Here is a 144,179-nt window from a genome sequence, read left to right as displayed (position 1 = left end):
ATCTCAGTACCCTGTATTTATCAAATATCGAGTCTGTAGACTGAAAATTGAGAGAGTTTTTGTGTAGGGAAATATACACAGACAGACACACACATACAGATAGACAAACACTTTCACTTTTATAGATATAGTAGTATGGGTGCCCGGCGTTGCCCGGGTGTTTCAAGGTGTGTGTTGAGCAAAAAACAATGGTAGTAGGAAGGAAGGCTTGAATCAGTACCGTGAAAGAGGAAAAGAACGGGGAAAAACGTGACGGCTTAGCTGTTACGACTACCGTTAAACCGGAAGTGACGTAGGTTTAAATCAAGGCTAGACAATCGAAAAGAGGCGATGACTTTCGAAAATATCGGCGAAAAAAGCGACCCCTCTCTGTAGAAAAGTGCCCAGTTGAGGATGAAGAAATGAATTTTTTTAGCCAATTTTTCGGTATTTGTCGTCTGAAGGGTCGAGCTTCCAAACGATACTGATCTTGTGAAAATCCGCCGCCTCTATCGAAAGTTTTAGGCAGACATGCAAACATGCATACATTTAAATATTGGTAGCTGATATTTTCCACCCAAACCGATTAAAAAGCTTGCCCTATCTCTGAATACCCTTTATGTAATATTTCAAATGTTTAGACCAGAAATTGTCTGAGTAATTTAATAGAGACCGCAGAGGCCAAATTTTTTTTTAATTTTAACCCCTATTATGACCCCTAAACATTTATTGTTTGAGGCTCGATTCAAGTTATAAAGTAAGATCCACGTTCAAGGAAGCTATATCTAAAATTGTTGTATATTGGTTTATATTGGAGAAGATGATATATTAAAACGTGTCATGTGTTATCTAGTGAATGTAAGATATTGTTCTTTTAACAGACAGATAATAAATGTATAAATCGTATATATGTTGTTTAGTCAGAAGGACATGATATTGACGTGTAAACTGAATCATATTGCATCAGACTTATTGCCCCAGATAGTTTTACAGTTCATATCTAAGAAGAATAATATATGCTTCATACCTTTTTCTTGATGAGTCTTCTGTATCTTTCCGCTGCTCCAGGAAGAACCATGAAACGATCAGCACCATCCAATTGAGACAGCTGTTCTTATTTGTGAAACCATTAAAACAACTCTTTATATTTTTATAATATAAATTTATTACAGTTGTCTCAAATAGTTTTCACAGGATCTGCAGTTTGTCTACATTTTCTATTATTTCAGCACGCTCCCTAGCTGTCTGTCTACCCCTGCCTGGACGTCTTTCCGCTCTGGTGGTCAATCCTCAACTCTCTGAATCTCTCCAAAACTAACTACATCACGTGTTCTCTTACGTCACCTAATTACATGTCTCAGACCAACTTAATGTCCACAGCTAGTTATTTGTTTATTCAAAACCTCAAAATAATGTTTGCATATATTTTCTATTTTCACATTCCTTTTGCAATTAACACGTCAATCATTTCTTCCCCAATTTAATTGTTTATTCTTCTAATCATAATAACTGATCCAGCGACCATCCATCGCTCAAATCAATTAACAAGAATACAATAATAATAATAATAATAATAATGTTTTGACCATTGACCCCGCTTGTCACAGTTAACAGATACTACGCTATGATCACAGCCTAAAGGGTCATAACATTACAAAATTTCAATTGTTTATACCAAAATTTGGCGGAGGAGTTTGGTCGAATTCTCGAAGGTAAAATCGTTCAACTTTGAACCCTTAATAGCCAAATTTCTGCCGAAAACCGATTACAAAGATTCTCCCAGATCTCAGTACCCTGTATTTATCAAATATCGAGTCTGTAGACTGAAAATTGAGAGAGTTTTTGTGTAGGGAAATATACACAGACAGACACACACATACAGATAGACAAACACTTTCACTTTTATAGATATAGTAGTATGGGTGCCCGGCGTTGCCCGGGTGTTTCAAGGTGTGTGTTGAGCAAAAAACAATGGTAGTAGGAAGGAAGGCTTGAATCAGTACCGTGAAAGAGGAAAAGAACGGGGAAAAACGTGACGGCTTAGCTGTTACGACTACCGTTAAACCGGAAGTGACGTAGGTTTAAATCAAGGCTAGACAATCGAAAAGAGGCGATGACTTTCGAAAATATCGGCGAAAAAAGCGACCCCTCTCTGTAGAAAAGTGCCCAGTTGAGGGTGAAGAAATGAATGTTTTTAGCCAATTTTTCGGTATTTGTCGTCTGAAGGGTCGAGCTTCAAAACGATACTGATCTTGTGAAAATCCGCCGCCTCTATCGAAAGTTTTAGGCAGATATGCAAACATACATACATTCATTTAAATATTGGAAGCTCAAATTTTCCACCCAAACCGATTAAAAAGCTTGCCCTATCTCTGAATATACTTTATGTAAAATGTCAAATGTTTAGACCAGAAATTGTCTGAGTAATTTAATAGAGACCGCAGAGGTCAAATTTTTTTAAACTTTGCCCCCTATTATGACCCCTTAACATTTATTGTTTTATGTCAAATCAAGTTATTAAGTTAGATCCATGTCCAAGGAACCGATATCTAAAATTTCAATTGTTTATGCCCAAAATTGGCGGAGGAGTTAGGTCGAGTTCTCAAAGGTCAAATCGTTGAACTTTGACCCCCTTAACAGCCAAATTTCTGGCCGAAAACCGATTACAAAGATTTTCCCAAATCTCAGTATCCTGTATTTATCAAATTTCGAGTCTGTTGACTGAAAATTGACAGAGTTATTTCCTAGGGAAATGTACACAGACACACAGACACGTTCACGTATATATATATATATATATATATATATATATATATATATATATATATATATATAGGGTGTTTGCTTTTAGAGGTGGCGGACTTATTTCTTTAGAAGAGAAGCAGCTCATCATGGTGTTATATCGCATCTCTCCATATTTACATGAATAAACCAGAAACCAGCATGAGTAGCGAAAGTGATAATAATGGCGACGCTAAGACAAAGCCTATTCGTCGATACAACGCAAATGAACACGCTAAACACATACAACTTCAAATCCCATTTTTTATGTACACACACACATCAATAGAATAACTCGCACCTCACTTCAACAAAGAAAACCGCCAGAGGAAGCCGCACATCAAAAGAAAAATCAAAATACAAAACACAAACATCACAGCAGACGCATTTCTGGCACCATATAAACACGAATAATTATTTCACGAAACACTGAAACAGTACAACACCTACTAAAATACATTCATAACTTTCTTAGCTTTAAATTGATATAACACATGTATACAAACATCAAGCAGACAACTCCCTACAATACATTAAAGCAAAAAAAAAAAAAAGCATAAATAACCAGCGATAAAAGCCGCCTTTTGCCTACTACTACGTCCACATCGCGGGTATAAAAATGTCAGCTTTTTCGACAAGCAAACAGATCGGCACAGATCAACTCCTAAATGACAAGCTGTGAATCTCGCTCCATCAGCAGCAGTTAAACTCTCGTCAGCGACACCAGCTACTGAAATTACGCACCACCGCTATCTCACTCGTGATACTGGACAACAAGCCTTGAAGTTTATCCCTCTTCTGTCGTCACCGTCGCCGCCAGATCATCACAGCTCACCAGACAACAGCCATCAACACCTCGCCAGCGACACCAGCTATTAAACGCTAAGCCACTGCCATCGCCTCAGCCTGACAATAAATTAGATCGTCGCCGAGTTCATATCAACGCACAAACAGCAGTCTTACCACCGCCCCGCCACCGCCGTCAAATTATCCTGACACACCAAACCGTTCATTTCACGATCGTTTAATCTTTAAATAAAACGTTTAACTCAACCTTTTCGTTTGTCATTTCATTGCTTTTCATACACTCAGTTTTGTAATATAACAAAGGCCTGTAGGCCACTTGAGGATAAGGGTAAATGAGTATATGGTGGTCACTGAGACAACAACGTAGTGATCGTTATTGATGGAAATTGGGTGTCTTTGATTATTTAAGGGGGACAGCTCAACAAGAATGTGTTTACATTGTACTTGAAGACAACGATATTGTAGTCAGCTGGAAAGAAGGCCTACAAAACAGAGATTCACAAGCCGGCAGTTTTAGGAAACAAGCCTTTTGCGTTTAGATTTAGGCATAAATAGAGAGTGAGGAAATATCAACAACGCCTCTAACCATATATATTCTTTAACTAGATTAAGTATGAAATTACAATATTTTTTATTATAATAGCTCAAGTCGAAGTTAAATCCGATGATGCGGTTATGGTGTCGTAAACCTTTTTCACACTCATACGAAGAAAGAGGAAGAGAGAAAGAGAGGAAAAGAGAATGTTACATAAAAAAGATTTTTAAATTCTACTGTCACTTATCATGTGAGGGTATGGTTGCTTTCTAGCCCAAGTGGAATAAACATCTATCATTGATTCAGAGCCGAACTGGCGAGTAAGACATCTGAGTATTTGCATGTATTAGTTTGCATTCATTTAGACCATTCACCATGCTAGTGTTGGATGTTATTCTCACAAATCCATTTTTCATGTGCATATTGTCGAACTCGGGAAGCTTTTTGATTAACTTGAGAATCTGTACGCAATTTTGCATGAACCCGTTTGAAATTCTGTATAAATAACCGAGTTAAACAACGCACACATAAAGAAAATCGGGTGTTACATCGGCCAAAACTTTGAAAGAACACCATCCAAAATGCGAACAGTAGCTCGAATAATCCAATTAATATAAATTTTCAATCGTCATCTAAAATATTCCTTGTTGATTTCAACCTTGTCGGTCAATCGAGTGCAGATACGAAAAAAAAGTTTTATTAAGCAATGACACCAAAGTTTAATAAAATTCTCAATTTTTCAATGTATGCATGCTCCATTCGCTCCATTCGCTCCATGATGAAAATCATCAGATTGAAGTTGGTAAGAACCTTGAATGCACATCAATTATCGACATTTTGAAAGATGGCGGAAACATTGTCATAAATAAACAACTTCGAAGATCGGCTGAACGTAGGTGATATATCAAAGTGGATAAGAACGATAGTTTGAAGAAAAATGATGGAAGAATGTTATCATATAATTAACGCAGATCTTAATGGGTGGTTAACCAATTGTTTAATGGTTAAGACAATTGTTTAATGGTTAAGACAAGAAACAGTGATTCTATATGAAAACAATAACTCAGATCTTATTTTCTAAGAAACTGATCAATAAAACAGATTTCCATCCACGTGTTCTCTTTTCACAATAGAGATCATGTTCCAATAAGTTGACCATCACGTTGTATGATTTGCATTAATTCACCTGCTGTTTTGTTGTATTTTTGTTAATATTGCAACGTCATTTATCTGTAAGACGTTTGGATCCAATAAGCGAAGCCAAATGAAATGGATGAGAAAGTACGTAGCGTAACAGGTGTCTCAATTGATTAACCCGAGAAGAGGAGTTCGATTACCTGATCGAAGATCTTGATAACAAAACTTTTGGGAGCATCGGCAATTTTTAAGTAGCAAATTACTGATAAGGACGCAAGTTAGGGGCCCAATGTATAAAATTATCTGTTAGTCACACAGATATTACTATTGTAGTTACAGCAGTTGCAAATAATGAAACAGTAACATGGGATTTCACAAGAGAATTCTATCGTTCGAAAACTAGCATCGCAGATATATATAAAGCACAATGTCTTTGTGTATATGTGTCATATAGAAAAGAAGCTTAGAGTATTTATATAAAATCTATAAGTATATTCTGATGTAAAATTAACCGGGGAAGATAATGGAAGTATTTTCGAATCTTTAAGTACATCCTTCTAGTGCAGAATTCGTCAGGAGTCGAGTTTGTCAATCATACTTGGAAAGAAAACATAGATTTTAATGTATTCATTCCGCTTGGAATTTTCTTGCAAAATTAATGTTTCTAAGTTTCTTTTCAGACTAGGGAGTTGTGGTTGACAAGCAACTCGGAAAAGGTGCTTTTAGTAGTTGTCTGTGGACATCCTTAATTTTATTTGATTGATCACACATTATACTCCTGTTTAATGTGAAATCAATCAAATAAAATTAAGGATTTACAATATATGTAAAATTGCAATTTTATATTTGGTAAGTGGTATATAGTAATCCAAAATAGCTCTACATCTATAATATAAAAAGCAAAATGTGTGTGTGTTTGTTTGTGTGTCTGCCAAAACCTTTCAACATACGCGACAAACACTGACAAAATTGATATTGGTAGAAAAATCAGACTCTCAGACAACAAATATTCAAAACTTGGCAAAAAACATAAATTTTGTGCTGGTCAACTGAGACATTCTTTGCAAGGAAGGGGTCAGTTTTTGCGTCAACATTTTTGTTTTTTGCAAAGTCATCATACGCCTTGCAATGACTAAGCTTATTTTGAACGGCTGCGACGTCGTAAATCATGGTGGGCGTGGCGACTAAACCATTGTTTTATTTCTAGCGTTACAGGTTCAAGCTTGGTTATTGCGATTTTTTTTTTTTTGCGTTCGCACGGGTACTTGCTGCTGTTTTCATTTTTTTAGGGGTTGGTTAACTTTTGTTTTGTTTCTCTCCATTACTCAATACTCTTACCATAAAAGCTCTCCACACCCGGGCAACGCCGGAGACTCCCGTTAGTCTATCATATAAAGGCAATATGTCTGTGTGTTAGTGTATATGTGTGTTTGTATGTCTGCTAAAAACTTTTGTCAGCCACATCCGACCAGTTCGAGACCAGTACAATCTTAAAGAGCCATCTCTTGGATGAATATATGAAAATTAGAAAAAAGATTAATTGTGTGGCAATCAACTGGACTACTTTTTAGAAGCGGGGTGGGGTCAGTTTTCATTTGCTGTTTTCTCAGGTCATGCATGCATAATTAACTAAAACTATGTTTAAAAACTTTATTTTCAACGTCATGATATTATAGCACTCGTGGCTGTGTTGGCTAACACGTTTGCCAGTAACATTTTTCACTTCTTTTCCTCTTTCACTTTTCAGGTTTGAGCCCGGCAGCTCATGTTTTCTTTTTGCAGTCGCATGGGTACTTGCTGCTATTTTGATTGAAAGAAAAGTTGTTTTGATTTATTTTAGCACACGAGCAACAAGAAGTACTCAATATCTTGTGAATAGCCTCTTTTCTTCGTATCCCCTCTGCCGAAATATCTTGTGAATAGCCTCTTTTCTTCGTATCCCCTCTACCGAAATATCTTGTGAATAGCCTCTTTTCTTCGTATCCCCTCTACCGAAATATCTTGTGAATAGCCTCTTTTCTTCGTATCCCCTCTACCGAAATATCTTGTGAATAGCCTCTTTTCTTCGTATCCCCTCTACCGAAATATCTTGTGAATAGCCTCTTTTCTTCGTATCCCCTCTGCCGAAATATCTTGTGAATAGCCTCTTTTCTTCGTATCCCCTCTGCCGAAATATCTTGTGAATAGCCTCTTTTCTTCGTATCCCCTCTACCGAAATATCTTGTGAATAGCCTCTTTTCTTCGTATCCCCTCTGCCGAAATATCTGGTTGGAAGGTTGTCACAAACTTCTTTTTTTGGGGCGATTCCATTCTTTTATTTTGGAAATTGTTGTGGAGGTATCGTTGAAAGTGCTCAATACTCTTTGTATAGCAGCTGTTTCAAAACCGACCTTTATGTCAACCCTGGCAACGCTGGGTATCCATGCTAGTCTATTATATACAGGAAAGATGTGTATGTGTTAGAGTATATGTGTGTTTGTATGTCTGCTAAAAACTTTTGCCAACTGCATCCGACCGGGTTAAAACCGGTAAGATTTGAAAGAGCAATGCCCTAGATGCATAATATGTGAAAATTATAAAACAATTCTGCAGGGGTCAAATGATCCAGTTCTTGGAAGGAGGGGGTCCTTTTTCTCATCGCTGTTTTTACAAGTCACGCACGCATATTAAACTAAAACGCTTATTTTGCAATGTCATAAGCACTCGTGATCATGTTTTTTGCCTTCTTCCTCTCTTTTGTATTTCGAACATGCACACTGCGACTCGTTTTTTGTTTTTCTTGGGATTTTTTTTCAGTCGCATGGGCATTTCCTGTTATTTTGAATGAAAGAAAAGTTGTTTTGATTTATTTATTTTATGTTATGTGTAGGGGAGTTTTTTCCAGCACATAGGCAACAAAAAGTGTTCAATATTCGGAGAATTGTTTCTTTTCTTCATATCTCTTCTGCCGAAATATCTGGTGGAGATGTTGTAACGTACTTCTTATTTTGTTCTTTCATTTTTTAAATTCTTGTGGGGGGGCGTATCGATGAAAGTGCTCAATATCCTTAGTATAGCAACTGTGTCCAAACTGAACTTCATGTCGACCTTAGCAACGTGGGGTATCCATGCTAGTTAATTACATAAAGGAAGGTCGTCTGTGTGTTTGTGTGTGTGTGTGTGTGTGTGTGTGTGTGTGTGTGTGTGTGTGTGTGTGTGTGTGTGTGTGTGTGTGTGTGTGTGTGTGTGTGTGTGCATCTGCTAAAAACGTTTGTTATCTGCGAATGCAGGGCGAAACTGGTACAATCTGATCTGAAAAAGAAATGCCCCGGATGTATAATATGTGAAAATTAGGAAAAAAAAGATTCATTCTGTGGCAGGGAACTAGACCACATTTGGAAGGGGGTTCATTTTCGCAAATTACGCACGCATATCAAACTTAAACTAGGTGTAAAATGCTTATTTTAAAACGTTATGACGTCATAAGCACTCCTGGCCGTGTGAGCAAAAGCGTTTCCCTGTAAGTTTTTACCTTCTTCCCCTCTTTCACATTTCATGTTCGGGCTCGGACACCACGGCTTATTTATTTTAGGTCTCACAAGTACTCCTTACTATTTTGATTGAAAGAAAAGTTTGGATTTATTGGCAGGGGAGGGATTTCAGCGTATGAACAACAAAAAGTGCTCAATATCAAGAGAATAGCTTCTTCTGTTCATACCCGTTGTGCCGATAATAGATGAAGCAGATATTTTCAAATGAAACCTAACTTGGTGGACATAATTTCTCTATCTTTTGTTGATTGGATGTTGATTGGATGTTAATTGGATGTTGATTGGATGTTGATTGGATGTTAATTGGAGTTTAATTGGATGTTGATTGGATGTTAATTAGATGTTGATTGGATGTTTATTGGATGTTGATTGGATGTTGATTGGATGTTAATCGGATGTTGATTGGATGTTAATTGGATGTTGATTGGATGTTGATTGCATGTTGATTGGATGTTAATTGGATGTTAATTGGATGTTGATTGGATATTGATTGGATGTTAATTGGATGTTGATTGGATGTTGATTACATGTTGATTGGATGTTAATTGCATGTTGATTGGATGTTGATTGGATGTTGATTGGGTGTTGATTGGATGTTGATTGGATGTTGATTGGATGTTGATTGGATGTTGATTGGATGTTGATTGGATGTTGATTGGATGTTAATTGGATGTTGATTGGATATGTATTGGATGTTGATTGGATGTTAATTGGATGTTGATTGGATGTTGATTGGATGTTAATCAGATGTTGATTGGATGTTAATTGGATGTTGATTGGATGTTGCCTTGCAGACATAATAGTAATAACACAGCATTACATTTGGTAAATTATAAGTTAATCCAAAATGCTCAATAGATAGAACATGTTTGTTTACTCGGCGTTGCTTGGGAGCTGTCGATATCCTACATGGAGCAATCCTACAGAGAGAACAAATGTTTTAAACGCCGTTGCCCGGTGGAAAGATTTTATCTGCATAATTATACTTATGTATATAAGAAAAAATACTCTGTGTTGCTTGGGAATCGATTTTCAGTATACTAGATACAGAAGGTGTATGGAGGTGTATGTTGTGGTATATTTTCAATGGGGTATATGCTTTCTAGAGAAGGGGAGACAAGACACTCTGCTCAAGAATGCACTAACATAAATATAGATTTCAATATTAATAATACTTATAATTTATTCTATTTTGTTTTTACAGCCTTTGACAATGTGGGATAGACCTGCTGCTAATAGATAATTATCAGGCTTGTGATAAAGTGTTGATTTGCCGAGATTAAAGAGATGTATAAAATAAAAGCATTGGATATTCCATTTTTCTTTTCTTTTTTGGTCTGCCAACAAAAGGAGTGTGGACCTGTAAATTAACCCTTGTCCGTCCGTCCGTCTGTCTGTCCGCACTTTTCTCAATAACTACACGTTGGAATTTTTTGAAATTTTGCACAAACATTAAACATGATATGAGTAAAAAAGTAACAGAACCGGGAAAACTCTGGTTGCCTCCCTACAGGTGCCTTTCGGTTTCAAATGGCTAAAACTGACACTTTTGTGCTTTTGTTTTGTGCAATTGATGCATTGGAGTTTTATAAAACTTTCTGAAAAGTTGTCACTAACTGATTTCTATATAATTTTGTTTGTCTATATTTCGCCATAACTCTTGAGTGTACCCCAGAGGCCATACTCTATCAAATGCTTTTAATATGTCAGAGCAATTGCCCTAGAAATGAAGCCTCCATCGAGAGATTCGCTAATTCTATGAGATATAACTGTAAGCACATCTGTTGTAGAGCCAGCACAATGGAAACCATATTGCATGTCACTAAGGTTATTTTTGCTAAGATGGTTGATTGGATGTTAATTGCATGTTAATTGGATGTTGATTGGATGTTGATTGGATTCCAGCAACTTACTCATGACGCACAGGTGACTTATTGGCATGTACTGAGTTAAAGTGATCGGTTATGTTAAGGCCTAAAGCTGCACTGTTTGTTCATTCTCACCAGGATTTGACGTCCTCTGGGGACTTTTGGGGCTAAATGGAAAGGAGCTAAATGCTGAATTTAGTCATTTTTTTTATGCCTCGTTCACTGTGCACTCACGGGGGGGGGGCATGCATGTTTCACTTTCTTTTGTAAGGGGGTCCTTCGACGTGCTGAAAATATGCGTTTTCTTACTTACGGACATGAATTTAAATTAACAAACAATGAAGTAGAAAAATAACAGCTATATGTTATATATAGCTGTTATTTTCTTCATTTACTCACATAAAATTAATATACAAAAGTATAAATTTATGCGTAAACTTTAGGCATTTACTTCAAAAGTGCTCAATACGTAGGTAGAGCTAGTTAGTAATTTATAAAATATATATGACGATTAAGCTACACTGAATATTCCGCGTTTCATCCACTCTAGGATAAGCCTGAAGAATCCTAGAGTAGATGAAACGGAATATTCAGTGTAGCTTAATCGCCATATATATTTTATAAATTACTATATATATATATATATATATATATATATATATATATATATATATATATATATATATATATGTATATATATATTGAGTAAAAAGATTCATAATTGTAAATTATGAATCAGCTTCGAAAGGAAAAACAAACAAAATCAACTTGATTGTACGATCGTTTCAGAAATGATATTCATATTATTACATTGACAATAATTGACAAATGTTTTGTCTTCAAATATAATCTCCTCATCAGTAAAAAATCGTTTAAACTCTTCATTAGCCCAGCGTTTTTACGTTAAAAGAAACTCTAAATAATTATTTAAACCATTCGGAGACAAGATACAGCAGCATGCCCAAAGATATACTGACTGAATTTAAAACAAGTTTTCTAATGAAAATCAATAAGGAATATCCGCTTTACTTACTACAAAAATACTAGTTTTATTTTGGGGTCTTAAACTTCTCAACCACCCCCCGCCACATTTTTGCTGATGAGGAGATTATATTCGAAGACAAAACCTTTGCCAATTATTGTCAATAATTATTGTCAATAATTATTGTCAATAATTTTTGTCAATAATTATTGTCAATAATTTTTGTCAATAATTTTTGTCAATAATTATTGTCAATAATTATTGACAATAATTATTGACAATTTAATAAAATGAATATTGTTTCTGAAACGATCGTACACTCCAGTTGATTTTGTTTGTCTTTCCTTTCGAAACTGATTTATAATTTACAATTATGAATCTTTTTACTCAATATTGTTATAGCTCTAGCATACATATACCTATTGAACTTATTATATATCTACAGTACTATGGGCACTGTTCTTTAAAATTATTAATACATAAATATAAAAGATATATATATATATATATATATATATATATATATATACATCTACAATATATATATATATATATATCTACAAATATATTTTATATAAAAGATATATATATATATATATATATATATATCTTTTATATTTTATTCACACTGAGGAAGATCGAAGGATCGATCGAAAATTATGTGCTTTTGAAGGAAACATTCTTGTTTTTTTCAAAAGACTTTTTGTATTCCTACACGTCAACACACAGGATACAGAAAAGATATAAACATTTATATATTTTTCGTATTGATTTTTTATTCATACATATTTAAATATATATATATATATATATATATATATGTGTGTGTGTGTGTGTGTGTGTGTGTGTGTGTGTGTGTGTGTGTGTGTGTGTGTGTGTGTGTGTGTGTGTGGGTGGGTGTAACAGTCACTTTTCTTTTCCAATCTTGAGTAACAGGTAGACAAGAATACTATTCAAACTTATGCGTTACAGAAAAACAAAATGCTATCTGAAACATAAGCCTTGTAGACCAAGCATCTTATGAGAATTTATATCGTTATCATTCAGATAATATCTAAAATGAAACAAGTCTTTTGTAGCAGAATATTTAGAGTAATGTCCCTATAACAATATATACATATATGTCCGAATCTAGACAATAGCTGAGTCTTAAAAGAATTAAATGAAACAAGTGATTTCTTACCCCAATCTATAATTACACCCAGATCAACTTCTAGATCAACTGCCCATTTCAACTGATCCAGGGATGATGGGACAGAAGTAATACTAAAATAGAGGTGGTGTCATCAGCATAAATGTTAAGTTTCTGAATAATATTCTCTGGAAAGTCATAAAGAGAAGAAACAGTGTTAGATCTAGAATAGAGCTCTGAGAAACATCAACATTAAAATGAAAATGAAAATATACCATCTAGAGTGTTTCGATGAGAAAGAAAAAACCTAACAACGTTAAGATCTTTACCACTAATACATAACTGCAAAGTTTATGTAGAAAACGATGATCCCATACTTTGTCGAACGTCTTGGAAATGTCAAGTGCGATGGCTTTACTCGCTTCTGACTTAAACCGACAGATTCGTTCAGTTAATAGATCAGCTGTTGAACAAAACCACGAAAGCAAGAATGAACATCAGTCAAGAGGCCCACACTTTTCAGAAAATTATCATGCTTGGCATCTCCCCAACTTTGCTGATAATAGAAGGAAGGTGGGATGATATTTAGTTGGACCAGACCAATCACCAGGATTTTTTAAAATAAGGACAACAGAGGATTCCTTCCAACAAGAAAAGAAACAGGACTGAGACAAATGGAGATTGAATAATTTCGAGAGGATAGAAGAAAGTTCAGGAGCCCAACATTTAAAAACAACAAATCAAGACCGGAATCTTTAGACTGATCAATACCAGCAAGAATTGTAGCAACAATCATTGGAGTACTAATTACAAAATCAAGAGACCAGTTTTCAAAGGAAAATCTGTAAGAACAGCATCAGAATCATCAAGAGAACAATTGTCAGCAAAAAGACAAGCAGAGAAATCAGCTTAAAGGTGAAATGACCTAGAGATCATCGAAAAGAAAAGGAATAGCACATTTGCCACTATTAATAATATACTATTAATATTACACTATTAATGATAAACTATTAATAATACACTATTAATATTACACTATTAATAGTACACTGTTAATATCACACTATTAATATTACACTATTAATATTACACTATTGATAATACACTATTAATATTACACTATTAATAATACACTGTTAATATCACACTATTAATATTACACTATTAATATTACACTATTAATAATACACTATTAATATTACACTATTAATATTACACTATTAATAATAAACTATTAATAATATACTATTAATAATACACTATTAATATTACACTATTAATAATAAACTATTAATAATATACTATTAATAATACACTAATGATATTACACTATTAATAATAAACTATTAATAATATACTATTAATAATAGACTATTAATATTACACTATTAATAATACACTATTAATAATACACTATTAATATTAGACTACTAATAATACACTATTAATACTAAACTATAACAGTACACTATTAAGAATTAACCACTAATATTACACTATTAATAATACACTATTAATATTACACTATTAATATTACACTATTAATAATACACTATTAATGATACACTATTAATATTAGACTACTAATAATACACTATTAATACTAACCTATTAATATTACACTATTAATAATACACTATTAATAATACACTATTAATATTACACTATTAATAATACACTATTAATAATACACTATTAATATTACACTATTAATAATACACTATTAATAATGCACTATTAATATTACACTATTGATAATACACTATTAATATTACACTATTAATATTACACTATTAATAATAAACTATTAATAATATACTATTAATATTACACTATTAATAATACATTATTAATAATACACTATTAATATTACACTATTAATATTACACTATTAATAATACACTATTAATATCACACTATTAATATTACACTATTAATATTACACTATTAATAATACACTATTAATAATACACTATTAATATTACACTATTAATATTACACTATTAATAATACACTATTAATAATGCCCTATTAATATCACACTATTAATATTACACTATTAATATTACACTATTAATAATACACTATTAATAATACACTATTAATATTACACTATTAATATTACACTATTAATAATACACTATTAATAATGCCCTATTAATATCACACTATTAATATTACACTATTAATATTACACTATTAATATTACACTATTAATATTACACTATTAATAATACACTATTAATAATGCCCTATTAATATTACACTATTAATAATACACTATTAATATCACACTATTAATATTACACTATTAATATTACACTATTAATAATACACTATTAATAATACACTATTAATATCACACTATTAATATTACACTATTAATATTACACTATTAATAATACACTATTAATATCACACTATTAATATTACACTATTAATATTACACTATTAATAATACACTATTTATAATGCCCTATTAATATTACACTATTGGTAATACACTATTAATATTACACTATTAATATTACACTATTAATAATAAACTATTAATAATATACTATTAATAATACACTATTAATATTACACTATTAATAATACACTATTAATATTACACTATTAATAATGCACTATTAATAATACACTATTAATAATACTATTATAGATTCTCTAAAAATCACGAGACCCAACATTGGGAGATAAGATAGTCACGATTCATTTGGGAATAGCTAGACTTAACATGAGAAATAGCTCTCTTGCAAGCATTGCTAGCTCTTCTGTAGGATTATCTAGAAGTCTCAGAACCATGCAGACAATACTAATTGAAATCATGATTGGCTGAAGTAAACAGATTAAAAGTCAGGAAGCGAATGAGGTTTGGTTTGAAACTGGCGATGAGTCCAACTAGACGCCTGTCAGTAACCTTCTTAACAGCAGTATTCAAAGACATACCAAAAATAGGGCCCCATGGAACATTACATAGGAACCTGTGAAGCCCATCCCAATTAGTCTTTCTGTAGTTTAATGATTTCTGATGGAAGGGGCAATCAATTGAAGACTTAACAGAAAAATAAATCTCCAAAGCAACAACAATATGATCAGAAGAACCCGATGTAGGAGAAGAGAAAATAGAACATGATTTAAGAACAGAAGTGAGAAAAAAGGTCAAGTAAAGATGGTTAATGAAGGTCATTATCAAGAAAGCGTGTAGAAAGATGGCAATTTGGGACAAATCATGAGACAGAGAAAAGTCAAGACAGATTTCACCAGCAAGATCTGTGCGATTACAGTATGGGAGCTATTCAAAATGGTGAGCATTAAAATCACCGAAGATAACGACAGAGCTAGGCGATGAAGTTTTAATGCAGTCAGAAGAGAGACGGTATAAAAAGAACAAATAGGAAGTGGAGTACAGCAACCTCAAACATATAAAAGGATATCCATGAGATTCAAGACTGATGACACATATAATGAGATCTTTGTGAAGAAAAATAGCAAGACCATGCAAATGTGTTGAAGAGTCTGAACAAGAGGCAAATAACCCTCTACATGACGATCACCTGAGAACTCTGATGCTACTATAAGAAATAGTAAGGTGCTTGCTGTGTGGATCTGTAAAAGGCATGATAAAATAAATGAATAAATAAAAAGGAGATAAAGGTAAAATCACATTAAGATAAATAAAGCTTGAAAGAGACCCTACTGTCATCATTCAATCTCCTGAACTCCAAACAGGCTAAACAATACTCCCTTTCAACGTGTTGTGTCTACAGTTCTCTTGATGAAGTGGACTGTGTCTAGAACCTCGCTTACTGTACAGAATATGTATTTCTAGAGGAAAGGTTAGTCCTAAATGTGGTGCCTGGAAAATTAGGTTAGAAATCAGATAGAATGGTTAAGTGTGGCTACCAGGCTGAGTGCTTAAGAACAAAGAGTGCTTACCCACAAAAATTATCTCCCAAACTTTACAGCCTCATTACATAATCATTGAAGTGCACATAGTTAGCGTGTTTGAAACAAAAAGTGACAATCAATTTTCATAACAAACTTTCATTATGATAAAATGGATCAAGAAACAACCACCCTAAATATAACTCATTATTAGGGCTGTGACAATATTCTCTTTCAAATATGCTCTATATTCTTTTTATATGGCGGGAATATTCTTTAAGAATATGCTCGAGAATATGCTTTTTTACACGGGAATATTCTTTTTTAAAAAGAATATGCTTTTTTGCATAGGAATATTCTTTTTAAAAAGAATATGCTGCTTTGAGACGGAATATTCTCTTTGGCTACCGTATATTTATTTTTATAAATCGTATATTTTCACTGTACTTCAAGCGAATATATTTATGCTAGGTACCTTAGATTTACGTTTGCAACAATATTAACCCTTTCGATTCCAATGGACCGATATATCAGCCATGGGGATTTAAGGTAAAAGAAGACCTACAGATATTTCGGCCTTACTATAGTATTTTAATAGAACGGGTATAGTTCTGTAGTTGGTAATTTTGCAATGTTAGGGTCGAAAGGGTTAATTATGTGTTTTTTTATAAATTCTATTGATGATTTTGTAAAAGCTTCAGTTAATGCCGAAAACGCAAGAAAATATATAGAAAAAACGTTTATTTTTATGCTATAAATACTTCTAACAATTAAACACTATCAAGCTTAAACAAATATTTTATTCATTGCATTTTACACTTAAATGCGTTTTTAAGTTCTCAAAATTGAAACTTCTGCGGTCGTCTGCTAAAACGGTCTTATACTGGGAAAAAACTTGTTCCACGTCGCATGAGACTACTGGGGCATATTTCAAGCTGGCCATTTCTTCGGCACTTAAAACTTTTAAATGATCTATGTCATCCAAATTTCCTTCATTTTCAAAAGCCTTCCCACTAATAAGTGCATCGAGACGTTTTAAAGTAGCAAAACCTTTGTTCTTTGAAATGACATTCTTCAGCTTTTTACGAAATTGGGAGTCATCCATCTCCTCAAGTGTCATTTCGACCTCTCTAATTAATTCAATAGATTTTGAAAGACTCAGCCCTTTAGTCTCCAACTTTGCAATATTTTTTGTTAAAATGGAAAAACTGTTGGCGATAAAGCCGAGATCAAATGGCAGTGATTCCTCATCCAACAGTTTTTTGGACTCCAATATACTTTGGGCCTCTGTTGAATCTAGAGACATTATGACAGGAGTAATTTCGGGCAAATGTTTGGCGTAATAATGCGCTGCATCTAACCACGTACCCCATCTTGTTACAATGGGACTCCGTAGAAGGGGCACCCCTGGGGCTAGTTCCCTGAACTTTTCATTCCGATTGGGTGCTTTTAAAAATATACTTTTTACAGTTGAAATCAGTTTATTTACTTTTGGGTGCGCCTGCCTTACTAATTCCGCAACCCTGTGCAAGCCATGGGCCAAACAAGTAACGTGCACCATTTTTGGGTATAAAGCCTGAAGAGCATTCATAGCTTTGGACATATATGCAGCTGCATCAGTGGTTACAAGGAGCACATTATTATAAAGGACTTGCTGCGGCCACAAAAACTGCAACGAATTGTTAAAAAAAGCAGCAATTGTAGAATGATTAACTTTTGGCAGACATGCAATATTTCCCAAATAGCATTTGCTGCGTTCCTCTTCTACCCCAAGAATGCCAAACACAAAGCAAGCAATAAAACGCTGCTCTACATCAGTGGTTTCATCAATCGAGACCCACAGTTTCATTCCAGCAGCTTTTTCTCTGAGTGACTTCACTTTTGCTTCGTACACTTCACTAACGTAATATTTTCTTAGTGTAGTCTGATTTGGAATATTTCTATGTGTGTACCTATGAAGAAAGTCTTTGAACACATTATTGCTCAGTTTATGAAACGGAATATCCGCTGCAATCAACGCTTTGCATAAGTCAGCGTTGAACAAATTATTCGTACTGGCTCCTAAATCAGTTGCTGCAGTAGGAACTTCGCCTAACGTTGCCGTGTAGGTCTTTTTCGCCAGATGTGCGTTGGTTTTTAAATGCTGCTTTATTAGAGATTTTTTACAACTTTTGATCTGTAAAAATAAAAATCAATTATTTAATGGTAATATATACATTTAAAGGAAGGGTGGAAAAAGTTATTTGAAGCCGATTAACATTTATTAATTAACGTAAAAAGTAGATAAAATAAATTGTAAATTTCAACGTTCAATCAAAGTTTAATACAGCTAGATTTACCGTTATAGAATTTCAAAAACAAAACTACTATAACAACGCCAATCTACTAGTCAACTATATTGCAAATTTTATGTATTAAAGTTTGTTCCTACCTGGATATTGCAGTATTTGCAGGTTAAGCAATTGCCAGTTAACTGGTAATCTTCAAATTCATCGGCATATCTTGCCATCCGTTCAGCAGGAGTGCTAATTATTTTCGGCATTTTTTGTTTAGTTTTTTTAGATCTTGTAAATTCGTCCTGGGTACTAACACGCTTTGAGTATCTACAAGGACGAGATGTCTGTACATATTTATATATATGCCTATAATATCACTCTTTTTCAACAGACCAAATTTTAGTTCCTTTTTTATGTAAATTCACATCTGTTAGGGTTATACCACGTTTAATTCATCTAAAAAAATGAATAAATTAAAAACTCTTATCCAAATATTTTCTTTCAGCATGTTTTTGGCAAAACAAAACTTATTCCATAAATATTTTGCATATTCTTTTTTAAAAAGCATATTCTTTTTTTAAGGAATATGCTTTTTATCAAAAGAATATTCTCTAACCTAATACATGTAAAGAATTGCTTTTTATTAAAGAATATTCTTGACATTGCCCTAGTCATTAATGTATATACTGTTTATATACTGTGAACAATTGAACACTCTATGGAACTTAAATATTTTATTTATTGCATTTTATAATTAAATTAGTCTTTAAATTATCAAAATTAAAGCTTCTTTGGTTGTCCGCTAAAATAGCCTTATAATGAAAAAAAAAACTCGTTCTGATCGTAGGAGATTACTGGACCATATTTAAACCTGGCTATTTTTTCGATACAAATTGTAGTTACAATCCTTTGGACTCTACGGGGCCGATACAGCCCTACTCATTATATTAAAAGTCTATAACATAATAGTTTTGCTTTACTGCCTGAAAATGTACTCTGCTCGATGATAAAACCAGATGAACTGGTAATGAGAAAAGAAGAAATAAAATACATGGGAACACTAGACAAGTATTCATTTAATTAAGACTGATTAAAATGACGATTTAGCAAACCATTTTGTCCTAATTTAATCATAAAAATTAAAGCAAGTAAGATTTACAGTTTTAATAATATAATATTCAATAATATTCTTTCAGGTGGTAAGCTATGCCCCCTCCCCACCCAAAAAGAAAGAGTGAACCGAAAATCAATTTTCAAGCCAACCATGGATTTGGTCTAATTAATCTTTCACCAAAAAAAGATTTTGCATGTTTTGTATGTTCAAATGGTTTCAGAAAACAAATACAAACCAATTCAATAACAGTTGTCCCCCCTAGTTTTGATGTGGAAATTTTTGATTACTTTAAAAAATAATCGTCATTTAAACATGTCTCTTTTTCATTTTATCAAAATAAACAGAGAATAGAAATGATTTTGTAACATGACATAATCATATCGACACCCTAGATCTCATCAAATCACCAAAGTTAAGTAACATTGAGTCTGGTTAATACTAGATGACTGACTATGTGGAAACAGTGGTTGGCAGTAAAAATGGCACAGGTAAAAATCACACCAGAAAAAATGGTATGGTAAAAAAGTGAATATCTGAAGTGTTGAAATAAAGATTTTAACTGCTGAATACCGTTTTGTGCACAAGAAAAAAAAATCTGTTGTTCTTTTCTCCTTCTTGCACACAAGTTAACTGTGTGTAAAAAAATCCATCATTCTTGTTCCCACTGACATGCAAAGTACGTACAAAATGACTCTGAGTGAGCAAAAAGATCTTCTTTCCAATCAAAGAAACACGGGCTGTTTATATGCTCTATTCGACATATGCAAATTTAAATGCGGTCAAATTTAAGAAAAAGTCGTCTTTTCATGTCCTATTGGTCGGATTTCGAGTTTTCATCATCATTTTCACACCACTGTTTGTTGCTTGTTTCCATGATTGTTCTCACACTCCTCCCTGATCTCATGATCACACAGACTGCATCCCGACGGTGGGCGTCTTTGTTGCGTGCTTCTTTGCAATTGTGGGGACTCTTCAGAAAAGTGGACTTCATCAGGGTTACATACGTTTTCTATTCCTGCCTCTTCATCATCTTCTGAGTCTGTTTTGTCATCGGATATCAGACTTTCCGACCTGCTCTCTAAAGATGTTGTGCTGTCTGGATCTTCTAATGAGAGTACACAATATCGGGGGCACAGGTTCTTCATGTGTCGGGACATCCCATCTATCATAACTGAGTGTGGACAGATTATCTTGGTTGCCCAACCCTGGCCAAATCTCGTGGTACAATCACTCTCTGATTCCTTTACCCACACATATTCTTCGATTTGGTATGGACTATGCTCGGGTCCTGCTACTGATAGCATAACATTGATTTCTTTTCATCCGGATCTCATACCAGTATATGGCATTGTCTAATAAGGTCTGCTATGCCGTTCCTGGCCGGGGCATATGCACAGCAAAATCTCCAATTCACACCCCATTCGTATTGCCAATCTGACTGCTGCTTTTGTTGTTGCAGGCAAACCTCTCAGGGTGAAATAAGTGGTGCACTCCTAGATGTCAACTGTTTCTGTGAATGGACATGATCTGGGCTGCATCCAGATCAATGACATGTACTGCACCAATCAGTGGCTCAGATTCTGCATCTTTCTTTATGGCATTGAACCATCATTGTGATAAGTGCGTCAATTGATCAGCCATCTTCTGAATTGATGCAACCAATGTCACGCCTACTGAGAGCTCATATCCCTTCACCAATTCTTTGAGGGTATTCAGTTGTCTTCTAATGAGTCTCTCACTGGCAGCTTTTGTGTAAAGTTATGCTTTTTCACTGAGAGTTTCTGACACCCAGTTGTGAACACATGCAGAGTCGGTCTTTATCTTTAATATCTTGGTATACCACTGGATCGACAACTTAATTTCTCTCAACACAGCATCCAATTCAGCCAGATTAATATGCTGCACATCATTATCAGGTTGCAGCCAACAAGCATCCTCCACCACAGTTCCATTTCTTTCTAAGGCCACTTTAGTTGCTAGCACACCGACATCGACCAATACGTTCACTGTCCATGCCCCAGTTCCCACAAGCTGCGTTAATAGTTTTGTACATCATATGCTGAAGTATAAAGTCTGTCACCTTGTCATTCAAGGCGTTTCTGATTGAACAGGCTCTTCTCTTCATTACTCCGCATGCCACACACAGCCATGCACATACTGAGAAGTGCCCTATGAGCTTTCCATACAAGGAAAATACAATCCGCCACATTATGATATTGGGAATTTCTGGGATTGCATTCCCTCATTTCCAGTATAAGACACAGTGCTCTCTTAAAACTGTTAGTTCCAGCACACGTGTGCCGTCTCTAAGTTATTCCAGATGTGAGACAGGCAAAACGCCTCATCAATAAAGATATTGCTGATGTAAATCGGCATCGCATGGTCTACAGCTTCCTTCTGTGATAGCACCTTGCTAACGATAACCTTCATTATGAGGGGAACCACATTCAAGCAAAACCCTAAACGTGTCAGACAGTATCTATTTTTATTGACCTCTACCGTCTGGTATGGCCATAGTGTCTCATGGACTCATATGTGGAGATATGCATCTTGGCAGTGCAAACATCTGCATTTGCCATGAATGCATCTATATGATTGTTGTTTGCAGTAGTTCATCACATGTCACCCTTTTGCCTTATAACGCTGCATCATAGCCATCAATGGAATTAATCCTTTGGAAGGTCCAAGTCTGTTTTCTGGATATAGCATAAGCCAACCCTTGACTATCCATGCCCGGAGTTCTTGATCATACTCTGGTTGAAGCTCCATAGCCACTCGATATTCTGGCTGTTATTACGCGGTTATCTGCCCATTTCCATGACACTATCTGTTATGGGATTAAATGGTAATAAGAACGAAGGAACACAGGACTTTTAGGAACGACATGTATTCACATATATTACAGGCAAAAAAGGTTGAGCAATACCATTCCTCAATGGTAAGGCGTTTTGTACACAACCTCCTGGGCCGCATGCCAATCTCTGACTGCTAGGCACCGATACTCGATCCGGAAGTGACGTTATCAGAGGAAGTGACGTCATGAGATAGTCCATTAATCCCATGGAGGGGCGTCTCCAACACTCCCCTCCCAAGCTTTTTGTTTGTAAAAGCTGTCAGTACCTCTTCCTTTTAGGGTTTACCCTCAATGGCTCGGTAAACTTTCTCTTACGGAACGACTGCCGTAGTTCAGGTGTTGGTTGAGGAGGTTCAAGATCAAAAGTTTCGAAGACAGTGTCTATCAGCTCGTCTTCCAATGGTGGACTGTCGCTGGTTTCAAATGATTGACATCTTTTTAGTTGGTTCTGGTGACGTTTGTGGGTATATGTTGGTCCTTGGATGATATATACCATGTCACCGACTCTCTTAGTAATTGTACCAACCTTGCAGAATGATGAGTTGTTTTTATAACTTTTAAAAAACACTCTTTTACCTGACCTGAAACGTTTACTGGGTACATAAGTGATCACTAGTGGCCTTGACTGTTTGGGTAAGCACTTGTCAAAAAATGGATCTCACTTTCTGCACAAACATCGTTTCTGCAGGTGAAACTGCTGTTGGTGTGTTTGGGTTGGGTATAATCCTATACCCATGTAGAAATTGTTAAAGTGCTTCCTGTTTAATCTCCAGTAGAGACACCGGCAGTTCTCTTATTATGTTGCCCATCATCGTTTTTATTTCCCCGTCTGTCCAAAGAGTGGCAATGATGGAATCTTCAAACGGATTCCTTTTCAATGGTATCAGCCTAGAAAGGCTATCCATATGGCTAATTTGTTTCTCATCACTTTGTCAGCCTCCTTAGGTTGCTTTGGCTTGGGGAATTCTTTTGTCGCAGGTTTTTTAGCTTCCAGCTTTCCGGTTTCAGTTATTTTTGCCTCTGGCAGATTCCATTGAAGCTTCCTTTTTCGATTTTTCTGTTGCTGTCAATGGGACGTTACGTTTCTTCTTGAAAACAGTTCGAATCTTGCACATTTTTACATTTTCCTAGTCCTGGCGAGAATGCTTCTGGATATTCCTTTTTTAACTCATCCTTCAGTTGTTGTGCTTCCGTAAACGAGTCTTTTACCCGATGATAGAATTTATTCATTTTTTGTTCCCACAATTCGAATCACTCCCTCCAGTCAGTACTGAAGCGGTTTTCGGATGTCCTATGTACATACACTTTCACAGTTTTTAGTAACACCATTTAAGGTCACCGGGAGTGTGAGCTCTCCCTCAAATTTCACTTTATTGCTTGTCACAGCTCGAGCTGATTTGTTAGTCTTCTGCATGGTTTCTTTAACCTTTTCCATGTCCTAAGGTTAACGATGGACTGGTCTGATCTAGAATCCAATTGTAGATGCACAGTTTTATTTGCGATGTTAACTGTGACATATTTGCACCAGTTCTTCTACGAATCCAAGTCGGATCTAGTCTGTTGGAGACTGTTCTTGACCTTGTTTTTCTTGCACTGGTTCGCTTTGTGGCCCTTCCTGCCACATTCATTGCAGTACTTATCTTTGTAAAAACATTGACTCGACTAATGTTTCCCACCACAGCGATAGCACGGGCTTGTGGGGGATCTGGATCTTGTGACTAGCTTTGCTTTTTTGGGGTGAGTATTTTTCTGGTCTGAAGGTCGTCCTTCTAATGAATGTTGCGCCTGACTCCTTGATGCGTCTCGAGTTGTTCCTTACACAGACTACCCGTTGACAATCGCCAACTTCTGGAGGGTGAGGCCCTGTTCACTCTCAAGTCTAGAGAGAACACGTCTAATCTCAGCGTTTTTGGATGAGACTAGACCCTGTGCAAAAATTAAACACTTGAAGTCATCTGCCGATAAGTCAGATAGACGAAAATCATCGCTGTGTTTATTTACCACGGATATGAAGGTTAGGTAATCATCATCGCCACTTTTTTGTAGGTTCAAGTACTTCCATCTTCTATGAAAGAGCATAGAATTCGGGCTAAACAGTTTGGATAAAAGGTCGACCGCTTCAGAAAATTCCAATTCACTCGTCTTTCTGATGAGAATATAATCCACAAATTTGCTATGTTCTGTGGTCTCTAGTTTCCTCAAAAGTAGGTGAACTTTCTTAGTGTTGCTCCGCTTTTGACAATCCACGGTGAATAGGTCCATATATCTCCAATAGAAAGTGTCAAACGTCCCACCCAACTCCGTTTGGTAGTTGAACGTTTCTATAGAGTTCCATATTGTACTTTGGGAAAAAGCAAAACTGTCGTCCCTGTGTTCCGTTCTATCGAATATTTTTAACAATAACTCTTCTTGTCTCTATTGTTGAAATAGCATTCTCTCCTCCAACGCTTGTTGCCTCTCTTGAAACTTTAACTGTAGCTGTTTATCACGTTCTTTAAAATTTTCCTCAGTCTTCTGCTGCTGGTCCATCTGGGCCTTGATTAGCTGTATTAATACTGTTTTAATCTTCTCCATCTTGTAATGGTTTTTTTACAAGTGCACGAAAAAAAATTTATTTCCGTTTTTAACTGGAGAAGAGAGATAAAATAATAAAAAAAATGAAAATGTCCTTTCCTTGAGTGTGTGTGTATGAGGAGGGAGCAATGTACCCCTTGCTTCTTAGTAAAAACCTTAGAGATAACCCCATATGAGGGAGGACAAAAAGATTACTTGCAAAACAAAAACACACAAAAAAATGTACTGTGATACAATACAGTTGCAAAAGAATAAAAATAATTGTAGAATTGTTTGGAAGTTAACCAAAATGGCTGTTTTTTTTTGTTTTTTTTATGTGTGTGTGGGGGAGTTATCCCCACGCAGGAAAAAAAATTTCACTTTAGAACTGACAGTTAAAAATAGAATATTTCAGAAAATTCCACTCAATGAAAAAAGTATTTCCTTTAGTCCAAGTAAAACGAAAAGGGGGAAAAAGACATTTCTCTTCCGTTAAAATATTGCATAAAGTTAGTAGCCATAAAGAAAGGCAAAAATTTTTTTCACTTCATTTGAAAAATTTCAAATTTGCATACGAATAAACAGTCGACAAGTTACAATAGAATTGTTCTCGCAGTGAAATTGGGTCAACATTTTTCTCTTTTTTTTCCTTCTTTCAATAAGCAACCAAATTAACTTTTACGGCCTTAAAAAATGCGTTTAGCACAGTTTTTTTTTCAATTTAAATATAGAGACAAGGTTAACTTACAATTGAGTCGATAACTTTGCCATGTGTTCGTTTTCTTTTTTTTTTTTTTTTTTTGAAAAAATTGCCAGCTGAATTCTTAGCTTGTAAATCCGAAGTTCTGTTGAAGTCAAATTCATTTCTTTTCTTTTTTGTGGAGTTAACCAGTGTCAAAGTCGAATCCGACTTTCACATTGGATTTACAAGCTAAGAATTCGGCTGGCAATTACATTCTAAAAACAAAATTCTAAAAAAAAGTAGAAAGTTATCGACTCAGTTGTAAGTTAACCTTTTTTTACTTTTACATTTTAGACAAACGCCCCTGCGACATACTAACGCGGCCAAAGATTCTGTGTTGCGTATGTCCAGTGAACAAGAATGCTTGACTTTAAATTTTCAATTAATTTAATGTTTAAACTGTCAATTTCTGACATATCAAAGTTTAATCACAAACGTCAAATATTATACTTCATTTGTATCACTCGACATGCAAATAAACACTTACTGGGTGGGTTCCTTAGTTTTTTTACAATTAACTAAAATAAAGAAAAACAAATTTCTTAATGATAGTTTTTAGTCTCATGCCAAAAGACACATTCGAAAATTGGGTATTATTTTACTTTAAGCTCGTCCCACGTTCATATAGAAAATATTTTTTTTTGGACAGATCCTGAAAACTTTGGAGAGACTTTCTCTCTTAGGGTGCATATTTACACCAAATGAAGTACTGAAAGCAAGTACTTCTAATGAGCCGAAGATACTGAGCATATCCAGTACCTTTCTTTGGAAAGAGTTGTAACATGCTAAACTCCTGTCTTTCTTCCATTGACCCTTTTCAGAGTTATTTGCTTAGTGCAATGGACTCATATTAGGCCCAAAACTACTTACACCTTGATAAGGGTGCATTAAATTGTCAGTGGTAATATACCCATTAGAATTAACATGCGCATCAACGCATGCAGAAAACAGGGCTTGGCCATCTTGGTAACTGCCCAAATTTAAACAGTCTCTCTGACTATCAGCGAACTGCTTAAAAAACTCTAGCTGCTTCCCTTTAATAATGCCCCCATCCAATTCCCACTTTAATCCCTCCATAAATTGCATAAAATTCCAGGGATCCATACTCAACAAATTATGGACAAAACTGGAGTACTTAAAAATTCCTAACAAATTTAAATTCTTTCTAGCAATATTTATGGCAAGCTGCAATCTAGACAGACTAAATTTAATTGCCGCACAATTTTCTACCTGTGGTCTGACCCTCACTAAGCTGAATTCGTCAGTACTTAGAGAGCTGCTCTCAGCAACTGGGCATTTTGGTTCAAGATCACAAACTTTGACTGGCATTATCATTGGTGTATCAAAGTGCACCGGGATACTAATAGAATCACCAAGTTAACCACTAGCTAAACTATGCATGGCTTCTCTAAAACCATTCTGGAATGCATCTACCCGAGAAGCATCCATGTCTAGAAATTCTAAATCCATAGTCTCGGGACAAAAACAAGCATAGATTCAGTCAAGTCAAGAAACGCGTCTAAGCCTTTTCTAATCTCAGTCATATTTAGCCGAAATTTTGCTTCAGGACAATTTTTGTCTGAACACATAAAGCTCAGGTTGAGAATAATAGCATCCAAAGCAAATAACCTTTCCTCTACCAATGTACAGTAAGAAGAATTTGAAGACATGCTGAGGCTTTTAAAAATATTAAATAAATATAAACTAAAGCTGAATAAATGTCACACAGAATTCTAACTAAATTTCAAAGTAAATTTTCTCCTATAAAACAAATATGCATTAAACTGGGGTTTGCGTTAGTAATAATTCTAAACAATAAAATTGTACAAATAAACTTATCAATTATTCCCCTAAAGTGTAAGTGGACACGAAGTCGGGCTTAACAAAGGAGAAAATCCAGTTCCAAGGATGCACTTTGGATTGGGACCAATTGAATAACTTCCGAAGGAATTTTATCCTTCAAGACTGAGAGCAGAAATAAATTTCTTATATTAACTGCAAAAGTACAGCAGAATTTAAAAAAATTTTTCTCCTAACAGAGGATTTTAGCATATAATAAAAATATCTATTTAAAATTAGTAAATAGCAAATTTGTAGGGGAGAAATTCTAAAGCAAAAATGTTTAAATTTCAATTCCCTAAAAAATATAAAATGCCGACATGGTCAAGGGAGAAAGCACATAATTTAAATAAAAGGTGGGAAATAGCGCACAGTGCCAAGCAAAAATGTTGGGAAACAGTTTACAAAATTACATACAAAACATACAAAAATGGAAATAAAGCAACCAATAACCGGATCAAATTAAAATGGGCCTTGCTCAAAATGTTAAATTTTTAGAGAGTCTAAAACAGTAAGAAAAAAACCCCGGACTAATCTAAAGCTTAATGGAAAGGGAAAATCCCAACTCATGTGCTGACATCATGCAGATAAGTCGAAATAGCGGGAGAATTTAAAAGTTCCCACGTGGTAGGAAACATATCAGACTTGAAATAAGAAAGCAAAATTCAGACAATTTTAGAGAAATATCTTATGTATCTCGTAAATACATAAGACTTTGAAAACATAAAGGAACAGTTGTAGAGATTTAAAAGAAAAATATCTTATACTGTTTGTAAACGCATCAGACGTAGAGTAATAAAGGCAAAGTAACAGAATTTTGGGTTCGTTACCAAAATTTGTTTGAATGGTAACAAATTGAAAGGGGGAAAAAAAGGAAAAAGAAAGATATAAAGAAAATTTCCGGAAATAGAAATGAGCAAAAGAAATACAGACCCTAAATGTGTTTAAAATGATCCAAATTTATTAAAATAAAAGTTATCAATTGCCTTTATTTCCCAAAGCTAGGGTTTTTAAAGAAAACCCTTAAAGAAACATTTAAAATAAAAAGCAAATACAAAAAAGCGACAATTCTTACTTGTAAGAAAGGCTGAAAAGAAAAGAACATATAAAAAACAGAAAATAATTCTTTTCAGTCCTTGTTTTAAGTTCAGTCCTTCTTTTAAAATGTGTTTTTCTTCTCTGAAAGGGAATCACAAACAAAGTCTCTTTGACTTTAAATGGAAGAAAAGAGGTAAAATATTCTTCCTTTGTGAAGGCTCATGGTACCTTTAAATTCAATGGAAAGAAAAGAAAACCATAAAGCCGCTTTGGTAGGCTTTCTGTGTACAAATAAAATAATTCTTACACAGGATAAATTCTAGTATTAATGTTTTTTGTTTTTTTTCTTCTGTGAAGGAAACTTCGGTTGAATAGTCTTCCAAGCTGGCCTTTTCCAAGTTCTTTGAACAAAGAGGGAATTTCCTTTCCTGGCAGTCACATGTGCCGATAATCTGCTTGTCAAGCCGGCGAAATTAATTTCTGTCTTTTACAGAAAAGAAATCCCCCCAAAAAAACAGTTTCTTCCGTTAATCCTTTAGAGACTAATTTTCCAGTTGATAAAACCTTGTTGGTTTAATGACGATGAAAGTTTGTAACCATCAATGGAGTTCCAAACAAAGGTCTTTTTCTAAAGGAAAAAAAAAATCTGTAACAAATTTAACACAAAATCTTTTTGATGGAGAACGCAGTAAGGCCGCCACCTTCAAGGCCGTGGAAACTCGAACTGACAAAAACGGAGAAAGGTCTTTTCTTCCTCTTTTCCTCACCCCCCCCCTCCAGAGGGTGGAAATGGGGATGATGATGATGATGATGATGAAGTGACCTGCGAAATGCAGGTCAAAGAGTACATTCCTTTCACTAAATGTCAAGATGTTGAATATGTGTATATAAAAAAATAAATAAAAATTATTTCTTTATTAAAATTTCAACACCTGCAGCCTTCTAGCCAGTGGTGCCTTTCTGTTCCTGCAGCCTTCCAGCCAGTGGTGCCTCCTGCTCCTGCAGCCTTCCAGCCCGTAGTGCCTCTTGCTCCTGCAGCCTTTCGGCACCGGCCGACGTCAGACTATCCATGTCACAAGCCTGTAAAAATCCAGTTCGCCTGTCAGATACCACTAACATCCATCTCAGCAGTAGGTGTATCAGGATTTTTTTTTAATTTTTGACACCCCTAACACAAAACTGTGAATAAAATATGAAAAACATGTAAGTTCTCTTTTTAAAGTGGGTTTTTTATCTTCTTTATGGAATATACTTCCAAAATAATTTATTAAAGTTGTTTAAAAAATAATAAAAATATTATTTTTTATTTTTTAAAAAACAGGAAAAATGGAAGAAAAGCCCTAGGAATATTACGTGAACACTACACAGGAAAAGGAAAACCAGGAGTTATTTCTTTATATACCCAACTAACATCCCTTAAAAAGCAAACTGACGAAAGATATATTATAAGAACAGAAACCGTTTTAACAGCCCTCAGAAATGCTGGACAAACAGTAAATGACGCCTTAATCATCACAATGATATTAAAGGGATTACCGAGCCAGTTCAACCCTTTTTCTATCTATGTAACCCACAGCAACAAAGAACTGACATTCTCTATGTTTAAAACCGAGCTTCACATCTTCAAAGAAATGCTAAGGCACAGAGATCAGTCTAGCAGTGATGACGTCATGAAACTGACATCTTCTTTTTCAAGACCCACTATGAGAAACGATAGCTGTGACGAGCAAACCAATGAGCGAGACGCTTCGTTTTACATGCGGTGGGAAGGGACATATGTACAAAGAGTGCCCAAACAACAGGCGAAAACTCATAAAAGAGAGTCCTGCCGCTATAAACGCGCAGGGATACTATGAAAAAGGTAGCGGACACCGAAGAAAACACATTTGCATTCAAAATGGAATACTACTACAGACGAGAGGTGATATCACCCATGGGCTTACAAGTCGCCGTAGGAGCCACTTCCTACATCATTAGAGATGAAAAGAAATTCAAAAATTTTGACGCTACATTCCAACCAGAGAATCATTACATGAAATTAGCAGATGGAATGAAAACCAGCGGTATAGCATTAAAAAGATGAGACGCTGAAATATGTTTACTAGGCGAAAATGGAGACAGCATCACAGTAACCATGAAAATGGTGTTACTGATACCCACCTATCCGCAAGATATTTTCTCTGTGAAAACCGCCACTAAAAGTGGAGCAACGGTCATCTTCAAAGAAAATGAAGACGAACTAATGCACAAAAATGGAACCAAATTTAAAATATATGTACACAAAAGATTATATTATCTAATGACTATAGAGGATGAAAGTGGTGAAGACAGCTGCCATCAATGCTACGACGTCTACACACGGCACAGAATACTCGGCCACTGTAACTACGACGACATAGTAAAACTACCCGCTGTAGTCAACAGAATGAAAATAAAAATTAAAAACTCCAGCAACAGAACCTGTGACATCTGCCTTCAAGGGAAATTCTCCCAAAGCAGAAATAAACAACCTGATGAACGGGCAACCGGTATACGACACTTAGTACATTCAGACTTAGCCGGCCCAATAACCTGGCAGATTTAAGCGGAAACCACTATGCTGTCTCGTTCACCGATGATTTTTCCGGCGCCGTATTCATATATTTCATTAAGAATAAAGGCGACACTACACTCGCTGCCGAGAGATTCATCACAGACATGTAGTGGACTGGTTGATATATTAAACATATCCCCCAGTCGTACAAAATAGGAGAAATGATTTGAATTGAGAAAGGAAAAATGAATTGCTTTGAGGAAGGAATGAACAATGCGTTTATTTGAAGTAAACAAACTAGAATTTATTTTGTGAAGAAACAAATGAAAGAAAATGGTACAACGTGTGTTCATGTCCGCGTTCATCTCTCGCTGTTCACTGGTGAGAAGGAAAGTCTATTGTCATAGAGAGAGAAAGAGAGAAAGTCAATCCAGGCAATGGAGATAGAAAACGTATAAAGTGTACATACCGTCTGTTAGCTCGTGCCTCATACATAGAAAGGGAGACGGCTGGTTCGCTGAACCTCTCAGCTCGAGAGCTAGTCCGAAAAAGAAAGATGCTACTTATTGCTCTTGCTTTTATAATTGTTTCCGGTGGTCTTTTGCGCATGTGTGGATTTCCTTTGAAAGGGGAAGTGACGTTGTCCTTCTGTGCGTACGTGTGTGCGTATGTGAGTACGTTATCATGTGTGTGTATACACGTGAATGTGAGTGTATGTATGCGAACGTTAATATATCTACTTGTGTGTACATGTGTGCGTATGTTTGTGTGTGCGTATGCATATGACAAGAAATATGGCTTGAGATGTGAACGCGTGTTTTTGTGTGAGACCAGAAAAGGCTGCCACAATACTCTCATTCCTAGGAAAAAAAATATGCAGTGTATATTATTTATTTTTTTTTTTTTAAGTAATGTTTTCGGCAATTGAATTTTCGTTCTGTTTTTTGCTGTTGGTGTGGTTGTTTAAAAAAAAACGTCAAAAACGGAGTGTGTTCGTAAAAAAAAGTATTTACTTACGCATGGAAAAAGCGCTTACTCTTTTTTTTAGGGTGACATTTGTTTGGTTGTTTTTTTGTTGTGTGCTGACATGTGCAACGAGTTGCTTGGACAGTGAAGTGAATTGTTCGTTTGGAAGGAAAATTTTTTTTTCAGTTGACGTCGTGTGTCAAGTTGACAGTGTCTTCGGAAATGAGTCTGCGGTAGTGTGTGTGTACATTGTCTGTACGAGCGTTTGTTGTGCATTCGTTCGTGTTGAACGGGTTTCCAGTTGCCATTGTCTTCACATGTGGGTCTGCGGTATTGTGTGTACATTGTCTGTATGGGCGTTTGTTGTGCATTCCTTCGTGTTGAATGAGTTTCCAGTTGCCGGTGTCAACGAAACTTCAAGTTGTGAGTTTATCTGTGTGCGTGATGCATCTCAACTCATTGTTAATTCAGCTTCTTCCTATGTCTTGATAGGGATGTCCTGTAATTGTTTCTTTGTTGTTGCGTCTGCTGTGTGGGAGAGAATTGCATAGGCCTTTGTGATTTTGATCCTCGCGTTTGTTGCAGGGTAATGTCAGGAAACCTTGAAAAATGTTTGTCGAGCTCACATTTTTTTAAAAATTCGGTATGAAGTTGACAGCTCCATCTTTATTTTTCTGCCGAGTCTGACGAGGGGTTTCGTCATTGTTGTTTGTAGTAGTTATCCCTGTCGGTAGTGGTTCATTTGTTTTTCTTTGTTGAAATGTTCGTTTTTTTCTTTATCAAATAAAATGCGCATTTCGCTCAAAACAATTAATTTAAAAAAGGTAGCGTCACCATGCGTGTTCGTTTCACGTCAGTCAAGTGCCAGTTTATTGCGGATTTGTGGTTATGGAAATGCATGTTCATCTCACGTTCGGGTGTAACCATTTTGTAGTGGACTAGGGTATAGAAGGAAATGCGTGCTCCTTTTGCATTCGTGTGTCACCAATTTGTTGAGGTGGTGCCAATTAGGAATAATGAATTGAATTGAGAAAGAGACGAACTACGTGTTAAATTGAATTAAACGAACTAGGATTTATTTCATGAAGAAACACATGAAAGAAAAAGGTAAAACACGTGTTCATGTCCGCGTTCATCTCTCGCTGTTCACTGGTGAGAAGGAAAGTCTATTGTCGTAGAGAGAGAAAGAGAGAAAGTCAATCCAGGCAATGGAGATAGAAAACGTATAAAGTGTACATACTGTCTGTTAGCTCGTGCCTCATACATAGAAAGGGAGGCGGCTGGTTCGCTGAACCTCTCAGCTCGAGAGCTAGTCCGAAAAAGAAAGATGCTACTTATTGCTCTTGCTTTTATAATTGTTTCCGGTGGTCTTTTGCGCATGTGTGGATTTCCTTTGAAAGGGGAAGTGACGTTGTCCTTCTGTGCATACGTGTGTGCATTATTTAGTACATGTGTGTACGTTAGCGTGTGTGTGTATACACGTGAATGTGAGTGTATGTACACGAACGTTAATATATCTACTTGTGTGTACATGTGCGCATATGTTTGTGTGTGCGTATGTATATGACAAGAAATATGGCTTGAGATGTGAACGCATGTTTTTGTGTGAGACTAGAAAAGGATCCCACAGACATTTTCCCCTACGGTAAAATAAAAATATGAAGATCGGACAATGGCTTGGAGTTAAAATCAAATGACTTCCAGAAGCTACTTCACAAAAATAAAATAAAACATGAAACTTCGGCGCCATACTTACTTCATCAGAACGGAATGGCTGAAAGAAATTGGCAAATATTGTTTGAAATGGCAAGATGCATAGTCGTAGAAAGCAGCTTGCCCCAAACTTTATGGACTTACGCTGTTATGACATCTGCAGTTATATGAAACAGATGCTTCAACAACCGCTTAAAACAGACTCCTTATTATGAGATAACCGGCAGAAAACCCGACTTCTCAAAAATGCACGTTTTTGGCTTGGTGTGCTATGCTTACTCTAACACAAAAGGAGGAAAACAACCCAAAATGCCAGAAGAATATTTATCGGATATGACAGAAACAGCCCAGCATACCTAATTTACTACCCAGAAAACGGAAAAGTGTATAAACACAGACAAGAAAAATTTATCAACAGTACTAATGAACAACACACTCAAACCTCCCCACCAAATAATGACGATGGGGACATCCCGAAAGATGTTTGACAGAAAATCCAAAACAATCTGGTGTTGATGAACCACCCAATGATATGGAAGAGGATATCCATACACCCTGAGTGGAAACACAAGATACCCAGCTACTTAGAGGACTATATAACAACAGTTCAAGATAAGAGCGGTCACACACTAATCAACGTCGATTACTGTGACAAAGCTGCACATGGTGTACCACGCACCTATAAAGAAGCTACAACCTCCTCAGCAGCACACCACTGGATCAAAGTAATGCAGGAGGAAATCAATTCCCTAAAAGAAAATGACGTGTATGAACTAATATCTTTACCTAAAGGTAAAACAACAATCAGTCGCAGACGGGTATACAAAATTAAAGAAAACCCTGACGGAACTCCAAAATACAAAGCAAGATTCGTCGTAAGGGACTATAATTAAACCAAAGGAGTAGATTATACAGAGATTTTCTCATCAACAGCTCACATCACATCAATCCGCATATTAATGCAAATGGACGTACAAACAGCATATCTTCAGGCCCCATATTGACCATGAAATTCACATGGAGCAACCAGAAGGATTTGAAGTAAAATGGAAAACCAGCGAGAAACCAGTCTGTATATTAAACAAATCCCTATATTAATTAGGCAGAAACTAGAACCAAACCCTTCATAATTGGCTCACCAAAAATGGCTTCACTCAGAATAAAGTGTAGCATTGCATCTACATATGACACAGCAGTAAAGAACGAGTCATTGTCATCTCATGGTTTGATGATTTAATTATTGCAGCTGATAATAATGATTCACTAAACACTACCAAGCAGATGCTGATGTCCGAATTTGAGATGAAAGCCCTTGGAAAACTCTGGCATTTCCTAGGAATAGATTTCAACATAACCGAAAAATATACATTAATGAGCCAGGAATGGTATGTGACAAAAATACTGGAAAGGTTCGACATGCCCGACTGTAAGGCCAGAAGATATAAGTTATATTGTCGGAAAATTATCCCAGTATTTATCCAAGCCGTGTGAACAACACTGGACTGCAGCCAAGCATGTACTGAGATACATAAAGGGCACTGTGTGAAATCAATTATGCTATACAAAAACAAACGACCAACTCCAGCTAATTGCGTACAGCGATGCTGACTGGGCATCAGATCAATGCGACAGACGCAGTATATCTGGGTACTACTTCCGTTTGACAAAAAACGGCCCACCCAATTCATGGAAATCAAAAAGACAACCTACGGTAGCATTATCCACATGCGAAGCCGAGTATGTGGCATTAGTGAAGACCACTCAAAAAGGTATGTCCCTCCTACAACTACTCACAGAAATGGATCTATGCAAAAATTACGGACCAATTAAGATATTCGAATATACCCAGAATGCAACAGCACTTTCCAGGGAGCCTGTGCACCGACAGAGGTGCAAGCATGTAGACATAAAATACCACTTCATCAGGGACACCCTAAACAACAACGACATAAAAATTATCTATTGTTCTACAAATGACATGCTAGCGAACATTTTGACGAAACCCCCAACCCGAGCAAAGTTAGATAGATTCAAAGAACTTCTTTTTGGACTTTAAATACGATGCTCTTATATAATATACGCAATAACATTCTAAGAGCAAGCAGGGGTGTTGGAACTCTTCTTGTGATTGTCTCCCCTTTATTGTAAAAATCCCACAATCCCTTTTTTTGTCCTATAATAAAATTTTCTTCTCTCTATTCTTCCGCACGTATTTATAGTTCCTCCTTTGAATCTTAACCCATTTCCTATTTCAATTCCACCTAAAATTCAACATGGTTGTTAAACCCTCTACAACATATGTTCTTTCACTTTCTGTATTTACTTTTTTTTATAGTTCTCTCCGGAAGTAATTTATATCTAGTTTAATTTTTTTTTTGTTATTTATTTCCTACTTAGGCCATAGTTTAAAATACTGATTTCTCCCTCTGATTCTAATCGATAGGTGCTCGAAATAAAATGGTGTTTTCATTTTCAGCGATAAACTGTAGAAGTGCCTAATTTTTTTTCTTTCCGTTAATTAACAAGTTTATTTAATCGTTGTTGCCGTTTCACAGGTTGTTTACTTTTGTTTTGTGTACCTTAATTAATAAGCGTCCAAATTATAGTTTGCAAAATGTTTTACTTTTACTGTTTATGTTAGTTATCTCCCCTAGATCGAAGTCTTTGTTGCCATAAGCGCTCTTTTTTCTTTTCTTTTTTTTTTGTGTTGTATCTCTGTGGATTGTAAAACAAACCCGAAAATACATAACGATACCACGGAAGAATATGAAATTCCAATTTCGCTTTTATAACGAAGAAGAACCAAACGGTTTTTCGATCATTTAAACTGGTCGATGTAAGGGAGGCAATTCTGCGAATACTGTTTTTTTAAAGTCAACGCCGTTGCTTTTCACTTCCGGGTAAGAAGCAGGTGAATATGGCGGGCGAATTGGAACTTTCTGTCAACACATTGGAAATGATGGTGAATATTTTATGTATTTCACTCACATTGTTCAATAAATAGAGTTTCTGTTTAGTATCTACCTTACAAGATTTTATTTGTAATCGATTCACTCCAAATAAGGTTGTTTTCACGTTGGTTTTTCAAAACAAAACGAAGAAAACTTCGTCGTTTATTTGATTTTTAAAATAACAACCAAGAAAATGTGTTAAAACCACAAGTGTTAGGTGAAAGTACAGAATAATAAAATTATTCATTTTCATACATATGTCAAATTTACGTTGTTTGATTTTATATTTTTAAATAATAATAAAAAACTACTATCATTTTTATCTTTTATTGTGTATATAAGTGAAAGATACTTTCTTTCATGAGAGTAGGCTACTGTCACAGTAACGTATTTAAAACGTGCCAAGAACCCTAACACCAACAATTGTCTATAAATCTTATTGTTTTAGCGAAAGCAGAAAATGTGGATGCATATTAAAATGAAAATAAAACTGTGCTTGCTTGTTAAGGTATGGTCGACAAATCGATTTGTTTTAATATTATCGTTTTAAGCAAAAACAATATTACGTACTTAATTGTCATGTCGAAACTAGTAATAGCTCCAAAATTTAGGAAAATTCATACAGTAGAACAGCTGCTATTGTGGTTTTAGTAGAAAAAAAAAAAGTCTCGTGCAAACAACAAATATTGCAACCATGAACAAGTAATATAAAATATTCGTTTCGGAGTTATGCCCCCTGTGTGTAGATTTTTATTTGGTACCCTAGTAGAATTGACCCGGATCCTCTGGATTTTCTGCCCATTATTGTATGGGCTCGACCAAGCCGAACAAAGAGTACAGTTGCACAGTTTAATCAAGACATTTAAAAATGAAAATATCGAAAAAAAAAAAAAAAGTTATATTGTACGTGTCTGATATGGAATGAAGTTTCTCGAAAAAAAAATTCACTTAATTTGATCAAGTAGTTTTATTTTTACAGCGAAAAAACAATTTGTAATGATACCGATCAAAAGATTGTGTCTTTCGATATTGAGGAAGAAAAGCTATGATTTAACCTGGAAAGGAGGGTGTCGCCGCTTTAAACCGAGTTGTCTCCCCATGGCGGGTTCCAAAAATCCAAACATGGCTACCCTGGGCGCTGTCATAAAAACATGTTTTTACGCGTAAAAAAAAAAACCAAAACAAAATAACTACTCGATCAAATTAAGTAAAAAAATTTTTCGGAGAACTTCAGAAGTTCAGTCAGATACGTACAACCTAACTTTTTTTCGATATTGTAGCAGAAACAAGTGGAACTTTTTTCTTCCTCGAATTAATGCCTCTCCCCTGTGCTATTTGGTCACATACGAACCAATCAGGGGTACGGCGCATTGATCCTTCCTATCCCCTAAGGAAATCGGCCAGCATCCGGTTTGAAGAAGAACAACTCATCCTTACTGAGAGAGACACGAAACAGAACGGACCTCCCTTTTCTTCTCTCTCTCCACCTTGGTGTTATCTCTACTGGTATCGATGATTCCACTGGGAATAACTACTGCGACACCACCACGTAGCCGGAGTCCAGCTTTTGACCAGGAACATATCACATTCTCCTTAATAAACCTTTTCTGTGTTACATTTTATGAAGTTGTTGTGTTCATCATCCCAGAAGCTTATATTGAATTATTTATTTTATTAGGTTGTGCGCTAAAAGCATTCAAAAACCTAAAATATTTTAATATTTTATGTCTTGATTAAACTGTACAAGTACGGAACAAAGTAACAGACAAATGTCTAAACAAACCGGAAAAAAATAGAAATACAAGCAATAAAAAATTAGGTACTCTTGCATAATTTGACCTGAATTCTCGTGATTTCCAGTCAAGCCCGGATCGGGTAAGACCGGCAATCATCGGTGTCAGCCGAATGTTGTTCAAATGTTGAAACGCTAATTTGACATTAAAAAGTTGGGTTTTTTTTTAATGTTTTTAGTAATTTTTAAATTTATGATTAGTTATTTTTAATGATTTATTTATTTTTAATTTTTTTTTTTGTACTTAAATTTCTGGGAGTTTGATTAGCCAATGAAAAAGCAATATGTAAATGAAAGCAGACGACATTCAAATTAGAAGAAATCGACTGAACCCCCAAAAAGCTGACAAACAATTATATTTTCAGACTCGTCAAAAAGAAAAAAATGACAGGCAAGGAAATAAATCTGTGCATGCTAGAAAAACAAATGGAAACGCCAATGCAGACAATCTCATATTGTCAGGAAAAGAAATTGTTTTCCTAAAGAATGAGGTGCACCATTCACCAATTGTAAACTTTCTGAGAGAAATTTGTCTTGATTATTTCCTGAGGAAATTCCTGGCAGATAGGAGGCCCAGGGCACACTGTAGAAATTGATGAATCTCTATTCAACCGAAGAAAACATATAACGTAGGGAGAATCCTTAAACTGCTCTGGATCAAAACAGCATAACAAGCAAAAATATGGGACCAGCCGGGAGCTTCTGGGTACATATTTACTTGAATTTATGTGGAGACAAAAATTTGGAAACAATCCTTTTGTCTCTATCATAAATCATATTTCCGAAAGCTACCCAGTTTGGGGGGGGGGGCTTCCTTCCATTTCCTCTCACCGCGCTCTTTGCTGTCAATGGCCGATAAACAGTCGACCGAAGTAAAAGATTCCTAAGGAAATATCCTCATCTCAAGAAAGTTCTTCCGCCGACAATTAACCGTTAAAAAAAACAAAAAAAAAACGTGTTTCTATTTCTGTGTAATCCCCTCCACCTAAATAAAAACAACCTGACTGAACAAAGTCTTGAAAGTGAAATAAAAAACAAGAAAAAAAAATATGGTTAAAGAACAGCAAAAATATTGTACTTACACCTAACATTTATACGGATAAACAACCTTTTCTTAAAGATAACAATATTTACGTAATTTGCTGTTGATAAATATTTTGCAAAAAAAAAAAAAATAAATAAATACTAAAATAAATTAAATAAACATATTTGCTTTTTTTCAAGGTAGATTTTTTTGTTATTTTTTGATAATTTGCATTTGTATTTTTTTTTTCGGTTTGTTTTGCTTTTTTCTTTAGTCTGCATCTGTTACGCCGCTCGGCTGACACCGATGATTGTCACAAGAATTCGGTTCAAATTATGCAAGAGTACCAAAAATAACAAAGACTATTAAATTTTTACATTAAGTCCACCCCACAATTTTCTTTAAAATGATGTTTTAAACTAAACTGAATAAGAAAATCTCGTTTAAATTTTGCAGAGACAAGTAGTTATCGAGATATAAAGACTTAATAGTCTTTATATCTCTGCAAAATTTAAATGAGATTTTCTTATTCAGTTTAGTTTTTATGCACTGTAATTCACTGGCCTCCATGTTTGTACGCGTACGTGATAAACAAATCTGCTCCTTTACAACCGACACTGCACCCTTGTGGAAACAAATCCACTTTTTTGCGACTGGCATTCTCCCCACCCTCCAATTTTTTATATAGCATTTGTGGGTGGGTATGCTGACAACTAATATCACAGTTAAATTTGAATTAAATATTTTTTTCACTATGGAGTGCTTATTCCAAAAGTTGTTTTTCACGTGGGAAAGTTGAGTGTGTTTATTCCGAAAACTGTTCTTAACATGGGGAAGTTGGCAGCATCTATACCAATAAACGTTCTTAACATGGGGAGGTTAAGGGTGTCTATTCAAAAATAACATGAGGGTGTTTATTTTGATAGCCGTTTTTAACATAAGGAGGTTGGGGTTGTCTATTCCGATAAACGTTCTTAACATAGGGAGGTTGGCGGTGTCTATTCTGATGGCCGTTTTTAATATAGGGAGGGTGAGTGTATCTAGCCATTCTTAACATGGGGAGTTTGAAAGAAAAGAAAACTACCTGTAACCAAACCATCCTGTAAGTAAACTTTTCAATTTATTGTATTTTAATTTTCACCCTCTGGCAAAGTTTTAAGCTATGTGAGAATAAAATTCTCACACTAAATATTATTAATAACTATTATATTATTTATAACTATTATATTATTTATAACAATTACGTTATTTATAACTATTATGTTATTTATAAATATTACATTATTTATAACTATTATATTATTTATAACTATTATATTATTTATAACTATTACATTATTTATAACTATTACATTATTTATAACTATTGTTATTTATAACTATTATATTATTTATAACTATTATATTATTTATAACTATTATATTATTTATAACTATTACATTATTTATAACTATTACATTATTTATAACTATTATATTATTTATAATTATTATATTATTTATAACTATTATATTATTTATAACTATTACATTATTTATAACTATTACATTATTTATAACTATTACATTATTTATAACTATTATATTATTTATAACTATTATATTAATTATAACACACACACATGCATCGGGTTTGAACTCCATTTGATATATCTTTTAACTCGTATATTTTTGCATTATTATCAACTCTCATACTAGCAATACAACACATTTTTTTCTTTAGATTGAATAAACTCAAATCAAGCATTATTGAAAAGAGCATAAAAAACAAAGAAATAATATTTTTAGTTTTTTAAAACCAGCCCATTAGAACTAAACTTATGACCATTCAAGGTATCCAAAAATGTTTGGCTCACTGGACATTTTGCCTTAAGTCAGTCCTATTCAAATGCATATAAGCTTGTGACCGAAAATGGTTGGAAATTTGTACAATTAAGAGACTAACCCATCTTTAAAAAAAGATCTTTTTAAGATATTATGATGAAATTTTGAACATATTATCATAATACCAAGAAGATTCAGTTGGCGTTATTTACGACCATCTTACTTCGTAACTTACAAACTAATTAACATACTAATTAGCATTTTTTGGTTTCATTTTAACAGCTTTAAGTAGAAACATCATAAAAACAGCTAGGAAAAATGTTAAGTAAGGCTTTATCATCATAGAAAGTATTATTCTGATGGACATTATCATTTGCCATTATAGCATCATGAAAAATCCAAGATGGCGACTATGACACAATTCAAAAAATTATAAACAAAATATGGCTTGTAGCTTATCAAATTAAAGGAAATTTTGTACAGATTACAATTATAATGTTTTCAAATACATTAAACTAATTAGCATAATTAAGTTTCATTTTAACGGATTTAAGTAGAAGCATCATAAAAAAACATTAAAAAATGGGAGATAAGACTTTATCATCATGTGAAATGTTATTCTGACGGACTTTATCATTTGTCATCATTACACCATGAAAAATCCAAGATGGCAACCAGGAAATTCAAGATGGCCACCACAACACGATTCAAAGAAATTATTAACAAAATATGGCTTGTAGCATAGCAAATGGAAGGAAATTTTGTACAGTTTACACTTATAATGTTTTCAACTAATTAGCTAATTAAGATAATTGAATTTTATTTTTAACGGCTTCAAGTTATCGTGACAATTATCGGGTGAGTTTCTACCACTATTTTGTATAATTTTTTATTTTTAAGTCATTGTGAAAACTTCAAGAGACGTCGTGGCCATTTTTTTCTTGTTCTCATGTAACGCTTTACACCAATTTGCGAGTTGAAAGGGTGATGTGGGACTGAACACTTTATTACTTAAATACCTTTTACAAAACTTTGAAAGGGAATTCTCATTTGTGGCAAATCAAATGATTCGTCACTTGATTGAGGACAGAAAAGAGAATTTAAAAAATAGTATACAAATTAAAAACTATGCCTAATAATTTGAGATTTGAATTGTTGACTGGGTTGGGAGAGTAGGGTAGGCAGAAGAGGAAAATACTTGGGAAAGATTTATTTCAGTGAAATGGACAAACACCTTGCTGAAACGTATCTGAGGTACAAATATTTGTATTTAGTGATTCTGTACAAAAATGTATATTATTTATTGCTTTTCCTTCTTTAATTGTTATCTGTCTTTTAGTTCCAGAAGACAGAATCGAACTTGAATCATTTTACTCGGAAATTGGATTTTGAATTGAAAAATGCTGGTTGCTTGGTAAGATCAAATAATGTTATTTAATCTTGCAAACATATCATCTCGATCTTTATGAAATTAGTTGATGCAAATTATGGAAAAAACATTTTGATGGAGAGATGAAAAAAGAACAAACCAAAATTATGTTCATCAACGTTTTGCCTTTATTTCAAGATTTCCTTGGGATGATTGATTTAAAGAAATAAAATACCACTATAATATATTCTTTTTTATTTTTTGTTATATTTATTTTCTTTTGATAAATTGATTTCATTTGCAAATTTATAAACTGAAACATTTACTAAGACATTCTTCTTGCACAATTATATATTAGTAGGTACCGGCAGCCACAATTTGACAAACAATTATGACTAAATTCAATCCTTTTATATAAAAGTACACATCAATACAAGAAAAAAACAAAACAAAAACAAAATCTTTAGTTTTCAAGTTATGACCATTTTAATCACAAACATAGCACGAACATATTTAAATTACAATTTGACAACTTTGAAAGCAATTGACAAAAATAGTAACCAGCTTTCATCATTTCTAGTATAAGAAAATAATAGGAAGTAAAAGTACAATTATATCTAATTCAATTTTGACCTTCATTTTTGAGGTGTGAAAAGTGAACATTGCATCATTTATAAAAGATACATTGATAGACAATTTTAAAATATCATCAAATAAAACTGAATTAAATGAATGCAAATATGCACATGCAATATAATTCTATACATAATGATTATTATGCCTTTTTTTTTTCAATTCGTATTTCTTTGTGATTCTATTAAATTCTTTGCTGGGAACTGACCACATTTGTCTATTTGAGGTGGTTATCTCAAAGCCCCAGTCAAACACATACAGAAAAGAAACTTTTTCTTCTTCTGATCGAGCCCATCTAAAGGCTTTTACTCTTACCTTCCACTTATCTAAAAATTTCACCTGCCCTTCTTCACTGCTTGTTGCACAAATCACTTGATCTAAATAAAAGTCATCATCATAATATATTGCCACAAATTGTCCTTGTTTGTTGAAGCTGTAATTTCCAAATTGTGCTTGATAAACTAAAGTGCTTTCTTCATCTGTTTCACGGCTTCCTGATTCATTGTCTGGCAGTGTTTCATTGTCATTTATTAGGTCTGTGTCATTCAAAAATGCTTTTAAGTGGTTTGCCAGCGACTCCAAGGGTCAGTCAAGTTTAAATGTTCAGATTTATTGCCAAAAACTATTTTCTGAAACCTAATTTCATCTTTCAGGACCTCAAGTTTACTATTCCTGCTTCCTAGCACATGTAGCATCTGCGTGACATTCTTCTCACTGAAACATGGCCTGCTATGTCTCTTCACCCTCTCAATGATGAGATTTTTTTTCTCTTGGCTAGTTTCTTTACATTTTTCTCTTTTTCTTTTCTCCAGTTGTTGCTTTTTTTTTTCTTCTGTAATGCCTGGTGTTTCATTCTAATTTCTTTAGATTTGGATCAACACAATCCAAGCAACTTGTTCCTTTTCAGATTTATTATCAAGCCAAATTGATGTCTTGTTTTTCTTCAGCATATTGATGGTATTATTGAAAGGTAAAGATGCATGCCTCTCTTGAAAATGCTAAAATCCAAGTCGCTAAAGCATTCTTCTCCTGTCGTATTAATTGGCTGTGCTACATTTGCTGATGTTTCTTTTCATATTTAATGTAAATCCCACCTGGCATGAAGTCTGTCAGCTGATGTTGAAGAACATCTTTGTATGCTGAACAAAGTTTATGCAGTAAACTTTGAACCATAATCTTCTTTTTTGAATCCATTTCATAGAGGACAGAAAAGACAGGACTGTTTAAATCGTTGCCAAACAATGGTAGAAAGTTGACATCTGTCAATTCTTCAGTATCTTGTTCCCATCTTCCAAGCGCAGCATTCATTTCCACAACATAATAAAAGAAGTTCAAGTACTTTGGCTGTCTGCTGAGTAGGATCCAGTAAGTTTGTGGTATGACAGTCTAAGTGCAACCATGGCACAGTCAATTGACTCACTCTTAGCATCATGAAGTACACTTTCTTGTTTCAAATTCAATGATACCATGAAATCTTGCAAAAACCTTTACAATATCATTTCGATGATAGTGAAGTAGCAACCTGAAAAGAGTTGTTAAATCTATTCCCTCTAAAACTTTTTATTGTAGAATTTTGTGACTGAAAGTGACAGTAGGCTTCTCAGAAGGCTCTGCATCCATTTTTTTTTCATCCCCCTCTTGGTCCCAATACTTCACAAGCAGTTCTGATGAAGCGAGTTGCTGCATTTTCTGAACTTAAAGAAAACTTTTGAATTTGTCCAGACCATCTCTACCAATTTTCTCATTCAGATGTTGTTCCCATTTTCTCGAGACTTTATCAGATTCAAAACTGAGGCCAAGAAGAAAGTGAGCATTACAATGCAAAAACTCTATATTTTCATCAGTGCCAAGTGTATTCATCTTTTGTAAGTTAGTCTTTGTCAAATGACTTTATGACACTTATTCTGTCACTCATAAGGCTAGTCAGATTCTGTAACATTGACAGCATCCACTTCTTTATTTGTGTACAGATCAGCCAACTCTTGGAGCAAATTAAAGGCAACATCAACTATAGTATCTGAATCTTCATGAATACAGAAGTGAATCCACATGAAAGCAACTGACCACTATCTGTTGATTTATTTGGTGATTTATAGTTGTTTCATCAGAATGCAAGTCTATGTTGCTTGACTATAGAAAATGCTTCAGCTATTTGTTGTTGGTATGCCCTTTGTCAGCATACCTAAGAAATGATCTCTCTGATGGTCTTTTGGATTTATAGCTGTGTGACATATCTGTCTTGCTACAATGTCAATTACCTTTCCACAATTCTTGCCAGATACTTCTGTTTGCCTTATCAGTTCAATAAGGCACTTGATGACATCTTTGGTATATTGGTTGCTATTATGTTCCTTCATAGCAACATTCTCCTCCCAGTCCTGATTAAGAAAATCAACTTTCATCTGTTCGATTTTCAACTTCTTTTTTTCTTCTTTGCTGTTCTTGTGTATTCTTGAATTTGAAAGGAGGGTTTGTGTTTTTTTTTTCAGTTGCAGCATCAACTTCAAAATTTGTTTTTACAATATTATTTGATTAGCTGCTCTTTTTATCTTTTCGTTCTTATTCAGTTTTTTACCAATCTTTTCAAACACTTGTGAAAATGCTGAGTATCTAATTTTTGAAAGCTCCTGAATTCTCTGCTGCAGAGTAGACAAGATACTTTCAAGTTTAATTTTATTTTCCTCATATAGCTGTTGTAATGACAAGTCTTTATTTTTTCTCAGTTCTTCATCTTTCTGCTTCAAATGCTCATGAAACGACTATCTTTTCTGTGAGTTTCTCATTGTCTGGACTCTATCTTCTTCTTTCAATTTTTTTTCATATTTTTCACTTCTCCCCTTAATTTTTTTATCTGAATGATTTTTGACCCTGAGAACAATGGTGCATTTTCTAGGTTGCTTTCATCATCATTAGCCAGATTTTGTTGAATAATCAGTTGACACCAGTAATCTGCTTTCAGGAAGTCTTCATAATTTTGATTACAATGCCGAGATTTACAGAGTTTTCTAGATGTTGTCTGAATTTTAGTTACTTGTTTCCCAAATGACTGCTTATCAATGGAACATCCAGATAGATACTCTGCAGCCTAACATATCCTGGATGATGGAAGTACCTCTTCTGTAAGGAAACTAAGTCCAGAATGACGCTATTTGTAAGTGTAATTACTTTTGGTCGTCTTGACAAACCTGGACTAATCATTTCATCTCTTGTAGTATCAGCACATGACAAATGCTCTCCAACAAATTTCAAGTTTTCACATAATTATGTCTGGAATTTGTCAGTTATTTAAATAGACATCAGTATGAGTTTTCTCAGTTAAGTGCCTTATTCTCAACTGATGGATGCTGATAAAATTAGATGCAAATTTGACATCATCCCAGGTTTTTTTTTTCATCTTTTAGATAGAAAAGTTGTGGAAGTTTAGAAGTTTATTGTTTATGTCGACTTTCGCAAGTGATAGGCTTCTGCCTTTTCCAATGAAATTAAAAATATCCTTTAATTTCTTGAAATTACAACTTTCTGAAATAAAAAATATCCCCAATGAAAATTTCAAATGTAAATTAAAAAAATTTAATAACAGAATAAAATTTTCCGAATTATATCTAATAGACAAACTGTTTAAAATGAGGATGCTTATGCACTTTTGATACCATGCTATTTTTAAATAGTTTTTTCTGGTTAAATTCAAATTTCATAATATCTTCTTTTTTTTTATTGTTAGGTGGAAGCACAGAATAGTTACAAAACACTCTCCCATGTTCAAAACGGCTTTCAAAATAATGTTATTATTTTAGCACAGTATCATAAAAATTATTTTAGCACAGTATCAAAAAAATTATTTTAGCACAGTATCAAAAAAATTATTTTAGCACAGTATCAAAAGTGCAAAAGTACTAAAATGAGTGAAAATTAACACTTCTTTTACCTTTGTATTGTTTATTAAATTGTTAGGTGAAAGTACAGACTAGTTAAAAAAAAATCTCTCTTCCACATGTTAAAAATGGGTTTCTAAATACTGATGTTTACTATATAAGTACTATTGTTTTTTTTATTGTTCTAACGTTTATTTTTTGTATTGTTTATCAAATTCTTAGATAAAAGTAGAGACTATTAATAAAAAAACCTTCTCCTCCACATGTTAAGAATGGCTTTCTAAATACTAATGTTCGTTACAGAAATAATATTTTTTGGTCCCCTGATTTATCAGAGAGGGACCTATATTTTTAGTGGCGTCCGTGCTTCCGTTATTCCAGATAATTTCCAGATAACCATCCATTAGTTTTTCCTGAAATTTTGCCACAAATTGTATGTCATTAAATAGATGTGCACAGTAAAAAAATTTTTTTTTGCAAAAATTCCTGTTGCGTCTCCAGGGGCTCAAAAGAGGTAAAAAGATGCCCCACAATGACCAAAAATAACACATTTTGCGCCATGACTTTTGATCCATCCATTACATTTTTTTAAAACTTGGCCAAAATGTGGAGCCCATTGTTCTTAATATAAATCCAATATGGATGACCCTGGCAAAATTCTGGTTCATGTCCCCGGGAATTTTTAGTGCTAAAAACGCTCCTTTTTGTGGCTCTTTTTTTTTCATATTTCTCTACAAAAACTTGATATGTCTGACTATACAGTTGTTTTTCATGGTGGTCAACTCAAATGTACATCTGTTAAGGCCTGAAACTGCCCCATTATCCATTTACACTTTGATTTGGCGTCCCCATGGGCTCAAAAGAGGTAAAAAAATGACACTTTTTACCCTATAACTTTTGCCCCATCCATTAGATTTTTCTGAAATTTGGTGAAAATGTGAAGGCAACGTTGGCCCTTCACACCTCACATTCATCATTTCTTCACTGTTTTTGTGGCATCATCTCACATGCAGCACAAGAGGGGGACCATGTATGTGCAGCTTGTTTTTTTTGCTCTAACATTTATTTTTTGGAATATTTATTAAATTGTTAGGTGAAAGTACAGATTATTAAAATTAAAAAGCAACTCCTCTCCACGTGTTAAGAATGGCTTCTAAATAATAACGTTCGCTACACAAGTACTATTTTTTTGTATTGTTCTAACATTTTTTATACGGTTTATTAAATTGTTAAATGAAAGTATAGATTATTAAAAAAAAACACCCTCTCCTCCCAATGTTAATTGTTTTATTTTGTATTTACATAAAACTCACTTATTTAGTTGGGTTTGAATTCTGTTTCCATTCTAACACAACTGTCAAGCCAGCTGGTTGACAGTTTTTTTCTTGGCCGTTGATTTGAAACATTGTCAGGAATTATTTAAATTTAATTAAATTTTCAACGCTTTTGAATCGTATAATAAATAAGTGGTTTGATTTACAAAATCTTAGGAAACTTTTTTTTCACTTTATAACAACAAAAAAAAATTCAGAACATCACTCATTTAAACAAACATTACAAACGCTGAACACGTGCTAACCATATATTGCACAATATTTCTCAATATTTGAAATATTCTAACATAACTTTTACAGATTAATGTACAGAAACGGTTTCTTATTGAAATTGAAGCATTATAGTTAACTATTTGGCGGAAGACTAAGGCTGAACAACTTTCATCCATTGACTCACTAATCTTCTCTGTATTCATGTTTCACGCAGTTCAAAACACTGGGTATGGATATTTTCTTTTGCTTGGTGCATTTACACGAATAAAGCTAGATACAATTTTTTAGCACCATTTGATAGAAAATTGAATGATCTTTAATTTGATATCACATTTGCCGTGGTTATTATGAATTGAATGAAAAGTAAATTTTGAAAATGAATTACATTTCTTTTTGTATATTTGTGACAATTTTATATGAAAATAAAAATCATTCTTTGCTTAATTTGGTGCTATTTTTAGTTTTTTGATTGGTAGAATGGCACAAACGTGTGAGAGTTGTAAATAAAGATTTAAACAAGATTTTCTTGACAGCGTAAACAATACAAGCTAGCATTCCGTATCACAATTTTATTACTTAGTTGTTACGAAAATAAATCAAATTTTATCCAACAAATACAAAACAAACACAAGTAAGATTTACTGCTTTATGCAACATTTTTTTTTTTTATCCAAATGTGAATTCAAACAAATGAGATACATGCTGGTAAACATAACTGAAATTTGGTCATTTTTATGAATTCCACATTGATTGAAAGTTTTGTGTACATTCAATTAGTCATTGACAAGATGCAATCTTATGCTTCCAAGATCAGCATGAAGATAAACGCCAATAAGATGGTTACTGACAGCAGGTCTTATTCCAAATGATAAAATACAAGTTGTCTCAACATGGAAACATTTGAAGAGGTTGATCAGTTCAAATATCTTGGCTCCATCATCAACACAACAGGTTAAAGGGAGGAAGACATCCATAACTGTATCAGCAATGTCCACACTACCTTTTGTCACCTTAGATCTTAGCTCTGGTCTTGAAAAGAAATAAGTCAGGATCTACCAGACCCTCATACACCCTATTCTCCTTTATGTCTGTGAGAGTTGGCCTATGCGGGCAAGTGACCTACGCCACATCCTCTATGTATGCTAGCAGCAGTTTATTCGCAACAGTACAATTCATGCTCTCTGCAAGGTGACTTCATCTGTAAGAATGAATGCCACAACCACGACCACATAGTAATCTGTAATGTTGCATAATGAGGGATGCATTAAATGTGTATATGTGCAAGATATGAAGTCTCTTTAACATATGTAGAAAACGTATAAATGTTGCATAATATGTATATATTTAAATGAGTTCCAATAACGTACATGTAAGATAGTGTGTGTGTGTGTATGTACATATGTATAAAAATGTTAAATAAATATGTAGAAACGACAGCATCTGTTCATCTTCTATACATTCAATTAAACAGTCACAAAACATAATTACAACATGGCTGTTCTGTAACAGACTATTCAACTGGACAGTTCATGTAACGAGACAAACATTTTGAAGACAGTTCTTTAACAATGTATTTATAAACATCTTTGTGTGTATTATGTGCCAGACAAAAAAAAAAACCTACCTTGCTTTTACTGTTCCTTTTTTCTGGTAGTTAGTACTTGAAACTGGCTTGAAATGCTGAAAGAAGATATCTCCTTCCGAAGGAACACCATGATACTCTAAGTCATCTTGAGTGAACCTGTCAGTCCTGAACTGAAATTGACTGATTATCTGGTTGTTTGCTCAATTGGCTTGTGTTTTACATATATACATATATATATCAAAAACTATTTTTGTTCTATTTTATGTAAACACTTGTGTAAAAAGGTCAGTTCTTTCTTTATTGTTAAACGTATTTAAATTCCAAAGTACTCGGCGATCCTTAACCTCTTTTCGTGTTATAACATCCAATTTTTGTTATTGTAAATATTTTAAACTGGTTTTAAAATATCTGACTTATCAGTAAACTTACACTCGGTTATTGTTTTTTATAATTTATTTTGTAACATTCTTTTTGCTCACAAAATATTTTATATTTCAATTACAGTGTACATTAATTTGATCGTTCATTGATACCTACAGCTTGACACTTGAAATTTAACCTATCGCCCTAAAAGAATATCAAACCTAACCGCTTTTCATCTGCAGGACCGTAATATGTAACAGTAGTATGTATATGGTGATAAGTAGTAAGATTATAAATTAGAATAGGTCGATTTTCCACTTTTTATTTAAATCAACTTAAGTATGAGAAAGTTATATTGGTCTAATAAATGCTCATACTAAAAATGAGATTTTTTCTTAAACGTTTATTTTAGGAAATGACATCGAATGAAAACTCTCTGTTTTTTTATATTTTTTTAAAACATTTAACCAATAAATTGGTGAACAAAATATCAATTTCTATATTTAAATGAAAAAAATTGTCATTTTGTTTCATTTAAATAAAATATAACAAATAATTAAAATTGAAAATCTCCGACACTCCTCCATTGCAATCGACTGCTTCAACATTCTATTTTTTATGTCATTAATTAAACTGGAATGCTGATAACATTTGAAAAGATGGAAAGAGCAGATATACTTCATAAATGAGACAAAAAAAAATGTAAAATAATCCTAGGTTAAAATTAGGACATCATTTGATTTAGAACCAACAATTTGAATTGGAACATCAAAAAATCCATGGAAGACATTTGAAAATGAAAGCGAAATATAAAAATATGTTTCTATTAATTGTTAGAGTTGATTGTTGAATTCTCTACAATTGTATGAATCATAAAAAAAGTATTGTGTGTACGATTAACATATTGTATTAAATAACTTTATGTAAGATCGCTTTAAAGCAAATGAACAAGTATATGCCTATGTTTTGTTTCAAACCAATATACTGATTGAGAAGCTTCTGATGTTAATTTGCTAGCCATTTCACCACCTTGAGAATGGGAGGGCAAATCTGGCAACTTCAATTTAGTTCTCTTCATCAGTACCTTCAAACATTCACCTTCAGAAAATGCTTCTGTAAATTTCAGAAAGTGCACTTTATGAAAGGTTAATTAACTCAGACCAATGATTGGCTTGAAAGTTGATTAATGTTATTTTTTTTTTCATTGTAGCTGGTTTAAAATGATTCAATAAATCAACATAACCAATTTGATAAATTTTATATGCATAAATCTTTACTTAAAGGAAAAACCATTAACAATACACATGAAAAAATTAAAAACCATTTTTATTAAATTAGCAATACACATGAAAAAGTATTATTAAAAAAATTGAAAACTATTTTTATTAAATTAGCAATACACATGAAAAAATTGAAATGGCATACATCGAAAGAGATTGATGAGTTAAGAAAAAATCTTTTTAAATTTTTAAAATCCGATTAAAAATAAGGAAATTATGACTATTTTTGTGTCTTGATCGTTTGGATATTTTTCATTCTTTAAGACCATATGCATTTTGTCACATTTTTTACTCTACTTTTTCAGTAAAAATTCTATATCTTTGTTAAAACACAAAATTAAGCAATGAAATTTGCCATATAAGTGAATTTTTGTGCAAGGAATCAGAATATGCTACTGAAAATCTCAAGAATTTAATAGTTTCAAAATAATCTACAGTAAATGCACATATGCTGCAATTCCTTAAAAATGGCATGGATCCATTAAAAAAACGAAGCTAGAGAACTCAAGTTCAATTGTAATGCATTTTATGTACAAGAAACTGAAATCTAAATCTAGGATTGTTTAAAAATGAATATATTACAATATTTCTTTGGTATTAACACTGTCTGTTACCCCCCCCCAACCATCCCTCCAAAATATGATTCTATCTTTTTAGGCAATTACAGGTAAACATCCTAAAAAACTTAAATGACAGATAAAAAAATTATTTTAGAATTAGATGTAAAATGATTCATTTTGGGCCATTTTAGCATTTTAGGGCAGTGAACCATTTTTTCTGTGGAAGATAAATCCTGTGTGTTTTTTTTTTCTTTCTTTTAAAGACGATTATATGTAGTTTTAAGGAGGTCCTTGTACAATTATGGGGATGCTTGGCAGGATGGGGAGGCTTGCCACTGACTTTAGGTTGGGGCTAAGGGAAATTATGTGTGGACATCCTGAAGACTTGCCAGAAATAAAACAAATACATAAAATAAAATATACATCAAATGCGCTTGAAAACCAAATCACAACGTAATATTAGGAAAATAAACAAATATTTTACTTGTTTGAAGTAAAATATTTATTTTCCTAATATTACGTTCTGATTTGGCTTTCAAACGCATTTGATGCATATTTTATTTTATTCAAATTAAAACAACGTTTCTATATGAACTCTTATTTAAAACAAAAACAATTTTGGAATTTAGAATGGAGGTTAGTTTCACATAAATTTAATGTAAAATAATTCCCCATGTCAAAGCCATTCTAGCATTTTAGGACAGTTAATTTTTATGGGAAATAAATCATGTGCATTTTTAAGGAAGTATCGTTTTTGTTATTTTAGACGCTTATATGTAGCGTACAGAGGAAATTTGCTTGGTGGGGAGCTTGCCACTTGGACTTAGCATTATTGTTAGGGCTAAAGATTGTAGGAGGAGGCTTGCCGTTATTTTCATGGCAAGTGCTCGGCTGAGCTCCATTGTATGGTCCCCCCTCGCCAAACTTTCACAAGAAACACCCGTCTAGCAGAAAACACTATCATTAATTTCCTTCACTCTTTATCTGTGTCTAAACCTAAACGTAGATTCCATGAGCAAAGCTTCTTTCTTAGAACTGCATGCCTATGGAATTGTCTTCCGTTTTTCTGCTTTCCAGCTGATTACAATATGGTTACTTCAAATCTAACGTAAACAAGTTTTTGATGAGCCGTTCCATATAAGTTAACAAATTTACCGAATCTCCATTACTAACGGTTACTATATTGTCTAATTTCTACTGTACACTCTTTAACCCTTATCCTCGAGTGACCTCTTGGCCTTGATAAGTGGTAAAAAAAAAAGGAGGAGGAGGCTTGCCGCTCATACCTAGTGTTAAAGGTAGGATTAAGGGAGTTTTTTTAAGAGGGCATTTGGACACTCATTTATGATTAGTGGTTCATAATTATTGGTTTTTGAAAATGTTATGGCTTAGAAATAAGAAAATAGTTGCACACTATTTGAAGACACTTGTTTTGAATACAAATTTGAATATTTTGAAAACTTTAGGTGTCAGGAAAATGATAAAATCATTTTTATGTCCTTTTGTTGGTGTTGTAAGTCCAATATTTCACTAAAAATAGCTTCATCAAGATAGTTAGTCAGTTCATAGTTTTTTTTGTTTTTTTTTCTTCATTTTGTTGTTATAGAGGAAGAAAGTCCTGGAGAAGAAATTTAAATGTAAGTGTCTTCACTTCACTTGTTTTATTTTACTGACACCTAAAGTTTTCAAAATATTCAAATTTCTATTCAAAATAAGTGTCTTCAAATAGTGTGCAACTATTTTCTTATTTCATATTCCTGCTCGAAACTGGAGCGAATGCACACGTCAAAAATGTACAGCTCGTACTTTTAAATTTCTTCTCCAGAACTTTCTTCCTCTATAACAACAAAATGAAGAAGAAAACCCCAAAAAACTATGAACTGACTAACTATCCTGATGAAGCTATTTTTAGTGAAATATTGGACTTACAACACCAACACAAGGACATAAAAATGATTTTATCATTTTCCTGATGCCTAAAGTTTTCAAAATATTCAAATTTCTATTGCTTAGATTTTGAACATCAAATTAATTTTAAATATGCAAACTTAGGTAAATGAGGGGGTGTGAAACTTTACAAGAATTATGACAAACAGACAAAAATAAAGTTTATTTTAAACAAGTGATGTTAATAACAGAAAATGTGACATTTTGGAAAAGTATTAAGTATTTTTTGCCCACCTATTTAAATGTAAAAAAAAAATTTGCTAAAACTGAAAAATCATTCATAAGTTTTGAATGAATTTGATTTTGATTTTCAATTACATTTCATGTCTTTTTTTTCTATCAAGTGACACATTATTTCATTTTTAAACTTTCCAGTTTTTTTTGTTTTTTTTACATGGAGTTCACCACTTATCAAGGCCCAAGGGCCACTCAAGGATAAGGGTTATTGTGTGTACAGTAATCAATGGGATAGTGTAGTAATAGTATTGGAGAATTGATAAAGTGTCATTACTTAAGGGGCGGTTCATCAGGAATTTGTTTGTGTTGGACTTGAAGACATCCAGGTTGAAGTTGGGAGGGAAACAGGCAAGCGGAACAGAGTTCCACAGGCGTGCAATTCTAAGAAAAAAACTTTCTTTATAGAATCTACGTTTTGATTTAGACGCAGATAAGGAGTGGGAAAAATTATTGATGGTGGTTTCAACTAGTCGGGTGTTTTTTGAAAAAGATTGGCGAGGGAGGACCAGAGAATGGAGCTCAGACGAGCACTTGCCACGGAAATAACGATAGAACAAAGATAGGCTCGCTACGTCTCTTCTGTAGGAAAGAGGTTGCAGGGAAGAGAAAAGGGCATCCCCCACTAAGCCACAAAGTCTATTTTGTACTCTGTCAAGGCAGGATAGGCTGTTTTTAGCAGCTCCTATCCAGATGTGGCAGCAGTACTCCATCTTAGGACGTACTTGGCTTAGGGAATTGCATCAGAAGTGAGATATCTTCTGGAGCAGTAGAAGGATCCCAGCATTTTCCCAGCGACCTTGGCCACAGACTTGATGTATGTGTTCCATTTAAGATCAGGAGTAAAGGTCAAAACATGGGGCCTCCCCTAGACAAGAGCCATCCATTTCAATTGATGCCAGATGGGGATCAGAGCGTTTATGATGTAGAGATAGGAGCTTGGTCTTAGATGCATTAAAGGTAACCAGCCACCTCTTCCCCCACTGTACCACGCGCTCAAGATCAGAGGAGAGAGAATCAGAGAGAACATCATCATTTACGGATTTTGATGTGTTGCCATAGATAGTCGTGTCATCAGCATAGATGTCAACAAATGATTTTAATATGTGTTTTGAGAGATCATTGATGTAGATCAGGAAGAGAGTTGGGCCCAGTATGGACCCCTGAGGGACTCCAGCATTAATACTGTGGGCCTCTGATTTCTGCCCATCAACCACTACTCTAATGAGCCTATCAGAGAGAAATGATTTAATGATCGAGAAAACATTTCCAGTTATACCGTAGCTGGAAATCTTGTGTAGTAGGCCTTTATGCCAAACCTTATCGAAGGCCTTCGATATGTCAAGAGCAATTGCCCTAGAAATGAAGCCTTTGTCGAGAGATTCGCTAATCCTAGATCTGCTGTAGATCTAGCAGAACGGAAACCATATTGCATGTCGCTAAGGTTATTTCTGCTGAGGTGGTTGACTACTTCTCTATTTATTGTGGATTCCAGCAATTTACTCAATACACACAGGAGACTTATTGGTCTGTACTGAGAGGGAGATGACTTATCACCTGAATTCTTAAATATAGGGCATACTGATGAGGTTTTCCAGGTTGTTGGGAAGCACTTCTTAACGCAACGCTTAAGCAGTTTGGTAAGTATGGGAGAAAGTTCTGGTTGTAATTTTTTTAACACTATAATTGGAATACCGTCGGGACCAGTTGCTTTACTGGAGTCAAGCTTCTTGATTAGCTTGGCGACCTCACGCACAGATATTTGTATGTTGAATAGCATATTGTCTGTTATAGGAGGGAATGCGGGGAGTTGATGGCCTTCGTCGCACAGGGTAGAATTTGCCGCAAAGTTCTTAGCAAATAGTTTGGTCTTGTCGGATGCTGTCGAGATGACCTCTGGTCCATTGATAATGGTTGGGATAGAACGCACGTTTCTGTTCAGGATCCTATTTGCTATTTGCCAGAACTGGTTGGAACCAAGCCGCTGCTCAACTACTTTGGATTTAACGGATTGAGCATATAGTTCTCTTGCATTTTTTATTACTCTTTTACAGTGGTTGCTGGCGGTCCTGAAAGCAGCTTTAGTTTCATTGCATCTATTACGTTGGTAACTATGGAAAAAGTGATTTCTGTGTGCGATGGCAGCAGCACATTCAAGGGAGAACCGTGGCTGGCTGTTAGGTTTTTGTTGGAATTTTTTGGATGGTATGAATCGGTCTATGCTTACAAGTAACCATTCGGTCAGGTCTGATACTATAGAGGACACATCCTTTTTAAGCATGGAATGGAGAGGTAGATCAGATATGAATGTACGGAAGCTATCCCAGTCCGCCATAGAGTATCGGTGTACAGTACGGTGGAGAGGTACGTCTGTAGATTTATTATATTTCATTTTTATCTTAACTGATACAACGCAGTGGTCGGAGGATCCCAGAGGAGATAGAACGGAACATGAGCATAGCTCAGGGGAAGTGGATAGGAAAAGGTCTAGAAGGCTTGCGTACTGTCTGGTAGTATCAGGCACACGGGTGGGCTCGCAAACAATCTGAGTGCGGTCATAGGCAATGGAAAAATCATCACAGAACCTCCCCTCATCATCAATCTTATTTGAGTGGGTCAGCCATTCCACATTATGGACATTGAAGTCACCGCAAATGTGAATGTTGGCTGAGGGATGAGCAGACAGGATGTGGTCAATTTTCTCTGATATACTCTTAAAGACAGTAACTCCGCTGTTGTGGGCGCGATAGAGGGCAAATATAAATGCGGTGGTGTAAGCAAGTGCAACCCGGAAGCACATATAAGGTAGATTAGGGTCTTCTCTGGAGATATCCCTGCCACACGGTAAGCCATCTTTAATGAAGGCACATATTCCATGCCCGTGGCGATCTTGTGGGTCAGATTTAGATGTTAAGTTAGAGTATCCTTTAATTATGAACTCATCTAGGGAGGTGGTCGGCCCTATTCCAGTTTCGCTTAGAAAGAATATGTCAGGTTTTGTCTCCTGTAATTGGGTTTCAACCTCTGGAAGTTTAGAACGTAGACCTCTGATGTTGGAGGAGGAGACATGGTAGTAGGGGTCTACGTTGGAGGATGGGGTTCTAGGTTTATTCGTGTTTTCTCTTTTGAGATATTTCATGTTGAGGATTTTGGGATTTGTGGAACAGGTCAGCATACTTGATTAGAGCAGAACAGAGAGGGAAAGTAAGAGAAGAAAGATGGGAAATTTTTTTTTTTTTTTTGTAGCACATGATAAGGTAAAGCCGTAACAATTACCCACTAGTATGGCATCGAGAGGCCCCACCTGAGACTACTGCATGGTCCAGAATCCATTCACCAAATGGCAATACAGCAACCCCAGTACTTTGCACCTGCTGATAGGACAGCCTCCCTAATGGTTATTGACTATCAAGCGGTTAACGTCAGCCCAGATGAAAACGTTTACCTCCAGCACCCTTACTAGTGACATGGCCGCAAGGATAGACATAGACAGAAAATTTCCGACATCTCAGACTACTGTTCACGAAGTACTACCGACCTAGGAAGCAGCTTTTTCTTTACCCTTTGTCAGAAACATCACTCATTAGAAATGAGGACTGAGGGACAAAAAAAGGAGAAGCAAGAGTTACTGGAGCTGCATTATCTACTCTCCATTTAAAAAAAAAAAAAAAAATGATAAGAGGGACTTATTTATATCTACACTTAGTATAAGTCCTTCGCCCATTCCCAGTTTTGAATAGAATTTGAAGATAGTCTCCCCTCCCATATTAATCCGTAAAAGATTTTTTTGCTTAAGTAATCTTAAGATGTTTCAATTTTTAGTAAGACTGCAATAAGAGAACAAAGCTAAATAAATAAATATATATATATATATATATATATATATATATATATATATATATATATATATATATATATATATATATACACACACATATATATATATATACACACAAATATAGGGAAAATTAATACAAAATACATTTCAACAGTTATGGATAAAGAGTTTAACTTAGCTCTGAAGGCACCGACCCTTTCTTCTGAGGTCATCTCGAAAACTGACTAGTAGCTAGCAGACCTGGATTGTTTAAAACGATTTTCTATTTCTTAATCTCACTAGAAATTGAGCACTCTTACAATATTTAATATTGATTTTTTTTTTATATAATCTGGTAGATTAGTGTCCATCTGATAATAACTGCTGAAAAAAATTGTAAAAAAGATAGACAAAAAAAATATTGGAGAAGGAGAGTACTGCTCGTACACGTGAACTGAAAAAATCATTTCACATTTTCGGTTGTTCAAAACAAAGCACTGTTTAATTCACTGTTAAAAACTAATGCAATGTGCATGCAAGTGATAGATTTAGAAAGTTTTTTTTTTCTTTTCACCATATAAATATTTTTTAAAAATTTGATCAGAAATATTGAGAAATTGCAAGTTGGATTGCTTTAATAATTATATATTCTGATAACCGAATAACTTTAAACTAATTATATTCTGATAATAAAATAGTTCCAACTAAACATGTAAGAACATTTCATATTCATATTTTCAATTATTGTTTTAAAAAAACGTGCTGGAATAAAAATCAACAAAAAAAAAACGCCTGTTTACAGCCATGCTATTACTGCTGAAGTTGCTACTATTACTAATGCTACATCGAAAGTCAATAAAAACTTTTCTTTTTTTTTCCGGGTATCATCATATTAAATTGCTAGCTACCACAATAGAAAACAACATACAATTATACTTTTAATGGATGACAACTGTAATAAGATTGTTTTATTTACTTACTGGAGAAATTTTTTTTTCATAATTTTCAATACTTGTCATGTTGAACCTTTTTTTTTTCTTTAACACAATAAAAAACCAGTGCTCAAAAGTATTTCAGACACCCCAAACTATTAAAAGTGACATCTCCTCTAGTTAGTTTTCAAATTTCATAGCAAAATTCTTAATACAAACATGGTACAAGCATTTAAAAATCAGGGGGAATCTTTATAAAAACTTACTGAAAACACTGTTTTATGATATTCACATTTTATCACTTTATTTGCTTAAAACCCTTAAAATATATAATGTACATTATAATTTATGAATTCATTTGAAGGTATATTCATTTTCAAACAAAACAGTGGTGCTTAAAGTGCTTTGGTTTTTAAAATATGACTATTTTAGCAGAACCTCTTTGAAATCTGTGATTATCCCAAGCATTTTATCGTCCATGTGTATTGCTAATTAAAAAGAAATTTAGCTTAGGCAAAACAATACAAAAATGTAACAAGTGAACTGAAGCTGAAACAATTTAAGATGTAATGGTGGAATCAACTATGTAGTTTCATTTTTATTGATCTAATTCATATGTGTGTATGCATAACTATGTATATGTTTATACAATATTTTACATGTAAGGTGTTCTTACTTGCATCAAGTGGTGTGTCTGTGATGCTATATTTTGGAACATCTTTCATGGGTTAGGTATATTTTCAACTTTCAGACGAACATTGTAGGTTCACAAAAATTGGAAATTAATTAATTTGTTTTAGATACATAATGTATTAATATCCGGTGGGGAGGTATTCAGTATTATTTACAGTTTTTTTTATTATTAATATTTAGCCTTAATTATTTATCTTTGTATTATTAACTAGTCTTATTTGTTTATTTTTATTTATTTTATTTATTTTTTGTAATTCTGTTTTTTCATTTTATCTTAATTTTCTGTGGTTCTCTTAAGATTGTTGGCCTTTTTTATTTTTATATTTTTACTATTAATGTCAGATGTGTTATTACACTATATTATTTATAGTTTTTAATTAAAATTAAATCTTATTTGTATTATTAGCTAGTCTTTATTTGTTTATTTTATTTTATGGAACCTATTATCCCATTTTATTTCAAATCAGTTAACTGCATATAATTCAATTATGAATGCAATGAAACCGTGAAGTTTAATAGAAATATCTTGTGGATAAGCACTTCCTGTCTATAAGCACATTTGTTTGATGATCAAAGTTAATCATCTTGTTTGATTTATAAGCCCAATGTTCCAATTAAGAATCAATTTTTCCTCTAAAAATACCTGTTGTATATTCAAACAGAAGTTTCTGGACATGGGTTAATTCGTTTATTTCCTTGGTAGTAAAACAAACATCCAGAGGACAGCCAACTGAAGTAAATGCTACTTGGGGTAAATAATTATAACCAGTACCACATACTTTATGTAGATGACCAGTAAAAATTGTTTGACATTTTATAGTTCCATCTGTAGAACAACTAGTTGTAATTTTCTCTGTATTTTTTCACAAGTGGTACAAGTCCAGCCTCACAAGTATTTGTATTGTTGTCTACTAGAATAAGTATAGATAAGCTGTTGTATTCTTTCAAAACACCAGCAACTTACTCTGCAAAAACATTGACAGTTGCACTCGTTTCATTTTCTTTCAGTCTCCATACCTAGGGCTACCACTTCATCTCTATATGCGATCCATAGATATGTGATTGGTCCATTAAAATTCTCTTTTATATCCCAAACACTGAGTAAAGAAATTGAGCGCATAATTTTCCTCTCCTCACTCGGCCATTTTAATATTTTTATTTTTGGTCTCTTGGTACTGCCGGATTAAAGGACAAGAATTCATCTTGTCTATGAAGTATCCAGCTTTGTGATGCTGCTTAGGATACATCACTGCAAGAAGGTGCACCATTTTTTGTAAAAGCTAGTGTGGGTGCAAATACTTTGTGATGTTGAATATTTTTTACTTTTAGGGAAAAAGTATCCTCATGCTAGGTAGTCCTCACAAACGCCTGTACAGAGACACCTTAAACACTCAAGGATAGTGTCTAATAGGCATTCAAGTTCTCTTCCTCTGTTTTTTATTCTTCCAGATCAACCGGTGGAAAAGGGGAGCAGCTTCTAACCCTTGACCGAGTTCCAAAATCAGTTTATCAGTTTAATATCATGATCCTTCCATGCAAGAGGCTTATCAATTATAAAACAGATAAGAACAGATACTATATTTTGATTTTTTGCACCAGTATGAGAGATAATCCTATGAGTTTTGTGTTTTATCTCCCTTGAAGATAAATGGTGTTCTGGTCCTTTTAATTTTTAAAGAAAATATTTTCGCTCCATTTGTCTCAAACATTTCTTAATTCAATGCAAATTAAATGTTTTGCAATGTTTCATGTTTTTGCTGGGCATTTTCTTTCATTTCTTGCCATTGCTCTATTTTATATTTAACAAAGATATCTTTTCATATCAACATTAGATTTGAGAAAGCCAATTATAATTAAAAGTTATAGTCAGCTAACATACTTCCTAACTTCCAGTGTAGCACTGACAGAAGCAATGACAAGGCAAATCAGTTCCTTCACTTTTATTGTTCTTCAGTATTTGTATTGTGAAGCAATTTCTCAAAATATAAGAAAAGGACATTGAATAAAAATTAAATTTATACAGATGTACACAATTAGTCTTTATTTGCACTATTAATAACAAAATTTAAAAAATAATTTTTTTTATTTGAAATTTTATAAGAAATGTTTATGAAATTATAAAAAAAAAGTTGCTTTCTAAATTTTAAAAATAAAAGATTTTTATTTGAATTTATATAATAAATATATATTAATGAAAGTATAAAAATATTCGAAAAACGTTAAAAAAAAAAAAAGAGTACATGCACAGGAGGCATAAGAGAAAAAAGCGAATGGACTGATTTGCCTTGTCACCACTTCTGGTAGCGCTACACCAGAAGTTAGGAGGTCTGTTAGCCGACTATAACATAATGAAATCTTTTTTTATACCAAATAGATTTGCTTTAAATATACAGACTAAGTCCATGTGAAAAATCTTGTAAATGAAAAGCCATAACATTTTAAATCAAACCAATTAAGTAATTAAATCTCTATTTACTTGCTTTCCCACAAGGTTAGACTTAGACAGAAGGTGGGCTTTTCATGTAAGAAGAAAGAGATGATTCTGGATTGCGAAGAAATAAAATTACCTTAATCTAGGAGGAACTATCATTTATTGACCAAGGACAGAACCTTCAGTTTTAAGAATGAAAAGAATAGCTTTAAAAATATAAAAATTTAAAACAGTGCCTATTTAAACATTTTTTAAATATATCTATTTTAATTAAAACAATAGATACAATTAAAGTGTTGTACCACTTGTATATAAACAGGAGCAGAATAATTCCACATAAAAAGCCATGTGAATGAAAAATTACAGCAATTATTAAAAAGCTTCTACTTCCTGTTCTCATAAGTCGTTTTTTTAATACAGGAAACATGGAAACTCTGAATTGTAACAAAAAATTTAAAATGCCCCAGTCTAACAGAATGCAATATTGACCAAGGATAGAACTTTGAATATTAAGAATGAAAAACAGTAATTTAGAAAATTAAAACAAATTGCAACAGTGCTTATTTTAAAACATTTTTTAATAATTAAGTCTTTCTTTCTAATTTGAAAACAAATACATTTAATTAAAATGAACAATTCACATATGACAAATAGGGAATCATCTAATTTCACATATGAATGAAAACTGATATGTTTTTACATAAAAGAAAATTACAAAGTTATTAAGAAAATAATATAAAAAATATATTTTAATTAAAAATAAATACATTTAATTTGTTCTGAATGAAGTTTCTCAGCAATATAAACATGTAAAAGAATGATAATTTATTACAATCGCCAGGAAAATAATTTCTTTGATATTTGACCAAACTTATAATTTGGATTTTAAATTAAATATTTTACTGTATTTCATTTCATATTATTTGATTTATTGAGAATTGTATTAATATAAAAAAAAAATCCTCTTCCATATATGTACTGCATTTATTTGCTTTAATGTTTCAATTTTACCAGCTGACTTTATTCAATAACATTCCTAAATTATTTTGCAGTTTAAATTAATTTAATCAAATAATGACAGATTTTTTGAGAAAAATATTTTCTGTGATGATTCTTTATGGTAATTTGCAACTTTCTAATACTGAAGTTTGTTGCTATTTCAAAATCGATCTACCCTATTGAATATTGAAAAACAAGAATAGGTTTAAGGCTCCCAAAATGTATACTACAATTGCCCACAAGGATCCATCGTGTAACAGATAAAGTACTTGATAAAAATGCAGTTGCAAATGAGTCTCTTCTTCTCGCAGTGTGAATTACTTAGAATTTCTACTTGGTCCTGGCTACTCTCATGAATTAAATAAAAGTTTTATTTAAAATTTCATGCAGATTCTCGAGTTCAACACGATACACCAAAAAAAAAAAAAAGATGAAGGTTACTTTGGCCAAAACATTAAGTCTGAATAATATGGATTAGTGTTTTAGTTTAATTGAAGTTTTTGTCCAAAGTTTACTATCCAATTTTTGACATTTGATTGCTGTATTTTCTCAGTTTTTCAGTATAAATTTAATTCATGAATCAGTAAATGTTGCAAACTTTAAATCTTATTTTTCCTTTTGATGAAAATTTAAGAACTGAAAGGTTTTGTTCTAATTGTTTTTCACTGAATCTACTAAAAATAGTTGCCATTATGAACTAAATTCATATTATATTTAATATTTATTATTTCTTTGAAATATCCTGTTAAATAAAAACAAAAAATTAAAAAAAAAAACATTGAAATTTGTGATGTATTATAATTTCAACTATTCTTCCTATATTTTATGATTTTATTGTAGGATAATCAAAATCCAGTCAAACTGCTTGAACAAATTTCAGATATCAAAAAGGAATACACAATGCTTGTTGCTGAAACAAAGAAAGTTCAAGAAGCACAGAAGGTTAGTCTATATTTTTTAGCTGTCATATACATACATATACATATAACATACCATTTTGTTGTTAAAACTATCATTTCCAATATACTGTTTCTTCCAACAACTAAAATTATCAAATAGTATTGAGATAAGGAAATAGAATTCTCTGTTTTTCCTTATAAAACTAATAAGATCTTGACATGCTAGCTCATCCAATTTTGATTACTAAACTGCTTTAAACCTTCTTGTCTATCCTTAATACTTGGAATGATGCAAATACTTCAAATTTTTTTCTGATGAATAGTCCTTTTCTTTTCCGTGAACGTATATTTTAATAATTTGTAAATATTGATTTATTTTTACTTTGGATTCATTGATTAAATTGCAGATTGTTATCAAAAGATATTGTTTACATTTTATCCAATGCTATGGTCTCTTTACCAACTTTTTTTTGGCTTAACGTGTATGTGTTATATATTTTATTAGCAGTACATACCCAGTGTGTACACAGCTGTAAAATCATTTTAATATTTAATTTTTTACACATTTTTTTAATTTAACGTATGCAACTACTATTATATTCTCCAATTTAAAATTAGTTAAATTTTAATGAAATACCTTATGTATGAAATTGCAAATAATATTGTACAACACTAACAAATGAAAATTGTCTAGCCAGAAACATTTGAATTGTCAGTTTTTGGGCTTGACTTTCAAAATCCTGCAAGATAACTGTATGTGATAGATGTACCAGTCATCAATTCTTAAATAGTTTTAATGTTTACTGAAGTCAATCTATGCGAAAAAAATGTTTCTTTTTATTTCAATACTTCTGTAAAACTTTAAAGATAATTTTTGTATGAAATATAATTTTCTGAATTCAATGTGTGTTTTTGCTTTGACTTTTTGCTTGTTTATTTTTGCTACTTTTAGATAATGTCTCTAAAACAAAGGAAAAATACTCAATTTGATTTTTGAGTTGATCTTTACATAATGTGTTTTGTATTCAACAGGAAATGATGGATTATTTTCATGATCAACTTGCAAATCTTTTGAAAGTAACAAAACATTTAGAATCACAGACAAATTACAAGGTAAATTTGCTACTTCCCCCTTAACATATATTTTAATTTTTTCTCTATGCTTTTACATGGGGCATCGAGAATTTCATTTTATAATTATTTTATTATCAACAATATTATTTGCTAATAAAAAATCTAACTAAATTAACTAATTAAAAATCTAATTAAATTTAACTAGTAATGGGCCCAACTCTCTTCCTGATCTACATCAATGATCTCTGAAAACACATACTTAAATCATTCGTTGACATCTATGCTGATGACACGACCATCTATGGCAACACATCAAAGGCCGTAAATGACACTTTATCAAATCTCTATTACTAGCGATTACTATGATATTATCCCATTGATTACTGTACACATAATAACCTTTATCCCCGAGTGGCCTCTGCTTCCGTCATTTTAATTACTGTAACAATTTTTATATGAGCTTCTCTAATTTTCATGTATATCAATTAAATGTTGATATATTAATTAAATGTATATCAATTAAATGTTGAATGATAACATCTTTTTCCTATTTTACCATTACATAATATTATCTTCCTTTTACAAGACTTAAAACCAATTTTAACTCATTGTCTTTATGCTTTGAAAACATTACCTATTTTTATATCTATTTCCGATTTGTGTCCAGTTATGGGGCCTGGCAGCATGCTGGGTGGCCAATTATGGGATCTGCTGATACTCAGTGTGATTCTACAAATTGGCATTTTTGGGGATTGTGATAAACTTATCCAAGCATAAAACTTTTTTTAACTTGATATTTAGTCTAATTTATCCAGTTAGAAATGGCATATTGTTCAAATGGTTAATACCTTATTTTTAAACAATTCCTTGTGTGGTGGGTGCATTTTTAAATGTGTGTAATAGAAATATCCATTTTATTGAAGATTTACTGCTTATATTTATTGTATTTGTTAATAATTTCAATTTTGACTTTTATTTATTTTTATTTTGACTACTTTACAAATTTAATGTTTTATTTTGACTTTTTATTTTATTTTTATTGAAAAGTTGATAAATATTTTTTTGAAAATGCAATAAAATTTAATATATTTCTTTTTGTGGCAAAGGTTTCTGAAACTTCTGATGAGTTAAAAGCTTTGGAAGATTTGAGTGAAACTATCAGAAATGCTTCAAACGCTCCTACTAAGGACGATGACATATTAGCATCTCAAAAGATTGCCCCAGATCAATCGACAAATACAGCATTGCCAGCAGAAGTGTCAGAAAAAGTCAGCAGTTTAATAGGTTTGGCAGTTCATCTATTTCTTTAATTTATATGTAATTGTGTCATTTTATATGAGTTTATCCTATTACAATATTGATTTGTAACAAATCAATATTAGTTTGTTGGCATTGTATTTGATTAACAATGCACATGAAAAAATTGAAATGGCTTAAAATATTTCAATAATGGCATACAAAGAAAGAGCTTAATAAGCTAAGAAAGAATCTTTTTAAATTTTTTCAATCCAATTAAAATTAAGGAAGTTATGACTATTTTTATGCCTAACACATTTGGATATTTTTCCCTTTTTAAGACCATATGCATTTTGTCACATTTTTGCACTACTTTTTCAGTAAAAATGCTATATCTTTGTTAAAACACAATATTAAGCAATGAAATTTGCTGTATATTTTTGTCATTTTGTGCAAGGAATCAGAATATACTACTGAAAATCTCAAGAAATAAATGATTTGCAAATAATCTGCAGTAACTGCACATAAATATTCTGTAATTCCTTAAAAATAGCATGTATCCATGAAAAGAAATAAAGTTAGAGAACTCAAGTTGAATTGTAATGAATTTTATGTACAAGAAACTGAAATATGAATCTAGGACCATTTAAAAATGAATATATTGCAATATTTCTTTGTAGACTACCTAGGGCTACCTAGCCTTGCCCGGGGCCATAAAAGTAAACAAAAAAGTGTTTATTTGTAAATTAAAGAATTGAATAAGATGATAAATATTTTTAAGAAGGGTTACCACCTCTTATGATACTAAGGGAAAGTAATTATAGATCATATTTAGACGTTCCCCCTGTGCTTTGCAACTGTGTTCCAAAATTGATAATGATCGGTCAATTAGTTCTGTTGTGAATTTTATTCAAACAAATATAAAACATTTAATGCTGAAATTTTATTGTGGCTTTATTTAAGATCACATTCAATTGTATGCCAACAGATTGTGCTGAAATGATAATGTTATTATTTGGGAGGAAGGCTTTGTTAACTATTCTGTACTTACATATGTTATGGGGACTTATGCAGAAGACAGACCGTGATACTTTTTAGATAGAATTTTCAGATTAAATCCAGTTCTTATGGCATGATTGGTTTATTAGAATGTTAGATGAAAGTACAGATTAGTTAGTAAACTCTTTCCCCTTCCCATATGTTTGTATGTGTGTGCATACATTACAGATTATGCAGGGCATAGGCCACAGTCAGGTATACTATGTATAATCTAAAAATAGACTAACAGCTAACATCCAAAAAATGTAACTTACTAAAAAAAAATTATATTTTAAAAAACTCCAACACAATAAAATTGTGTAAGAAAGAAAAAAAGAAAACAAAACAGAAATGAATTGATAATTAAAAAATAAAAGGTTCAGAAGAAGAAATGTTACCACATTGTCAGACGCATGCTCAATGCAACACACGCATGCACGGACTATACTAAGAACCATTAGCGAAGGAAAATATACAGAACTCCTTTTACACACAGTGTGGATCCCGTAGAATAATAAGGAGCAGTAATCTGATAGCTACAAAGCTACTGTTAGTGATTTGTATCATATGCACACACACACACGCACACACATGACTGAAATGACCTATGCATTAAATGAACTTGATGCCTGGCGAAATATGTCTTTTAGTAATGTCATTTTAATTTTAGTAACCGTTTGTTTATAAAGTGAAGAATTGGATTCTGGAATATGAGAATTTTCAGAACTCAGCCAATCAGAACATACAGACTTTAGCGAGGGTAGGAATTGGAAAGATGATGTTAGGTATATATATATATATATGAACCAGTTACGGTTGGTGTAATCACAGAATATGTGAAATGTGTCAAATTCGTCCCGATGACAACTGGTAGCAGTGGTAGGACTAAATATTTAGAGATAAAAATAGGGACTCCTTCCTCTAAAGACGTTGCGATTGTGATGTTGTTGCTTGTAGGATGCAATGTAGTATTTTATTATCATAACTGAATGTGTCTAAAATGGTGTTCGCAAGCTATAATACATAAGATAGTGGCTATTAGCTTAGATGTATTGAATTTGTATGTGGCATCTGTTGTTGCAAATCTATGATACTTTTGTCCAGAGGGGAATTCCTGTGGCTACTTTATTAATATAGAGATTAATACCTTCTATTACCCTTCTCCCCTGCCCATCTGACCACCTTTCCAAAATATGTGATTCGACTTTTGTAGCCAATTATGTGTGAACAACCTGAAAAACTTTAATGAAAAATAAACAAAAATTATTTGTAAAAGGGTTCCTTATTTTGAGCCATTCTAGTGCTTTTTGTTTCTATAGGAAATAAATCCTATGCGTTTATTTTTTTTCTGAAGACTAATGTATGTAATTTAAAGAGGGAGGATGAGAAGGTAGCCACTCTGACTTTGGGTTAATGATTGGGCTCAGGAAAATGATGTGTGAACATTCTGAGGACTTGATAGAAACAAAAAACAAGAACAATTTTAGAATTTAGAGTGGGGGTTTCACATAAATTTAATGTAAAATAATTCACTATTTTGAAACCATTCTAGTGTTTAAGGACAGTTGACAAATTTATTTTTTATTGGAGATAAATCATGTGCATTTTTGTTCACGGATCTGTTTTTTTTTTTGTTTTTTTAGATGCTTATATTTAGCTTACAGAGGAATTTTGTTTAGCAGGAGCTTGCCATTCGTATTTAATGTTATTGCTAGGGAAAGAAGGTTTTAGGAGGAGGCTTGCCACTCATACCTAGGGTTATAGGTAGGATTAAGGTAGTTTTTTTTTTTTTTAAGCAGGCGTTTGACACCAATATTTACGGTTAGTGGTTGGCTTTTGAAAATGTTATGCCTTAGATTTTAAACATCAAATTACTTTTAAATATGTGAACTTGTGTAAATGAGGGTGTGAAACTTTACAGGAATTAAGACAGGCAAAATTAATTTTATTTAAAACAAGTGGCATCATTAATAGAAAATGTGACGTTTGAAGTAATTTTTGCCCATCAAAAAAACTTTTTTCTAAAACCAACAAATCGTTCAGGAATTTTGTAAGGATTTGATTTTTATTTTCAATTACATTTCTTTTTTCTACACATTATTTCATTTTCAAACTTTCAGTTCAAGATTTTTTTTATTACTTTTAAGAAAGTGAGCAGCCCTACAAATATTTAAATACTGATTTTACATATATATTTTTTTTCTTCTGCTAATCTGGTAAATTCGTGTCCATTCGATAATAATATACATACACGTGAACCAAAAAAAAACATATTTCACATTTTCAGTTGTTCAAAGTTCACCTAAATACTAATGCTATTGATAAAAGTGCACACAAGTTACACATATAGAAAGTTTATTTTTTTTGTCTTTTCAACCATATAAATTTCTAAAAATTTTATCAGAAATATGTGAGAAATTGCAAGTTTAACAAAGTTCATAATGCCACACTGGTTGGGATTGCTTTCATTATATATTCTGATAAAAAATAGCTCTAATGAAATGTTATATTCTGATAAAAAATAGCTCTAATGAAATGTTATATTCTATTAACAAAATAGCTCTAATGAAATGTTATATTCTGATAACCAAATAGCTCTAATGAAATGTTATATTCTGATAACAAAATAGCTCTAATGAAATGTTATATTCTGATAACGAAATAGCTCTAATGAAATGTTATATTCTGATAACCAAATAGCTCTAATGAAATGTGATATCCTATTAACAAAAAAGCTCTAATGAAATGTTATATTCTGATGACAAAATAGCTCTACAGAAATGTTATATCCTATTAACAAAATAGCTCTAATGAAATGTTATATTCTGATAACCAAATAGCTCTAATGAAATGTGATATCCTATTAACAAAAAAGCTCTAATGAAATGTTATATTCTGATAACAAAATAGCTCTACAGAAATGTTATATCCTATTAACAAAATAGCTCTAATGAAATGTTACATTCTGATAACCAAATAGGTCTAATGAAATGTTATATTCTGATAACAAAATAGCTCTAATGAAATGTTATATTCTGATAACAAAATAGCTCTAATGAAATGTTATATCCTATTAACAAAATAGGTCTAATGAAATGTTATGTTCTGATAACAAAATAGCTCTAATGAAATGTTATATCCTATTAACAAAATAGCTCTAATGAAATGTTATATTCTGATAACCAAATAGCTCTAATGAAATGTTATATCCTATTAACAAAATAGCTCTAATGAAATGTTATATTCTATTAACAAAATAGCTCTAATGAAATGTTATATTCTAATAACCAAATAGCTCTTATGAAATGTTATATTCTGATAACAAAATAGGTCTAATGAAATGTTATATTCTGATAACAAAATAGATCATATGAAATGTTATATTCTATTAACAAAATAGCTCTAATGAAATGTTATATTCTGATAACCAAATAACAAAATAGGTCTAACTTTACATGTAATAACATTTTTTGTATTTCAATTTTTTTTCATTCACTCTGGAATAGAAGCAAAAAATAATTAAAAAAAAAAAGTATGTTTACAGCTGTATTATCGCTGTTGCTGCAAGACAGTTTTCCATCCAAACTCAAATAGAAACAATTTTTTTCTGGGCATCATTATTTTAAATTGCTAGCTACTACAAGAGAAAATAACATACAATTATACTTTTAATGGATAAAAACAGTAAAAAGATCAATTTACTTAACAGTGGATGTCTAAAGAAATCTTTTTTTAAATTTTCAGTACTCGCCATGTTGAAGTCTTTTTTATTTTTTACCCCCCTCCCCCAAAAAAAAAGTGACCAAAAGTATTTTAGACATCCCAAACTATTAAAAATTATATCTCTTCTGATTAATTTCTAAATTTCATGACAATTTTCTTTATACAAATGCTGTACAAGCATTTATAAACCAGGGGGTGGATCTTTACAAAACCTTATTGAAAATGCTGTTTTATGGTGCTCACATTTTTATTACTTTATTTATTTAAAACTCTAAAAATATATAATGTACATTATTAATTTTACATTAATGTACATTATTTATTATTATTCATTTATTTGAAAGTGTATTAATTTCCGAACAAAACAGTGGTATTTTGAGGACTTAAAATGTTTTAGAACATCCTTGAAATCTGTGATTATCGAAGGTGTTTTATTTGATAAGAATTTGTCTTTCATTACTCACGCAATCTATTTGAAACAAAAACGCAACAAGGAAATCTATCTAACCTTGACTGTTGTACTTTAATCTATGGTAGCACAAGATCATTATACTTCAAAAAATAAGAAACAATGCATAATTGAGGAGTGAAGCTAAAAGTCTTCAGCATGTCACCAGAAGAGTTTTAAACATATACTAGTAGGATCTGTGTCCAGGCACTGCCCAAAGAAAATACAAAAACATTTTAGAGTATCAATTCTGAGAAAAAATCAGGTAAGAATCCGTCTCACAATAAGTAATTAAATTAATTAAAATAGGATTTATCCCTGTTTTTATATGAAAATAAAAAAACATTCATTGCTCTAAAACTCATTTTATAAATAAGTAAATAAAAGCAATTTATCTAAGTTTGGAGCGAGTGCCAAGCTCCCTACCTTATAGTTTTAAAAATGTCCACCTTTCCAACCAGCATTTTAAAATAAATAATATTATGTAAGTATGTATTGCTTTCAAGCAAATAAAATAAATTGCTCTAAATTTTTTGGGATTGAGCTCCCTCATCTATAGATTTAAATTGAGGATAATCACATTCCCAATAATAAAGCCTAATTAAATCCTATTTTAAACACCTGAATTACTTGCGATGAAATTGATTTAACCTTCAAATGGCATAATAAAATATCCACCCTCGTTTCAAAAATTGCATAAGATCCCATTTTCTAAACTACTTATCAATAATGCCAACATTATTATTATTATTACTACTAAATAATGATGATGATAATAACAGTACTAACAAAGCGGGAGAGGGCAGAGCGGTAGCTCTAGATATATCTAAGGCTTTTGACAGGGTATGGCATGAGGGTCTCCTCAGGAAGATTAGATCATACGGTATCACTGGTAGAATACTTAACATAATTAAATCCTTCTTAGATAAGAGAAAAATCTAGGTTGTCCTCGACAGTCGTACATCTAAACAATATGATATAAATGCGGGAGTGCCCCAGGGATCTATCCTTGGACCTCTGCTGTTCCTGATATTCATAAATGACCTCCCCGACAAAATTGCCTCTGAGATGGGTATATATGCTGATGACACCACACTCTATAGCAGGCACGACAGGAAAACAAATGAACATATATCTAAAGTAATGGCAGAAACACTAGAGGATGACCTCCAATTAGCAATACACATGAAAAAATTGAAATAGCATTGAATATTTCAATATTGGTATGCATAGAAAGAGCTTGATGAGCTAAGAAAGAATCTTTTTAAATTTTTGAAATCTGATTAAAATCAAGGAAGTTATGGCTATTTTTGTGCTTCACACGTTTGGATATTTTTCCCTCTTTAAGACCATATGCGTTTTGTCACATTTTTTGCACTAATTTTTCAGTAAAAATGTCATATCTTTGTTAAAACACAAGACTAAGAAATGAAATTTACCATATAAGTGTATTTTTGTACAAGGAATCAGAATATGCAACTGAAAATCTCCCAAAGTTTATGGTTTCCAAATAATTTGCAGTAAATGTGCATAAATATGCAGCAATTCCTTAAAAATGCCATGTATCCATAAACAGAAAAGAAGTTGGAGAACTCAAAGTTGAATTGTAATGTGCTTTATGTACAAAAAACTTAAATCTAAACATAAGACCATTTAAAAATGAATATATTGCAATATTTCTTTGGTATTATTGTAGATTAACACCTTCTGTTTAACCCCACTCAACTCCTTCTGACCACCCCTCCAAAATGTGATTCTACCTTTTTAGGAAATTATGTATAAAATGCCATGAAAAACTTTAATGAAAGATAAACAAATTATTTTAGAATTGAATGTAAAATAAGTTCCTATTACAGGTCATTCTAGCATTTTAGGGCAGTTAACTTTTTTTTCTATGGGAAAATATGCATGCTTTTTTTTTTTTTAAGATGATTATGTGTAGTTTTAAGAGGGTTTCTATGCAATGAGAATATGAGGAGGGTTGCCATTCGGTCTTTGAATTAATTGTAGGGCTAAGGAAAATTATGTGCGAACATACTGAAAACTTGACAGAGACAAAGCTAACAAAAACAATATTAGAGGGGGAGCGGTTAGTTTCACAAAAATTTAATGTAAAATAATTCATCATTTCCTGGCCATTCTAGCATTTTAGGACAGTTAACCAATTTATTTTTATGTGTATTTTTCTTTAAGGAAGGGGCTATTTTTTGTTTGTTTGTTTTAGATGCTTGTATGTGGCTTACAGAGGTATTTTGTTGGGGGGGGCTTGCCACTCGAACTTAGTGTTATTGTTAGGGTTAAAGAGTGTTTTAGGAGGAGACTTGCCACACATAATTTGTATTAGAGGTAAAGTTAAGAGAGCTTTTTTTCAAAGAGAGCGTTCAAAAATTTGTTGATTTCTATTTTCGAGGTTGAAGGTGTTAATTCCATAGGCCGTTTATACTACGCTGGAGCAGGTTGTAAAATATCTTTCGCTTAATAAGTAGAAAAAAAAATAACAAAATAGAAAGCTTCCTAATTGTAGTTTGATGTGTTTTCTAACTGCTTTTAAAATTTCAAGAATATTGATATAGATTTTGAGGGTTTGTATTACTATACACATAGATTCGAAAAAGTTGTCAAAAAAAACAAATATATAACAAATAAATGTTATCAAAAGCAAGTTACTTTTCTACCTAACTGGATAATTTTTTAGTGTTTTTATTTAATGTAACATGTTTATTCAGCTTGAAAACAGTGTTTACTAATGTTTTGGAAAATTTAAAATGGCGCCCGCCGCCCGACTCTCTTGAAACGGTGAGTTTGGGGGAAAGAGTTAAAAATAAAAAAGTAGACAAAATACTGCTAGAAACTCGCTCAATATGTTACCGTGACATAGGCTGACATATATTCGGTGAGTTTTTAACAGTATTTTGTATAGTTTTTTTTTTTTTTTTAACTCCTTTTCTCAAACTTACCGTGTCAAAGAGAGTCGGGCCGGGCGCTATTTTTAATTTTCCAATACATCGGTAAACACTGTATGTATTTCGAGCTGAATAAACATGTTACATTGAATAAAAACACAAAAAATATATCCAGTTAGGTAGAAAAGTAACTTATCTTGCCTTTGATAACATTTATTTGTTATATATTTGTTTTTTGACAACTTTTTCGAATCTATGTATGAACGAGATTTTGATACTTATTTTGATTTAAAAAAAAAACATTTGTGGCTGTTCGCAGTAAAACATTGTTTTAATTCGTTGTTCAAGACTAATTTAAAGAATAAAAGTGCATGCAAGCTTCCTAATTGTAGTTTTTGTTTTTTTAACCATGTTTTTAAATTTGACGAGCAATGTAAGAAATTGCAACAGATTCATAATGCCGAATTGGTTGGGATTGTTATTATACATTCTGAAAACCGAATAGTTCTAAACTAATGTTATTCTGATAACAAAATAGCTCTCATTAAACGTATAAGAACATTTATATTCATATTTTCATATTTTTCTTAATTCGTTCTTGAATAAAAATTAAAGAACGCGTGTTGTTTACACTGTGCTGTGCTATGGCTGATTCTACAGGCTGGAGCTGCTGCTGCTTCTTTAAAATACTAACTTCATTTGACCAAATTCGAGAAATATAAACAATTTTTTTTTCGGGTAGGTCCTTTTAAATTATCAATTACCGCGGTCCTACTCAACATAAAATAATACTTTTAATTGATAAAGATAGTAAAAAGATTGATTTACTTACTACTGGGTGTCCGAATAATTTTTTTTTTCAAAATGTTCAATACTCGTCATATTAAAGTCTTATTTTTAACACGACAAAAAAAGAAATGGTCAAAAATATTTCGGACACTTGACAGTATTAAGATTAACATCTCTTCTAATTGGTTCCCAAATTTCATGACGAAATTCTTCATACAATCACGGTACGGACCTTTAGAAAACAGGGGGGGTCATTACAAAACCTTACCGAAAACGCCATTTTATGACGTTCACATTTTTATCACTTTATTTGCTTAAAACTCTTAAAATATATAATGTACATTCATATTTATTAATTCATTTGAAAGTATATTCATTTCCGAACAAAACAGTAGTAATTTGAAGACTTGAAGTGCTTTGGTTTAAAAAATATGGCTATTTTAGTAGAACTACCTTGAAATCTGTGATTATCCAAAGCGTTTTTTCGTCCGTGTGTATTACTACTCCAATCAGTAGTGGAATGGGGACAAAAATGGATGGTCACGTTCAATGCCGCCAAGACAAAACTGGTTTCATTCAATAATTACAAGAAACCTTCTCTACCACCTATAGCAATGGCCAACGACTCTTTATCTGAGAGTACGTCTCTCAAGCTCCTTGGCCTAACGTTCACAGGAAACATGAGTTGGAACAATTACATCGAGAGCATTGCCAGGGCCGCTGCGAGAAAGGTGGGCTCTCTCTACCATGCTAGAAAACTTCTAACACCCAAAAGTATCCTGTACCTCTACAAGGCCACTATTCGCCCATGTATGGAGTATTGCTGTCATATTTGGGCTGGTGCATCGGCTACTAGTCTCTCGCTCCTTGACAGGGTTCAAAAGAGAGTCGCAAATCTGATAGGCCCTAAACTGGCATCTAATCTTCAGCCTCTGTCCCATTGTCGAAGCGTTGCATCCCTCTGCCTGTTCTACAAGTATTATAATGGTGAATGCTCTGATGAACTGCAAAAGCCGTACCATATAAGTTATTAAATTTACCAAATTTTCATTACTAATGATTACTATATTGACCAATTTCTACTGTACACTCTTTAACCCTTATCCTTGAGTGGCCTCTGGGCCTTGATAATGTGGTGATGCCTTTGTAAAAAAAAAAAAAAAAAAAAAAAGCACTTGTGCCCCCACGACGTAAACACCCTCGACAGACCCGACAAGCTGCAAAATCCCACCCCCACACTGTAGAGATCCCTAGATGTAAAAGATCTTTCTACTCCGGTAGTTTCTTCCCCAGAACTGCTAGACTTTGGAATTCCATTCCAGGTCACTGCTTCCCCAACTGTACTGACATGCTTAAGTTCAAGTGCAACGTGAACCAACATCTCGCTGCCCTAATCCCTACATAGTACCCCAGTAGATGTTTCCCCTGATAGTAGCCCCCTACACCAAAGTGGCAATGTGCCTTGTTTGGGGTGAAAATGTAATTAAAACAAAAAAAAACAATATAAATAACACTAATAAAATCATAAATAACAGTAAATAAGTAATTAAAAATCTTATATTAACTGCTATTTGTATATTCCATAGAACTGGAATGTGGAAGAAAAGTGAACAGTCATTATTTTGATTGAAAATCTATAGTAGCTGACAGAAAAAGAATAAAATGAAAAATGAAACACAAACGGTGTTCGTAGTATTATTATCCCGTTAACAATTGGTCCACAGTGGTAGTAGGAAAGTAAGAGTTGATGTTATGATTCGAGTTAAAATGGCCACAACTTTCTCTATGAAAGTCTTGGTTGGGAGAAACAGCAAAGAAAAAGAGTAAGACCATGAAAATATGTGAAAGAGTCAGACAAGAGGCAAGTAACCATCCACATGTAGATTGTTGCTCTCAATGGAAGCATTTAGATTGATTTCAAAAAGAGTGAGGATGTGAAGATATTTGTGCAACAGAAAAGACTGAACATCAGTAAAGTTTAATTTGAGATTGTTGATCTTACTATAGGAAATAGTAAGGTGTTTTTTGTGTGAATTTATAAAAGGCATAATTAAAAAAATGGAGAAAAAAGTTACTTAGACAAAGCCTGAAAGAGACCTCTTAGTCTCCAAGCAGAATAAAAAAGATAAATGCTTCCAGAGCCCAATAGGGAGAGAAGGGGTTACTAGGCTGGCTGTTGACCAAAAAGTCTGTCCTTGAACTGGTTATGAGACTGACCAGAAATCAGTGCTTTTATTGCGACACTATCACTCTCCAATAAAGGCTAAAGATGACTGACTTGAGGAAATGAAAAAAAAACAGATGCACTCAAAACCAATATCACTCATATTGGTTACGAGCCTGGGTGTCCGGCATTGCCCGGCTGTTAGGAGGTGTGTGTTGAGCAAAAAAAAAAAGTTGTAGTAGGCAGGCAGGTTCGAACCTGTGATGCAAAGGCATCAAAGAAAGTGGAGGTGTATGTAAGGGTGTTGGTTGAGCAAAATAAAAAAAATGAAAATTGTGAGAGCAAAAAAAAAAAAAAAGTAGGGGTAGTAAGCAGGCTCAAACCCGTAACGCGGCAGAAGAAAAAGTGGTGAAAAAAACAAACTGTTTTACCGATGTGCCTATCGTGGTTGTGACATCACAGGTGGTTCAAATAACATCTTTTAAGCGATGTTGTGAACGCAAGAGTTAAATGACTTGCAAAATATGTCAGCAAAAAAATCGACCCTTTCTGTACAAAAGCGTCCAGTTGAGGGTGAAGGAATTAATGTTTTGGACCAATTTTTTAATATTTGTCATCCAATAGGTTGAGCTTCAAAATGATACTGATCTCATGAAAATCCATCACCTCTGTCAAAAGTTTTAGGCAGGCATACAAACATACATACATTCATTTAAACAGACAGGTGAGATTTATATTATAGACTAGCGGGGGTACCCGGCGTTGCCTGGGTGTTTGGAGGTGTGTGTGCTGTTAAATAAAAAAGAAACCGGGGGGGGGGGGTAAAGTTGGTAGGATCCAACCCGAAGACCTGAGGTGAAGTTTGAAAATAAAATCGGCCAGCCAGAATGAGTTACTGAAAGATGTTTGAATTTATTTAAGTAAGAACCAAATTGACAGGTGCGCACATGGAAGTTGTAGAGCAATTATTATTCAGCAAATGAGATCAATGACCAGGTTTGTTTGTTATAAGCGAAGTAAAAAAAGAAAACGCCGTTAAAACTTAAGCGGGGGGGGTAATCAAAACATCGAAAAAAAACACAAAAAAACTAACGTAAGGCAAACGAACGATGTTAAATGTAAAAATCGAAAAAACAAAAAAGAAATGGCTTAGTAAGCCTGTTTCAATATTAAAATTTTAAAAATCTCTGGATACCCGGGTGTTTTTGGGTGTGTGGTCGGGGGGTGGATAAGTGATGTAAAAAAAAAAAACCCAGAAAAACGAACGTTACGTGAAAAATGGCTTAAATAACGCTGGTTCAATATTTAAATTTAAAAAATCAAATAAAAATAAGACATCTCACCCCACGATTCGAACCCAAAACGTTTAGATAACGAACCAACACGCTAACCAACTGAGCTAACGCGACGTACATGAAATTTAGTCAGTTTTTCAACTATTTAAAGTAAATCAGGTCATGACGTCATGACACATGCGTAGACCCAGTCGTCGTCACGAGAGGACCATTTTTGTCGATTCGGGGTCAAAAAATGAACGTTTTTCGCCAATTTTTCAATATTTTTTGAGTGAAGGCTGGAGCTTCAATATGATACCGAGTTTGTGAATTTTCGTTGTGTCTGTCGAAAGTTTTTAGCGGACACACAAACACACATACAAACATACATACATACACACATTTTCACTTTTATATATATAGATTATAGGGGAAAATCTGCTCTACACAATCGTATAAAGATTATTTTTTAGTAAGTAAATGACTGTAATATATTTTGCCTCTTAAATTCAAACAAGAATGGTGCCATTTTTAAGATGCATTCATTCAATCTACATTTCATATCTAAGCATGAAAATTCAAACTTAAGTGTTACATGGACATTACCTCTCGTAGAGACAGTTTGACACATCGAATAGGAGATAGATCTATGCAAGCTTAAGCATGACAGAGCAACAGATTCATATACAAAAGATTTTGAGATATTTAGATGTATGTTTTATTTTATTTGTTTGTGTTTTTTTTTCACAGATTTCCCAAAGTCTCCATCTACAAAACGAAAAAATTTAACAGAATTCCTGCCATTAACAGAGGAGGAGTTTAATCAAGTTTCTAATCTTGTACGAGGTAGAGCCAAGTTGGAAGATGTTAATAAAGTGAGTTTTTCTCTTGTCAAAATGGCAAATCATAATGCAATTATTTTTTTCTTTTGCTCTGCATCTTTATAAACTAATAAAGATGAAAATAATTTACTAAAATATCTCAAAATTGCAAATTGATTAATAGCAACAGTAAAAATCCTATTTAGTTAATAATAATGAAAGTTTCTGTAGAAAATGATGTTTATAAAAGACATGCACCTTGGATTTTGATGTTAAATCTAGTTTAGCTCATGCTATTAAAATATTAACCAGATTATGGAGATGCATTTTTGCCAATTTAAAAATAAAAATTCTGAAATATATCACCTAAAAATATAAGCCTTTCTGCTAAGAACCCTTACAGATTTTTAAATGTTGATGTAGCTATAAAAATGTAATTTTATTTATAACTAAAATATTGTTTATTGGTGAAGAACAGGTGAGAAAAAAAACAATGTTGTATGAAGAATTTTTCTTAACAAAATATTAATTTGAATTTATGTCATTTTAAAATGCTTTTAAAATACTAAACAGACTAGAAATATGATTGATATTAACAGAAAAATGCAATTTTAATGTCACCATCTTTAAAAAAGAAACAAGATCCACTCATGTGCTGAATCCAACAAACTATAGTGAAACCTACTTCTTCACATGGCTCTAAGTGCTGGTCGTCATGAAGATTAAAATGTTATGCAGGATTTCAAGTTTGACCTGATAATGTCTGAAAGATAAGGAAAAATACTCTTTTCTGATACATGTAAACAACAATGCTGAGAAAACAAGATGGAGAGATCAGTCGAAACAAAAGTTATTGGATACTCTACATCAAAATCAGACTTCGGACTACGTTTTGCAAATCAAACAGAAAACTCCTAACAATATTTACTGGCCAGCTCCTAATTATACAAGATACCTTCCACCATACCGATTCTCTTGGATTTCCCAAGCTTGGATTCTCAGAACTCTGCAAAACCCCCGGAAAATATCACCCTTTAACTAACTTAACCCCTTCCCTTGCGTTAGATTGTACAGCGCATACATCTAGTTCCTTAACTATCATTAAGACCTGTGTGATTTTTCTTTCACATCCACCAGGGCGCCCGAGAATCAAAACAGGCTATCTCACATTTATACCTCTCTAAAAATTTAACACGCTATCTTGTTATACTATCATTCCTGTTAGGGACTAATCTACTGATTAAATTGCTATATTATTGGCATCTTTATTTTATTCCCTCTTTTTTTCTTTTTCTTTTGCCTTCCCCTGGAATGAATCAATATAATGGAACCCTTTTTCTATTATAACCATCCGCTCCTGTGTTAGGAGGGCATTCTTTGTCTCTCCAAAATTGTGCACTTTCCAACTCTCTTAAAGCACACAGAGTGGCTCCATCCACAATTGTACCTTATGTGGAGAGCATGGTTTTCTCCCCTAGTTGCAGCTACAACCAGCGATTTTAGCCCATAGCATGCAGAAAACAAATTTTCCTCTAAAGGAGGACTTCCCATTCTGCCTTCCTGCTGATTTACTTGAAATAGGAAAAATCATGACGAAAAAAATACTTTGTCAAACACTCTTGAAAACAATAAAATATTAAACTGTGTACATAAATTCAACATCGTATTACTCCTCTCTAAAATTCTAATTTGTATGCTGACCTACAAATTCTTCTAAATTAATGTTACATGAAAAGTTGTTTTTGCTATTCAGTTGACAAAATATTAATAACTAGCAAAACCCGTGGATATTCCATTGACTGAGAAATATATTTAATCAACAAAGATTTTGATAAAGTTGATATTTTTCTAGGAAGCGCAAAAAATTAGTTTTTTGGGTCAGAAAATCATTAACATTTCTATGAATATGATGTCTATTTATTTTAAATTTAGAACTGACCCAAATCAAATAAATCAATAAGTATTAATAAATATTCAGAAAGTAATATTGTTTTACATAGTTTAATTTACAGCATCTTTTGGCAGACAATGTTCTTTTTTTCCCTATTTCTTTTGAATGTTCTCTTTTTTTACATAATTTTCCCTGACTTCTTCAATAAAGAACCGTTGCATATTGAAATAATAATTCCTTTTGCGCACCATCACAACAATGATCATATATTATTGTTGTAATAGTATTTGAAAATGAGGTTACATCAAAGGGAGCTTCACTCATATTTTTGTCCAGTGTTGCCAGATTGGCCTTTTTAAAGTCAAATCTTGCAAATTTGGCTTTTTTTTTAAGCAATTTGGTCAATTGGTAAAAAAAACTAAATTTTCAAACCAATAAAATATGCCCAAATTTGCCTACATTTAGTTTTGCTGCTTTGGGATAAATTTTACTTAGCTTTTTTTATTGCATGGTTGTCTCTCCTGTGGCCTTGCCAGGTCACTAATATATCTATATTACCACCTATTTCGGCAATTTTATGTTCTAAATCTCAGCAACTATTGATTAGAATTTAACAAATGAAGGCTCGTTGGAAAGGTAATGACCTTAAATGTGTAATGAGTTATATGAAATTTGCCCTTAAGGTTGCATATTAAGGAGATCGTTTATCAACCCGAACCTATTTTTGGCACTTTTATTACAGCCATAAAATGTTTCAATCATAGTCATTAGTTTTGCATATGAATTACAAAATATCTGATATTTCCCCAAAACCTCTGGCCTTGATGGAGGTGAGATTAAAACTTGCTATGGTTTCAAATGATCTGAAATAACAGCAAGAAGAGGCTTGATATTTTTGTCTCATATGTTATCTCCCCTTTTTGGTTTTCATACATAAAGTAAATTTCACAGTGCATAAGGATTATTTGATACTGGAGATATTGATAATCGTACTCTATTTCCAAAAGAGGGGAGATATAACATATGAGAAATATTTGGAATCAAGTTATTTGTTATTTCAGATCATTTGAAACCAAAACAGTAAGTTTTAGTCTCCTTTCCATCAAGGCCAGAAGTTTTGAGGAACTATCAGATATTTTGTAATTCAAATACAAAACTAGGAAAACAAATGACTATGATTGAAACAATAGCTGCTGAGATTTGGAACTTATAAAATTGCCAAAAAAGGTGGTGTATATATATATATATATATATATATATATATATATATATATATACCCGTAGCTAAATTGCATATTGAAATGCTCTTATCTTTTGGTTATATGGGATGAAACTACAAGATTATAATTGGTCAACCAACTTAGTCGGATTTGGACCTTTGAATTCACCCTTGTCCATTCATTCCAAAAATTCTCAATGACTACTCATTTAATTTTTCTGAAAATTTGCATGAAGTTACAACTAGGCAAGGGCGGAAATGTAACATTCTTGGATTTTTATAAAACTTTTGGTTGCGGCCCCAGGGAGGGTAAAAATGGCCAAAAATAGCACTTTTCGGGGCAAAAAATATTTTCCAGCCATTAGATTTTTCTGAAAATTACCCAAAAGAGGCAATTTTTATTTTTGTCCCTTTCCTATTAAAAACCTCGTGTTTAACGCTGTGCTCGCAGAGAGGCAAGTAAATAGGAACATTAGATTTTTGTTTTACAAACAATTTTCAAACATTTTTTGAATTGAAGCATCATTGGATTTCTTCTTTTTTTTTTGTTTTACAAACAATTTTCAAACATTTTTTGAATTGAAGCATCATTGGATTTCTTCTTTTTTTTTTGTTTTACAAACAATTTAACGGAAAGAAGTCACCACAAGAGGAAAATAGAATTTTAATAAAAAATTGAATTAACATAAAACTAAAACAAAATACTTTTAATTATTGTTAAATTATTATTATAACATAAAATTATAACAAAATACTTTTAATTATTGTTAAATTATTATTATAACATAAAACTAAAACAAAATACTTTTAATTATTGTTAAATTATTATTATAACATTAAACTATAACAAAATACTTTTAATTATTGTTGAATTAGGTTGAAAAGTTGCGTCCATTATTGGTTGTTCAATGAAACCCAACAAAACAAAATGGACCCACGTATATAATGCATAAGTATCTTCTATTTTGATACTATAAATGTTTTTACAATTTTATTTTGATAAAATGTTATTTAGTGCTTTTGCATTTAAGGACACGCGCTATTTGTTAAATAGTATTTACAAGTTAAATTCAAGTTTTACAATATCATTTTTATTAAATTGTTAGGTGAAAGTACAGAATAGTTACAAGACACCCTTCCTCCCCATGTTAAGTAATAGGTTTCTAAATATTAACGTTAATATTTCAGCACGAGTCGTTAAGTGCAAAAGTACATGTTATTTTTGTAGCATTCGCTCATGAACACCAATTTCACAAATTTCATTTGTTTTTTAATAATTAATCTTCTATTTCCTCGTTTTTTGTAATTTTTGAATCTGTAAGTATTACCATGACAATTACGTAGCATTTATTTTACGTGAAATTTAATATTTTGTTCGCTCGAATTATATAGAAACACCAATTGCCTGTTTACCACAAAAAGTGTGGCTTCTTTTTTGCATTTGGTCTTTTTTTCTGAAACATTTGGCCTTGAAAAATAACCATAGTCTGGTAACTGTGTATCTCGACTCGTGTCATACATAAGTGTGAAAGCCGCTATAATTTACTCTTTTTAAGTTATCATTTTTATTATTATTACAAACATGATTTAGGTAGAGATAATTTTTTTGGAAGAAATGCCAAAATCTCTAAATAATTTATGTGACTGAAATAGGAATCAAATGTTTTTACAATTTTATTTTGATAAAATAAATGTTATGTGGTGCTTTTGCATTTTAGGACACATGCTATTTGTTAAATAGTATTTACAAGTTGAATTCAAGTTTTACGATATCATTTTTATTAAATTGTTTTCTTAAACATTTATTAAAAATTAAAGTATATTAAAAATAATCATAGTCTGGCATCTGTGTATCTTGGCTTGTGTCATACATAAGTGTCAAACCCGATATAATTTACTCTTTCTAAGTTATCATGTTTATTATTTATTTTATTATTTTATTATCATTATTATTTTTATTATTACAAACATGGTTCAAGTAGAAATAATTTGTTTGCAAGAAATACCAAAATCATTTCACTCTAAAGAATTTATGTGACTGAAATAGAAATTAATATGGCAACCTGGCAAATTATTCTTTTTTTTTTTTTTCATTTAATAATAAAAATTATCAGCATTACTCGGTTTTCTAAAGTTTTCAAATTTATTTCTTTTTCATTTGAACAAAATTTTTATAAATTTGATGTATTCTGGTTAGTTAAATTGTTTAAAAATTTTTGGAGATGAGGATTGGTATTTTGATTGTTTGGACTATTGTTCTCATCTTGGTAGTTGTTCTCTCAATAGAATCTTTTCCAACCTTTAGATTTTGCTGAAAATTACCCAAAAGCAAGACCATATCTGGAAACGTAATATTTTACCCCGGGAAAATTGTGGGGTCTTGAGCTCCTGGGTATTTTAACGGTAAAAAAACACCCCTTTTGGGGCTCATTTTTATTTTCCTCCAAAAATTCATACTTGCACCTAGCTAGGAGTTTTGAATGGTACCGAATGCAAAAGAATGCATCGTTTGTCATAAAATGATGTCATTTGGTTGTTTTTCCCTCATGTTTTACATCAGGCCAGGGGTTTAAATGGGGAAAACAACCGAAATCAGTCGGGGGACCATTTAGTTTTTGGTTTGTTTTATTCTATGGTGAAAATTTTATGACAATTGTTTAAAAAAACCCTAAATTTTCAAACCAAAAAAATATGGCCAAATTTGCTTAGATTTGTATATATAGTGTCTGGGCTGGCAGCTTCAGTTTTGGTGCTTCAGTTGTTTCTCCTGTGGCCTTGCCAGGCCACTAATATATACTAGCAGGCTGTCTGACATTGCTTGGCTGTAAGTTACGCTTAAATATGATATTTTAATTCATGTAGATTATGTATAAGGAACGGTCGATTATTTTTATTGAGTGGCTTCTAACTTTACCTATGAAATGGGAAAAAAATTTTCTTGGTGAATTTTCCAATGTTTAATAATGGTGTTATATGATAAAAGGGCTGTCCTCTTTTCATGTAAGTAAAAAAAAATAGGGAATTAGTTAAATGTAAATATGAAATAGGATAGTCAAGGATTCGAACTTGCGAAGCTCGACTTGGAATTGAGAATTTCAATCATAAGTTAAAATAAATACAGAATGTTACTGAAATAAGGAATTGCAATTGTTTAGCTTACATATCTGTATATGGAAAAGGAATGTAATAATGAAATTTGTTTCTGTGAAAATTAAAATAAGGAGTTTAATCGTCAATTGAAATTGTAAACATATTTTGTAAAGAAGTTATTTGAAAAATAGGTTACTGAACTCGGGGTCATGTCAAGTCTGGCAACGTGACGCATGTCATCCAACGTGCTTTATGAGCACATGTTTAATCATGCGATGACGTGACGAGTTCTCAATATAGGTAGAGTTTTTAAATGCAGTCTTAGAGAAGAGGAGAAGAGTCGGGGAGAAAGAGCCAAGAGAGAGAGGTCAGAAACGGCTGGAAGCGAAAGGTTAGAGAAGAAATAGCCATGTAAAGAAAATTTGAATTCCTCAAGCGAAATCATGGACCAGTCATGAAATAAAGGATGTCATCATCTTTGCGTATCTGCGTCTTCATGTTGTGATTCAACAGGATAGGTATTGTCCATTTATATTATAAGAACTTTGTGAAAATCATCATCTCAAAAATAGGTAAGAAATACATGTATCATTATTTATAGAAACACTCCCGTTTATACAGAACTGTCTCTCTCTTTATATATGCGTCCAATATGCTATCTCTTACAATATGAACATCTTAAGACATATGAACACTCAACACATGAATAAACCTAAGACTGTCTCTATCACTCTAAGACTCTTACAACATGAACAACAACAACAAATATATAAGTCGTCATCTAAATAAGAACAGCGAAACATATACACATATTTGGTACATCTAATAATAACACCCAGTATATAACAATGGTAGTTAAATAAAAAATATTTTTTTATCTTTTTTTTTGATTTTGAATACATATTAGTTTTTTACATATAAATAAATTTAATTAAATTACAGGCGTCCAAAGTTAAGGAACATGGAAAATTAATACAAACTTTAGCAATTTTAATAACGACTTAACAAAATGTTGACTCTGAATATTCAAAAAAATCTATCTAAAATCTATTTAAAAGAAAAACAGCTTATTTGTGACCATTATGATGAAAAAAAGGCCGTAGGGGAGATTGCTTAAATATTGAAAAGGTGCAAAGGCGTTGTTTTTCGGGTTATTGAAAATAGAAAAAAAGGTTGAAAATTGACTGAAAAGAAAAAAATCGGGCTGACCCCAAATAACAACTAAGAGGGAGGATAGAAAAATCACTCGACCATCTCGTTCTGATCGTTTTAAAACTGCGACTTCGATATTCCGGGATTTTACATCCAAAACTGGACAAAAAATCTCCCGGCAAACAATCTCACGAAGATTAAACGAAGTTGGATTATTTTCAAGAAGTCCATGCTCAAAGCCTTTAATTTCTATTAAAAATAAAAAAGCCAGATTGTTAATCACCGAAAAACATTTGTTTTGGGAAGAAAAAAAAAAATGGGAAAAGATTAATTTTAGTGATGAATCTAATTTCAATCTTTTCGAATCACACAAAAGAAACATGTCAGAAGAAAAATGGAGAAAGACTGTCCCCTAAGTGCGTTAAAAGTACAGTAAAATTTGGAGGCGACAGTATAATGCTATGGGGCATGATATCTTCAAAAGGAACTGGCCCCCTTGTGAGGATTCATGGAAAATTTAATGCCCGAATGTACAAAGAATTGATTAGAGAATATGTGGTTCCTAATCTTTCTGATTCTGATATCTTTATGCAAGACCACACACCATGCCATAAAGCAAAAATAGTTTTAGAAGAGGTAAATTTTTTTTTTTTTTTTTACACAGGCATCACCACATTATCAAGGCCAAGAGGCCACTCAAGGATAAGGGTTAAAGAGTGTACAGTAGAAATTGGAAAATATAGTAATCATTAGTAATGAAAATTTGGTAACTTATATGGAACGGCTCATCAAGAACTTATTTACGTTAGACTTGAAGACAACCATATTTTACTCAGCCGGAAAGCAGGAAAACGGAAGACAATTCCACAGGCATGCAGTTCTAAGAAAGAAGCTTTGTTCATGGAATCTACATTTAGGTTTAGGCATATATAAAGAGTGGGGGGGAATTATTGATAGTGTTTTCAGCTAGACGAGTGTTTCTTGTGAAAGTTTGGCGAGTGGGGACCATAGACTGAAGCTCAGTCGAACAGTTTCCATGAAAATAACAATACATCAGAGAGCAGCTCGCAACATCTCTTCTGTGAGATAGAGGTTGCAGGGAAGAGAAAAGGACATCTCCTACGAGGCTACAAAGTCTATTTTGAACTCTATCAAGGCAGGACAAGTTCTTTCTAGCAGCTCCTGCCCAGATGTGGCAACAATATTCCATCCTTAGACGTACCTGGCTCTTATATAGATCGAGAATTGCATCAGCAGTGAGATATCTACTGGATTGATAGAAAGATCCCACCATTTTTCCAGCGGTCCTGGCAACAGATTTGATGTACATGTTCCATTTAAGATCAGGAGTAATTGTCAGGTCCAGAAGCTTGTCAAAACTTGAGGCCTCTTGAAGACGAGAGCCATTCATTTCAATTGATGCCAGATGTGGATCAGAATGTTGATGATGTAAAGAGAGAAGCTTGGTTTTAGATGCATTAAAAGTAACCAGCCACTCCTTTCCCCATTGTACCACATGCTCAAGATCAGAGGAGAGAGAATCTTAGATGTGCTACCATAAATGGTAATGTCATCAGCATAAATGTCTACAAATGATGTAAGGATGTGATTCGGAAGATCATTAATGTAGATCAGGAAAAGAGTTGGGCCCAGAATGGACCCCTGAGGGACACCAGCATTGATACTGTGAGCTTCTGATTTTTGCCCCTCAACTACTACTCTTATGAACCTATCAGAAAGAAATGATTTAATAACTAAGAAGACATTTCCAGCTATACCAAAGCTTAGAGATCTTGTGAAGTAAACCTTTATGCCATACCCTATCAAAGGCTTTTGATATATCAAGAGCAATTGCCCTAGAAAGGTTGCCTCCGTCGAGAGATTTGCTAATCCTATGAGATATAACTGTAAGCACATCTGCTGTAGATCTAGCAGAACGGAAACCATATTGAGTGTCACTAAGAAGATTATTTTTGTTGAGATGGTTGATTACTTCTGTATTTAACATAGATTCTAGCAACTTACTCATGGCGCACAGGAGACTTATTGGCCTGTACTGAGAGGGGGATGAGCGATCACCTGAATTCTTAAATACAGGGCATACTGATGAGATTTTCCAGGGTGATGGGAAGCTATTCTCCTTAAAACAATGTTTAAACAGTTTTGTAAGTATGGGCGCTAGCTCTGGTTGAAGTTTTTTGAGTACTATAATTGGAATACCATCAGGGCCAGTTGCTTTACTGGAATCAAGGTTTTTGATTAGCTTGGCAACATCACGTACAGATATATGTATATCACATAGCATGTTTTCTGATACAGGAGGGAATATTGGGGGTTGGTGGCCTTGGTTGCAAAGGGTAGAATTAGCTGCAAAGTTCTTGGCAAAGAGCTTGGCTTTGTCTGATGCTGACAAGATTACCTCAGGTCCATTGATGATAGTTGGGATAGAGCACACGCTTCTGTTCAGGATTCTGTTTGCTGTTTGCCAAAACTGGTGGGAACCAAACCGCTGCTCAGCTACTTTGGACGACGGATTGAGCATACAACTCTCTTGCGTTCTTTATTACTTTCTTACAATGGTTGCTGGCAGTCCTGAAAGCGCCTTTAGTTTCCATACATCTATTATGTTGGAAGCAGTGGAAAAAGTGATTTCTGTGCGCAATGGCAGCAGCACATTCTGGAGAGAACCATGGCTGGCTGTTAGGTTTTTGCTGGAACTTTTTCGAGGGTATGAAATGGTCTATACCTACAATTAACCATTCCGTCAGGTCTGATACTATATAGGGCACATCCTTTTTAAACATGGAACGCAGAGGTAGATCCGATATAAATGTACAGAACCTATCTCAGTCAGCATTAGTGTATCGATATACTGTACGATGGAGAGGTACGTCTGAGGACTTATTACATTTCATTTTTATCTTAATTGATACAACAGAGTGGTCGGAAGATCCAAGAGGAGACAGAAAAGAAACTGAACATAGTTCAGGGCAAGTTGTGAGAAAAAGGTCTAGTAGACTCGCATACTGGCCGTCATTGTCGGGCACACGGGTGGGTTCGTGAACAATCTGAGTGAGATCATAAGCAATGGAGAAATCATGACAGAACCTCCCCTCATCATCGGTCTTGTTTGAGTGGGTCAACCATTCGAAGTTGTGAACATTGAAGTTTCCACATACGTGAATGTTAGCTGAAGGATAAGCAGATAGGACTTGGTCAATTTTCTCAGATATGCTTTTAAAGATAGTAACTCTGCTGTTGTGGAGGCGATAGAGAGTAAATATAAATGCAGTAGTGTGAGCTAATGCAACCTGGAAGCACATATAGGGTAAGTTAGGATTTTCTCTGGAGATGTCCTTACCACATGGAAAGCCATCTTTCATATAGGCACATATTCCATGCCCATGGCGATCTAGGGGGTCAGATTTAGAAGTTAAGTTAGAGTAACCTTTAATTGCGAACACTTCTAGGGAAATAGCCTGTCCAATGCCAGTTTCACTTAAAAATAAAAGGTCTGGTTTAGTCTCCTGTAATTGGGTTTCAACCTCTGGAAGGTTAGAACGTAGACCCCTGATATTGGAGAAGGAGGCATGGTAGTAGGGGTCTTCGTTGGAAGTTGGAGAACCGGGTTTAATCAGGTATTTTTTATTGAAACTTGTCATGATGGAATTTTGGAATTTGTGGACTAGGTCGTCAGATTTACTTAGAGCAGGACAGAGAGGGGAAACTATGAAAGAAAAAGAAACGAAGAATTTTTTTTTTTTTTGTAGAACATGATAAGATTAAGCCGTAACAATTACCCACTAATATGGCATCGAGAGACCCCATCAGAAGCTACTGCATGGTCCAGAATCCATTCACCAAATGGCAATACAACAGCCCAGTACTTTGCACCTGCTGATAGGACAGCCTCCTTAGTGGTTAATCCAAGGTTCGGGTCCCTGACTATCAGGCGGATAATGTCAGCCCAGATAAAACGTTTACCTCCAGCACCCTTACTAGTGACATGGCTACAAGGATAGACATAGAAACAGAAAATTTCCGCCATCTCTGCCAACTGTTCGCGCAAAATACTGCCAACCTAGAAAACAGCTTTTTCTTCTCTCTTTGTCAGAAAAATCACTCATTAAAAAATGAGGACTGAGGGACAAATAAGGAGAAGCGAGAGTAACGGGAGCTACCGATAACGCATCTACAATGTGTTTTCTACACTCCATTAAAAACAAAAAAAAGACAACCTATTAAGTATCATACTTAATAAAAGTCCAACGGACATGTTTAAGGGAAAGTATGGTGATAGATTCCTCTCTCACGAACTAAAAATGAATACAATTACCTAATCTATTTTTGCAATCAACTTGGTAGATAAATAAACATTTATGGATGAGAAAAAAGCTAGCATTTAATAAAACAGAAATACATAAATTAAATACTGAAGTAAAATGTAGTTATTAATATTTGAATCTAAAAATAAAAAGTATGATTAATATAGAAGTCACTTATCTCGAAAAAACACTTCCATCTCCAAAATACAAACTGTAGAAAAAAATTTAAGTTTTAATAACAATGGCGTTCAAAAGACTTTTTTTTTAAAATTAACCGTTAAAAGAAAAGCGTGATCTTATTCTGGACTTTTGCTAGTCGCGTTTTTAGAAACTTGAGATATAAAAGAAAAGCCGGGGGGGGGGGGGGTCTTCCGAAAGTTAGTTTGTGACGTTATAAGTAATTGCGAGATAAAATGAAAGCAGGTCTAAAGGGGTGGGGACTGAAAGGATAATATAATGGATTGAGTCTATGCAATATTTAAGATCAACTTGATAGATAAATAAACATTTATGGACGAGAAAAAAGCTAGCATTTAATAAAACAGAAATACATAAATTAAATACTGAAATAAAATGTAGTTATTAATATTTGAATCTAAAAATAAAAAGTACGATTAATATAGAAGTCACTTATCTCAGAAAAAACACTTCCGTCTCCAAAATGCAAACTGTAGAAAAGAATTTAAGTTTTAATAACAACGACATTCAAATAGATTCAATATTTATGTTATGGATTGGCCAGCTCAGAGATCCGACCTTAATCCAATTGAAAATGTTTGGAAAATTATTGGTGATAAGATCACATAAAAAAAACAAAAAAATCTTGATTATTTATGGGAATGTATAAGAAAATCCTGGAATAATATTTCCCCTATAACATGTGAACGATTAGTTCTGTCTTGTAGCAAAAGATGCCATTGTGTGATTGAAAACAAGGAGATTTTCACTAAATACTGAAAGGATTCTTTGTTTTTTTCATTAACAATTTTCCCCGTTACTTAACTTTTGGACATCTGTAATTTAATTGAATTTATTTATATGTAAAAAACCAATATATGTATTCAAAATCCAAAATAAAAAAATATTTTTTATTAAACTATCATTATTAAACATTGGAAAATTCACCAAAAATTTTTTTCCCCTTTTTCATAGATAAAATTCGAAGTCATTTAAAAGAAAATGATCAACCGTACCTTAACTTTTGGATGCTGCTGTATAGCAAGATCAAAACTTAAAAAAAATATATATTTATGACTTGGTTGCTGTCAGCTAAAATTGAAAGAAACATATACAACTCTCCACCCTTGTTCCTTAGCCTCTGAGACCTGCCTATATGCATATATATATATATATATATATGCCATATGTATATATATATATGCCTTTGAGACATGCCCATATGTATGTATATATATATATGCCTCTGAGACACGCCCATATGTATATATATATATGCCTTTGAGACATGCCCATATGTATATATATATATATATATATATATACATATATATATATAAAAATTCCCCTGTATCTCTTTTTTAAAAGATGGAATTACCCAATCGTTGAAGACAAGATACATGCAAGCAAGATGCACAGTGTTATAGTTTTATATATTCGTCTTGTTAGGACCTGTTTATCTGTATTAGAAGACAGTAACCATCTTCTGAAAATTGAAACTGTAATTCTCAGTAGAGATGATCCTTAAGAATTCTTAATGACAGCTACTAGATCGTGGCTGATGGAATAAAATCAATCTACCACTTTGGATTAAATAAAGAGTTCTGTGAAAGGTTTTGCATGGATGTGCAAAAGTTTTAACAGAACTCCTTATTTCAACAAAACATATCTTAAAAACGTCACTGATTACGTTGGCCAAAATGTTGTAAAAATAACATCGAACATTAGTCAAAACGATCCAAATTATGCTCATCTCAAATGTTCCAGGATACAAACAGATGCTGGAACATTTGCAAATAATTAAACTTCACTTTATCTTAATTTGTTTTTCTCATGATTTGATTATAAAAGACAAAAAGATTCTTCCAAATTTCAAGAATTGATGATTTCCTAAATTTTTTTTTTCAGTGTTACAAAATTCTCTGGCAACATTTCAAAGAAGAAAAAAATAAGTAAGATGTATTTTTTTTATTGATTTCATTTATTTTTAATCAAGCAAAATATAAGAATGTAACATCATTACATGTGAAGTGTTCTAAATTGTGTTTAAATAATTACATTTAAACAATTCAAATAAAATCTGACTCTAGATACGCATCTAATGTCTGATCATTAGGATTGGTCATAATTTAAAAAAAAAATGGCATACAGCAATATGAAATATAGTCATTCACAGGCAACTATTTTATTGTTGACTGACTCATTGGTGTGGCTAGATGTAGTGAGCATATCAACGTGAAGATGAAAAATCTGATTACCAGGTTAGTTTCAATTTTGTCCAATGTCTTGTTGAGTTAACAAACCCACTATTGGTAGTGGCAGAATTTATATCACCTAAATGAATTTTTGTATTTGTTTATAAACTTATGATATTGGTAGTTAAGAAAGCTCATTTTTTTTTTTCTTTTATAGAAGAGTATTGTATTACATTGAATATTTCCTGCACTAGAGTGTTTCATCCATAGAGTGGCATGTATTTTTATAAAATCTAGGAATCCACAGAAAGCTATTTTGTTGGGTCATGACTATCAGTGTGGCTAAATATAACAAATGTATCAACTCCATTCAAAACACTGATGTCAGATAACTTCTAACTTTAATGATGTTGGATTTTTTAACATCTGAGCTAACAAATTCAATAAGAAACTGAGGACTCTGATTGAGAAGTTAGAATAGACTATTAACTATGAAAACAATCCTAAAATGTAAATCTATGCTTTTGGCCTGATTATTTCCCTTTGGAATGAAACACAAGTGTTTCTGTGTAGCTGTTCATATGTATATTTTTATACTACCACACATATTGAGCACTATTGAAGAAAATATTGAAAATATATAAATAATATATTATTTTATTATATGAGTATGTAGACATGAAACATTAAGTAAATGGGTTTTATCTTAACACAGTTTCATGTTATATCCGATTGTTAGAAATGTATTCATATCCCACACATCTGTATACATTTCAGTGAATGCAGACTCAACTAACCTGAGTTAAATTTTAAGGTTAAATTTCCATCGTAAATTTTTTAAATTTATTTGCCATGATGATCTTGAGAATGTTAACTTTATGATTAAATGTATGGATAACGATTTTGACTTGTGTCGCAAATCCTATTGCAATTAATTTAGCATTATTGATTTTTTCCTTTTAGATAATTGTTATTTTATCAACTTGCATGAAAAGAGATATGTAAAAGATGCTTAAAACCATTTGAATTATGCAAATACCATCAGTAGTTCAAAAGTTATGAGAATTTTAAGTGCCAAAATTTAGGCTTTTCTTTGGACATTTTTCTTTAGAAAAAGTGGGCTAAATTATGGAACTCAACATTTCAAGAAATTCGGTAATTTCGCCACCATTTATTTATTTTTCCAACCTATTCTCATGAAACTTGGCACTCGTATGTAAAATTGTCTGCTCTTTCTGATTATGCAGTCAAATCTGATGTATCTCTTTACCATAAGCCATGAATTCAGATGTTCTTATTTCAACTTTTTTTTAAACTGGCGCATGGTATCATACAGTGGGTGTCTATCCATGAACAAAACTAAGTATTATAGTGGTATTTAAATATAGCTTTATTGAGTATAGGCATTTTCCTGCCTCCCCACCAAAGGACAGCTTAATCCTTGGTGTAGTCATTGAATGCTTAAAGAGCATTCATCGCCGGTATTTACTACTCCACTCAAAGATTAAAAAAAAATAAATTGAGTAGATATGAATTAATTTCAGAAATAAATCGAAGAAAATTTTTCATATAGATTTTGGATTTCTGTAAAAGATGGAAATTCCCATAATCAACCAGAACTTATGAATTTTGGGACCAGTCCAATTTTCAGTTTTGTAAATCCTCGCTATCTAGCCCAAAATATACCCCTATTTTCTGAGATGCAACTATAAATCGTACTCTCCTTGATGTAACTTTCACAGTACCAGGATACCAGGAATCCTGATAAGCAACAACTATATATTCACCAGTTGATGGTAGTTTTTGTCATTTCTATTGTTGTTTTACTGAAAATTCAATTATGTAAACAAAAAAATAAAATGGTAATTTTTTACCTTGTTTCCACCTTAACATTTAAAATGATTACTTCTATAAGTTTTAGGGTATGCTGAAAACGAATATCGCATGTAAATTTTCTGCAAATAAGTTTTCCGGATATTAAACAATGTTATCGCTGGTGGCGATCTTGGTATGCGCAAACGCAACACCGAGAAACTATGCACAAACCCGCATACCAAGATGGCCACCAGCAATAATGTAAGAAATGATATTGCTTAATATCCAGGAAGCTACTCATTTGCGGAAAATTTAAATGCGATATTCGTTTTCAACATACCCAAAAACCTTTAAAGGTAGTCATTTTAAAGAAAAATGTTAAGGTGGAAACAAGTTAAAAATCACAGTGCAGTTCTTTATTGAACCGCCTAATTATTATTATTATTTAGATATCCTCAGTTAAAAAAAAAAACAGGTTTGTTTTACAGATTCGAAAAAATGGTCTTGACAATGAGTTAAAATAAATTCAAGTTTCACAATATATTTTTTATTTAATTGTTAGGTGAAAGTACAGAATAGTTAACAAAACATCCTTCCTTCCCCATGTTAAGAATGGGTTTCTAAATAATTACGTTATTATTTCAGCATGGTAGCATAAGTGCACAAGTACCTTTTATTTTTTACTAGTGGGGGGTACACGGCATTGCCCTGGTGTTTAGAAGTGTGTGTTGAGGGGGGAGGGGCAAAATAAAAGAATAAGCGAAGTAATAAGCCTGTTTAAATATATAAAAAGAAAACGTTACAACTTAAAAAAATTTAAAAAAAAACAAAAAAACGCGAAAAAATGGCATGAATAACCCTGTTTCAATATCGTATTGTTTGGAAATCAAATTTGAAAAACTTGAAAATCTTTTTTAATTGACAAACTCAGAATAAAAAAATGACTAGTCTAGTAAGACGAAAGCAGAAAAACAGTTTTCGATTTTTAAGAGAATACTTTAGTCAGCTCAGCGCATTAGAATTAGAATTTGAATTTCTGTAAAAGATAACATTTTAAAGAAATTTCCGCACAATTAATAATTATCAAATATTTACATATTATACATGAAATTATTGTCTATATGAAAATGGATAATATATGCCAATTTATCTTATCAATTTTGAAATATTCTTTGTAAACTTTGCTCGGTCATAACTTTGCTTCCTGTGGCATAAAAAAAAAAATTAAACACCAGTAGAAATGGACTTCTTTGTTTATATAGCCTGTAAAATTTCAGCCATATCCAATCAAATTTAACCCCGCGCATTGTATCCAAACGTAACATATAAAGTGTAAAGATTGAAAAAACAGTTTCCCTTTTTGTTGTCGTCATTTTTTACTGTCTTTTCATTTTTCACTTGGAGCATAAAAATATTGAACGCAAAAAAGCAAAATAAATTAACATCATTGGAATGCTTATTTTATTCTCTTTTTCCAGCAATGTAATTCTTTTAAAAATTGACCAACAAATAAAAAAATATGACTTGTTGAAACACATTAGGTATGTAATATTGCCGATGTCCACAAAAATACAACATATGCTTGTAATGGTAATTAATTGCATTTATATTTGCCTTCTATCGCCCCCGCCCCCAACAACAGTTGAGTTACTATCTTTAAGAGCATATCTGAGAAAATTGACCTGTCTACTCATCCTTCGGCTTACATCCACATCTGTGGAAACTTCAATGTTCACAATGTGGAATGGTTAAGCCACACAAACAAAACAGATGATGAGAGGAGATTCTGTCATCATTTCTCCATTGCTTATGACCTCGCTCAGATTGTTCACGGACCCACCCATGTGTCCCGTCCCTGACGGTCAGTATGCAAGTCTTCTAGACCTTTTTCTCACAACTTGCCCTAGCTATGTTTATCCTCTGTTCTGTCTCCACTAGAATCTTCCAACTACTTGGTTGTCTCAGTTAAGATAAAAACAAAATGCAATGTCCTCAGACGTACCTGTCCATCATACAGTATATCGATACTCTATAGCTGACTGGGATAGCTTTCATACATTTATGTCAGATCTACCTCTGCATTCCATGTTTAACAAGGATATGTCCTCTATAGTATCAGACCTGATGCAATGGTTAATTGTAGGTATAGACTGCTTTATACCCTCAAAATTTCCAGCAAAAACCTAACACCAAGCTGTGGTTCTCCCAAGAATGTGCTGTTGCCATTGTGCACAAAAATGCCTTTGTCCATTGCTTCCAATGTAATAGATGTACTGAGACTAAAGCCGTTTTTAGGACTGCCAACAATTATTGTAAAAGAGTAATAAAGAACGCAAGAGAGTTGTATGCGCAGTCCTTTAAATCCAAAGTAGCTAACAAATAGCAAACAGGATCCTGAACAAAAGCATGTGCTCTATCCCAACTATTATCAATGGACCTGAGGTAATCTCATCAGCATAAGACAAAGCCAGACTCTTTGCCAAGAACTTTGCAGCTAATTCTACTCTATGCAACCAAGGTCGTCAACCTTCTGTGTCAGAAAACGCGCTATGTGACATAGAAATATCTGTGTGATGTTGCCAACCTTGATTCCAGTAACTAACGGCATCCCAATTATAGTGTTGAAAAAGCTTCAACCAGAACTAGCTTCCATACTTACAAAGCTGTTTAAGTGTTGTATTAAGGAGTATTGCTTCCCAACATCCTGGAAAACCTCATCAGTATGCCCTGGATTTAAGAATTCAGGTGATCAGTCATCTTCCTCTCAGTACAGACCTGTGTGTCATGAGTAAGTTGCTGGAATCAGTATTAAATAGAAATGTAGTCAACCACTTAGCAAAAATAACCTTCTTAGTGACATGCGATATGGTTTCCGTTCTGCTAGATCTGCAGCAAATGTGCTAATGGTTATATCTCATAGGATTAGCGAATCTCTTGATGGAGGCTTCCTTTCTAAGGCAATTGCTCTTGACATATCAAAGGTCTTTGTTACGGTATGGCATAAAGGCCTATTTCACAAGATCTTCAGCTACAGTATAGCTGGGAATGTCTTCTCAGTTATTAAATCATTTCATAAGAGTAGTGGTTGATGAGCAGAAATCAAAAGCCCACAGTAGTCCCTCAGTGGTCCATCCTAGGCCTCACTCTCTTCTCTATCTACATCAATGATCTCCCAAATCACATCCTAAGATCATTCGTGGACATTTATGCTGACGACACTACCATCTATGGTAACACATCAAAGAACGCAAATGACCAAGTTCTCTCTGATTATTTCTCCCCTGATCTTGAACACTTGGTACAATGGGGAAAGAGGTGGCTAGTTACTTTTAATGTATTTAAAATCAGTCTTCTATCTTTACATCATCAACGTTCTGATCCCCATCTGGCATCAATTGAAATGAATAGCTCTCGTCTTGGGGAGGCTCCATGTTTTGGCAAGCTTCTGGGTTTGACCTTTACTCCTGATTTGAAATGGAATACGTACATCAAATCTGTTGCCAAGGTTGCTGGAAAAATGGTGGGATCCTTCTACCACTTCATTAAATATCTCACTACCGATGCAATTCTCTATCTATATAAAAGTCAGGTATGCCTAAGTACTGCTGCCACATCTGGGCAGGAGCTGCTAGAAGCAACTTATTCTGCCTTGACAGAGTTCAAAATAGACTTCGTAGCTTAGTGGGGGATGCCCTTTTCTCTTCCCTGCAACCCTTTTCCAACAGAAGAGACATTCTGGCGATTGCTGTATTGTCTGGTTGACTGCTGTACACTCTTAACCCTTGTCCTTGAGTGGTCTCTGGGCCTTGATGGGTGGTTATGCCTATGTAGGAGGAAAAAAAAATCTACACCATTAATGATTACTACACTACCACCTTACATTTATTAACCCTTATCCTCTAGTGGCTTTCAAGCCTTGATAAGTGGTAAAAAAAATCATTTAGGAACAAAAATGATTCAGAGTTAAAACAATTTTCCTTATGTAATAATACCATAGTATCCTTAATGTATGTACATACATGCGTCACTGTTTGTAGATTATCAATTATTTAATCAGGAGATCCTATTTATTAAAAAGGGAGGATAGGCATAATAGTATATAACTACACTATTATAATGTTCATAGAATGTGATAACCTACTAGCCTCCTTTTTAATAAATGAGATCACCCAATCACCAAAGACGTAATGTAAAAAACAAAATTGTAATAAAAAAAATGTTGTTATTAGGCCATATGTGAAACTAAAATATACCTTCTTCGTCTTCGGCTAGGAATCAAGGGTAGTGTTTGTTCTATCTAGAGACAGTATAATGATATTGTGGGGTTTCCGTCTGCGCTGTGCATCCATACAATGGAAATATATCACAGGCTCCTTAGGATATTAGAGATGTATAATTATAATGCTAAACATGGCAAGTGCTCGGCTGAGCTTCAATCTAGTACCCCCCCCCCATCAAACTTTCACAAGAAACACCTGTCTAGCAGAAAACACTATCAATAATTTCTCCCACTCTTTATCTGTGCCTAAATCTAAACGTAGATTCCATGAGAAAAGCTTCTTTCTTAGAACTTGTTGCAATATTTTGGACCTATTAATGGGGTATGATCCCACACAGTCGGACGATTCTATTTATAAACGATGCTGCTAAGAACTGACGAATCAAATTAATTCACGTTCTGCTACAAACCAATCAGGAACCAGAATTGCTTCATAAATATTAAACCTTTTCTGGAGCAATTTCACATGTTCTTCCCTGGGTTTCGACACGGTAAGAATATTTTGTTCTGTGGAACTGTCTACTACAAACAAGTCACCTACCAGGACTTGTGTGTAACAGCGAACCATCTGAAACTGTTCTGAAACTCAAAATGGCTTACACTTCTAGACATGGCAAGTGCTTGTCTGAGCTCCAATCTATGGTCCCTCCTCGCCAAACTTCCACGAAAAACACTTGTCTAACTGAAACCACTGTCAGTAATTCCCCCACTCTTTTTTGTGCCTAAACCTAAACGTAGATTCCATGAACAAAGTTTCTTTCTTAGAACTTCACGTCTGTGGAATTCTCTTCCATTTGCCTGTTTTCCAGCTGACTACAATTCAAGTCGCACATAAATAAATTCTTGATAAACCGCCCCCTTTACCAAATTCAAAACTAATGATTACTACGATATTACCCATTGACTACTATAAACTCAACAACCCTTATCCTTGAGTAGCCTCTGGGCCTTGATAAGTGGTGATTCCTATGTAAAAAGAAAACAAAAAAACTTATTTTAATTGCATTAGTTCTCTTCCTATGTAAATTAACAATTTGAAATGTTACAAAAAAGACGTGTTCAAAAATGAAATACAATGCAAAAATTTAAAGCAATAAAAATGATGTTTGCATATTTCATTATTTACTTTTTTTTACTTATTAAGATTTAAATAAAATATATATCTATTTATATATCTGCATCTATATACAAATTCCTTTTTTTTTTAATTTGTTTAACTTGATTTTTAAAGATTCTAAGTTGATATTTCCCTGCGGAGTACTATAAGAAAGAAGGTGCTGATTTAAAATTTCCCAATTATGTTTTTATTCCTTTGTGTTTCAAAATATGTTTAGACAATGTATTTAAATTAGTTATTTCTATTTTCAAATGTCATCACATGATATATAACAATAAATTGAAATTTCATTCAATGAATTTTTGTTAAAATTCAATTCTTACTAGTAGTAATTGGCGTTCAAACATATACCAATTATTAATTACTTTTATAAATCTCTATCTCAAAGGATATTGAGCTCTTTGTATTTGCAAGGTCTGCTGTCTTGACTCTGATCTCTTCCAACTCCATGAGGATTATTTTTCATGTTATTGATGTATAAAATGTGTCTAGAAATTACATACAAGCTATAAATTCATAAAAAAAAAGAGTTGTGTCTTGAATGTAAAAAATACTATTAGAATGTTTAGATTCTACTCACTATTATTAACTTAGATATATAGTGATATTTTCTATCTACTGTTTTTGTTTGGGGAAAAAATTGCTAAGTTAACAAAACAGACTAACTTGACTGTCAGTAGTTTATTTGAAAGTATTTATTTTGATACATTTACATTATTATATTTATTTTGACCTGTTCACATTATATTTATTTGGATTTGTTTCTATTATAATTATTTTGACACATTTAAATTATTTTATTTATTTTGAAAACATTATTACATTTATTTTGATACTTTTACGTTATTACATTTATTTTGATACTTTTACGTTATTACATTTATTTTGATACTTTTACGTTATTACATTTATTTTGATACTTTTACATTATTATATTTATTTTGATACTTTTACGTTATTACATTTATTTTGATACTTTTACATTGTTATATTTATTTTGATACTTTTACATTATTACATTTATTTTGATACTTTTACATTATTACATTTATTTTGATACTTTTACATTATTACATTTATTTTGATACTTTTACGTTATTACATTTATTTTGATACTTTTACATTATTACATTTATTTTGATACTTTTACATTATTATATTTATTTTGATACTTTTACGTTATTACATTTATTTTGATACTTTTACATTATTACATTTATTTTGATACTTTTACTTTATTACATTTATTTTGATACTTTTACATTATTATATTTATTTTGATACTTTTACATTATTACATTTATTTTGATACTTTTCCATTATTATATTTATTTTGATACTTTTACATTATTACATTTATTTTGATACTTTTACGTTATTACATTTATTTTGATACTTTTACATTATTACATTTATTTTGATACTTTTCCATTATTATATTTATTTTGATACTTTTACATTATTACATTTATTTTGATACTTTTACATTATTACATTTATTTTGATACTTTTACATTATTATATTTATTTTGATACTTTTACATTATTACATTTATTTTGATACTTTTACATTATTATATTTATTTTGATACTTTTCCATTATTATATTTATTTTGATACTTTTCCATTATTATATTTATTTTGATACTTTTACATTATTACATTTATTTTGATACTTTTACATTATTATATTTATTTTGATACTTTTACTTTATTACATTTATTTTGATACTTTTCCATTATTATATTTATTTTGATACTTTTACATTATTACATTTATTTTGATACTTTTACATTATTATATTTATTTTGATACTTTTACATTATTATATTTATTTTGATACTTTTACATTATTACATTTATTTTGATACTTTTACATTATTACATTTATTTTGATACTTTTACATTATTATATTTATTTTGATACTTTTACATTATTACATTTATTTTGATACTTTTACATTATTACATTTATTTTGATACTTTTACATTATTATATTTATTTTGATACTTTTACGTTATTACATTTATTTTGATACTTTTACGTTATTACATGTATTTTGATACTTTTACATTATTACATTTATTTTGATACTTTTACGTTATTACATTTATTTTGATACTTTTACATTATTACATTTATTTTGATACTTTTACATTATTACATTTATTTTGATACTTTTACATTATTATATTTATTTTGATACTTTTACATTATTACATTTATTTTGATACTTTTACATTATTACATTTATTTTGATACTTTTACATTATTATATTTATTTTGATACTTTTACGTTATTACATTTATTTTGATACTTTTCCATTATTATATTTATTTTGATACTTTTCCATTATTATATTTATTTTGATACTTTTCCATTATTATATTTATTTTGATACTTTTAAATTATTACATTTATTTTGATACTTTTACATTATTATATTTATTTTGATACTTTTACTTTATTACATTTATTTTGATACTTTTCCATTATTATATTTATTTTGATACTTTTACATTATTACATTTATTTTGATACTTTTACATTATTACATTTATTTTGATACTTTTCCATTATTACATTTATTTTGATACTTTTCCATTATTATATTTATTTTGATACTTTTACATTATTACATTTATTTTGATACTTTTACATTATTACATTTATTTTGATACTTTTCCATTATTACATTTATTTTGATACTTTTACATTATTATATTTATTTTGATACTTTTACATTATTATATTTATTTTGATACTTTTACATTATTATATTTATTTTGATACTTTTACATTATTACATTTATTTTGATACTTTTACATTATTACATTTATTTTGATACTTTTACATTATTATATTTATTTTGATACTTTTACATTATTACATTTATTTTGATACTTTTACATTATTATATTTATTTTGATACTTTTACGTTATTACATTTATTTTGATACTTTTACGTTATTACATGTATTTTGATACTTTTACATTATTACATTTATTTTGATACTTTTACATTATCACATTTATTTTGATACTTTTACATTATTACATTTATTTTGATACTTTTACATTATTATATTTATTTTGATACTTTTACATTATTACATTTATTTTGATACTTTTACATTATTACATTTATTTTGATACTTTTACATTATTACATTTATTTTGATACTTTTACATTATTACATTTATTTTGATACTTTTACATTATTACATTTATTTTGATACTTTTACGTTATTACATGTAAAACTAATGTAAAAAAGGTACAAAAACTTTTTAGAACAAATTTCTCATCTTTTAAAGGAAAAACATTAAATAAAACATTTTATTTAAAAAATAAAAATATATGAACAAATATTGAACCTCTGTTTTATTTAATACATCTTTGCAGCCTATTGTCAACATCTAAAGACTAGTTATCCAAGCATTCAAAGAACAGGAAAATCATAGTAACTTTTGGAATTCATTTTAACTCTGTCTTTCACTTTAAATTGACTTACAAGTTCGTTACCAATAATTCCAGTCTAGTGCAACCAGTTCAGACTGTCTGAAGATGGCTTCCTGATTCGAATGCACCTACATTAACACCTTTTTGTTGTTTTAACTCTTTGCACAACTAAATCATGTTCTGCAAAGCCCAAAACAAAAACGATTCCCTTCCCTTTTTTCTTTACCACCCCACGTTCCTACTGGCTTCCTAACTTCAAACACCAACCAAGAATATTATAAACCCTTTCCCTTCACAGACCTAGATCATGTTCTGCAGGGCCGGGAATAAAAACAAAATCCACTACAAGTCTTTACCTTACTCTACAAAATCAGTAAATCGGAACTCATGAATAAATATAAGATTTAAACAACTGAAAGTATAAAACCTTTTTTTTTCTCTCAGAAGGGCATCAGAATAAGCTGACTCAATGAGGCAACCAGTTAGATAAACGTGCTACCTGTAGCACTTTAGAATGTGATCCTGGTGATGGAGCTAACCTAGACCTTCGGCTCTTTAGGTAGACAGGTGGTCGGAGAGGCCCGATCTGACCAATCGGCTAGTCACACCAAGCCCTAGAACTTGCACCCAAAATGCCAACTACCATAACAAAGAACAAAACTCCAAGGTACTTCAATATCTTTGTTCCTCACTAAAAATAGGCAAATCAAGTGCTAGAAGGCAGTGGCAAGAGTCAATCAATTAGAAAGACCAGAACCCAACACTCCATCTGAACATATGTATTTTTTAGGCCATAATGAACATGAAATAGAAAGTGCTTGAGAACTCCTTACTAAATGAGTATATCCTCCACAAGGTTTTCCCCTTACTATGTCCCAATTTTGGACTCCAAGGTTGTAGGGAACAATGATAATATCGGTAGCTTGAGAAATTAATTTTTTTCATAATGTTCCTGTAAAAATTAATTTTTTTTTTAGTTGTTACAACTTACAATATTTTATTTTCAGTAAAAAAGCAATAATAAATTCATGCATTTTGTTTTTTTTTACTACTGAAAACTTATTTTTTGTTTAAACAAAATAATACATTTCTACTAAGATTTAAAAAATAATTTATTATATTTCTAGATCATTATTTGGTAAATCCTGAAAATTTCATTAAAATTGGTTAATTTCCTGATTTTTTGTGAATTTTTAAGTAAAAGGGAAGGGGCCAAAATGTTTATGTTTTGAGCATTGGCATTCATTTTGCACGTACATACCAATTGCAGAGTATTTTCAGTGTTAGTCAGACACATTTTGATTTTGAAATATAAGGGAAGCAACTCAATTAAAATGAATTGTTTACCTTGTTTTTACTATTCAATCTTTTCACTATGAAATAATTTAAATGTTGAAAATATAGATGTATTTTTTTCATTTCTAAAATAAATACACGATATTTGATTGTATTTATTTGTTACTTGTGTAGTAGAGTGAAGCTAGCAAAATGTTTTATTCCGAAAGATCTCACTAATATTTGTTTTTAAAGATGCATTTTATAAACTATGTTTCTGTAAATCATTTCTCATCTGTATATTTCACATATTGTTTCTGGAGTGCTTGTTTCATAAAGGAATTTCAGACTATTTTCTGTTGAAAAAGTTTAGTCTTGAATTATAAATTTGCTTACTTGATAGCTTGCATTCAAGACATGTTTATAAAATTCTGTTTTCACATGAATTTGATAAATTTATTGAGGAAGCATAAAAATAAAGTTTATTTAATTGACCAATGCTTATATTTTTAAAGTTTGTAATAAAACATAAAATTAAAAATATATATAAAAACAAAAGAAAAAAATACTCAATATTTTCTAGCTCCCAAGCAAGTTTTTTCACAAGTTATTAATTACAAGCGAAACATAATTTTTCCAAAGGTTTGTTTATTGTATTGTTGATGTATCGTAGGTTTGTAGCTTTTCATATAAAGTTTTTTTTTTTTTTTTTTTTTTTAATTCACACTAGTGGGGCTACTCGGCGTTGCCTGGGTGTTTGTAGGTGTGTGTATTGGGGATTGGGGGGGTAGATAAAAAAAGAAGGCTCGAAAACAAATATTTAAAAAAAAAACGAACAAAAAAAACAGTGAAAAAAGTTTTGGGAGGGAGGTAGGCTCAAACACGATGGGGGGCGGGGTTACCCGGCGTTGCCTGAATGTTTGTAGATGTGTGTGTTGTGGGGTAGATAAAAAAAGAAAAAAAAGTTTAAAAAAAAACAAACAAAAACAAAAACAAAAAACTCAAACCCGGTGTGGGTGGTACCGGGAGGTGTGTGTGTAGATCAAAAAAGAAACCTCGAATTAAAAAAACAAAAAAAAGTTTTGGGAGGGAGGTAAGCTCAAACCCGAGCCTCGAGGTTAATAGTCTGCCGACATACCGCGAGGCAAGAAAGCCAGGGACTTTTGATCAGTTGAAAGTGAGTGTTTAAAAACGAACGTTGTTTTTCTAGGTCATAGCAGCAATAGCAGCAGCAAACAAATTCAGAGTGCAAATTTTGTCGTCGTTGGATAAAAGTGGGCGAAATAAAATATTTTTATGACCACGTTTCGTAAGTGTAAGATATTATCATTTGTGTGGCATACAAAATGTTATAAGAATGAGCAAGCAAGCCGAGAAGCAGCGGGAAAAAAGCCTTTGGCAGACATACAGAAAAAATGCACACACACATTTTCACTTTTATATATATAGACTAGCGAGGGGTACCCGGTGTTGCCCGGGTGTTTGTAGGTGTGTGTGGTGTTAAATAAAAAAGAAACCGGGTGGGGGGAGTAGGATCGAAGCCGAAGCCCTGAGGCAAAGTTTGAAAATAAAATCGGCCAGCCAGAATGAAGCATTGTTATAAGCAAAGAAGTGAAAGATGTTTGAAAGTCGTCGAGCGTTACGACGATGACGATGTAAGCATTGTTATAAGCGAAGTAAGAAAAGAAAACAACGTTTTAATTTAGCGGGGGTGGGGGCTAATCAAAACATCAAAAAAAAACAAAAAAAAACTAACGTAAGGCAAACGAACGATGAAAACTGAAAAACAAACACGTGAAAAATGGCTTAAATAAGCCTGTTTCGATATTAAAATTTAAAAAATCGGTGGGTACCCGGGTGTTTTGGGGTGTCGCTAAGAAGAAGCGAAGTAAAAAAAAAAAAGGAAAACGAACGTTACGTGAAAAATGGCTTAAATAATACAGGGTTCAATATTTAAATTTAAAAAATCGAAAAAAAAAAAACGTCTCACACCACGATTCGAACCCAAAACATTTAGATAATGAACCAAGGCCTTAACTACCTGAGCTAAAGCAACATATATGAAATTCGTTTGGTTTTTCAACTATTTAAAGTAAATCAGGTCATGACGTCATCTGACGCATGCGTTGTTGACCCCCCCCCCCCTGTCGAAAATTGTCAATTTCGGGGTGAAAAAGTTAACGTTTTTCTCTCTCTCTCTCTCTCTCTCTCTGTTTGCGTCTCTCTCTCTCTCTCTCTCTCTCTCTCTCTCTCTCTCTTCCTTACTCTAAAGAGTGTTACTAAAAAAGAAAATGGCGTCTGGCTGGTTTTTTTTGTAAAAACTTCGATTGTTAATATTTTTTGTAAGCGTATTTTTTATTTTTACTTCACATTTTTGGCTTGTTATTTTTCGTTTAACTATCATATTTAACTATTTTTAACGTGCTAATAACTTTGGTAATGTTGTCATAGCGTAGAAGTTCATAGTTTAGCTTGTGTGAGGGTTAAAAAAATTTTTACCGATAAAGTTTTTAAATTCAGACTGCCATTACAGCTTGCTGACGTCAAGATTACGTGACATGACTCAGCGGGTTTTAAATACAAGTTGACCCAAAATAAACGGCCCCGTGTACACTTTATGTAGAAGAGTTGGTGCCCGTATTTTTTGGGGCAGTTATAAATCGATTTAAAAATATGTAATGTTTAACATTAAAATGTCACTTTTTTTGCCCCCCCCCCCTGCAGAAAATCGATCAGTTGACGCACTTCTGATGGTCAATTTGGGCCAACTTTTCGATATTTGTCGTCCGGAGGGTGGGGCTTTCATATGAGACAAGTTTGTGAATTTTTGTTCCGTCGGTCAAAAGTTTTTAGCAGACACAAACATACATACATTTTCGCTTTTATATATATAGACTAACGAGGGGTACCCGGCGTTGCCCGGGTGTTTGTTGGGGTGTGTGGTGTTAAATAAAAAAGAAGCCGGGGGGGGGGTAGGATTGAAGCCGAAGCCCTGAGGCGAAGTTTGAAAATAAAATCGGCCAGCCAGAAGTGAAACATGTTTGAAAGTCGTCGAGCGTTACGACGATGATGATGTAAGCATTGTTATAAGCGAAGTAAGAAAAGAAAACAAGGGGGGGGGGAACACAAAAAAAATAATGTAAGGCAAACGAACGATTAAAACAGAAACATGAACGAACGTTACGTGAAAAATGGCTTAAATAATACAGGGTTTAATATTTAAATTAAAAAAATCGAAAAAAAACCAAAAACATCTCACACCACGATTCGACTTAAAAACGTTTAGATAACGAACCAAGGCCTTAACTACCTGAGCTAAAGCGACGTCTTTAAAGTTTGTTTGGTTTATCAACTATTTAAAGTAAATAAGGTCACAACATCATGACGTCATCTGAAGCATACGTTGTTGACCCTCTCCCCTGTCGAAAATTGTCGATTTCGGGGTGAAAAAGTTAACATTTTTCTCGTTTTCTGTCTAGACATGTCTCTCTCTCTCTCTCTCTCTGTTTGCGTCTCTCTCTCTCTCACTCTCTCTCTCTCTCACTTCGTCTGCCTTACTCTAAACACTGGAAAATGGCGTCTGGCTGTTTTTATTTTAAAAAAAACTTCGATCGTTAATATTTTTTGTAAGCATATTTTTTTTTTTACTTCACATGTTTGCCTTGGCTGTATTTTTCGTTTAACTATCGTATCTACCTATTTTGAATGTGGTAATAACTTTGGTAACGTTGCCATAGCGTAGAAGATCATAGTTTAGCTTTAAGTAATTTTTTTTACTGATAACAACATTTTTAAATTGTAAATTAAGACCGCCGTTAGAGCTTGCTGACGTCAAGATCACGTGACATGACTCAGCGGGTTTTAAATACAAGTTGACCCAAAATAAATGGCCACGTGTATACTTTATGTAGAAGAGTTGGCGGCCGTATTTTTTGGGGCAGTTATAAATCAATTAAAAAATATGTAATGTTTAACATTAAAATGTCACTTTTTGGGGGACCCCCCCCCTGCAGAAAATCGATCAATTGACGCACTTCTGATGGTCACTTTGGGCCAATGTTTTGATATTTGTCGTCCGGAAGGTGGAGCTTTCATATGAGACCAAGTTTGTGAATTTTTGTTGTGTCTGTCAAAAGTTTTTAGCAGACGCACAAACATACACACATACATTTTCGCTTTTATATATATAGACTAGCGAGGGGTACCCAGCGTTGCCCGGGTGTTTTTCGGGGTATGTGAATAAAACCCGAAAATGTGAAAAACAAACGAAGCCTTCACGACGCGCAGTTGGAAAATAGTAAAGTGTTTAAAAAAAACAAGTGCGCGTTTTTGATTGACGTGACGACGATAGGTATTCAGCAGTTATGATTTTGTGTGGGACAGTTTTGAATAAATCAGTTTGTTTGTTTTTAAAAACCCGCTCCCTGTTTATTAGGAGGAGCGAAATGAAAGCTACAGTCTGATATGACGAAGTCAACATTGAACAAACGTTACTTAGCTCTCTTGAGACAACTGGCTTTCGGCCTGTGATTAGAGTCGAGTTTCGCTTTTTTTTTATACTGAAAAACGAATGTAACACGTGCCGATGCGGGAAATGTCGAATAATTAATGTTTGAAAGTCAATAAAATTAAATAGGCAGGCGAGCTCCGTGGATAACTCTGAGATATTACAATTTATAGATGATATAAAAAGTTTTAAGAAGTTGTGAACCGAGCAAGCGCTTCTCTGAAAGAAGCCTTTTGTGGACATCGAGGAAAAGCGTACATACATACATACATACATACATACATTTTCGCTTTTATATATATATAGATGTAACTATACCTACTGCAAACAATTCATTGTAGATGACGCCCTCCTTCCACACACATAGCCTTACTTTTGCCCACAAGTATATTAACGCATCTGTGAATAGATCAGACAAATACTTGAGCTTGGTGTCAGTCACATACATAAGAAATCCTTGTAAGATGTGAAAACTGCAATTCGCCCCCCCCCCCTTTCTTTGCCAGTTGAGAAGAAATCCTGCTACAATTAATATAAAAGCTGGATTATCTTCATAAGTTATCTTCATAAGTTTCCAATTATTAAAATAAGTTAGAATTCTCAGATTTAACTATTTTACTAGTATGACTTAATTGAACTCTTCAAAATAAGTAATTGAGTTTTCAAACACCTTTTCTGGAAATTGACCAAAAAAATTTCAAACTGAAACTACTGCATAATTATGTATTTTTTAAATTTTGTAAAGTAATATATTTTTGGAACAAATTATTTCAACTTCAAAATAGCAAATCTATGTAAATCATTTTAAGAGTAAACTGAATGAATTCAGAAAAAAAATGATAGAAGATGAATTTATAAGATATTTTTGGTTTATTTGATAAAATATTTAACATTTGATCAATAAAATGTGCTTATAAATTTATTATTGTATTTTGTAAGATTGTTGATTTTATATGTGTGATTTTTTTATTTGAAAACTGTTTTAATGTGAAAAGAAATATCTCAAGAGGTATAATCTCTGCATTGCACTTCCTGCATGTGTGTTTCTTATTGTTTGTATATATACATTTTTTTTTTTGCAATAGACAAAGCCACCACTTCCACATAAATGACAAAAAAATTACCATGCAGTGCATAAAATTTGTAAGAGAAATTTGCATGAGCATCCAGGTGAATTGATAAAAAGAAGAGTTGAGAATGAAAATAGAACTGTATGACTGTATAACTAAGAGTATGGTCTATTTTTGGAAAATTGTCTCGGATATTAGGGGGTGTTTCTTACAATTTTAGCAATTAATCATTGAAAAATAAAATAGCATGAAGTACTAAAAAACTTTTAAAAATCCTGTTAAAAAAATGCAAAGTTAAATCAATTCAAATTTCTTTTAGTGTTTTCAAAAGCAAGTCAGCCATTTTAATTTGTTAATAGTTGATGAGAAAGGAGTGAATTACTTAGTAACCAGTGAACATTTGAAAGCAATCTGGAAACCTTTAAACTGTCAAATTAGAAAACTATCTCTGGCCTTAGCAAATTCTTATGTAGTGAATGTTTTCTATTTACATCCAATTATTTGATAAAGAGATGTTAGTTATAATTTTATAACAATTGAATTCAATTATTTAATGAGCAGCTGATAACATAATTGAATTTTATTTCAAAAATTCTATTTAAAAAATATATTTAAAAAACAAATGAAAAAAGAATACGTTATTTATCTAGAAAGTTAAACAAGTGTCATTCTGATGCCTAAAAGAATTTTTTTTATTGAAAATCTCATTTTCTAGTTATTTTACCATTTTCTTTTCTATTTTAAAACTGTCAAGATTGATATGAAATTCTTTATTTGCAGAGGTTTTCTCTCAATAAAAGAAATGCATGCAATGGGTTTACAAATTTCGGGAGCAACAGGAAAAGCTAAACTAAACGTAAGTCAGTTTGAGTATTAATCAATAAAAATGATTTTTTTTCTAAATATGAAAAGGCATCACTTGAGCCGCTCTATATTTCTTACCTTTAATCTGCTGTTTATTGTTGCACTCTTTCTATCTGTCTTATTTTGCTTCTGGCTAAAAGATGTTATTATGCTTCCTCTGGTTTGCAGCACTGGTGTATTAGATATATGAATTAGATATATGATATGTATTAGATATATGATATCTTTTAGATACATGAATTAGATATATGATATGTATTTGTTGTGGAGACGTCCACTAATTAACATAGATGGGTGAGTGAGATATATAAAGGTATCAATCACCAATACCGGCAAAGTTCTGCAACGACCGCCAAATAGGCAAGACACCTATGTTGCCTCCAGTAAGACATGCAACACGCCACCTGCCGGAATATCTCCAACTGAAGTATATCTGAAGACATGTAAATATGTATATAACTTTTCTGCCTAATATATTATTGTTATACCTTTACTTTTTGTGTTCTTGTTAATTATTTGTGCAGACACAACAGTGGCGACGGGAATTCGAAAAAAGACTTACGCAGGATAAAATCCACTATTAAACACAACAGTGGCCTCAAGAATTCAAAAAAAGACTTACGTGGGATAATCCACTACTAAACTCAACAGTGATGTACGAAAAATACTTACTCAAGAAAGATTGAAAAAAAAAAAACGTACTCGAAGAAAAAAAAAAAATCTACTGTTGAACACAACAGTAACATCGAGGACTTTGAAAAAGATTTACTTGAGAATTCACTGTTAGACACAGCAACAGTATTCGAAAAATAATTTACGCGGAAAGTTATCACTGTTGGAAGAAAATAAAAAAACAAACGAAAGTAACTACAAAATTCTCGAACAAAGATTTACTCAAGAATTCACTGTTAGACACAGCAACAGTATTCGAAAAATAATTTATGCGGAAAGTTATCACTGTCGAACAAAAAAACAAAACAAAAACAAAATAAAAACAAACGAAAGTAACTACAAAATATTCGAACACTGGATACTTGAAAGCAAAATACCAATAACCATTTAAAAGTGACTACGAAAGTCAAAGAAAAAAAAAAGGTGTTTTTCGCTAGTATACCGTGAACTAATTTATGCAAATTGTCTTGAAGGAGAAAAGGGATTTTTTTTTTCAGCTGTACCAAGAAAGGATTTTTTTTTAAAAAGAATTCTTGTACATAATCATAACTTAACGGATTAAGAGAAAAAATAAAATACATTTTTTTTTATCCCTCAATAGCAAAAGGGAAAAAGAAAGGTTCAACACAAAAAATAATATATCGATAGAATTCGGTTGAAAAAAAGTGAACCTAAAAACGGTTGTTCGTAGTTATTGTAAAAAGTGAATTAGTAAAATAGACTGATTTTACTAATCTTTGAAAAAAAAAAAAAAACAAGATGGAGGAATTTGCTAAAATAATGACACAGTTCATGTAGAATCAGCAGATCCTACAAAAAGAACAGTAAACGCTATACACAGAAAGAGACGAAAGACAAAATGAACGACTCATAAAATGCCTAGAAAGGCAGGAAGAAAGGTTCACGCAGATGCAACTTGAACAGAAAGAACTGTTAGAAAGATTAACAGTTAATTCCATACAAGAAAGTAATACAACCTTCTCCAACACAACAATTGTTAACAGCATAGATGTGTTCACATACGTACCGGAAGAGGATAAAACTTTTGATGCATACTTCAAGAGGTATGAAGATATTTTCGAAACAGATTGCGAAAACTGGCCAAATGGAAAGAAAGTAAGTTTATTACTTCGAAAGCGTGGTACCAGTGAACATTGAAAATTTGTTGATTTCATATTGCTAAGGAGAACGAATCTGTTAGATTTCGCTGAGACCATAAAGCTTCTTAAGGAGTTATTCGGACCGAACATGTCTCTTTTCCACAAGAGATGGTCATGTATGAATCTTAAGAAAACTGATGAGCAGGACTACCTGACATACGCGTCAGTAGTAAACAAAAACTGCAACAACTTCAAATTATCGGAACTCACGGTGGACGATTTCAAATGCTTAATCTTTGCACAGGGTCTAGTATTCACAAAAATTCAGAGATCCGAAGACACGTTCTCTCAAAATTAGAGACAGAACAAGGCCTGACATTGCAGAAATTAGCAGAAGATTGCCAAAGGGCAGTATCACTAAAAAAAGATTCCAGAGATATAGAAGAAGCACGAGTGGTATACATTAGGAAGATTAAAAAACCAAAAAAATACGCAAATTATAAATACTCAAATTATAATGACTACAGAAAACGAAATTATGATAATAGTCAATATAATAACGACAGAAACGAAATTGCGATAATAACCAAAGGAATTATAAAAAGACAGTATCAGATAATAATTGCAGAAGATGTGATGAAAAACATTTGGAAAAGGATTGTCCTTACAAAAATACCAGGTGCTACAATTGTGATAAAGTTGGACATAAGAGTGTTTGCTGCAGAACAAAAAATAGAGTACACCAAATGAGAACAAACGAGAAAGGGAAAAATAATTTACGAAAATATGTATCAGTAAATATTTTCGACAAACAAGTGAAATTTCAGCTTGACTCTTGATCGGATTTGTTGTTAATAAACGTCAACACTTGGAAAAAGCTGGGTAAACCGACTTTTCAAAAGTCAAGTAAAGGTGCATGAACAGTGACAAATAAAATTCGAAGGAGAGGTCATCCTGCCCATCAATTTAAATGACACGACAAAGAAATTGAAAATCTTCATAATAAAAGAAAGCGAGAACTTATTGGGAATTGACTGGATTGAAAAATTCAATCTTTGGGATAAACCAATTAACGCTTTTTGTAGAAAAATAACCGGTTGCACCCCAACATCAGAAAATATTAAAAACGATCTAAAAAAGAAATTCCCAGAAATATTTACTACTGGACTGGGAAGATGCAATAAATTTAAGGCTTCGTTCGAGCTAAAAAGGATGCAACACTGGTGTTTAAGAAAAAACGGAACGTACCATTCACCGGTTTAGACAAAATAAATAACGAGCTAAATGGATTGAAAAAACAGACATCTTATTGAAAATCGAAACTATCGTCTGGGCAGCCCCTATGGTGTACGTAAAAAAAAAGTTGGAACAAATTAGAGTCTGTACAGACTTTTCTACGGGTCTAAACGATGAATTAAAAGACCACCACTATCCTTTACCAAGCCCTGAGGAGATATTTGCCAGACTAAATGGTGGCAAAATTTTTTCAAAAATAGATTTGTCTGACGCCTATTTACAAATCCGATGGAAGAAGAATGCTCGAAGATATTATGCATTAACATGCACAAAGGGTTGTTCAAATACAACTGTCTACTCTTTAGGATCAAAGTCGCGCCGGCGATTTTCCAACAAGCAATGGATACAATGCTGAACGGAATAGATTGTGCTTGTGCATACTTGGATGACATAATCATCAGGAGCATGTCCATAAGTGAACACCAAGAGCATCTAAAAGAAGTATTCACAAGAATAAACGAATACAGATTCAAGGTGAAAGAAAACAAATGCGAATTTTGTTTAGACAAAATCAAAGGGCAAATAATAAATAAAGACGGTCAACGCTCAGATTCGGAAAGATCGATAGCAATTAAAAACATGCCAGCACCACATAACGTGACGACTCTACAAAGTTTCTTAGGTCTCGCAAACTACTACCAAGTATTTATCAAAGGAATGCATGACCTAAGAGCTCTGTTTAACGAGTTATTAAAGATAACACCATGGATATGGACAAAAGAATATCAAGACACATTTGAGAAAATTAAAAAGACGCTGACGTCCGATCTATTTTAACGTATTACGACCCAAAATTAGAAATAAGTGGTGCAAGTGATGCAAGCTCATACGGTATAGGAGCGTGTATACAGCATATCCTGCCAGATGGATTGAAGAAACCTATAGCTCACGCCTCAAGGACACTACTTTCGGCAGAAAAGGCTTACTCTCAAATAGAAAAAGAGGGGTTAAGCATTATTTTTGAGGTGACGAAATTCCACCGTTACCTGTACGCGAGAAACTTTATACTGGAAACAGATCACAAGCCCCTAGTGACAATTTTTGGTTCAAAAAAGGGCTTGCCAGTATATACAGCAAATCGCCTACTCCGTTGGGGTACGCTCTTGCTAAATTATGACTTTCAAATAAAACATCTGGGTTCGAAAAAAATAGGTCATGCGGATGGCCTGTCAAGGCTTATACCGAAAATGGAGGAAACCCTTGAAGAGTCAGTAATTGCAGCTATACGTTCCAATTATGAGGGAAAAAACATGGTGGCGAATATAATAAAAGAATTACCAGTCATGTTAATTGAAAATATAAAAAAGGAGGCTGAAAATGACGATGTCATCACAGACATAAAGAAAAAAATAAGGGAAAATGATGAAAAAACGCAAAGCATATTTTCCGTATGCAATGATGTTTGATTATGTAGTGAAAGAGTTGTTATCCCGAAAACCTTGCAGAAAAAGATCTTACGTGATTTTCATACAGGACACTCGGGTATAAATAGGATGAAGGCACTTATGCGGAGTTACGTTTACTGGCATAACATGGATGTGGATATTGCACTAACAGTAAACAAGTGTAAAGGTTGTGCGTTAACCGCAAAAGCACCACCGATAGTCCATAAACCTTGGAAAAAATCTGACCATCCATGGTCACACATTCATATAGACTTTGCTGGGCCGACCGAAGGACAATACTACCTAATCGTAGTAGATAGTTTTTCCAGATGGCCTGAAGTAAAGCGTTTCAAGAACTTGACGACAAATAAAACAATAAGTTTTCTGCATGAAATATTTGCACATTTTGGTGTGCTAGACATTATAGTTACAGATAAGGGAACACAATTTACATCAAGTGATTTCAATGACTTTTGTGACACTTTTCAGGTAAAACATATAACTCCACCACCGTTCCACCCTGGATCAAATGGATTAGCGGAAAGGTTTGTAGATACTTAGAAAATCATTAGGGACCCCGACAGATAAAGCATTACAACAATTCCTGTAAATATACAGGATAACTAAGAACCCAAATACACCGTCGAAATTATCGCCAGCAGAATTAATGCTTGTTAGAAAAATAAAATCACCATTTGATAAATTAATACCAAAGCAAGCAATCGTCCATCAAACTATGCGCACGTCACATAAAAGGTTTAAACCTGGTGATCGTGTATATTTTAAATGTATGAAAAATAATATTTCATATTGGGAGCTTGGTACGGAAGATAAACGTATCGGCAACTTGGTCTACATGATAAAAGGTGCAAAAGGGATACACAAAAGACATCAAAATCAATTGAGAAAACGTCAGATAAAAGACAACGAACATGACAAACCTTATGAAAAGGAAGATCCAATTGATATACTATACGAAGCGTTTGATATCGAACCACCACAAACCATGCCCGAACCGAGAAGATCGGGAAGGAAAAGAAAGTTTACAGAACCAATTATAATGAACCCTAAGAGAAAAAGATATTGAAATCTACACAACTTCAAATCTTGGGAGGGGGGGGGGTTGTGGAGACGTCCACTCATTAACATAGATGGGTGAGTGAGATATATAAAGGTATCAATCATCAATACTGAGGGAGCTCTGCAACGACCGCCAAATAGCCAAGACGCCTATGTTGCGACATGCAACACGCCACCTGCCGGAATATCTCCAACTGAAGTATATCTGAAGACATGTAAATATGTATATAAGTTTTCTGCCTAATATATTATTGTTATACCTTTACTTTCTGTGTTCTTGTTAATTATTTGTGCAGACACAATAATATTAGATACATGAATTAAATATATATGTATTAGAAACATGAATTAAATATATATGTATTAGAAACATGAATTAGATAGATGATATGTATAAGATACATTAATTAAATACATGTGTTTTAGATACATGAATTAGATATATATGTATTAGACACATGCATTAGATATATGATATTTATTACATACATGCATTGGATATATGATATGTATTAGATATATGATATGTATTAGATATATGATATGTATTAGATGTGTGAATTATATATATGATATGTATTAGATATATGAATTAGATATATGATATGTATTAGATATATGAATTAGATATATGATATGTATTAGATATATGAATTAGATATATGATATGTATAAGATATATGAATTAGATATATGATATGTATTAGATATGTGAATAAGATATATGATATGTATTAGTTGTGTGAATTAGATGTGATATGTATTAGATATGTGAATTAGATATATGATATGTATTAGATCTGTGAATAAGATATATAGTATGTATTAGATATGTGAATAAGATATATGATATGTATTAGTTGTGTGAATTAGATGTATGATATGTATTAGATATGTGAATTAGATATATGATATGTATTAGTTGTGTGAATTAGATATATGATATGTATTAGATGTGTGAATTAGATGTATGATATGTATTAGATATGTGAATTAGATATATGATATGTATTAGTTGTGTGAATTAGATATATGATATGTATTAGATATGTGAATTAGATATATGATATGTATTAGATATGTGAATTAGATATATGATATGTATTAGATATGTGAATAAGATATATGATATGTATTAGATATGTGAATTAGATGTATGATATGTATTAGTTGTGTGAATTAGATATATGATATGTATTAGTTGTGTGAATTAGATGTATGATATGTATTAGTTGTGTGAATTAGATATATGATATGTATTAGATATGTGAATTAGATATATGATATGTATTAGATATGTGAATTAGATATATGATATGTATTAGTTGTGTGAATTAGATATATGATATGTATTAGTTGTGTGAATTAGATATATGATATGTATTAGATATGTGAATTAGATATATGATATGTATTAGTTGTGTGAATTAGATATATGATATGTATTAGATATGTGAATTAGATATATGATATGTATTAGTTGTGTGAATTAGATATATGATATGTATTAGATATGTGAAATAGATGTATGATATGTATTAGATATGTGAATTAGATATATGATATGTATTAGTTGTGTGAATTAGATATATGATATGTATTAGATATGTGAATTAGATATATGATATGTATTAGATATGTGATATGTATTAGATATGTGAATTAGATATATGATATGTATTAGTTGTGTGAATTAGATATATGATATGTATTAGTTGTGTGAATTAGATATATGATATGTATTAGATATGTGAATTAGATATATGATATGTATTAGATGTGTGAATTAGATATATGATATGTATTAGTTGTGTGAATTAGATATATGATATGTATTAGATATGTGGTATGTATTAGATATGTGAATTAGATATATGATATGTATTAGTTGTGTGAATTAGATATATGATATGTATTAGTTGTGTGAATTAGATATATATGTATTAGATGTGTGAATTAGATATATGATATGTATTAGATATGTGAATTAGATATATGATATGTATTAAATGTGTGAATTAGATATATGATATGTATTAGTTGTGTGAATTAGATATATGATATGTATTAGATATGTGAATTAGATATATGATATGTATTAGATATGTGAATGAGATATATGATATGTATTAGATGTGTGAAATAGATATATGATATGTATTAGATATGTGAATTAGATATATGATATGTATTAGATGTGTGAATTAGATATATGATATGTATTAGTTGTGTGAATTAGATATATGATATGTATTAGATATGTGAATTAGATATATGATGTGTATTAGATATGTGATATGTATTAGATATGTGAATTAGAAATATGATATGTATTAGATGTGTGAATTAGATATATGATATGTATTAGTTGTGTGAATTAGATATATGATATGTATTAGATATGTGAATTAGATATATGATATGTATTGGATGTGTGAATTAGATATATGATATGTATTAGTTGTGTGAATTAGATATATGATATGTACTAGTTGTGTGAATTAGATATATGATATGTATTAGATATGTGAATTAGATATATGATATGTATTAGATGTGTGAATTAGATATATGATATGTATTAGTTGTGTTAATTAGATATATGATATGTATTAGATATGTGAATTAGATATATGATATGTATTAGATATGTGAATGAGATATATGATATGTATTAGATGTGTGAATTAGATATATGATATGTATTAGATATGTGAATTAGATATATGATATGTATAAGTTGTGTGAATTAGATATATGATATGTATTAGTTGTGTGAATTAGATATATGATATGTATTAGATATGTGAATTAGATATATGATATGTATTAGTTGTGTTAATTAGATATATGATATGTATTAGATATGTGAATTAGATATATGATATGTATTAGTTGTGTGAATTAGATATATGATATGTATTAGTTGTGTGAATTAGATATATGATATGTATTAGATATGTGAATTAGATATATGATATGTATTAGATATGTGAATTAGATATATGATATGTATTAGTTGTGTGAATTAGATATATGATATGTATTAGTTGTGTGAATTAGATACATGTTATATGTATTAGATATGTGAATTAGATATATGATATGTATTAGTTGTGTGAATTAGATATATGATATGTATTAGATATGTGAATTAGATATATGATATGTATTAGATACATGAATTAGATATATGATATGTTTTAGATACATGAGAATTCTAAGGTGTTTGGTTGGGAAATCTGTACAAAGCACTAGGTATTGGGACTAGAATTTTGGATGCTTCAAGTTTGGTGAGGAATCTGCACACCGGACTCATCAATCCTAAATTGATATTAATAGTTAGAGAAAGTTTCAACAATTGGGCCTATTGTTCCGCATTTATAAATTGTTTGGACAATGTAATGAAACTATTTTTTCTTTTCAAAGAGACCATAGAGTATATAATGTATAACTGTATCATTTCTAGCTGAGCACTGTGTGGAGACAGGCTTATTTCGTACTTCTGAGCTGGAGCTATCCATTTTGCACGTGATTTCTATAATGTGCATTGGGATAGTATAAAATCACAAAATTGGGAGAGGAGCAATAGGTCTATCAGAGTTAGACCAATACCTTGAATAAGGATATTGTGATATTGCAGGATGGCACACACTATACTGCTGTTCTCCAATAATCCCTGAGGATGTGCTTTGCCATGTAAGTAATCAGAATTACATACCGAGAACGATTGAGTGGTTTGTTATTACTGTTAACACAATCCACAATGAATATGCAGTATTTATCTAATGCCTAATTGTAGTTTCTTTGCATTTAATGATTGCATATTGATGCTCTTCATCAGTGCATTACGTGCAAGATAGTGTTTGTTTTGAGAGATATATGCAATGTTAATTGGAACTTTTATAATGGCAAATTTGAGTAAGAATTCCCCACCCCCAGTGGTATTAGTATGACATAATAAACCCAATTTTATCATAGACGTGTCAGCAACTTTTATCACCTTTGCAAATGCGATTTTGATATTTTCTCTCTATTCTCTTTAAATAAGAAAATCAAATTTTTATATGTAACTAGCATGGGTGCCCGGCGTTGCCCGGGTGTTTGGAGGTGTATGCTGAGCAAAAAAAAGGGGGTAATTTTTTAAACTTTGACCCCTATTATGACCCCTGAAAGTTATTGTTTTGGGCTCAAATCAAGTTATTAAGTTAGATCCATGTCCACGGAAGCTATATCTAAAATTTCAAGTGTGTAGACCCAAAATTGTCGGAGAAGTTTGGTAGAGTTCTCAAAGCTCAAATCGTTGAACTTTGACCCCTTAATCGCCAAACTTCTGGCTAAAAACCAATCACATAGATTTTTCCAAATCTCAGTACCCTGTATATCAAATTTCGAGTCTGTAGACTAAAAATTGACAGAGCTATTTCGTAGGGAAATGTACACAGACACACACACACACACACACTTTCACTTTTATAGATATATAGATTTAAAATTTGAGTCTGACAGAATGACAAAATTATATTGCAAACCGATATATTAAACAAACGAACTTCAAAGAGACAAATGAACACATAAGTAAAAACAATTTGTATTAGAAAACATTTATTATTCCACGTCTTTTTTTACAGACCTGACGACTGAGGTTTGCTCTTAATAAAAATTGTTTTTTATAGTCTTAATTTTGACTTCCTTTTTCATAAAAAAATCAAGAAAGAAAAGAAATTTAATTTTATTTTTTCATTAATTTCTTTCTGTGCAAAGCAATTCTTTCAAACTTACTCGGTTTCCATAATGTTTTTATTTTATTCCCCTCCCCCTTCATTCATTTTCCTCCGCATTCTGGCAAGTATTAAAATAAACCATTTATAATATTTATTTATGGATTTATTTACTTATCATTTCTTTTGTATCGGTAAATGAATTCCATTTAAAAAAAAACTGTAAAAGTCACGTTAAAGGTGATTAAGTTGGAAAGTAAGTAAAAATTTACCCTTTTTACTTTTATACGATTTCTGATCACTTTGAAAAAGGTGTGTGTGTGTTTTAAAAATGTTTTTTAACTGCTATAACCTCATTATATATATATATATATATATATATATATATATATATATATATATATAACAACGTGAGTATTCATATCGTGGGTTTGTATTACTGTACACATAGATTCGAAAAAATAGTCAAAAACAAATATATAAATGTTATCAAAGGCAAGATAAGTTACTTTTCTACCTAACTGGATATATTTTTTGTGTTTTTATTCAATGTAATATATTTATTCAGCTCGAAAAACATACAGTGTTTACCGATGTGTTGGAAAATTCAAGATGGCGTCTCACACCCTCTTTAACACTGTAAGTTTGGGAAAAGGTGTTATAAATAAAAAACTATACAAAATACTATTAAAAACCCGCCGAATATATGTCAACCTATGTCACGGTAACATATATTGAGCGAGTTTTTAACAGTATTTTAACAGGGCACATCGTAAAAACTGACCCATTAATTTTCCTGAAGTAAAAACTATATAGTTTTTAAACTTTTTAAACTGTACATTATAAAAAGAAAACTGTTCGAGTGATTTTTTTTTTTTTTTACATGGGTGTCACCACTTATCAAGGCCCAGAGGCCACTCAAGGATAAGGGTTAATAGGTATACATTAGTCATTGTGATTTTAGCATAGTAAACAGTGGGAATTTTGTAACTTGGATTACTTGAAAAAGAAAACTGTTCGAATGATTGAAAATGAAAACAAAATAACAATGTAAATATATTGATAAGAAAAAAACAAAAACAAACGAAGTTTCCGTTTCAGGAACCCGAGTTTAATTTTATGTCGTAATCATTCAACTCGTTAGCGGTTTTATTCAGCGATTAGGGATAACCATACGACATATTTAAATACCAAAGCGATTTTTTTTTAATTTTTTTTTTTTTATTAAAACTAAACCTGTTTAGTTTTAATGAACCAATTTTTTTAAAGCCAACACTTTAGTTATTTTGAGAGCGTGCAACTGCACCCGAAAGGTTGATTAGGAAACTCCAAATCCTTTTATGACTCGAAAAAAAAAAAGGGCTTTTTATCGGCTTAAATGATAAACTAATGTTAAATATTAGTATTTAATATAATGAGATATCAATCTACACAATTTGCCATCGATTCTGAAATAAAATGAAATCCTGACATTGTGATCATTTTTGCAGGTGTTATGTGCCAAATATTGAAATAAGAATGTTTAAATTCAATTATTGTAATTTAAGTCTTTAATTTTAAAGTCGATTTTATTTATAAAATATCTTTTTAGAAATCAATCTCAAAAACAATCTGAACAATAAATCTCTTTTGTTATGGCTAAGTATTTGTCAAGGGTAGAAATTATAATAGACAAGTATTCATCCATGATGACATTTTACCGATTTCCTGGTTTACAGGTATTCTTGCTAAATTTCTTCGAAAGAATTGACGTAAACAATACTTCAACTAAATACGTATATTTCATGCAATAATGACTTTTGTTTCTTCTGACTTTTCCTAAACTAAACATAAAACATCGGTTAGGGTTAGTTTAACATTCTGTAAAAGTACCTTCCGTTTTTTTTTTGTTTTTTTTTTTGTACTATTTCAGAGAAGGTAAAAAAACGATAAAAACTGGATATATTTTTTGTGTTTTTATTCAATTTAACATGTTTATTCAGCTCGAAAAGAATACAGTGTTTACCGATGTGTTGGAAAATTTAAGATGGCGTCTCACACATTCTTTAACACCGTAAGTTTGGGAAAAGGTGTTATAAATAAAAAACTATACAAAATACTATTAAAAACCCGCCGAATATATGTCAACCTATGTCACGGTAACATATATTGAGCGAGTTTTTAACAGTATTTTAACCGGTTTTTTATTTATTACACCTTTTTCCAAACTTACCGTGTTAAAGAGAGAATCGGCCGCCATCTTGAATTTTCCAATACATCGGTAAACACTGTATGCTTTTCGAGCTGAATAAACATGTTAAATTGAATAAAAACACGAAAAATATATCCAGTTTGGTAAAAAAGTAATTTAGCTTGCCTTTGATAACATTTATTTGTTATATATTTGTATTTTGGCAACTTATTCGAATCTATGTGTACAGTAATACAAACCCGAAATGAATTTAAGACCACGAGTGAAATGAGAAAATGAAGAAAATCACATTTACTGTGTGTGTTTACTGTTTATGTAAGTAAGCGAGTTTGGTTGCCATAACAACGTGACGGTAGTGAACGTGTGTGTGTGCGTGTGTGCGTGTTTCGTGTAGTTTAGTTCTGTATAATAGTTTCGTATTTTTTTAATTTGTAAATAACAAGTTATTAAAAAATTAAACCCTTCCAAGATGGACAATAAATAAAGCCATAATATTTTATGGTAAAGGTAAGAGTGTAGAAACGATTGTTTTTTAGGAGATGTGATTATTGGATTAACCAATCAGAAATCGTCTGTGGCACACACATATAGGTCGAGGTAATTAGTTAAAGAGATTTAATATAATGTGATATATAGATAGATAGATTAAATGTTAAATAGATTTTGTAAATAGTACAGTTGAAATGATTAGAATATTTCCAATATGTAAGAAGGTCGAGGTAATTAGTTAAAGAGATTTAATATAATGTGATATGCAAATGAGCATAAGTCATTCGATATGGGGGTGGTTTGTAGAATAGTATATAAAGAAATTAGGCAAAGATTCTTATGTCTCCTATAACAGAAACATCCTAAAATGGGTTCTAATGTTTCTCTACCAGGAGAGATCTACCCTCTTACCTCCTTTATATTTCGTTGATGATGGAGAGCTGTACACACAGACAGAAACACACAAACTCTATTACTTTATAAAAATATAGATGGAAAAGTGGCTGTATTGTCTGCTATTTTGAAAACTATTTTTAATAAAGAAAAGGGTGATTCAACAATAATTCAAACTTGCAAGATTTATGTTAAAATGCTTACAAATTACTAATCGCTTAAAAATGTTTTTGTTTTTTTTATTTAAATACTTCATCAATTTAAATAATATTTGGAATATGATATTTTCATTTCAAAGGTACCTATGTAATACCTATGTGAATTTTTCTTTTTTTTTTTTTTTTTTTTAATATAAGGAAAATTCTGAACAAGAATTCACATTTGTAATTCCTAAGAATTGAATAAAACTTATTTCACTAAACTATTTTAATTTGAGTTAATGATTTGAGATTAATTGTAACTCAACTCTTTTTTACTTTCAGATCTTGCGGTCTTTGAAATTGCTCACTTTAAATAGTCAAGGCTCAGCTCGGATTGAATGAAACTATTCTGAAGTAGTTCAATTAAATAAAAACAATCTGAGTTTTTAGTCAACAAGAAGACTTTTTCGAACACGAGGATTAAATTTTGTTTTGTTTTCTTCTTTCACAAAGAATTAATTATTTTCATGACAAATTGAACTGTTGTTTAATACAAATAATTTTATTCCACTTTTTTCATCTTTCATACATCTGCTAAAACTAATATAATTTTCTCTCAACTGCCAAAAAAGATTTTAACCAATTTTTTATGTAATAAAATCATACACACTATTTTATTACATGTCACCACTTGTGATGAATGTAACTATTGTAAAACTATAAAACTCAATTCTCTTTTAATGTATATCCTTGCCCTCCCCGTCATTGTTATTTATTTAAAAATAAAATCGTTTTCAGTTTAGTGTTTACATATAAAATAATCATGCAAAGTATGTATGAATGCATTTTTCTTGATACAAAGTTTCAAATAAGTGAATAAACTTTTAATTATTCGGTGGCTATTTTTATTGAAATTCCAACATTTTTCAGCTGCATCTTTTTAAATGTCCATGTTCACAATTTCAAACTGAATGTTTTATTTGATTCACCAGTTAGAAGTGTTGCATTTATGTTATTACTGCTTGCGTATTACCTGCATCTTTCAGAAGACTCTCACTGAGAATTGATTATTAATCAACGCTTTTAGCCATTAGACTATGAATCCATATAATTTTAATGAGTTTTGAAAGATTATTACAATTATTTTTAAATTCCAAAACAAAAGAAATAAAAGTGCATCATGATTTAAAAATCTTTTTTCTCACATTCAAAATGTAATTACAAATTGAACAAAACAGTAAAATTGTACATTTTTGTCTATGAAAAATTTAAAAAATAACCAAATTTGTTCCATTTACCAATAATAGTTACTGACAGAAGTGTAGGTTGCCTTCAAAACTTTTAAATGAAATGTCTCTAAACATGAAATATAATTTGAAAGGTGTTATCTGCATAGCAATCAACGCCGTTTTCTTGTCTTCTCCAAACAATTTTGTATTTGAACATTATGTATGATTAGTAATGGGGGGGGGGGGGTGTAATATTAATTTCTTGTCTTTCACACAACATTGTAATGCATTTTCTCACAAATTGTATTCATAGCAGTATGCAGAAATATTTTTATTTATTTGCCTCTCCAAGAGGCTAAAGGTCAGCTTTTAATGTCAAATAAAGCTTCCCAAAAAAGGGCACTTTGGATTAAAATAAAAAATGCCACAGTTTAGAACGATTTTTTCACTGACCAATGACAGAAAAGAATAAGTGCATCATCAGAACAAATACATTTTGTTGCTCCAAATGAATAAATCACTTGATTTTTATTTCTTCTCTCCATGTTTCTCTTTTCATAAAAATCTTTTGTTGCTTCAAATGAATAAATCACTTGATTTTTATTTCTTCTCTCCATGTTTCTCTTTTCATAAAAATCTTTTGTTGCTTCAAATGAATAAATCACTTGATTTTTATTTCTTCTCTCCATGTTTCTCTTTTCTTCTTTGTTACTATGGAATTAGTATTTACGATGAATGGCCAAACCATGTTCTTATTGGTCATGGCTGAAGTGTAGATGGGCATCTGTTTCTGTTGACAGAAACAGTGTAACTGATCACTTCTGATTTCATCATTATTGTGGCACACAATTGTTCCATCATTTATAGAAAATATTTCCGTTAAGATAACACAAATGATGATAATTTCTAGAATAAGAATTAAAGTGACAAATATTTTAAAAGAATAATTTTTTATTAAATATGTTCCAATGTTTGCCAGAATTTGTTAATCTAAAATTTTTCTAGAAAAACACAATTTCTTTGTATTGAAACAGAACATTGATGTGTGTTATCAAAGAAGTTTGAAAATAGTTGCCTTTTTTATTATTATGAGAATTTCATGCAAGAAAACAAATGCAACATATTGATTGGTGGACTTTGAGATGAGATTTAAAAAATAAACTGAAGATTGTGCCAATAAAAAGGAAATAATAGAATAACATAAAAACGATTTATTAAAAATTATGTTTTGTATTTAGATAATCAAGACGTATCATAAATCAGCTTTTTGGAGTAAACAACATTTTGAACACTGCTTGATGTTTCAAAGTTTTAATGGACACTGTTTTTGTAACCGAAACCATAACTTTTAATATTTATTGCAAAATATATTTCTATGCAATTGCACATATTTAATGTTTGAAGCGGATGTCAATTTTTCTGGATGGATTTCTTCAATTCAGCAAAAATTTCTTTATACAATTCTGTATATTTTATTCTTTCATTAAAACTTTGCCAATTATTGCTTTTATATTGTTTTCATTCGTATTGCCTTTCTTTGCAATAGCATAGGTTTTAATAAAATCCACTCCCAAAAAATGAACATGAAAGAGAATAAAAACCACAAATCATTTCAGAACATTAATAGAAAGGGAAATATTAAAACAAATGCTATTTACCATGTTATACTAATAACACATTCATCTAGAACTAACACGCACATGTATGACATGCTCAAATTTGAATAAGTTTTATCCATTTCACATCTATGACAACATTCTATCAATACTCTCTTCAACCAATACATAAAACATTTCCATTAAAAAAAATGTTCAGTTAAAATAACTGAAACACAAAAAATACTTATAATTCTTAATTGAAGAAGAGATCGATCCTGAAATATTGGTTAGTGGTAAGAGAAAAAAAAACTCAATCAACATCGATATTTGGTACTGCTGAATTAACAGTGTGACAATCAAACTATTTTGCATAACGTATATTCGATTTTTTTCTTTTTTGTATAACAAAAGAAGTTTGATTTGCCACCTTTTGTTTTCTAAATCCATTTCATTTATGTTTTACAACTATGTGTGAGAATGATTAAATATATGATTGTAAACATTTGTGGAAGTGTTTTTTCAACAATAATGAATCTCACCTTGTTTCTGCACTCACTAATGATGATCGCAATAAGTTGGTGATAACATCAAGCAGAAAACATAACAGTCTTATTCAATTCATCTCTTATTTTAGATACTCCTCCTCTTTGCCTAATGTGATTTTCTATTAAACATGGAAATTTGTTTTCATATCTCTAATTAGATTCTATTGTATCAGTCATTTTAGATCACATCTAGAAAATGGCATTTAAAAATTTCATCAACCCTATTTCAGTTATATGGAAAGACATGTAGAAAATAGAGTATCAATAAAAATAACATTTTCTGCCAATGCCACAATATATATTACAGAAATCTACAGACGAACACGGAAAAACTTGGAAGTTCTCATGGAAAAAGCCAACACATGTATCAAAAACGGGAAACGGTTGAGTTGATGCAGAACAAATTTATTTGCATGAAAGCATTGTTAGATGAAAAGTCAGCAAGAAAAGCAATAACTAAATATTGTTCTAACTTTATGACTCGTCTCAAAACAGAACTCATATTTTATTATATTTATAGACGTTTTCATTTTATAGACGTTTTGATTATTTTATTATTTTTATAGACGTTTTGATTATTTTATTATTTTTATAGACGTTTTGATTATTTTATTATATTTATAGACGTTTTGATTTCTGAAACATCAGTGCATCCAATTTTTTGTCCGGAATTAAATTCTCTGAAATGTAATAGCAAATGTGAATATTTTCCGGGAGTTAATATTTACTTATGCCTGGTAAGGACAACCAGTATCATAACTTGAATTACAATCACAAAAATTGGATTTCACAAAGTTATTCTTAAAAATGTTTCGCTAATGTGGCCCGATGAGGAATTTTCACCCCGTGGTAACTATTGGATTTTAAATGTGCTCTTTGATTGAGCGCAAAATTTAGTTAGTAAATTTTCTTTGCTCTTAATACATGAATGTTTTAATGAATATTAAAATTAATTCATTGCTTTAATTTATTGAATTTTTGCACATCGCATGAGTTTGAATATATTTTTGTGTTACATGATATAAAATTATTTCTATACGTCATACTATTAATTATTTCTTTACCTGCTTGTCTGTATGCTATTTTATTTTTTGCTATCGTTCTAAAGATCGCCTGTTGATCGTAGTTATTTTTTGTGTGAAATAAGAGTTATATCCATTTTAGACATGAAATCGTTCATGTTCCTTTTTAAGTTCATATTAATTTCGTATAGCCAATTTTCTCTCAGGATTCCTTTAAATTACCTGTTGTCAAATTTGATGTCGACTGGTCAATCCTGCTATTTCAAGTAGCCTTCCTGTGTCAGTTATAGTTCAACATGGTTTCTAAGAAATTACTCAACAAAATAGAAGTGAAAAAGCTGTGGAATTCTGGCACTTTGGAGTGGTTGGAGAATTCATCCTCGATTTGTGTAGAATCGAGTATGACTGATTTTTATAAATGGTTGGATGAACTAAACGATTTATTCGATCAACTGATTTTAAAATCTCCAGTGGGGGAAAGATTGAGGTTGTGCCAGGATTCAGCACAATTTGTTTCCAAAATCAGGGAGAAATTGATGAAAATTTTTAATGGCAGAAAAAATCTTGTGGACTCCTGCACACCCATATCACCTTTTCCAGTTAGACTGGATCTTGAATGTCTGAACTTTAGTGGTGCCTTATCGGCAGATAAATTCAAATTTTGAACATTTTTAAGAAGGTTCGAGTTCTGTTCCTCAAATTTAGGGAAAGCAGATAAATTACTTTTCCTAAAACCCAAATTATTAGACAAGGCTTTCAAACTAATTTCTGGGTTTGATTCTACTGATGTAAACTACGACGAGGCTTTGGCCTGTTTAAAGGATAAATTTTTAAATCCTTCATTAATCAAAAATCAAGTTTTTAAAGAAATTATTCCTTGTGGTAAATGCATTCATTCCCTAATGGAATTAAAAACATATCTTGAATGTGTCAAGTAAGACTTGACTGAATGGTACAAGTCCCTCGGAATGGATTTTTTTCTCACAGAATGTGACATCTGTAGATATTTTTGCTCACATTTTGGTTAGCAAATTCTCCAATGTAGTCCGCAGAGAAATCATGAATCGGACTAACAAATGTTTTCTGAATCTTGGCTATCTTGTCTCACAGTTTTAACATTTTAGACTTTAATGGCGGCCCCTGTGGAAATTTCTAGGCAGGAACATTACCTGCCAAAATCTTCTTCCTTCTCTTCTTCCCTTGAAGAGAAACCCAAGATGGCGGATCGTTCTAATGCCAAATTCCTTAATGCAAAGAAGGATCCAAATATGTCCAAAGCGTTTAATAGCAATGGCAGAATTAATAGAAATTGCAAGTTATGTAAATCTACTGATCACTATCGTAATTTTAAAACCTTTGAAGCTAAGTCAGAAACGGCCAGAGAGTTTAACCTGTGTAATAGGTGTTTGGATGAACACGTACAGACCAAAAGAGTTAAAGGGTTTCCTTACCCTTGCAACAATTGTGGTCTGAAAAAATATTTTTCAATTATGTGTCCAAAAGCATTTGTGGTACAGACGACATTATCAGGATCTGAGAGTTGCATTTTCAAGTCCTTACAATTTCTATGAAAGTAAAAATCAACTGAGTTAGTTCTACTGCCAGGTAGCCAGAGGTCCTTTTTTTGCAAGCTATTTTATCTCAATTGAGTACTAGAGTTAAACAATGTTCTTCAGATGTTACACTTCAATTTCTTGTTCTCTGTCAGTGGAGGAGAAATCCTTTACGACTGAGACAATTTTTATTTTTGTTCCTTTTCTCCACATTAAAAAACGACCCTGGTTTCTAACTCTGTCCCGTGGGGAGGCATTGTAAATAGGAAAAACCCCAGGAAGTTAACGTGCCTGTAAATACTCTCATTGGGACTGGTTCCTTAAATCTTTTGGAATTCGATGTGTCCCTTAAAGTGGGGTATGAAAAACCCTTTCTTTTCTCTGTCTTATTTTCAAATGATTTAAAGTTAAAATTCAAGGTAAATAATTTCGATGAAATTACTACTAATCTAACCAATAAAGGTTTCCATCTTTTTCCTGGTTATAAACAATTAAACCACTGTGATATTAATGGCTGATCCAGCGGATTAAGAATTTCCATGTGGTTGAATGCCTTGGTGGTTGTGCTTGGAAAATTTCCAAATATATCATACCCTTTGGGGAAGGACATAGATTTTTGTGCAAAAATTCTGTGAGGAGGGAGTCATCTTCCTTTGACAAGGTCGTGAATTCTCTACCTACTTGTTAGTCTTATTTAATTGACAGTATTTTTAATCCCGTTTGACGTACGAGGACACACTTTAACAATGTTTCCCTGAATCTTCGGTTGAATAAAGAAAGAAAACTTTTTCTCCTTTGATTCTTTATGGATCGATGAGAGTAGTAAGTTATCTTCTCACAATGAAGAAATGAAAAAAACTTTGAGAAGTCCATCGTACTGAAAGACAACAAGTATATAGATCTACTCTGGGATTATGATAAAACTGTCACAAGTCGATTCAAATTTTGTTATCTCTCTAAAAGTTTTGGAGAAAGTAATTCCTTAGGAAAAAAGGATTCTACAACGATTACTTTCATTATCTAAAATTATTCAATCATTTTCGATCCCTCCAGAAGATTATAATAATTATATTTGGATACCCCACGATCCTGTCTTCAATTGCTCATTGAAAAAAACGGAGAGGCACCTCTATTAACGATGCTGCTTATTCAGGGACCAATTTGACGACCCAACTCTTGGATTTTTTGTTGGATTTCCCAAAAAATGATTACATTCTACTGGGTGATATTCGCAAGGCCTTTTTGCAGATCTTCCTGAAGTCTGAGGAAGAAGAGAATAGGTTTTTTTGTTTTTCTGAAGGTAAACAACGAGTTGCGTGCCTTCAAATATAAACACAATAATCTTCAAATATAAACACAATAATCTTCAAATATAAACACAATAATCTTCAGGTTTAATGTAACCCCTTCATATTGAGCTTCGTTCTTAAATTCCATGCTGACCTTTATGTGGGTGATTTGGCTTCTCACATTATATCTAATCACTTTTACACAGACAATCTGGTCTATACCAATTCCGATTAAAATGTACTTCTTAACGTTTATAGGACTGTGCGATCCAGGTTGGAAGGAGCAGGTTTCAAACTTCAGACCTGCGATTCAAATAGTTCACAGTTGCAAAGCAAAATTGTGGAAGGCAACTCAATCTCTTCTCCTTTTCCAGCTCAGGAAAAGGTGCTGGGTTACTTATATTCTCCACTTAAAGATTCCTTCAAACTTAATCCTGTCGCAGTGGACCATCGGACCAATACCAAGCATATGTGATCCTTTAACAAGTTTCCAGCATATACAATCCTTTATAGTTATTGCTCCCTGTAACAATACAGGAAGGATTATTATCAGTCAGTTGTGAAAGAACGGGTTGTCATGGGATCAATGAATTCCCAATAATTTTCTTAACTTACGGCAAGTACATGCCAAGGAGTTGAACAGTTTACCTGAATTTGGGTTCCCTAAACGTATATTATCAGAGAACTCGCCTATAGAGTACCTTTGCTTCTGTGACGCCTTGAAACAGGCATATGGGTTTATGTTGGAATATTTTGGAACACTAATGGGGTATGATCCCACACAGTCGGACGATTCTATTTATAAACGATGCTGCTAAGAACTGACGAATCGAATTAATTCACGTTCTGCTACCAACCAATCAGAAACCAGAATTGCTTCATAAATATTAAACCTTTTCTGGAGCAATTTCACATGTTCTTTCCCGGGTTTCAACACGGTAAGAATATTTTGTTCTGTGGAACTATCTACTACAAACAAGTCACCTACCAGGACTTGTGTGTAACAGCGAACCATCTGAAGCTCAAAATGGCTTACACTTCTACAGGTTATGCGCCCAGCGTGCGTCTTTATTTCGATGGATCCAAATCAAAGTTCGAATTGTGGCAATTTAAATTTCTGGGATATCTACGAATCCAAAAGCTACACAAAGTACTAGAAACACAACCTGAAAACAGAAACGACCCCGACTTCATTGAAAAGAACGCAACTGTCTTTGCGGAATTAATACAGTGTTTAGATGACTGAAGTCTATCACTGGTAATGAGAGAAACCCTGGACGACGGCTGCAAAGCATTAAACATATTGAGAGAGCATTATTTATCGAAAGGAAAACCCAAAATTATTTCTTTATACACTGAACTGACCTCTCTAAAACGAATGGAAGCCGAAACTGTTACTGATTATATTATAAGAGCCGAGACAACTGCAAATTCTTTAAAAATGTCTGGTGACAGTCTGTTAATTTCCATGGTCCTTAAGGGATTACTGAGTTATTTCAAGCCATTTACCACCGTGATAACCCAGAAAGAAATACCCATGCCAGGAATAAAAAACGCAACTTTGCCATAAGCAGGTTTTTTCCTAAGAAAAGTACAAAAATTATGTTATAATTGTGGACGACCTAATCACAAGAGTTTCCAATGTAGATACAGGACTCAAAATGGCGACTACATTAAAAATGTAGAGAGCTCTGTTAGCGAACATACATTTTTATTTTCGTGTACATTTGATGCGTCAACAAGCAATAATAATTTTCTTGTCAATTGTGGGGCCACGGCACATGTAATTACAAAGGAATCTGATTTTATCAATTTTGATCCCAACTTTAAGCAACAAAATCATTTTGTAGAACTGGCTGACGGGAGTCGAGTCAATGATATCGTTTTGAAAAGAGGCAATGCGAAAATCTCGCTAAAGAACAATAAGGGTGAACTGTGTTTCAGTATTCAGAAGAGCGCTCTTCTGGTCCCAAAATTTAAACAAAATTTAAGCAAAATATATTTTCTATGCAGGCTGCCATGGGACAATGTGCAGATATAAACTTTGGCCCCAATAAATTGGGGCTGGTGGGCCCGGATGGAAGACTGTATTATTTGAATAGTGTAGTCCCATCAAAAACCGCCTGCCATGATCTACAGACATGGCATAAAATTCTTGGACACTGCAAATTCCTGATATCAAAAAAGTTGCCGACTGTAGTTGATGGAATGCGAATACAAACATCAAAAACCTTCAACTGCGACGTCTGTACGCAAGGGAAAATGACAAACTATCAAAACAAGATACCAGACAAAAAGGCCAAAAAAATCCTATCAATGGTGCGTTGGGACTTGAACGGTCCCGTAGAACCGATGGCCAGAGAACATTATTGATATGTGTTGAATTTCGTAGATGACCATTCAGGTTTAATAATGGTTTACTTTTTAAAGAACAAATCTGATACCCTGCTAGCAACTAAGAAATATCTAGCCGACATGGCCCCCTACGGTGAAATCAAGTGTATTCGCTCTGACAATGGTACGGAATTCACCTATAAAGACTTTGAACTTTTATTAATTAACCATCGTATCAGGCATGAAACATCAGCTCCTAGATTGCCACACCAAAACGGGACTGCTGAACGTGCGTGGCGGACACTTTTTGAAATGGCAAGATGCCTACTCATTGAATCAAAACTCCCTAAAAACCTCTGGGCGTATGCACTTATGGCGGCAGCCTATATACGCAACAGGTGTTTTAACAAAACACTATCTAAAACTCCATATGAATCTTTCTGTGGTAAAAAAAAAAAAAAAAAAAAAATTTAAGCAGAATGCATATATTTTAGTTCAACTTGCTTCACATATATAGAGAAAAAGAGTAAATTGAATATTAAAGCTGACAGAGGTATATTTCTTGGATACGATAAAAACAGTCCAGCCAATTTAATATTTTTTCCCGAAAAAAATAAAAATAAAAAGAATCTGGTGTGTAAAATTCACAGACACGTTTAATTGTAAAGACGAAAACCCGTCATATGAAGAGGATGGAATTATATTACCTCAAATAATTAGAACAAACGAAAAGAATAAAAATGACGGAGACGAGTGTCGATGATTTTTTTTTTTTTTTTTTTTTTTTTTTATTACATTTTCACCCCAAACAAGGCAAATTGCCACTTTGGTGTAGGGGGCTACTATCAGGGGCAACAACTACTGGGGTACTATGTAGGGATTTGGGCAGCAAGGTGTCGGTTCACGTTACACTTGAACTTCTGCACGTCAGTACTGTTGGGGAAGCAGGGACCTGGAATGGAATTCCAGAGTCTTGCGGTTCTGGGGAAGAAACTATTGGAGTAAAAAGATCTTTTACATCTAGGGACCTCTACAGTGTGGGGGTGGGATCTAGTAGCCTGTCGGGTTTGTCGAGGGTGCTCGCGTCGTGGGGGCACAAGTGATTGCAGTTCATCAGAGCATTCACCACTAAAATACTTGTAGAACAGGCAGAGGGATGCAACATTTCGTCGATGGGACAGAGGCTGAAGCTTAGATGCCAGTTCAGGGCCTATCAGATTTGCGACTCTCTTTTGAACCTTGTCAAGGAGCGAGAGACTAGTAGCAGATGCACCAGCCCAGATGTGGCAGCAATACTCCATACATGGGCGAATGGTGGCCTTATAGAGGTACAGGATACTTTCGGGTGTTAGTAGTTTTCTAGCACGGTAGAGAGAGCCCACCTTTCTTGCAGCGGCCCTGGCAATGCCTTCAATGTAATTGTTCCAACTCATGTTTCCTGTGAACGTTAGGCCAAGGAGTTTGAAAGATGGACTCTCAGATAAAGAGTCGTTGGCCATTGCTATTGGTGGTAGAGAGGGTTTCTTGTAATTATTGAATGAAACTAGTTTAGTCTTGGCAGCATTGAACGCGACCAACCACTTTTGTCCCCATTCCACTACAGATTGGAGGTCTTCCTCTAGTGTTTCTGCCATTTCTTTAGAAATGTGTTCATTCGTCTTCCTGTCGTGTCTGCCATAGAGTGTAGTGTCATCAGCATATATACCCATCTCAGAGGCAATGTTGTCGGGGAGGTCATTTATGAATATCAGGAACAATAGAGGTCCAAGGATAGAACCCTGGGGCACTCCCGCATTTATATCATATTGTTTAGATGTGCGACCGTCGAGGACTACCTGGATTTTTCTCTTATCTAAGAAGGATTTAATTATGTTAAGTATTCTACCAGTGATACCGTATGATCTGATTTTACTGAGGAGACCCTCATGCCATACCCTGTCAAAAGCCTTAGATATATCTAGAGCTACCGCTCTGCCTTCCCCCGCTTTGTCCAGTGATTGGTATATACGTTCAGAGATCACGGTGAGGATGTCTGCTGTGGAACGGGCTTGTCTAAATCCATATTGTTTGTCAGTCAGAAGTTTAGCATCTGTAAGATGATGGATTAGAGCGTGGTTAATTATGGTCTCAAATACGATGATGATGATGATGATGATGATAAAGTCGAGAGATATCCCAAAAAGAAATAGAAGACGACCCGATTTTTTTGTGGTCGACAATATAAAAGATTATCAAATCAACTATTGCTATTCAGTGGAAAATGCGCCAAAAAGCTTCAACGTAGCAATTGATTCAGAACATTGTGAAGAATGGAAAATTGCCATGAAAAAAGAAATAGATGCCTTAACCAAAAATGATGCCTATACGGTAGTGCCTCTCCCAAGAGATAAACATGTTATTTCATCCAGATGGGTCTTTACAAAAAAGAGTACAGCATCAGGCGTCGAACAGTACAAAGCAAGATTTGTTGCTAAGGGGTGCTCTCAGATTTACGGTAAAGAATACTTTTCTACGTTTTCGCCGACCACAAACCTAACGACAATCAGAGTTTTACTGCAAGTCGCATCACAATATGACCTAAACATCCATCAAATGGACGTAAAAAATGCTTATTTAAATGCCCCAATAGACTGTGAAATTTATATTACCCCTCCAGAGGGATATATAATGAAAAATAAAAATAGCGTGTGGCGACTTAACAAGTCATCATATGGTCTAAAGCAGAGTGCTCAGTGTTGGAACACAGTATTCCATGATTATATTACTAAACAACAATTTAGACAATGCGCTGTAGACCCCTGTTTATATACCCAACACAAAGACGATAAACTACTGATTTTGGTTTTGTGGGCTGATGATATTTTAATCGCACATCAAATTGTGACATAATGTTAACTGATGTTAAAAACAAATTAAGTAAAAGATTCAAAATGACCGATCTTGGCAAAATATCCTGGTTTCTGGGGATAGAATTTACTCAAAGCAAAGGACTTGTTACGATGACTCAATTGAGGTACATCGACAAAATACTATTAAAATTTGGAATGGGAGAGGGCAAGAAACGCTCTACACCGGTCGAAAATGATATTAATAAAAAGTATACACACGGTCTGAAATAATGAATGACACACAATATCGCGAAATTATGGGTAGTCTTATATATTTGATGACTGCAACCAGGCCCGACATATGCTATACAATAACGAAACTGTCACAGAGATTATCACGACTGACAATGAAGGACTTAAACAGAGCTAAACAAGTCCTACGTTGTTTGAAAGGAACTAAGGAGCAGAAGTTAGTATTTAGAGGGTCAGGAGGTCCCCTAAAATTGGAAGGTTTTTCGGATTCAGACTGGGCAAGCGACGAGGATCGCAAGAGTGTATCTGGATATTGTTTCAGACTCTCAGAAAATGGGCCTATTATTTCATGGAAATCTAAAAAGCAACAAATTGTATCTCTCTCTACGTGTGAAGCAGAATTTATCGCGATCATACACACGACCCAGGAAGCACTCTACCTTAAAAATATCCTGAAAACTATTTTAGAGCCAGAATTGATTACAAGCCCCGTGGTAATTCATTGTGATAATCAAGCCAGTATAGTCTTAGCACAGAGCACGGGTGATCAATCAAAGATCTAGGCATATGGATATAAAATGCCATTTCGTAGAAAACGAGAGATCTAGGCATATGGATATAAAATGCCATTTCGTAGAAAACGAGATAAAGCTACAACGTTTTTCTCAAAACTTGTTGGTGAATTCGACTGAATAAGTTTTTTTTTTCACTGCCCTGTATGTATATAGATTTCTATATATTAAAAATACAGACCAGCGAAGTTCCACTTATGAGAAGGCTATTACTTTTTTGCATAAATATCAGCGGAAAACCCTAGGGATAATGCTCAGTATATAGATTTCTATATATAAAAAATAAAAAGAAAAGAAAAATAGTCCTGGACAAGACGTTAAACTGTATCCATTTTATTTTGTATTAACACTTTAACCTACTAATACTTTTGCTTAGAAAAAAAAAAAAAAAAAAAAATCTTTGTAATTTTCCTTAGTGACGTTTGAACACAATTAAAAATGGCGTCTTTTTAAATGCTAAAATTCTAAGATCCAAATGATTTCTAATTTTTGGTATGTCTAAGAAAATATAAAAATATATATTTATTTTTGAGCAGAACAAACACAAGGGACTTCCCCATTATAAAAAATAGGGAGGATGTTGGAATATTTTGGAACACTAATGGGGTATTTATTTAAATGCTGCCCACATCAGCATTATTTGGCACAAGGCCTGGAAAGTGGGAACCCCGCAGGCTCCCCTAAAGGAGGGGCAATCCTGCAATTTTAAAAATTGCCTGAGTAACCCCGTCGGCATTCCCCGGTCGAGGCGCCTCAGGCAGCAAGCAATAAACTTGCCCCACCGGAAAGCCCGGTGGCAAGGCCTGGGAGGGTGGACCTCCTAGGTATTACCCAGGCGGTGTACCTCAGTCCAACAGGTGCTGGGCCGGTTCCCGGCCCCTCACCTGTTGGGCTGAGTGTCAAGTGACGAATCCTTGACTTGTACTACCCTGTCTCCATGCAGCCGAGGCCGCTAGGAGACCATCCCCATCAGAAAGGAATTCTAATGGGGTATGATCCCACACAGTCGGACGATTCTATTTATAAATGATGCTGCTAAGAACTGACGAATCAAATTAATTCACGTTCTGCTACCAACCAATCAGAAACCAGAATTGCTTCATAAATATTAAACCTTTTCTGGAGCAATTTCACATGTTCTTTCCCGGGTTTCGACACGGTAAGTATATTTTGTTCTGTGGAACTGTCTACTACAAACAAGTCACTTACCAGGACTTGTGTGGAACAGCGAACCATCTGAAGCTCAAAATGGCTTACACTTCTACAGTTTACTTTGTATGCAAAGCAGGGAAACCTATGTTCTTTATTATTTGCTAAGGCCAAAATGGCTCCTATTAAGGGAAAATTACTCTCCACTCTGGAACTTATGGCCATATATTTGGCCCTCAAGGTTGTTCCTCAAATTTTGGAAGCCTTGGCTCCCATTAATGTCCTTGCTTTTTATCTTGTGTCGGATTTGCAAGTGGCACTTTCATAGATCTTGAATGGCAAGGGATCAACGAAAAACATATTTGAAGAAAACAGAATATCCGATCTCCTCAAGTTTAAAGAAGAAATAAACCTTTAATCTGAAGGTCAAATACGTGCCTTCTCCAGGGAATCTAGCGGACCTGTTGACTCGAGGAATTACTGTCGTCAATTATTTCAATTCTGGATACATAGACCTGACTGGTTACATAATGAAGAAATAATATGGCCAGTATCACCGTTACCTTGTCTCAATAATACTAACAGGAAAATTGTATCCTGTATGTTCTCTAATAAAGTTAATTCAGGGGAGAACCCCTTTCCTTTAAATATAACAAGATTTTCTACTCTTTCCAAGGCTATTAACGTCTTTGAGAAAGTCATAAAATTTGGTAATATGTGACGTCACTGTAAATCTGATACATTTCTTAGAGCCAAATTATTGCTCATAAAAAAATGCAATCCGAAGCCTTCCCTGTTGAAATGAGTGATTTGATACAACCTTCGAATAAAGAAGTGCTCCCGAGGGTGTCTGCCTTTCCCCTTTTGACGTTAAATTCCCTATCCAATTGGGAAAATAAATATTATTTGACCAAGTTGATCATCAATGGTTTGCTGTCATATGGGAATCAGTACGACCTTAAGCACATTGAGGTTGACCGGATTCTGGATCCCTCAGGGGAGACAAGCGGTTAAAAAAGTTTTACGCAGTTGTGTTACATGCAGGAAAATTAATGTGTTGCCCTGCAAGGCCCCCTCAGGATCTCAGTTACCCTCTCATCGAGTAAACTTCATCCATCCATTCAAGCTAGTGGAAGTTCCAATAGCATTATTTGATGAAATACTGTATAGTTGATCAAATTGTATTGTTGATAAATAAAAAATATTGTTAATAAATTAATCTAAATTTGTGAAACAAAAATCGTTTATTAAACTTCGTATGAAATAATTGTTTTTTATACTTGAAAAGCATAAAATATAGAATACAACTTAGGTATTAGTAAAATGAATGGTTGAATCCCTGAAAATAACTTAAATATTTATCAAAATGTAAAAAATCAACCAATTGTAATGAAATTATCAGTAAAAAACCATTGATTGAGAATGTATTATTTTGTGTAAACAAACTAAAGTTGTATCATGGGTTACTAAAAAAAAAAAAGAATTGTTTTTTCATGGAAATAAGAATTTACGAAAACTGGGCAATGAAAATTTGGACAACAAAAAAAAAGGACAATGGAAAATTAGGCACCATAGGAAAATTAGGGAATTATTGAATAAATATCAATTGAAAATAGATTTAAGAATTGTTTTGTGGGGGTATCATTTTAAGTAAGGTGAAGTCCCTTTAGATTTAAAAATAAAAATTTTAAATATTGAGTTAATTTCAAAGCACAATAAATGAATTTTTCTAAGTTTAGTGAGCATTCTAAAAACACTTTATCAATTTTATTCATGAAAAATGGTAAATGGCAAGTTTTAAAGGTTAAACAGATTATGATATTAATGTTTTAGAATTAAACTCAATTTAGTATGATGTTATAATAGAGAAAAAAGATGACTTTTCGTCTTCAGCCATACAAGAAAAAAATGACAACATCCTGTAAGATTCCATTTTGTGAAAATCGCACTTTTTGTAACATATTTATGTTTTTCAAACCTGTTTTTCTTCACATTAAATACGTTGTATCAAGTTGAAATGGTTCTTAATTTTATATTTAAATATATATTAGTGGGACCTTCAGTTTCCATAGTTCAGAAAGGTCCATATCTCCATCTTTCTAAGGGTGGTCTGAGTATGCCAAATGTGAAGATTCGTCAACACATGCTTCTTCCTAGCAAATGTTCCTTTGCTCGTGAGTATCAGAGCAGATTAAAACTCCTTCTAAACCTCTGGCATCCTGCTGTTGTTCCTTGTTTGGAGTTTGTTTATATAGAAAGTGTCATATAGCACTTCCATTGGACACTCTTGGTTTCTGGCTGTTCTATATATCGGGGTCTCAGTTGGTTAATATGTTTTTTGTGGAAAAAAAAGTCTGCCCTTTTATGATGTAAACCATTCTCCCAATTCTTCTTGAGATTATGCCTTCTTCCCCAAAACTCTTCCCTGCCCGATAATTTTTGAAGAAAACTTTATCCCCGTCATTGTAAGTCTTGTATCTTACATTATCCTTGATACTTTTTTTACTTTTTCTCTTGGAATTAACCGGTTGAACACCGAACGTACCTTCCTGGCAAATATAATTTCAGCTGGGGATAATTTAGCATTTGTATTTGGTGTTATCCTATATATTGCTAAGAATTTTTGAATGTTTTTGTCTTCCGTGTCGATGTTATTATTCTTTTTTAAAGCTCGTTTAAAAGTATCAACAAATCTTTCTGCTTGTCTGTTTGATCGAGGGTGAAAAGTTGGTGTTTTAATGTGTGCAATGGCCAGTGCCTCACAGAAGTGTTTAAATTCTTGACTTGTGAACATAGTGCCATTATCACTAACAATTGTTTTTGGAACTCCGAACTAACTAAATCCCTTGTCCAGCATTTTTATTGTGTTTTCTGCTGTAGGGTGTTTGTATTTTAAAATTTCTGGCATTCTGACATACTATCTACGATTACTAGGTAATAATATCCCTTCAGAGGTCCTGCGTGATCGATATGGATGCGTGTCTAGGGTACATCTGTTTTAGGCCAAGGTTGCGTCCGTATGGGGGGAGATCTCGCAGCTAGTTTGCAACCTTTACATAATTTCACCATTTTCTCAATGTCCGGATCCATTCCAGGCCAGTATGTGAATCCTCTCATTAGGGCCTTCATTCTAGAGATTCCAGGATGTACCAATGTGGAATTCTTTTAGGATTTTCTTTTGTAATACTTGCGGTATTACCACTCTGTCTGCATAGATGAGAGTTTCATCACACATAGAAAATGGAAACACAATCCTTTTCTATTCTTTTCGTCTTGTCCCACTTGTTTTCTATCTTGTTGATATATTTATCTGTTTTCGCTGCTTTCTTTATTTCCTCAAGTGTAACAGAAAGTTCCCTAACAGTATTTAATAATATATCTGTTAGTTAATTTTCTTCTTTTAATGCT

At 32.8% G+C, this 144,179-nt stretch overlaps 1 protein-coding gene across 2 annotated transcripts; it reads left to right on the top strand.

Moving 5' to 3' along the window:
• The first annotated feature begins 36,936 nt into the window (after window positions 1-36,936).
• LOC145261118 (SKA complex subunit 2-like) lies at window positions 36,937-129,139 on the top strand. 2 transcript variants are annotated; one of them, XM_080119360.1, is made up of 9 exons: window positions 36,959-37,232; window positions 43,201-43,275; window positions 64,964-65,065; window positions 66,055-66,135; window positions 67,203-67,380; window positions 80,422-80,546; window positions 94,255-94,298; window positions 112,850-112,925; window positions 126,743-129,139. In XM_080119360.1, exons 1-9 carry the CDS (start codon window positions 37,188-37,190, stop codon window positions 126,800-126,802), a joined length of 786 nt encoding a protein of 261 aa, XP_079975486.1. In that variant the 5' UTR covers window positions 36,959-37,187; the 3' UTR covers window positions 126,803-129,139. The 2 variants fall into 2 exon arrangements, with proteins under 2 accessions (XP_079975487.1, XP_079975486.1); XM_080119361.1 differs by lacking the exon at window positions 43,201-43,275 and having other exon boundaries at window positions 36,937-37,232.
• Window positions 129,140-144,179: the final 15,040 nt, after the last annotated feature.

Source organism: Euprymna scolopes, chromosome 37, assembly GCF_053919585.1.
Source record: "Euprymna scolopes isolate OS-2025 chromosome 37, ASM5391958v1, whole genome shotgun sequence".
NCBI classification, from domain to species: domain Eukaryota; kingdom Metazoa; phylum Mollusca; class Cephalopoda; order Sepiida; family Sepiolidae; genus Euprymna; species Euprymna scolopes.
This window is presented reverse-complemented; position numbering and strand designations above follow the sequence as displayed.

Excerpts from the sequence above, each read along its gene's own strand:
- LOC145261118 (XM_080119360.1), top strand. The coding sequence starts at position 37,188 with ATGGCGGGCGAATTGGAACTTTCTGTCAACACATTGGAAATGATG. Across the intron at positions 65,066-66,054 it reads AAGTTCAAGAAGCACAGAAG|GAAATGATGGATTATTTTCA; the intron begins GTTAGTCTATAT and ends TGTATTCAACAG. Across the intron at positions 80,547-94,254 it reads AGTTGGAAGATGTTAATAAA|TGTTACAAAATTCTCTGGCA; the intron begins GTGAGTTTTTCT and ends TTTTTTTTTCAG.